We start from the raw sequence: 115,546 nt of genomic DNA on the forward strand, positions 1-115,546 counted from the left end.
AGGACCAAAACCATAGCTCAGAAATACTTTGAAATCCTGAAGAGAATTTCATCAGCTAAGGAGGGGCTTGGACACAATGGCAAATGCCAGTTTTAGAATATCTGATCCTTCGACAGGGAATATTTGCAAAGCCAGGGAACACTCACATCTTCCAGAATGGACAGGTTATTCTTCCCTACAGAGAAAATCTGCAGCTCTTGCAATGCGTCCATGTGCTCAAGTTTAGATATTCTGTTACTGTAGAGACTGAGGTCCTGCAGTTTGACAAGGGTATCCAGGCCCTCAATTACTTCAATATTGTTGAAGGACAGGTCTGGGGAAGAGTTTAGAAATCAAACATTACATTATTTCTTGCAGAACACCCTGATTCTGCCCTTGCAGTTAGTTCTGGATGTAGGAGTTTATGTACAGATTTTTCTCAGGGGTGGTCAGTGTCCCACAGGAAAGGCTCAGCATTAAATCATCCTCCATCCCGATCTCCTCCTTGCAATGGTCTGTGCAACTTTTAAATGAGAGAAAAAGCTGAAGTTAGTCCATGCAGAGTCCACATACACAGCCTGAAATGGACTTCTGCCTTACAGGGAAACACAAAAAAGGGGTGGGGAAATACCCTAAAGAGGGCAATTTCTGTGACAAATCTGACACCATCTTGTTTCTTGCAGACTCTGGCCTGCCACACCAATGCCACAGTTGTGGTCGTTCCTACAGGACCAAGATATGGCAGTTCCACATCAGCATAATTATGCAAAGGCTCACTTTAGCTGTTTCACTTATTGAAATATCCTCTTCTCCTGCCAGAACATCTCTCCTAACACCTACACTCACCATGACTAAGGGCAGGATTTGCCCTTGGGCTAGTACTGAGAAAGCCAAGAGTCCGAAAACAGTTTATGAGGTCTCTTGGGTGGCTGACACACTCGTGTAGCAGCAGCTGAACCACTGCAGCCTTTGGGCAAAGGGAATATGTGAGTGTCTTTCAAAACACTCTGCTTACACTGTGGAGATCAGTTGGTGATTCACAAGTGCATCAGTCATCTGTGGAGCAGAACAGTGCAGACAACTGGGCGGAAGAACCCATTAGACATTTCACAATGTGCTTACAAGCTGAAGCCCTGCATGCTGAGGATATATTTAGAATTCCAACCAGCAGCATGGCTGCAGTTCCAGGGAATGCTCTAAGCTGTGCATCTGTGTAGCTGCAAGCAGTCACATAAGGATACAAGGATGGGCACTCCTTGGGACAACAATGACACCAAGCCCTTAAGGATACAGGGGTAAAGATGGTGGGTTGTAGGCTCTGGAATGCCTGCAGCAGCTTTGAAAACAAAATACAGGCTTCTAAATAACAGAGGTGTTTCCATAAATATTCCTGAAAGTCACCCTAAACACAATACAAATCTTGGAAACAACCTTGAAACCTCAGCTTCCTGTTCCTGCCACACCAAATGCATTAAACCCAGTTTTTAAACATTTGAAGGATTGTTTTGCAGCTCTGATACTCAGGCATTTTGACATTTGACAGTCAAATAAGGAGACATAGAGACAGCTGACAGCCTTCCCAGGGTAAGCTCCTATCAGTCGTGTTTGAGAAGGAAGGTGACATCGTGGTTTATCACAGATTGCTTTGCACCTGTGAAGGCATCCAACCTCCTATGCCTGTATCTCACCAAGCCATACAAGGTGAACCAGACTCTCCAGACCTTCTATCTTCTCAATGACGTTGTTGTCCAGCTGCAGTTTAGTCAGATTCCCTAATGGCCACAGATTATCAATCTGCAGGATACCTAAAGCCGCAGGAAAAAAAAGAAAATAAAAGAAAATTGCTTTTCATGTGAGACAGCTTCGTTTTAGCAGACACGCTGCCTTGCACAAGGAAAACACATCCAGTCTTGCCTCCAAAAGGATTTTCAGCATGTGATGAGTGCCCTGGAGAGCTCAGAGGTGCACTGGCTGGACGAGATTTCAATGAAACAGCCCACTTAACCTCAGTGTCCTGCACCAGTGCACGCTGCTCATCAGTGAGGCCAACGAGGCGTGCAGGGGATGCTGACTACGGCCCTGCACTCCAGTGGCTTTATGAATCCTCTGCTAGGAGGCCTCGACCTTCATTTTCCTCTCCAGCTCCAAGCGGGAGGTTTGGGATGAGACTCTGCTTTTCTCTGCATTTGCAGTCTAGCAGTGCCCAGCCCCTGCTTTTGTAAATGACTCTCCTGCTCCCAGGATTCTCATCACAGGGGAAGAAGTTGGAGTCTACTCTTTCTGTGAAGGCTGCAGTTTAGAACTAATCAATATCCCTGCATTTAGTTTCCTCCAAAAACAGAATCACAAGGGCAGGCCGTTAGTCCCCACAGCAAAGCATCAGGACCAAGGCGACAGGAAATACAGAACATTCTCACTCCCATTTCTCTTTCCCCTGCAATGGCTTCCCCAAAGATTTCATCTGCTGTCCTGCTATCCTTATTTAATGAGGGCACAATAAACCAAGGAATTGCATGCACAAAATATTCACACAGTTCTGTATTTTGTATTTGCAAACAAATCTATGCAGGATCAGGTCAAGGGAGTCTTTTCTAAGAAAATCAACTCATACACACATTATTTTACTGGAGCACACAAAGAACAATCAACAGTAGATTTTTGCCTATGAAATTACCCCTCTTCCCCAAATACTCAAATATTGAGCCAAATGTTCTTCCTTTTCATTTTTTGAGTGCAAGTTTACAACAGGTTTGACAGTAGGAGGCAAGCTGTGGTAATGCTATGGATGACCAGAGAATGCCATCAGATTGGATTGTAATCACCATAATCTCCCAAACAGCTCTCCCATAATCACCAGCCGTGGCAGAGCCTACCCAGGGCTGGATTTGGCCACGTACCGAGGGGCCTAATAGGCCTGTGGCCTGTAGGTGTCAGCACAATATAAATGTTAAATGAGAACAGCAGTTGACAATAAGAGTGGGAAGTGAAGCAGCTTTGAAGTTACCCACCAGCAAAAGCACCTGGCTCCCTCTGATGAAGCTACTTTGTACAGGTATGAGCAAAAGTCTAACTCCAGACATTAATTTTCACATAATAAATCCAAGCTAATAATGATTGCTTAATTGCCAGTTACCCACTTCATGCTTTATTCTATTACCTTCTAGCAAAAGAAGAGGGAAAATATGTATATATTCTGATACTCACTTTTAAAACTAAGCTGTAGCTCTGTCACAACCTTAAAGTTAGTATTTTCCACTCTGGCAAGATCTCCAAGGTCCTCTGGACACTTCTCTTCGATGGCTTTCTGAACCATTTCATCATCAATAATGTTTGGCTCAACATTACTGAAAAACTGACTCATTGTGAGACGGAATCAGCCTTAGATGACAGAAAAGAAAAAGAAATTATATCAGTGCCTGGCTACTATTTCTAGCAATCCCAGAATCCCAAAATGGTTTGGGTTGGAAGGGACCTTAAAGATATCTCATTCCATCCCCTGCCATGGATAGGGACACCTTCCACCAGCCCAGGTTGCTCCAAGTCCCATCCAGCCTGGCCGTGGACACTTTCAGGGATGGGGAATCCACAACTTCTCTTGTCAGCCTATTCCAATGCTTGACAACCCTTTCAGTGAAGAAATTTTTCATGGAAATTTAAATATCACTAATATTGCCCTGGGGGCAATGAGACTGTTGGGCTTTTTCGAAGTGTGCAGAGTTAATGAATCAGTGTGACAGACTTGAACTGTCAAACTTTTGCTTGCATAAGATGTTGATAATTACAGAGTAAGTTCTGATTTATTTTTGCATAGGACAGGAATAATAAATGTCAGAGTTCAGAGAGTTCTGTTTTCATCATGGCATTTCACTAACAAACCAAACCCCTCTGTGGCCGAGGAGCAGCAGGTTCTGGATTTATCCATCTTTGACCTTCCTCTCCCACTTCCTTGTACTATCCCAGAATGGTTTAGGTTGGGAGGGACCTTAAAACCCATCTTGTTCCACCCCTGCCATGGGCAGGGACACCTTGCACTAGACCAGGTTGCTCCAATCCCCGTCCAACCTGTCCTTGAACACTCCCAGGGATGTGAACTCGTCCAGCGTCTCTTCAGTCAATGCCGGTTCTAACCACCCCTGCCCGGTGGGTGAGAAGAGGCCGCCGCCTCCCGCTCCCAGAACCCACCGAAGCCCAGATCCTGGCCCATCAGGCCTCTCACCCGCAGGTCCCCTGGGCTCTGGGTCGGTTCCCGGTTCCCGGTTCCCGGTTCCCGGCCCCCACCCGCGCCTCGCCTCCCGTCGCTACGGAAGCACGGGTGCGTTGCTACGGGCGGTCACGTGAGAGACTCAGCCGCCAATGGGCGGGGAGTGGGTGGGAAGGCCGGCTACCAATCAGAGCGCGAGAAATCCGTGTAAGCCAATCAATGCCGGGACCATGCCCTCGAGACGGAGAGGTCTCGAATGATTGATGTTCCTTTTACCCAATAATGTTACAGATAGGTTCGGCCTTTGCCCAATGGAGAATGGCGTCTCGGTGTCCCCGCTGTCCATCAAAGGGAGGGCGGGGAAAGGGCGGGACTACCGCGGGGGCGGGGCCCTCGCTTGACAGTGATGGACACACCCTTTAACCAATAGTGTTGCGGCACGTCCTGAAGCTGTCCAATCGAGCGTAGGGAGGCGGGACATGCCTGTCAGGACTCGCTGTGGTTGGTGCGCGGGGCTGTCGGTCAGGGCGCGGTGAGGGAGGGGCGGGCACCGGGCCGCTGTTTGTTGTCATCCCAAGATGGAGTTTCTGCTGGGGAATCCGTTCAGCACCCCGGTGGGGCAGAGCCTCGGTACGGCGGCCTGGGGAGCGCGGAGGGGTCCAGGAGAGCCCGACGAGACAGCGGGGGCTTCGGCCAGCGGGCGGGGCTGGACGCAGCGGGGGGCTCTGGGGGTCGGTAAGGGGCTGTGGGGGGTCTATGAGGAGCTGTGGGAGCGGTGGGTGGATAGTCTGTGAGAGCCCATGGGGAAAATTTGGGCTCGGTAAGGAGCTCTGGGGCTTAGTGGAGGTTATGCGTTATGGGGATCAGTGGGGATTGATTGATTGATTGATTGGGCATCTGGAGGTGGTGAGGCAGCTCTGGGGGCTGTGAGAGGCCTCTGGGAGTCTGGGAGGGTCTCTGGGGAGCAGGGATTCCAGGGTTGGTGGGAGCTTGGAGGTGTTGGAAGGCTTTTGCGTTTTGGGAGTGCTGGAGGCCTCAGTGGGGGCTCTGGAGTTAGTGGGGGTCGTGGAGAGGGATCAGTGGGCAGGCGAGGCCGGGGGAGCAGGGAGGGCTTTGGGCAGGCTGTTGTCCGTGAGAAGAGAGTGACTCCACATCGAGATGGATGCGGGAAAGTTGCTGCATCCCCCAACTCCTTTTCCTGAAGTTGAGCACCTTCTTCCAGACCACCCTGTCATTGATCCAGCTTTTCCCAAAGTACTGAAACCTCCCTGTACCTCTGAGTAGGCAGGGGGGTGATGTGGTTTAGAGATACAAATACGCACTCGGTTTTCAGCCTGGAGCCTGAATTGTGGTTTTGGTAATGCTTTGGTGCCATTAGCAGGCTATTCTGAGCAAGCTTTCACTGTGTGGCCAGTCAAGGCCTCCCTGGGCTGCTGTGGCTACTCCCTCCCACAGGCATGTTCTTTCATGGCTACTAATGTTTTGGTCTGGGTTGCCATGGCTGGGGCAAAGAAGAGAAAGGAGAAAGCCTGGGCACCACTTGTGCAGAGTTTGGTAACTGAGTTTTCATCTCAGCTGGGTGGGCTCTCAGTGCCTCCTGCTTTCCTCTTTTGGGCCCTGGAGAAATTGAATATCTCTGACATTGTGGTGGGAAGGAACAGGCTGGCTCAGGTTCCTGCAGTGCAGGAGGGCGGGCAGTCCCAAAGCCAAGGTGATGCTCAGTCGAGCATGTCTGCTGCGAGGGAAGGCTGGGAGAACTGGGATTGTTCAGCCTGGAAAAGAGAAGGCCTTGGGATGACCTAGTTGTGGCCTTCCAATACCTGAAGGAAACCTACAGGAAAGATGAAGAGAGACTATTTACAAGGGTCTGGTGTGACAGGACAAGAGGGAATGGCTTCAAACTGACAAGGGCGTAGGGGTGGATGGAATATTGGGAAGAAATTCTTCCCTGTGAAGGTGGTAAGGCCTTTGCACAGGTTGCTGGAGAAGTTGTGGCTGCCTCATCCCTGGGAATGTTCCAGGCCAGGCTGGATGGGGCTTGGAGCAACCTGGGATAGTGGAAGGTCTCCCTGTCTGTGGCAGGGGGTGGAATGAGATGATCTTTAAGGTCCCTTCCAACCCAAACCACTCTGTGATTCTGTAACATACAGCTCTGCGTAGTCTAGCCTGTAGCTGCTCTACGTTGACTTATGGAATGATGGAAGTCTTTGAAAATTATAGTGGAGAAAACTTTGCAGAGTGTCACCTCATGGCTTCAAACCTCTTTTATCATCCTTTCCTCATCCCCATGTGCAGGGACACCCCTTGTTGAGGTAAAGGGGCCCTTGCATGGGTGAGTCTCACGCTGTGGTCTGAGCATGGCCGGACTCTCTTTGTCAGGCTATGTGGAGCATATGTATAACTTGCTGTTTATCCTCAGCCATCTGGGGTGTTTATTTCTTCTGCTTAGGGAGAGAAGTGCTGGGAATCGGGGGAGAATAATGAGAACAGCTCAGCTGAAAGGTGATTTTGGAATGAATTGGCTTTGTTGTGTTTGGCCATCAGAGCACCCCTGCCAGGAGAGCTGCTGCTGGGCCAGGCCTCTGCCGTCAGCCTGGGAAGGGAAGGCAGCAATTTCTCCTTCTTCATTGGCAGCTTCTTTCAGCATCAGTCAGTGGTTTGAAGGAGCTGAAGGATTGTTGGGGGACAGGGAGGGAGGAGCAGTAAAATCTTCTTTTTTAGCCTTCTGCCTCTTTAAGTCCAGAGTGCAAAGGTTTTCACAGCTCTCACATCCCTTCTCTCACTGAATGAGCGGTTGCTGCCAGCTTTGAGGCTTTGAACACTGAGCTGCTTCCATCAGATAAGGTTAGGTGTGCAGCTTCCCTTAATGCAAAATTCAGCTGCACTTTCAGAATGTTTTTTTTTTACTCCCAGGGGGAAGAGATAACTGCAGATTTTATTTTGGAAGACAAATTTTTCTGCTTCTCCTATCGCTGCCAGTTATCCCTTTCTGAGACAGCAGTAAAACAAAAGCATGCCTTGTTCTCAGACACTGCTATTTGCCCAGTGCTTCCACAGTTTGTTTTTCCAATGAGCTTGTGGAATATAATTTTCACTTATGTTTCTCTTCATTCATTGAAAGAAATGGAATAATTTTGTATTTCTGTTTAAACATATTGTGTTGTACACAGTTGTGATGTTTTCAAGCAAGGCCTAACACTCACCATAAGGGAGAATTGCAGAAAATCCTGTAGGTCCATCAGCACACCAAGAATGTGTGTTCTCTGCCAGGAAGTAGCAGAGGTTCACGAGAAGATTTAATTAGGGCTCTACAATATCTGCAGATAAATGCCAGGTCTGAAAGAACAAAGATGTCAGAAAAGGTTTGGGAAGAGCTGAGAGAGGTAATACAAAGGATTTTCTCTTTTCTCCTCTTTATCTGGATAATGTCTGAAGCTAGGCAGGCTTTTTATGTTAACTCTTGCTTAATGTGGGAAAGTAATGCTAGGATGAGCTCAGAGGATTTGTAATGGAGATGGATAGAGTCTCCTGCATCTAAAGTGCCAGTTGAAGTGGCAGCCAGGTTCCTCATGGCTGAAACCGACCTGATTTTTGAACTGGCTTATATGGTACCCTGTATTTAATTCCCAGTGGTGGCATAGCAGAAACAATATAAGCCATCACCATGGCTGCTAATTATGAACCTTACCTAATTTGGCTATAGTACTTAAATTGCCCTCTGGACACTAAACTGGCCTTGTGTCTCCAGCAAGGTCCTCTCCTGAGAAGAGCAGGTGGTTTTTGGTGGGGCTGTTGTGTGGAAGGCAGGCAGCTGTACCTGAGAGATTCCTGAACTTAAACCATTTTCATTCCATATTGCTTTTAACCTGGAGGTTGCTGTGAAGGGAGCTTATAGCATCATTTTACATATAAACCAAAAATCTCACCCAGGATTTTGTAGCAGAATCCAATACTTCCCAAAGGTTTTGTGAGGTGTTTTTCAGAAGGTCTTTGTGACAGCTGGTGAGAGTCTAGAGGGCGGAATTGGGTGCCGTGGGTTTCGTAGGCTGCCAAGTACATCGAGGTTGACAAGACCCTTTGTGGCATTGGTTGCTGGCCCAGTTCTTATGACTGAACTGTTTATTTTTTCCAATCACTACTGTAAATACTATCTTGAAGAATATCCCAACCAGTGAGGAGCAGAAGAGCAGGAAGATGTGTAGTAAAGCAGCGCTGACAGAGTGCTTGCTGTGTGGAGAGGGATTGGCCTGGAGAAAAAGCTGCAATTTACAGTAGTGGGAATTTGCCTTGAGATTCACCATCCTGCCATAAATTGCATTTTTATCTTTCTTTGTTCAATGGAGCCATCTTTAAAGTGTCACCACTCTATTCAAGGTTATTAGAACAAATACCCTTGCTGCAGGTTGGCGAAAACATCTTCGCCGATTAAAGCTGATTGAATTACCAGAATGTGGAGTGCTGGTGACTCTTTTGTGGCCATTCTGCTTATTTGATAGTGGCCATATGGCTTACATGTGAAGACACGAGAAAGCCTGGTTTAGTTTTTTTGGTTTTACTCTGGAGACTTTGCAAAGGCTTCAGGAAAATGCTTATTTCTTTGAATCCAAACCAAGCCTTGCTGCTGCCCGCCTCATGCAGGTGCAGAGGGCTGACCTGGGGCAGTGAGGTGTGAAATGGGCTCCTCACGGGGTGCTGGACAGGGGCATCAAGGTCAGTTTTGGTCAGGCTCTGGTCAGGGCTCTGTGTGCTGCTGAACTCAGCTCTTCTCACTGCAGCCCCAAATCTGCCTGACCCAGAGCCAAAGACCTCTGGGAGGGAAGTTCAGCACCTGAATTCAGTGCAGCGAGACTTGAAAGTTAATTTTTAACAATACAGTAGAAAGGACGTTGTCCTGTGTGGCTGGGAGTGGGGATCAGGTGCTACTGGTTTACACCCCTGGTCCCTGTTGCTGAAGGGAAGTCTCAATGCATGGTGCCAGTCTGGGCTCTTGCCTTGGAGTCTGTTTTTGGAGGAGGAGCAGTGTGGTGATTTAATACAGAGTATTGTGTAAGGAGGCTACAAAAACAAGGTTTCAGCAAAAGATACAGAGGCACTTTATAGAAGCAACAGTGTGGCAGACAGCTTTTCAATTGATTTGTATCAAAGCACTTGCAGTTTCCATTCAAGGCTGTTAAATTGATAATATGTATAGTGGATACAGTCTGTTTTCAGAGCTGGTGTTTTGTTCCGGCCTGCCCCCCCCCCCCTTTTTTTTTCTTTTTAATGGGAAAATGCTCCAGCTAAGGGGGTTTAAAACACCTTTTTATTTTCCCTTCCGTGAGAAGCACTTGAGCCCTTTCTTCAGGTTTCTTATATCTCTAAGATTTTTATGAGTCTTAGAATAAAAACGGTTCCTAAATAAATGAGTTGATAGCTGCATGCAGGAACAGAGAAATACATTAGAGCCAGCAGCCCGTGGTAGTCCTGCAGGAGGCATTAATCCAGGCTCTCTTGTCCACAATTTCCCTAAATTCCCTTCAAAGTAAACTTACTACTTTGCTGTGCTGTATGTGAAACATTTTTTTTAAAGACAAGCCTTTCCCCAGTGCTAGAAATCAGTGTTTAAAGTGCACACCATACTCTTAGAATGTGGTCCCCATAAAATATCATTTTTGCAGTGTGCTGTTGGGCTCTGAATCCTCTCTCTCTTCATTCATTGCCTTATAATAAAATAAAACATCCTTTGCATTTACCCATAACCACGGAGGCGTTGTCCCCTGGTCTAAGGGAAGTTTTTGTCAGTACAAGGTGGCAGTAACTTTTCTTGCTGTATCAGAAAGATGAATTTTGCCTTTGCCTGCAGTAAAAAGGGCACAAGAAGTTCTCTCCTCAGAGCTGAAGTACTTTTCTAGGTACTCCTGTAGCTGGTCAGTTAGAAATCCAGGCCCCCCCACTGCTCATTCAGAATTGTGCTTGTCATGCAAAAAGAGCCTGATAAAGTGCTTTTAGTTTTATAAGATTATTTGGATCTGCTTTCACTTCATGACAATGGATTATGTTGTAAGGAAAATCTCCATGAAATATGAAAATGGATATCTTTGCTTTTAGAAGAGCAAATAAATACTGAGTCATGAATCTGGCAACTTGGAGAAACTACCTACACGTGTGAAGCTGGGTAATTAGTATAATACCATTTAATACTGGGTTTCTAAGACTGGATTTATTTTATAGGCACAAAAGCAGATTGTAGTTTGTGAAGGTATTATAACATGTATTTTTGAGTAATGCTGTTTTATCTCTTTCAGCATGCTACGCTTAAATGTATATTCCATATGCTTCTAATAGCTGTCTGTATGTAAGAGTGAGGACAGCTTGTTCCCAGTTTGTTACTGCTCTGTTCATGAACTCAGCAGATTTTTTTAAACTTCATATTTAAAATATGCTTGCCTAAAAGCCCCAGGAAATCCCCCACAAACCCTTCCAACAGTTTTAATATTTCATTCAAAACAATTTTCCCCCAAAAAAGTACTGTGTGTTTTCCTTAGTGAGGAACAGTTTTAAGGTAGGCAGACTTTCCTATGAATTCATAAACTACACTGAGTTTTTAATTAACAGTTTTTGAAGGTGATGAAGGCATTTGTGGTATTCTCAGTGATAGCAGTCAGTGGAGGGACAGCAACAGCTCTTGCAGAAGTTTTGGTGAGATGATCCCTCCTGGGGAAGGTGCTGCCTGGTACCTTCAGGACTGGGGCTCTTCGAGGCTGGCCTAGCAACCTCCTTCCTCATCTGGTGTTTCCTACTTGACTAAAAGTCATTTCATCCTTTGTGTTTGGGTTTAAAATCTGTACAATGTATAGGTGATAAGAGCATAAATGTTTAGAGAACACAGGGAGAAAGGACATTGTGGGAGCCCTGAGACGTGAGGAAGGGCCCCTAAAGCCTGTGAAATGCAGCGATGAGTCTGTGCAGATCATCCAGAACTTGTTTTCCTCTTTCTCATTTGCATCTGCCTGGGGAATTCCTAGTTTTCTATGTAAAAAAAACTTGTAGCTGGGCATAAAAATCCTACCAAGAATAGATAAGTCTTATCTTCTGTATTTGTGTAGTTATTCTGCTGATGGTCTGCCCGATCATTTCAGTTTCTGTCAGTGGCAAAAGGCTCTTTTTAAACTGATGGTGCTTCAGCACATAAGATACCGGTCTAGAAGCTTTGCTAGAGCTGGGTCTCTCTTCGCTTAGGAGCAGCTCCTTTGCTACAGGTGAACATGTTTTTATACAACCCAGGGAGTCAGATCTTCCATCTATAGGTAACATTTCCCATTGCTCAAGAGGGAGAGATGCAAATAAATCCAGCCAGTCTGTTATTGGCAGCACTGTCTCTAAATTTAAATATGCACTCCATGGTAGTTCTCTACCTGACAGAATTGTGAGGTGGGCTCCAAAATGTAGTAACTCATTTCAAAATCAAAGATGAAGGATGAAAAAAATCCATGCCCTGTCTGTGTTTGAGCAATTCCTGGCATGGCTGTGTATGGACTATTTACCCATGCTCCTGGATCTCTTGGTTCACAGCATTTGGCAGCTCAGTGTAGTCGCAGAGAGCTTCAGGAGACTCAAAAATGAGGAGATACTCAGAAGAAACCTGTTGAATAAGTTGGTTACCTTGTAGCCTGCTTATTCTTTGAGCGTAAGGCATCCTGTTTCCCAGTTGGTCCTCAGAAACGTTCTGGGTTAAATTAGCTTGGGAAGAAATTCAGATCAAAGAAAACATACACAAAGTGAAGGCGCAGATTTGTGTTGTAAACTGTGTTTGAATCCCAAGAATTTTTCAGAGCATTGATTTCTTGTTCTTAAGGCAGGAAAGACTTCGTTGCATCCCAAATGTGGTCAGGAATGTTGAAGAGGTTAACTTGAACATGTTGCATCCTCTTTATTTCCATGGGATACATTTATTGCAAGAAATATGACTGGTTTTTTATTTGACCCAAATAACAAAAAAATTCTGGGTTTTTGCCTAGCTTAGTAAATGCAGAAAGTCTTTTTTAAAAATCTGGTATTTCCTGACTTTTTTTTATTAAAAAAAAACCCCTTTTGTTTTGTCTCAATTACAGCTTTCTGCATTTATTTTCCTTTTGGAAGGAAGGGGGTGTCTTTCCTTGCCTATAAACACAAAAAACTACCTTGAGCATATTAAATAAATTGCAAGCTTCAGCAGCTTTGTCAGCACATTTTGGAAAGTTTTTATGATATTCTGGGCCTACAGGTGAGGGCTATTTCATAGCTTTGTCTTCCGAGACTAATAAATACATCTGTATATTTAATAGAGGCATTTTACTTAAGCTTTGGTGACCAAATACTTACTGAAATACAGTTAATTTTTTTTAGACAACCGCAAGGCTTTAATTAGTAGTTTTGTCCAAAAAGTCCTGCCTGAAGTAAGGTTTTGACTGAAGTGATCCAGAGATTAGATACTATGTTGTAGCTTTTCCTCAAAAACCTCCTTGACTGCAGTTGAAGCAATGGACATCTGTTTGGCTCAACACTTTTCCCTCTTTTATATAAGTTGTTGAGGATCTTAACTGCTCAGTTGTCACCAAAAAGCTCTCTGATCAGTTAACAGAGTGTTAAGGAATTTCACCAGTTAATTGGTTCCTAATTTAAGGATTAGGAGAGAAAATACACAAATTTTATTGGAATATTTCATCTGGAGTGAGTCTTGAAATCCGCCTCCACACTGTGACCTGAGTTATTTCCTGAATGCTGTCTGGTATTTTCCTGAGCAGGTGTTATGGGATATAGGCATGATAAGATGATTGATAGTGGGATGTAGAGGTTGGGCTGGATGCAGCATGTATTTGGGTTTGTGTTACCCTGAGCTCACATTTAAGCTGTTGTAGTAAATAGCTTGGTTTTTTTTCATTATCTTTGAGCTGCCCTTTCTCTACTGATTTTCGGTGGTTTTAATTAGAAGGGTATTTTGCTGAAAAGAGCGAACTCAGACCTTTGTGAAATTTTCTGCTAGTACAAATAATGGTAAATCTGAAATCACTTATTAGACAAGAAGTTGTTATGGCAACTATAAGATGGTTGGCTAATCAGAGAGTGAGATCAGTTTTTATTTACAAGTGTAATGAGCAATTAAGTTTGAGCAGCTGTCAGACTTGGAAAGTGATTAAAGTTCAGCAAACAACCCAAATGGGTCAGTGTTCAGTTCTGATGGTTTTCTGACACTGCAGCTTGATCATCTGTGGGTTTTACCTACTATAATTAAAACTGCCTTTTAAATCCCTATCCATGCCAATGACTTGGCATAGCCAGTGAGTAGAAAAACCCCTTTTCCTACCAGGTTCCTTAATGGGTATTGCCTGGAGTCTTGATGTGGGTAATGAGGTATTTCACGTGTAGCATTGCTTAAAGCAAAGCTCAGTTTGGATGCAGAATCATCTCCTGGCTGTCGGTGATCACCAGGAGGGAGCTGGAGTGGTGCAGCCTCGCTCAGCCTTTGCACCTCTAAAGGCTCCCTTTCATTAAAAGCAGCATTACGCAGTTGTTGGTTGCTTAGGGAGCTGCTGCTGGGCTCAGAGGAAGGACGTGCACAGTGTACATGAACATTAAACCCAAAGGAAGTGGAGAAAGTCGTGATTCACCCAGAAACAGGAGGGAATGCCCAGGAGAAGCTGACCTTGGCCAGAGCTGGTGAAGCTCTGTCATTGGGCTGGTCACAGTGAACAGGGCAGGCTGCTGGTCCTCATGGCTTTCCCAAGCAGGAACTGGTTCTCTGCAGATTCCAGAAGATTGCATGTGTTCACACTGGGAAAGTTACCCTCCCATCCGTACTCAGCACCAGAGCAGCCTATTTCATTTGCTGGGGGTTTGCTTCCCTGCTGCACGTGTTAAATAAGCCAAACTGTTTGTAAGCCTTGCTCAAAATCTGTTCTAGTTAGAATTTTAACTGTCCAAGACAGTTAAACCAGTATTTTCCAAAATTATGCTGCAATCCCCTGATACATTTACATTTTTATTAATTTTGCCACACTAATGGTATGATGTAGTACAGGCAATTGCAGCGGAACGTGAAATGGATTGGGACAGCTCCTGACCTGAAGAATTTACAAAGTCATGTGCCTAGATAACACAAGTTGGTGAATGGGGACTTAAGGGAAAATTAAAATGACAGTCTCAGAAACAGGCATTTGCATACTTGACCTAAACTTCTGGTATTTACATTTTCTATTTATCAGTCTTTTTCAGGCTTATCTACAGCAATGGCACATGAGAAACAGGGCTGTAAAAATGGAACAGAATTTTTAGTAGGGTTACTAAAGACCAAGAAATCCACATTTCTCATCCCCCAAGATGGGATTGCACACATGTATCTTGTTATTGCTGTTGCCTGATTTGCACTCGGGTTTCCTGAGGAGATTGCTGGGAAGTGTTTATCTACTAAGCTTCTGCAGACATAGCAAGCCTGGCTTCTTGGAATGGGCAGCTGGCAATGGGGCCCTTCAGTGACCACAGCATTGGCAAAAGTAATTCTTGTCACCAAGTGGAAGAGGAGCCAACTCTCCCCTCCTCCCGTGGTGAAAACACTTAGTGTATTCCAGACACTGATCCTCAAGCCATGGAGATATTGGAGATCTGGGGTAGGAGTGGAGCTTGCTGCCTCTTGCACAGGCCTGCTGCCATCCTGTAGAGCAGTGCAAGGGAAGGCTGAAAAACTGAAATGCAAACTGAAGCTTTCACGCTAGAAAACATGGCCCGTCAACCCTCAAAAGCTGCAGATTCCTCTGTCTAGTTCACTGTACACGTGGGATAATTGTGGTTTTCCAGAGGATGCAGCTCTCACCTTCGTAGTTGTAGATATGTAGGAGAGCTGGAGGTGGGAACATGCACGTGGAAGTTACTGCAAGTGTTGTGTCATTTCATTCATAACACATTTTAATTATCATGTATGGACACTTGCATAAAAATCTTGTACAGCACGCTGCAGCAAAGGAGTAAACTTGTTCTTGTAACTGCCTCCTTGTAGGAATGGGAGATTTTGCCTATTTTTTCCCCTCACTAAATAGTATTTTCAGTTTATTTTAAGCATGTGAGAATGTGGGCAACTGATTTTAGGAGTAACCTGTAAAAAATAATACAAATAATACTGATGTAGGAGCATGATGATTCTCTCTGCCTCATAGTTTGTTTGCAGCAAACATGTTACAAGTGAGCAGGTGGGAGGGGGAGTTTGAAATACATAGGGATGGATTTTTAGAGTTTGCAGCTGATGTGGATTAAAAATTCTTAGAACATTTCATCCATGAAAGGCAATTAGTTTTATTTTATGAATATGAAAAGCACGTAGCTTGTAAGTACTGGAGTGAAGTCCCAAGTGAGTTATTAGAACTTGCTTTACTCATGTAGTACAAAATTGGCCATCAAGAGCTGATAGATTTCAAATATAGCTCACTGACACACTGATCATCCATAACTTTTCATAAAGTCTTTTTTTTTTGGGCTCACCTGTAATTACTGGATGCTGTTGAAGTCCTGAATGCGGCAGATAATCACAGATCAGGACACCTCCTTGCTCTTGATGGTGATTACAGCATGTTGTGCTGCTGGGATATGGAAACTAAAACAAGTTTCTCCATGGCAAGTGGCGGGCTACAATCTAAGTTCTGGCTATGGAAGTGACTAAATGTCAGTGGTTTTTTATAAAACACTGGCTGCTGGACAGTGTTCAAAGGAGGAGGAGATTTGGATAACCAGCCTGATGCACTGACCTGTTTAAACAACGCTGTGCTGATAAATTCTCCCACACAGAATCATATGAACACATCGCAGCAGTCGCAGTTAAATTTAGAAAAGGCAAATCTGAAGGAGACCATTTCATCACCCAGGAGGTTTTAATTTATGCTTTCATGCCTCTCATCCAGAGAAGAAAGATGGACACCCAGAGTGGGATGATATTAAACTACTGAAAGTGTTGCCTAATAGATCACAGATGTCTGTGAAGTGGCAAGTCATCATCCCCCCGACACAACAGGACGAGGGGACACTGTCACGAGATGTGACATGTCATAAAGGATCATTGATTTGTTGCTCCCCTACAGTAAATCAAACATCTCCATTCAAATCCATTAAAATCCATTAATACAGGGCATAGATTTTAAAACTGCTTTGACATTTCTGATTGAAGGCTTTGGCGTATCGATTCCTGACATGAGCAGGACCCTGTTTGTCAATCGTAAAGTACCACCATCATCTGAATATCGTGGGTTGGCAGCGAGGTGGGAATCTAGCCAAGGTCACTGCTAAAAGAGATGAGGAAACGTGCAGTGCAGGCTGAATTTTGGGGAAAAGTGCCTCTGAATCATGCAAATGGCTTGATGGGCTGGGAGCTGCTTGTGTATGACCTCGCTCTGAAGGACGGCTATTTACAGTACATGGGTCAACATGTGAGCTCTAATGAGTGTCAAGGCATGGGAGGAAGGTGTTTTTCTGTGCTTTGTTTCTAAAGCTGTGTAGAATGGAGAAGTCAGATGGGTTTCACTGTGTTTTAAAGAAGCAATAGTGTCTCTCTGCCATCTGTTTTGGAAGAGAGCAACTTACATACACATGTCATTCAGTGGAGTTTGCTGTCAGCAGCAACAATTTCTGCTGATGGGGGAACTTCAGGGTGAAGATTCATAACAAAAGTCTTTATTGTATAGAAACACACCGTTCTGCTTGGGATCCAGCTTCCAAATGCTTTTAAGGACTGTGACTAAACCACCATTTATGCCTCAGATGAAAGACGTCTGAGTACAGAAGCTGCCTAGACCAGGTTCTCATGCCAGGCCTTTTTTTGTGCAATACAATAGCAGACGGGAAGGTCTGGCTGGTTTTACACCCTGCAAATGTATCAAGACCTTTGAGCTGTGATAACTAAGCGAGCCATGCTGATATGCTCCCTTGCCTGCTCTGATATTATTATAAGACTTTCTGTTTTGGTTTTCTTTTTGTTCAGGTGAAGCTGTGATCTGAGTATGAAAGCAAACTCTTCTTTGTTGTACAGCTGTTAATACTTGTTTAATATGTATTAATCCATTCACCTTGCTCTGTTTCTGAAACTGCAGTGCAGCTATGCTCAGTTAATCACCTGGAGTTTCCTTCTCTTGAGAGGCTGAATTTGTGGGAGATGGTGGGTGATGTTTTTTCTGCAGCCTGTCTAAATCACGAGAATGTTGTAGCATGACTGTGACTACCATGAGGTCCTTAAAAAGGCACAGTAATTACGTACTGTATATTCATGATTGCAGGTATGTGTGATCTGGAAAGCAGGTTGGAGGAAGTTTGGCATTTGGGTGGCACCTTCAAAAAGAAGAAAGCCTGAAAGTTAATTGGAGAAAATGACAGTTCCCAGTTTACTGCTGTGCCTTCCAACAGCACTTGAGCTAAATACTCATTAGGACTGCGCATGTGCATGTCCACGGTGTGTCATTATTTTATTTTAACATAGACTCTGCAGCTATTACCAACTATTCATTTATTCAGCACCAGAAACTTTGGCAAAACGATGAACGATCCCAAAGAGTTTCAATGTGAGCATAGCTAAAAACCAAGTGAAAAATCACAGTAGTCATGACAAGTGGATGGCCAGTGCTGCAGCAGTCCAACCCAAATCACGTTTTCTGTAGTGCTTTGCTGTTCAGATTGAGCCCGTTTGTTCTAGCTGACTGGCTTTTTCCTTGGAAGTGTGAAGCTCAGCATTTTCAGAGCAGTGTGAAATAAGGAATGTAGAAAAAGGACTTGGAGCAGTGAGGTGGCTAATTGAAAAATGCTCTTGGAGCTGTGTGCTCTAACAAAGAAGCTGGCAGGGTTTTATGAGTAAGTCACTCCAGAGCTGAGTTTTGATCTTGAATTTTGAATGAGTCACATTTATATTTTAATAGGAGCGTTTTGATAAAAAGGAACAATCCTCCTGTTGGTTACCATAATGTCTAAGCGGCCGTGACTGTCTTTCTGAAAGCAAATATAGAGAAACAAGAATAGACTGTTGGGTCCAGTAGTATCCAAGTGTGTTGTTTGAGTGTCTCTGTCTCCCAAGTGAGATGCCTTGAACTCAGCAGCTTTGTGAGTGCTGAGGGTCTTTGGTCTTACCTTCATTTTGCTTGGACAGCTGAAGCATGTTTCCATAGCCTCTGTATGGTCTTTCCCCAGATCTTATTGATGGTGCTGTGCAGATCACTGATGAGTTATTGAATCCAAGAGAGACAACTGCAGTCACAAAATGTAATGATGCTTTAAAGTGTAAAACAGTTCTATAGGCTACAGCTCAGAGATATCATTGTCTCGTTCATTTGAGCAATCTTGTCTGGTTTGCATCGCCTTGCAAAACTCTTGCTTTTTTCCTGAAAGACCAGTCTATAAAAGCATTTTGCTTTTGCCCTCAGCTGACTCCCCTCACTTCTGAGAGAGCAACACTGCACCGAAGGGAGGGGGACCAGCAGGGTGGAAGCAAAAACCTGCTGATATTATGGCTTCTTCTGATCCCTGTTATGCAGAGTGAAATATAACATATCTGACTGTTTGATTCACTAATTTCAGTGGTGGAGAACAGCTGGTAGGCAGGTGGACTGTTAAGAGACAAGGCAAAGATCTAAGATCTGCAATCTTCTGAACTTTCAAGCGAAAAAGAAAAAAGAAAAACAACTGCAAAACCCAAGATGTTTTATGCTATTTGAACACCAAACACTGTTGGAAGGAAGGGGAGAAGTTTGGACTTGGAACTTTCTTGGTTTTGGATCTCTGTAACGCGATGCACTGGTGTGCATGTTTCTTGCATTAATAGAAGGTGATTTTGTGTGTGTAATTTGTCCCAAATGTATGAATTGAGAGTCTCTGAAGCAACATCTGGAGAAGACCCAAGAGAGAAAACTGTGAGTTCTCTGAAAACAAAGATCTGTTCATTCATGAGATTCTGATATTCCAACAGAAAACAGCAGTTGTGCTATTTTCATTTAATGTTATTTCTAGCAAGTGCCACATTTAACTTTCCCTTTTGCCTTTTCTCTCAAGACCATTCTGCAGCACCATAAAGACTTATTGGTACTTACAGATGGACTTTTGGAGAGATTTTTACCCTGGTCCTGTCATCATTCAGCTGGAGTAGCTGCTCTCAGTGCTTCTAGCAGTCAGAATTCCAGTCTCAGCTGTACAAACATGCACATGGAGCGGTAGTATGGATTGAACAGGGCAGAGAGCAACTTCTTGAGGAGAAGCACTGTTGGTTTTTCTCGGTGAGATCCCTTTTTACCTGGTTTCAGAATGGGTGGTAAAAGTTCCTCTGTTTTCTTCCTGCATTCAGAAGATAATTCCTGCCCTGCCCTGCACAACCTGTTACGTGGTGACTGTATGGGAATTTCTGACCTGATTTCCTTGTGGTGACATCTCCAGTCAGAGCAGGTTGTTTGGGCAGAGGCTTGGCTGGGGGTGTGTGCACTGAGACTGTTTATACTGGGAACTTTACACTGCTGAACCCTCTGAGTGCTGTAAATTATACAGGATTTCAGTGTGAGCAGGGAAATGCTGATACTGCCATTTGGCAGAGCATGAAAATGTGGCCACAAGAGTTGGATCTTAGAGGAAAGGTGTGAATTTAAAAAAATAGCACAATTTTTTCTCCTTTTCCTCACAGACTACAGATAAGCTGATGCTGTGTGTGCATATGCAGTGCCCAAGGTCTGCTGTGTGTCAGGCGTGGAGTGCCAGATTGTCTTTCTTCCCACCAGAACATTTATGCTTTAATTTGGGACACGTGGTGGGAACCAATAGCATCTTGTTTCAGAGAGACTTTCTGATAATCTCACTGATGGTATCGTGTTGCTGTGTGAGACACAAACCCGGCATTATCCCAGTGCTCGGAGCTGCTCCCGAATCAGGAGCTGTGCAAGGAGCCCTTGGCACCAGGCTGGGAGCTGCCAGCCCTTCTGGCAGTTATGCAATTAAACTATGCCACAAACTCTTCAGTTCAGGGGGAACTCCTCCTTGTCACCTTCCTCTTAACATTTCTTACTGCACCCTGGAATCCTTTGGTCACATTCCAGAGTCCTTGTGTGAACAAACTGGTGCCATTTCAATGCCCTTTAATGAGTGTGAAAGAGGTCGAGGAACTGATTACTCCTTTCAAAGGGGATTTGCATGACTTGCATGCCATTCCTTTGCTGTTCTGTGATAGTTTCCAAAATCTGTTTAATCTTGTCAGTCGTATCTGGGTGCTATTTGAGGAGGGGCCTTCCAAAATGTCCATGAAATACTGGACAGGTTATTGAGTATTTTTAATTTATTGCACTTTGGCTGTGTTGGGTAGGGATCCTCTTACAGCTGAGTGCAGGCAGAGCTGTTTCACTAGAAATCCAGAACTACAACCTGCTGTGTTTTGGTTCTAGAAGAGCTCTGCAGGCTTTCAATTCGTCGCAGCGCAATACTGCTCTTCAGACAAATCCCACCCAAACCTTCTCTGCGGCCAGTGAACTCCTTTGTACAGCTGAGAGAGCACTGCAGCAGCAAATCTGGGTCACACACCCAACAAAGGACACACAACTCTAGATGACAAGTGCTCGTGTGCTCTCTGTTGCTGAAGAAGAGACTAAAATTAACTTCTGACTCTTACTCGAATTAAAAATTACCCAAGGGGAAAAGAACTAATTCTCAAGAAGACAACTGTTATGTCTTAAACCCACACAGTCTCAGCTGTGTATGCAGAAATGCAGAAATAAAAAGGTAGTAACCAAGTTTTTTGGGAGAAAGGGGATTTCTTTTTCCCTGAAGTATCTCAGAAAGGGAATACAACCAAGGTTATTGGAGACTACAGATGAGCATTCCATTGCTAACCTCTGTACAGTGCTGCAGCAGCATCTCTTTGCTCTACCGTCTCCAAAATATTACAGTTTTTACCTGCGGAGTGCTGCCATATCCACATTTTGTCAAAATAAACCTTAACTCTCTGCGTTTTACAAGACCAGTGAGTGAACTGGCTGCCAGCACAATTTTGTGCAGGATCAGCATTTTCCAAAATCATATATAAAGAGTGATTATAGCAGACCAGAGAGTCTGAACATTGCTAAGTTGCTGCCTGATGCCAAATGCTGTGAAGGACACACAAATTTGTTAATATAGTTTAAGATTAAGGAAACAAATCATGTGCCCAGCTTCAGGAATACTCTCTATTTAAGGCATAATCTCTTATTTTGGAGCATTTGACTTGTAAATCCTTTGCAGCTCTGGGGATCACCTTCTCTAGCAGATCAGATGTAGTGATATATTTTTTTTTATATCTCTGAATGTTGAATAAAATGTTTTTCTAAGTGATAAGGACTATATGGAGGTGAAGGCAGAGCACATTCTATAGCAATAAAACCTTATGTACAGTGTAAGAACAAAAAGCAACTAATAAAAGTGATTCTTACAAGTAGCTTTGCACAAAGATAAATTCCTGTATCCTAGAAAACATTAAACAGCTCTGCTTGCACTGTCAATGCAGTAAATTAAAAATACTCAGTAACCTGTTCAGTATTTATTGGACATTATGGAAGCTGTGCATCTCTCAAACAGAAAGAATTTTTACTGACCAAAGTGAACTTTACCATGAGGTGGTGACGGCTGAAAAAGATCCAGCTGGGAGATTTTCAGCCTCCATTCCCTCCCTAATGGCTGCCCTGCAGTGCTGCTTCTCGGAATGGGAAGCAAGGTCTGTAACAAATGTTTTCCTGTTCCATAATCTCCTTTTCCATGGTGTCCTCTCTCTTCTGTTCAGCTCTCTCTTCTGGGGTTTTGCATAGCTGTCTGGTTTGTCTCAAACTTCTGTAATTGCTGTCCTTGGTGGAGCTGCTTTAACCACAATTTTGGTGCAGATAAGTCACTGAAACGTGAATTACCCAGGCACTGTCTTTCTCCAAATAATGTCCCATAATTATGGCCTGTGGGCATCTGTATCCTCAGTCACAGTGATGAAAATATTAATAGGAAAAAATGGTGTTGGTAAACAAAAAGAGATGCGTGAAGTCCTTGGAGCCTGGACTTTCCAAACAAAATCTGCCTTGTTCTGGGGTACAGATTGGGGTCAGATGTAAAGACAGAAGGATAGTTGGAGAAGATGGTACCCGTGGTTTTGTTTCTGCTTTGAAGTGTTTAAAAGTGGGTTTGCTTACCCTCTTTGCCTTCCAACACTGGATGCCAGGGCTCTGTAGAAAAACCCAGACTAATTTAGAGAAGGTCATGCTCAGCTCGAAGGTCCCCTTTTCAGGTCTTTCTACTGACAGGCTTTACATTCAACTTGACATCATTCCTGACTGTGGGTAGCAGATAGGATTTGAATGCTGCAAGTGAGGAGTGTGAAAATTTCCAGGGATGTTCCAGGCACTGCTAGACAGAACTATATTGATTTAGGAGGAAATCCCAAGGAGGAAATAGTTCTTGTCAACCGATTACTACAAGTTATGGTTATGCTACTCTTGCAGATGTCTATAAATTAAACTGCCAACAGTTGGCATCTGCCACTGTCACAGTGCTGTAGGTCATCTTTCCCTGGGATTTGAGTGATGCCTGAGTGACTTAACCTGCCACGCAAATAGTGAGGGAAGATTCAGGAGTCGGGAGGAAGGCAGAGCTTGGGAGGTGTGTATGGAGCCCCAGTGTGGAGAGGGACATAGCATGGGACAGATGTCATGATATCATGACCTGCACTGTTATGTGCTAAATGTTTTCATGTACTGCTGGGTCTTTTCATGCTGGAATTCCTTGAATTCTGTTTCCAGGTTGCTATTTTTCCTCCCTCAGTTCATGTGGAGGTATTATCTGCTAAAACAGGGAGGAGGTCATGTTGGTTTGAGGGGATATTTTCCTAGCTCATAACTTGCCAGCAATGCAGCATCTGAAGAGTTTAAATTGGAATTAGCTGACATTTTCCTACTCTCCCAGGAATTCAGGAGTCTTTGAAGAACAGCCCATCTATGTGGGCTGGAGGGATAATTGATTCTGTCTGGAAACCTCCATGCTGATCCCTAAAACCAGGATGGAAGGATTGACATTGTTTACTGTCAGCAGGGATTTTTTTTCCTGTCTTTTACTGAATAGTTTCAGCTCAGAGTAACTGAAGATGGATTGAGGCATAGACCTAATCAGGAAGATGTGAAAAGATTTATTTTTCTTTACTTTACAGAAAAGGCCACAGATGGCTCTTTGCAGAGTGAAGACTGGACACTTAACATGGAGATCTGTGACATTATCAACGAGACAGAAGAAGGGTATGTGCTATTTCAGCAGACTTGGAAAGGTCCCTGAACACAGTCTTCCTCCAGCTGTACTCAGCATGTGAGGAGGTGCAGCGAGGCTGGGGGCAGATGCTCATGGTTTAAATGCAGTTTTCAGATCAGTTGCTTGGTTTTCTTGCTCCTTAGACCTCTCCTGCTCTCAGAAAATTCTGTATGATGCAGTACCTGTGGGACTCAGGACAAGAGGAAATAGCCTCAAGTTGTGCCAGGAGAGTAGCTTATTTAGATGATTTATTAGGAAAAAATTCTTCACTGAAAGAGTGGTCAGGCATTGGGTCAGGCTGTCCAGGAAAGTGGTGGAACCGCCATTCCTGGAAGCATTCAAAAAACGTGTGGGCGTGGCATTTTGGGGCGTGGTGTAGTGGTGGGCTTAGTGCTGAGTTAATGGATGGACTCAATGATCTAAGAGGGCTTTTCCATCCCAAATGATTCTGCGATACTTTCTCTGGTCAGTCTCTGCTTGGGAGGGCTGGCATGAAAAACTCCTTCTTGGAGAGGGTACCAAGTTTGTTTTTCAGTAGGTGTATGCAATGCCTTTAATTTCAGCTATTTGCATAGACAGCTTTTCTGACACACCTCCTTCAGCACTAGAAAGCTTTGCTGCTTGCAGTCTGCAGGAGAACTGATCACTGCTCTTATTCCCTGGGCTTTTCAGAGTGGCTCTCAGTCTTCCGTGCCTAATCAACAGCCTGGATTTTTGGAGACTTGGGGCATTCCTCCAGTCTTGACTTCTGTAATACCTTGTCTCCTCACATAATTCTCCATGACCCTGTTTTGGTTGTAGTCAAATAATCTGAAGTTAACCCACATGCTTATGTCCAGCTGGAAATGGCAAAGGATTCATTTTCCCACAGTTTATGGGATCTGAAAAGCCTGTCTGAGCTGTCTGTTAAAATGGTGTGTTTCTCCTTCAGGCCCAAGGATGCCATTCGAGCACTGAAGAAGAGGCTGAATGGAAACAAAAATTACAGAGAGGTCATGCTGGCGCTGACGGTGAGTGGGGGCAGGCTGGAATGCCTCAAAGGGCAGAACCCTTTTGTCATTTTCCTCTTCCTGGCACTCTCTTGAATGTACACACTATTTCCTTTAACAGCCACTGCTCTGCCCTTTTCTTCTCTCCAATTGCCTCCTCACTTCCTTGGGGAGAGCTGCTGGAAGCTTTGCATAGCGGTTTTCTGACTCAATTGATTTCTGCTTCTTTTCATGGCTCTTATTCATCCCAAGTACTGACTGAGGAAAGTTAAAGTAGCTCAAATGGGTCTGCTACTCTTTGAGGTTTTCCTTTCTACTCTCATTTCCCTTTGTCCAACCATTCCCCCACTCCAAGGCAACAGCTGTGGGCATATCTGCAAGTGAGGATGATGAACTTGCTATCTTTTCAGCTTCATAAGTAGCTGATGCACAATTTCCCTTGTGAATGAATCTCTCTAAGAGACAATACATTAATTTATGCTGATCTAATTTCACTCAATAAAGTGTAAATTATATTCTGTGCATTTAGGCAGCACTGCTAAGGTGTGGGATAATTTAGCAGTGACCTTTCCTGCTGATGGCTTTAGCTGGAGGTTTCCTGGGTAGTGCAGTCCTCCTGAGTGGGGTGCTGGGCTGGCTCTAGCAGTAACTAGATCAAGTTATCCTGCTGTGGGGAGGTGATTTGTATGATTCTTTCACAGAGCTCTTGTTGCATCTCCCTGACGAGGCGTAACCGTACTTTCTGTCTTCTTGCCATTTCCTATCCTGGATTGTCATTTTGACAGATTAACAAAGTCCAAACCATGAGATTATCCATTGTGCAGGAAAGAGCAAAATCCATCAGGAATGAGCCCGTGTCATCATGGCTGATGAAAGTAGCTGAAGGAGGAGAGTAATTACAGACTCCTCAGTACAGAGTCGCAGTGGTTATTAGGCATGGCTGTAAGGAGAAGTGACGTGTTGGATTTATCTCCATGCTAATCATGTTCTTCAGAGAGAAATCAACAGCTGTTCTTCCATGGCAGTTGAATGGCAAGTGGAAGGTGCCTCCAGCTAGGTTGCAGGGGGAAAATGTGTCAAAGTATAACCTGTCAGAGCATTCACTGGGGAGTGTTTTGAATGAGTGAAGATCATTCACCTGAATTCCCAACTCTAAAACATGGCTTATAGCTCGGAGCAACTGGGTCCAGCTGTGTTCCAGGCACGTAGAAAATGGTGGAGTGGCACAGCACGATAATATCTCACTGTGACAGGATGTCCTCTGTCTTACCTGCTCCTGATGTGCTGCTGTGTACTTGGCTGTTCGGCTGCACTGGCTGGAAAGTTCTGCTTTGAAGATGAAGAAACTTTCTATTTCTTTACCTTGAAAACAGGAAAGGTGGATCACAAAAATGCCCAATATGTTAACAGTGGGTGAGGTACAGCTGAATGTGTGTAGAAAAGAAGTTTTTTTGGAAAAATTGGGGAAGAAGAGAAGAAGTAAAAGTGTAATTTTCCCTCTATCTTCTTGACCTCCCATCAAAAGCTTTAAAATAAATTAAACAATCAGATGCTCTGTGTGTGATCAAGCTTTGCTCCAACAATGAATATTGGGGTTTTTTTGTGTGTATAGGTGTTGGAGACCTGTGTGAAGAACTGTGGCCATCGCTTTCATGTCTTGGTGGCAAATCGTGACTTCATCGATGGCGTTCTGGTGAAAATCATCTCACCCAAGAACAACCCCCCCACTATTGTACAGGATAAAGTCCTAGCACTGATTCAGGTACACAGCTTGTCTCTGCTTCCATATGTTGCTGCCTAAAATAAGGACTGTCTGCTTCAATGCTACGCATCACTAAACATGCTGTCATCGTTAAAAATGTGGCAAGTTTTTTATATATAAACTCAAACAATATATCCAGATTGGTGGGAAAAAGCAGACATGCACACACACAGATATTTTATCCAGGGAGAACTGTCTGGATTCTAGTTAGAGAGGTACCACTCTAAAATAGGAGGATTTAATAAAAGATAAATGGATGCTTTTGCAATTTAACAGTCGTATCTAGAAGCTGGAGACTTGCCTTGGTGATAGGCTTGTCATCTGAGGCCAGGAGATTTCAGAGGATTGTGCTTTTGGTGTCAGCTGCAGAACACTTGCCTTTCTGTGTCTGTTTCCCTGACCGTAAAATGGAGCTGTTTCCCTCCATTAGAAAGCATTCTGCATTCCTTTCAAAGATGGTTATAGAAAAGTAAATGACCATATAGGAATTAAAATGGTTTTGGTGTCTTTTCTCTGGTTATTGTGCAGTAAAAGCACGCTGTCAAGATCCTTGCCTGCAGTGGGAAGTTCAGACATGGGCTTGTCTGCCACTTCTCCTTCTGTGCAGCACAACAATAAACAGCCGTGTTAATTCCACAAACCATTAGCCACACATGAGGAAACATTGGTGCCTGCCTGGAGGAAATCTGACAATTATAGGAAGCTTTATCACTAAGCTTCCACAGGCTACTGCGTACACCAGAGACTAAAAGACACTGCGTATTTAAAATGATATAAACCTGCTGCAGTGTTCCTTGTGGGGAGGTATTTACAAATGCGCAGCATCGTTTGCCAGATATACTTCTGATTTTTATGGCAAAGCACGCACTTGGATTTCTGCTGCTTTATTTGTTATTTGGATACAGGGATAGGGCATGCTTAGAGCATGACAATGTAAATAAGTGATTTTCAAGCAGGAAATAGGTAGGGTGGTGGAGTTAGTGGGCATTGTGTTAAGGTCTGTGGGGTCCCTTTATTTCTGGGATCTGATTTTATGGTGTTTTTAAAAAAATAGAGCAAAATTAATGAAATTATTAAAGGCAATTCTTGTGCAACTGGCTGAGCCCTCAGGTTTCCACCTGGTTTGGTGGGAGAGTGGATGCATGCAGTGACCAGGAGATGAGGTTAAAAACTGTCCCATAAAGAGAAACTGGGTGTGTTTCCATGTTGTTGTAGAGAATGCTGGTTTTGCTGGGCCCTGGGTTTAAATGGATTCCCAGTCGTGAATGCAGCTAAGATGGAAGTGTTTGTAACGTAATCAGAAAGCCACAGTCATTGCCCCAGTGAATTAAACAGCTTTATCTGAGGAGACTTAGTGCAGTAGAGCTAAAAGCCTCACTCTGGGTTCTAAATGCCTTTTGATATAAAAAGCCTGAAAATTACGAAGGTTGCCTGTGGGTGGATTCTGTTAGTGTCTGTTTAGCTGGGAAGTTTGTTTTCCAGATTGCCTGGCAAGTTTGGAAGAGTGATTCCAGTCGCTCATCCCAGGTGCCCTATGGACACACGCCCCCAAAATACCTCGTATGTGGTAACAGCTTCACTCAGCTCAGGCTGTGCTCTGTAGAGTTCCCTGGGGCTGGAGTTAACCCTGGCCCAGAGGGCTGATCTCAGCTCTGTCCCACCAACACTACACTTATCCTTTTCTGTATCCCTCTTAGAATTTAATATCAGGGAATTAATAAGAATGGAAATGAGAGGATTAATAGTCCAGACTTGGAAGCATGGAAGGGAGCTGTACATACAGCATATGTCTTCAGCCACACAGCTGTGGTATTCGTGGGCCTTTGCATAACAAGGGTAGATAAAGCTGCCATCCAGTTTCTTATCTAGAGGCTTGACTTGTTTTGAGATGTTGAACATCTTGTGTCTCACTTTCTCAACCTATTTCCCAGTGTACATGAATTAGCATATATTACATAGTGCTTATCCTTCCTTCTTTACCTTGCTGGGAGGCCTTGGAAATATTCCTTGTGGCTGTGCCCCTGGTAAGAGCTCGCCTGTCACCCAGTGTTCAAACACTGGGATGGTCCCCGATCTAGGGGCTGTATTTACAATGGGATTTAAGTGACCTGTTTGGACACACTGAGGATCCAAGTGGGATTTATCCTGAAGCATCTACATTTGATAGTCTGGCCCAAAGTCTTAGAAGCTCTGAATTCAGTCTCCCCCCTGTCCTACATGTATTTGGACCATGGGCAGGTCTCCTAAGCTCTAGTGTAGCTCCTTATCCATAAAGCAGAGCTAATATTGCAGTTGCCTGGTTGGATTTTAAGCTGTCTAGGACAGGGATTGTCTTACAATGTGTGTAGACAGCACTTAGAACAATAGTGCCTGTCCTGCTTGTGACCTCTGAGACACACTAATGTAGATAATGCTCCCAGCTCAGGTGAAGAAGAATACAAATGGAAGTGTCTCCTTTCTCCAGGGAAGAGAGTTGCAGAAGAGAGAATATTTTGAAAAGGTGGAGTGCAGATGAAATGAGATCATTTTGCAAAATCCACAGGAAGCCAATGAAAGAGGGAATGCGTTAGTACATCCTCCTGGACAAACAAGCCTCATTAAAAACTGGGGGCAGCAATGCAGCATATTTTTGTCTCTAAGTTTCTTTTGAGTGACGATTATTAAATAGAACATCCCTCGCCTCACACTTTTCCCTTTTGCTTGCAAATAGAGTTGAAGTGGTGAACATCGTTATGTAGAAGCATCATTCAGGTGGCTTCCAGTGTAAACAGAAAAGGCAGTGAAATGGCAAAGGTGGAGTTACTTGTGCAGTCAAAATCTCCATCAGAACTGGGGATGTTTTGGAAGGTCAGTTCCAAGGAAACAATGGCTGTGTGCTGTCAGAGCTGTTTCCTCTGGCTCAAGCAGGGCTGTTTGGACTTGCACTGCATCAGAACAGTTGATGCAGTTAATTTACTCTTAACAAAGCTGAGAAGCAAACCCAGGATTGTCTGCTTGTACCTGATAATGGATTGTCTCCCGGGCACAGATGGTAGGAAATGCTCTTTCTTAGAACTGAACAGAATACGAATGCAAGTTAAAAATTAATATTATTTCTTATCTTACTTTGCTAACTTTGATTTCTGTCCTCTCAAATATAAAAAATGGTTCAAAGAGCTTTTAAAGGAAAAATAGTCAAAGAGCTAGTGTAAAAATGATGACTAAATGAATTAAGTTCCGAGCCCACACACGTGTCTCGCAGTCGTTCTGGATCCAGCACACTGATACTCTGCTCCACACATGTGGGGGTTTGTGGAATGCTTCATTTTTTAACTGAGTCATAACATTTCAGTTTTTCCTTTCTCTAATTTTTTAATATTTGGCTAATTTCCAGCACAAGCAAAAGGGGGTTGAGGCTTTCAGCATACAGTGCTCCCAGCAGCTTCGTGAGTGCAGGAGGCTGGCTAGCCAAGAGAAGCACTTAGTACTCCCTCTGAAGGAAAAGCTCAAATGTGAATTGAAGTCTTTTTAGACACCAGAGAATTCATGCAGGAGAGATACTATGAATGTTCTGGCTGTGGGAATTTCTCTTTTAAACTCGTCCTTTGTGCCACACTGGGGTGTCTGAGTGTTTGATATGCTCTGTCAGAACCCAGGCGTCGTTAGTTCTGCTGCTCAGGGGACTGTCTCTTTCATAAGAACAGAACCTCAGAAAGGACCTTTTTTTAAATTCAAGTTTGGTCCAAATAAAACACTGAAGACAACTTGATGGCTCTGTTTTTCCTTTGGCAACAAATGAGGATGTTTCACAAAGTGAATGGAGATTACTTAAGATTGTTGTGCAGCTTTGTGAATTTTGGTTAGATCTGTTGAATCTTTCACACAGCCCTTTTCTGGTGGGTCATTTGCTCTGCAATATGCCAGAAAAGATCAGCATCAATCATTGCTGAGGAGAGGAGATGGGAAGAGACTTTCATGTATGTTCACAGATTTTGATGATGTCAGGGGCTACTCACAGCTACTCTGCACTGGGTTCCTGTCTATTTTATATCTGAATAAAATGTAAGACAGGTGACTGTCTTAATATTTGCAGGACCTTTTAGACCAGGTCTGATGATTCCAGCTTTCCTTTAAAGCTGGAATCCATGAAAGCTTTTACAGTCAGTATCTGGGGTCAGGGTGTGGCTGGAGCTTAATTTGGAAGGTTTATGGATAATCCCTCGTGTTTTCCAGGCTTGGGCTGATGCCTTCCGAAGTAGCCCTGATTTAACTGGAGTAGTGCATATTTATGAAGAACTCAAGAGAAAAGGCATCGAGTTCCCCATGGCAGATCTTGATGCTCTGTCTCCAATACACACACCACAGAGGGTAAGCTGCAGCTTTGCAGTTCCGGGGGTGTTTTCCCAGGATGTCCAAATAGTTGGATAACTACTTGTCTTTCCCCTCCCGTTTCTCTGAATTTGGCTTATTTTCTTACTCCTGGAAGGACATTTTAATAGTGAAAGGGCATGTAAGAAAGGCATAGTACAGCCTGATAAGCTGTCTCCTCCCTTGAGTCAATCATCGAGCTGAGACGAAGAAAAGAGTTTGTAACAGTTAATCTTGTACCACAAAACCACCAAACAAATGCAACTCATTTGTTCTAAGAGAGCCCAGCAGGATTTATGATTGAGATTTACTTCTTTTACTCAAGTGTGGTTGTTTCTGTTGGTAATAACCCTGAGCCAAGGTCTGCCTGTCTATTAGAGGTGTACAGAGTCTGAATCTCTCTCTGATCCCACAGTAATGTGCGAACTTTACGCTTCTGGAAAGTTAGGTCTGGAAAGTTGACAGAACTGCTGCTTGGAAGTAACTAAATGATCACAGGTGTTCTGATTATTCACTCTGAAAACTGAGGTTAATGAATCTTTGAAGCGGCAAATGCAAGTGATCAAGGACTGAGAGATTACAATTCTTGTGTCAAGGTTAATTAAATTCAGTATCTATGTATCACATCATTTTTTGGTAAGCCTGCAACTTAATTCCTAGTTTAAAATCATTTATAATTATTTCTCTTTGGCTCTTGTTTTTATTTTGCTTCTCACTTTTCCTGTAAATGGACTTAAATTCTTGTGGGTTGGGTCAAAAGATACGGGCATGGAAGATTTTTGGAGCTGCCAGTCTGTTCTAGTAGCTGCACTGACCTTTCCCACAAGGTGCAATTATGTTCTATATTTGAGCCTGTTTGGCCTGAGGTTGCTGACAAAGCAAGTGCTGTCCCAATTCAGCTTTTGAACTCCTGTCTTTCTGATGTGGCAGAGTGTTCCTGAAGTTGATCCTGCAGCAAATATGCACAATTCCCAGTCTCAGCAAAGGATGAGCATCGGTTCTTACTCTTCATCCTCTCCAACGGCATATTCTGCTCCTCAGGCCCCAGCCTTGAATGTGACTGGTCCCATCACTGCTAATTCTGAACAGGTATTGGCATGTTGATTTTTTCAAGTGAGACTCTTTCAGCAAATCAAATTAGAAATTAATTTGCAGAGGAACTTTCATTTTAGTTTTTTGGACTTTGTCTCCTAGGTCTGGCTCTACTTACAAACCTTTCTTCCTGTTATATGGTAAGATCTGGGCTTTAGATGTGTCTCTACGGCCTGGTAATGGCAGCACAATTTGCTGGTCCAGCCCACTCAGCAGTATTTTGCCAGTTATTCCCATTAGCCCCTCTCCTTTCAAGGCACAGAATGTCTTGCAGATGTAGGAAGTAAAGCCCTTGCAAATGCCCTAATATAGGATTTTCTTTTCTCCCTGTAAAAAATGATAACTTCAGAGCCAAAGATTCTACTTAAAATATGTACATCTTTCCCCACACTGGAGTGAGGCACTGCAGCCAAGGTCTGACTTTAGGTGCTGTTTGCAATTGCTTCTCTTCCATACAGACACAGCACATCTGGGTTTGTGATGATAATTCTTTCCTTTTTCTGTTCCTTTTCTCCTTGGTAAACTTTGTATCTTTTTTGGTTTTTTCTTGCTAGAATGTCTGGAGGCTGAGATATCAAGTCAGACAGAACCAGAGATATCTCAAAGTCAGTTCTTGAAAATGAACTGCTTAAACCAACAGATTACACAGTGTTTTGCTGTCTTGTTACCCCAATTTAGATTGCCCGGCTGCGCAGTGAGCTGGATATTGTTCGTGGGAATACAAAAGTGATGTCTGAAATGCTGACAGAAATGGTACCTGGACAAGAGGATTCCTCAGACCTTGAGTTACTCCAGGTAAGTTTCCTAGAAAATATGATTCTGATCCTTTCTGTGCTTGTGTTTCTCTGGGGGGGTGTGTTTTGTTGTAGCTCACTTCACAGCCCATGCTTGGATTCATAATGGATGTGGGCTGTGCTTGACCCTTGTGCCATCACTTGATTTTCTCCATTCGTTAAAGCTTCCAGTGACAAGAATTTCCTGACTTCCCTTGAAATTTGTTCCAGTGCTTTCCTCTTTGTGTAGCTAGAAATTTTTCCCAATGTTGCATATCAAGTCTCCTTTACCACGAATCAGCCACAGGTTCTGTAAGCCCTGAGCATTTCTGCTTCTTTTACACTCCCCATCACCACTTGTACAGTGTCAAAACATTCCCAGTCACCGTGCAGGAAAAAAAAAAACAAAGAAACCAACATTCCATGTTTCCAGCTGGGTCTTTGGATCCTCTGCCACTTGAAATGAACTGTCTTTCCAGAAGATGTGTTCTCCTGAAGGTGTAGTGTCTTAAAGCAGGTGCTCAGGTGAAGTTCTGTGGTGTCCAGAGAGCTAGACTGGGAAATCAGAAAGGGATTTCTTTGCTGGAAAATCTCAATCCAGTGCAGCACTGTGCATCTCAAGAGGGAGAACAGTATGAATTGAGCTCATGTCTCAGGCTTCACACCTGTTTCCCAAGGCCAGTGGTCGTGGGGTGGCCTGTTGGCTGAAGAAAAGTCACACAGTCCCACAGATGAGGAGCATTGCAATCTGACATTCCAGCTGCTGCCCTTAATGTGGTATTTGCCTTTCCATAGCTTCAGAAATAGCCTTCTGTTTTGATCCTCAAGTGGGGAGGATGGGCTCCCACAGCAATCCCTTTGGAGGAAGGCAGGGAATTGCTCTCTGTGATACATCAGAGTTTGAAATCCATCCAAAAACTGGTCTCTCCCATTCAGTGGCATTGTGTGTTTGTCTTGGAGCCATCATGGCAGCTGATGAGAGGCTTTGCAATAAAGAGCCTTTCAGTTACTGCCCGTTTGGGTCGAGCTGCTCAAAACAAAAGCAGCTTCCAGGAAACTATGACAGGCCGAAATCGAACAGTTTGCTTACACTGAGAAATAACCATCAGCATCTTGACAGCGTAACCTCAGAGCACAGCTTTAAGGTGAAAGAACTTGATCATAAAACGGAGTGACAGCAACGATTCTTTATTCCAGCTGGTTCCCTTCTGTGACTGATGCAGCCTAAATCTGAATCACAGAGCTGGGGAGAACCCGTTTTTGATCACAAAGGATGGTTAGTCTTTTGAGACTGTGACTTTTGAGGGCTGTGAGCTGGGTGCAGCATGCAAGGACTCCTTGCTTTGAGGTTTATATAGCCCTCCTCCTTAAATAGTTCCTGACATTTTCTCCAACAATCAAATGTAAACAGCCTGCTAGAGAGCCAGCTCTGAGCAGAATAGATAGGTACTGTCAGCCCTCTCGGAAAGGCAGCAAACAAACCTCTGAAATGTCACAATCTGCTTCGAAAGTGATGGGATCAAAACTGACATTGGAGAACACATTCCTCAAGCTGTTAAGGCAGCTGGATTGCACTAGGTGAAATTTATCCAGAGCTTAGGATGTCAGACCATGCAAGGAAAACAAACACATTTTTGCTTTCATGCTGAAGGTTGTGTACCAACAAGTCATCCTTGTTTAGTGCTGAATTTTTGCTGTGAAGTGGAGCTGGGAGGAGTGGAAGATGACAGAGGGACATGCTTTAGCTGGAATGTCTGTGCTTATTGAAGTAAAACTGTGGGCCTGATCAGAGGCGCCCTGCCATATGTCATGTTTCTTCTTGCAGTTCTCCTCAGAAGACCAGTTTGACTTTTGGTCTTGAGGCCTTTCAGGACTACAGAATTCTGCTAAGTAATTGGTGATGGAAGAGATGTCTTGGAAACATGAGAACTCCCGGTCTAGGCAAACTGAAATCTAGATTATTTGATAAGAGACTTCTAAAATAAATGCCCTCACTCTGCATTCCTTAAAATGTTCTTCTGAAATTCCCCATTGCCTTTGTGCAGTCTCTTGTCTGTGCACTTGCTCAGTGGAAGGGAACATTTCTTTGTGTCTCAGTACTGGAAGGTGTGTGGAACACTCACCTTTTCATGCTCCTGCTCCTTGCTTTGTCTTTGCCCTCACGTTCTCTGTAGTTGGTAAGTTCTGTGTCACCAGCACTTCTCATCCTAGTACACACTTAGTATTTGTGGTAGCCCTGATGAACCTTTTTTCCTCAACATGTTCCACCATTCACATAATTTTGTTTTTAAGGATGGTTTTGCCAAAAAGAGCAGATTGAATTTTCCTTGAAAGCTCTCTTCTGGGAAGCTGTTGTATTAACATGTTTTATTCTTAAACAAGATGACTAAAATACAGATATTTATTTTCTGAAGTGCTCAGAGTTAAAGAAGAATCAGGAAGTTGAATTGTGAATAGGCTCTCAAGGTTTTATGCCATCATCTCTTGAAGGGCGTTTGATTAGATGTGCTTTTGGGTGACATTTAATCATGCAAAGATAAACTTGTCTTAGTGTTTCTCAGCTGGGGGATATGTTTGGCTCTGAACAGAGCTCAACTAAATCTACTTATTGCTTGTTGCTTATCAGACTGTGTGTGTGCACAATGCATTCCTCCTAGGAACTGAACCGAACCTGCAGAGCCATGCAGCAGAGAATTGTGGAGCTTATCTCAAGAGTGTCCAATGAAGAAGTCACAGAGGAGCTGCTGCACGTGAATGATGATTTAAATAACGTCTTCCTCCGATATGAAAGGTGGGGCACCTCTCCCAGCAACCATTTACATTCATGCAGGGTTTTCACTTAAGAATAAAATAGGTCAGTTGGTGAAATTGGGCCATCTGGGCCAAGGGTCCAACATGATGCAGAGAACCAAACCACAGGAACCATTTACACAGTGTTTTTATGGCCTTTTATGGTAACATTCCTGATTCAGTTGATTCTTTTAATACTATGATTTTTTTTTTGTACTGTGCATTGAATTTTTGTGGGGCTTATCCATAAAACGCAAGACAACCTTGTGAAAACGCTCTGAACGCAGAGGCTTGAGTCTGCAAGTCCCTGTTGTGCAGGGCAGTACAGGTGTAGGGACTTGGGACCAAAAATAGCACAGTCACAGCCCTGTTAGCCTGGGCTCTGCACAAATGTCTGTGCTGCTTGCTGGCTTAGGGAGGCTCCCGTGAGCTCTCTCTGCCCTCTGATCTCCGAGCTTTCTAGTCCCAGTGCTGGTGCAAGGGGAGCTGCCTGAGGTGGGCGGGAGCATCGTGCGTGCAAAGGGTTTGTTTTTATGTAACACTTAAAATCTTGGAAAAAAAAAAAAAAGCCTGTCTTGTGCAGAGCTAATGTTTCGAAGAGCTGGTCTGCGGGGACCATCCCCAGGGACAGGACTTGGGGCACAGGACTTTCGACATGTGAGACAAAGGCGCTGTCAGGCACATCTGCTGCAGGAGGTGACACGTGATGCCGCAGTCTTGGGAAAGTTTAATCTTCCCCTTAATGACAGGCCTGGGGAGCGAGGCACTAAAGAGTACCCTTTGTTCCTTGCTCTTAGCACAGGGCTTTGTTTCTCAAGCCTTTAAAAATAAATTAGACTCTAGATCTGTGAATTTGTGCTGTCACGGCAAAGGCTGCAAAGACGACTTGGTGCCCTCGATTTTGCCTTTGATTTCATGTTCAGAGGAGATGGGGCAAACTTTGAAACAAACGCTGTCTTTTTGTGTGAAATGGTGTGTGTTTCATGCACAAGCAGGATTCTACAAGTGGCAGAGTGTAACTATCACTAAGGTTTAGTCTGGTCACCCTCAATATTTTTTCTATTTTCGCCCATCTGCGACTTTGCTGACTGCAGCTGATGTGTTCGTAGTCATTTATTCATGAAAGGGGAGCTGAGTGATGTTAGCAAGCCGTTTGTGGTGGAATAGCTGCACTGGTCTGAGCGTTCAATAAATTCCAGTTCCTCCTCTGCTATTCCAAAAGCTCCACATCCATCATGCTGATTTCTAGCACAGGGACCAAGCTCCGTCAGTGACTCAAGCAGCAGCTCTGGCCTTCGCTGTGAAGCCTTGGGATGTAAATGAACAGAAGCCTTTTGGTGAGAAATGAGGTGGGAGGTGTCTTAGGTTTCCAGCAAAGAGAGTTGGATTTCCAGTAATAGCAAACACCCACAGTTTCCTAAAATTGAAATTTGGGCCTGAATTTGGTTTTGCTGCCTTTTAAGTCTGCATTTTCCTCTGTTACATTAAGAAAACAGTTTGCTTGACATTCCCTGATGTATTTTGTCCATCTGGGAGAAACCCCAGAGGATTATATGAATATTATGGGCTTTTTGCTGGAAAGAGGTTACCTCTGAAACTACTTCAAAAAATTCAAACCTCCAAGAAATCATGGTGTTTTTCCATGGTGAGGAAGGAGATCAGACTGGCCTCAGACAGGTGATGGGAGCAGGCAGTTCCCCTGCTGTTTTTGAGTTCATAGAATCACAGAATGATTTGTGTTGGAAGGGACCTCAAAACTCATCTAATCCCATCCCCCTGCCATGGGTGGGGACACCTTCCACTAGACCAGGTTGCTCAAAGCTCCATTCAGCCTGGCCTTGAAGACTTTTGTGAAAGCTGGGTTTAGGTTTGTGGCCCCAGATGCACCAAGTAGAGAAGAGACCAGAACTTGACTAGCCAGACTTCTTCCCCTTAGAAGTATGAAGGTTTTATCCAACATCATTACTTTTCCTTCTTGGACAGTACCAACCTATTTCAGCATAGGCTCTGACCATCTTTGAGTCGACTCAGGATGTTTTAAGCAGTGAATCTGCTGTTCATTGTCCCTCATGCCACATGTGCCTGGGTTGGGCTGTGCCACACACATATGGCTCCTCATTTACATTATTGCAGCAAGAGGGAGCTGGTAAGTGGGAGTGAGAGGAGCTTCGGTGCTTGGCTTGTTGAGCTGTGAGCATCAATCTTGCTGCAGTTCCTCCTGTCCCTTGGCTCACACAACAGTCTGTCACAAAGCACTTAATGATTAAAAAAACCCCTGAACCAAAAGACAAATCCTACAGTGTTTTTCAGGCATGTTTGTGCTGCAAGATCAGATTAGTCAATTTAAAATCCACCTTTGCCAAGAATGCAACTTCTCAGCAATCCTCCCTCTGAACGGCCTGGAGTTAAAGCTTTCAGGCTTCCCTTTTGAACCAGAGGAAACTAAATTCAGTGGCAAGCATGTCATGACTTGGTTATTAACTCATGGCTTTTATTGTTTGTTGGTGGCTTTGATAATCCATCTTGGTTTTTGGTTTGGTTTTTTTTCCAAACAGATTTGAACGATACAGATCGGGACGCTCAACACAGAACGCCAGCAATGGAGTAAGTACCTCGCTCCATTTATTCTCTCAGCAGCTGCACCATACCAGCTGTAGTACTTTCAGTAGTATCACACCTTTTACCTGTCCAGCCCTGTGTCCTGCCTGGCTACTGGCAGATGCCAGGAAAAGTAAGAATGTGGCAAACCCCAAGGGACAACTTCTAGCTCAGGAAGTCACTTCACACTAAAACATCTCTGTGTTTACAATCCTTGATGGGTTTTCATTCCTCTATTAACTTTTTTGATTGCTTTTGAGTCCGTGTGGACTTTAGGAGTTCACAATGTCCTTAAGCAATAAGTTCCACAGTTTCACTATACATTTTTACATATTTATTTTGCATTTATATATAACAAATATTTTGTTTACATTTGATCAAGTCACTTAATGATTTTTGTTTGCTTCACCTAATATTTCTTCACTGTGTCTTACAATACCACTGTTCAGGTTGATTTTCTTCATGCCATTCATAATTTTAGGAACCACTCTCATCTCCTATTTAAGCAGCCCCTTTCCCAGCTGAAGAGTTCTAATTATTCTTTAAATGAAAACTCTTCTGTAGTTGTTTTATAGCGTTCAAGGTCTGAGTTCATGATGAATCTGTACTTCTATTACATTTTCTGTTCTGCATTCATAGCCATTTCCTCTGTTTACTTTGCTTTACCACTTCTGCTGCAGTGTGATGCAAACTTCAGCAAAGACTCTGCATTGACACTGCAGTCACAACAAAGAAGTTTTGTTTTGGAAAACAGTTTATACCTAATGTGGAAAATTGGTAGGAGAATCAGTTTGACTTAGCTCTGATGTTGGTCTGATGTTAAACACATTAGTTGAATCTGAAAAGATGTAGATGACCTCCAGGAGAGTTTCCTGCTGTGCTGAGCAGTCAAACTGAGGGTTTATTGGTGGCTGACCTTTTTTATTCTGCACTCATCACTGTAATATCCAAGAAACTGGTCCATTTAGCAGCATGCAAGAGAGAACTTTATAGGAAGCACCCATTATTTTGTGATATTTAGTGCTGTACTACAAGAAGAAATTTCTGGCATGTGTAACTTCTGTGTTTCTTGTGTCATGACAGGTACTGAATGAGGTGACAGAAGATAATTTAATAGATTTGGGTCCTGGCTCTCCAGCTGTAGTGAGCCCAATGGTTGGAAACTCAGCACCTCCATCTTCACTTTCTTCACAGCTTGCAGGGCTTGGTGAGTGCCTGATCTAGATCATGCTCTTCACTACCTAGTAATGTTGCCATGTGGCCTCTGAAAGGTTTGGGTACGTGGCTTGCAGGAGGATTAGAAGGCATTCCCACTCCCTGCACTTTGGCAATCTGCAATTGAGAACCAGCCTGGCACAACCAGCCTGGCACAAAGGGAGGGATTTATTAATCAGAGGGAAGACTGATGGAAAGGGTGCAGGTTGTTGTTCATGGCAGAACTTGTACTACTACTTTTATTTCTGCTTAGTTACAGTTTTCTGTGAAATCAGCCTGGTGAATGTTCTTGATTTCCCTTCTACAAATAATATTTGAAACCTTTGGGTGAAAGGTTTTATGAATCTTTTAGGTGGTTTACATTAAATCAAACCAAAGATTGTGTGATTGGATCATTGCATTTGACTGAAGGTTCTCTGCCTCTTTCAGCAATGCACCAATACCACATCCCTTCATTTGAAAGTGTTGGTTTCACAGTCAGTAACTGAGAGAAAACATTGTGGAGAAACTACTGTCCATGCCCAAAATTTTGGACTGTTAGTGACTAGTAAATATCTCAGGATATTAGCAGCAAGTACACACCAATTCCCAAATGCTGGCGTTTTGACAAGGACCACTTATGGAGTGGTGCTTCCAGGATGAATTAGACAATCTCAACATTTTTCTTTTAAGAACTCATGATTAGCATCCTCCAGCCTTTTTTGAAGAAAACTGTCCTCAGTGCTGCAGCTGTTAATGAGGATGGTGTTTACATATGGTTTGTTACTTCATTGGTTCACTTTTTTTTCTCCTCTGGTTGCAGACTTGGGCACAAACAGCGTCAGTGGCACACTCAGCTCCCTCCAGCACAGTAATCCTCGTGATGACTTTGACATGTTTGCACAGACAAGAGGCAGCTCCTTGGCTGAGCAGCGAAAGAAGTAAGTTGGAGTTTGTCTTTAGCACTGAGTCACGGCACTGCTGTTATCTGAGGGCATAAATCTGAAACTTCTGACTTCAGACTGAAAAAGTAGTTTTGGTGTATGTTTTGGTGCTTTTAATCCAATCCTTATCCTTTTGGTTGTTATTAATATGAGCAAGTGGAGAAGTTCCTGCTGCTGGACAGAGCAGACTGGATGGGTACAGCCTGTCTTAGTTAATGAGCTCACTGGAAACTTGGAAGCGTGCTTGCCTTTACTTCTGCCTTCTCCTAAAGGCTTGTCATCCCATCCACCCCTGTTTGAGATATAGGAACAGAAGGGTCCTTCACCTGAAGGTCATGGATGTACTTTGGTGACTGAATTACTGTCATCAAAGGCTTGGAAACAGAATTACCATCCAGTTAACCCTTCTTTTGGCCCCAGTCAGACTCTTACAGGCTGTCAAGGCACTGTAGCTTGCCTGGCTCCATGCTACCCCAAATTTGTTTATATGCATAGGGCTTGCATCTATAGAGCTGCAAATCTGGCACTTTCAAGGGCATTTAACAGGTGAAATTATTTTAATGTAAAATAAGTCTGTGCACTTCTTAGAAATCCTCTGATCCCTGTCAAGTGATATTCAGTAAAAGACACACTCAGGTATTTTTCTTTCATATATTGTTTCTTGCTTCCTGGCTTCAGATTTTAGAGGAAGTAGTGGCTACCAGCAGTCAGAACATCATCAATATCTTGTCTTAAGCTAAGAAATGCTGTTAAATAGTCTATCAAAAATTTAGAAAACTTGAGCCTACAAATTTATTGGGCTCTTGTATTTGCAGTTATCAATATAGCTATTGGTACTGCCTCAGCTGTGGTATCAGTGCTGAGAAGAAATGCTCTAATGTAGAGGGATATGCGACCACTGGAGATTTTGGGCTGGGAGCCTTAATGTAGAGTTAGAAAGGAGATACATTGCAGGAGAGATCTAATCAAGGTCCCTCTGTCTCTTGTGCTAAATGAAGCACAAAACTACTCTTCCCACACTGTACCTAATGGAACAAGGAGCACCGATCATCCATGATTTCACAAGGGAGGATTGTTCTATCTTCCTTGGATTGTGCACGGTATAAATGAAGCAGCAGGGAGGAGGAAAGGCATGAGTGTGACTTGCTGTGGTGTGTAGGTGACAGCTCTGGGTGTGAGAGCTCTGGGTGCTGTGCTCACAGCTTGGGAGAAGCCAGCACGAGGAGGAGAGGGGGCTCCCCCTGCTCAGCCAGGCAGCCCCTCCCAGGAGCTGATTTATGGGCACGTGTTTGTGTCTGCTGCAGCTCATGGTTCACCACTGTGCTCTGAGAGATGAAGCTGCTGCCTCTGTCACCTGACTGCTACATGTCCCTTTTGCATTGCAGTTTAAGAAGCTTTTAACAGCTCTGTAAATAGTGCATTTCTTTGTCTGCTTCACTGCAGTTGCATAATTTCATCTCTCTTCGAGTCTCGCTCTGCCTCCCCCCATACACACATCAAGGTCAGGCTTCCAGATGTCATCTCCAAATCTTTGTTAAACATAATCTGCAATCAGGCCTCCTTTCACAGTTCCCCCGCTTGCTCTTGGACATGCTTAGGGTGCCTCATGACCTGTTTGCCTGCCTTACATAATGCTGATCTTACTCTTACTTGCTTCAAGGTGCTTTCCAAAATTGATGGGTGGCCTTTGTACATAGCACACTCCTCTTCTTGGGGTACAGACAGCACCCTCCAAGTCTTGTTAAGAAAAAGAATGTGCTTTCTGGTTTCCAGGGGAGTAAATCAGGGTGTCCAGAGTATTGCTCTCCTATTAAGAAAGCCTGGAAAAGAGAAGGGATTGGGGTGACCCAATTCCTAATACCTGAAGGGAGCCTACAAAAAAGATGAGGAGAGACTATTTACAAGGGTCTGGAATGACAGGACAAGGGGGAATGGTTTCAAACTGTGAGAGAGTAGGTTTAGATTGACTATTGGGAAGAAATTCTTCCTTGTGAGGGTGGTGAAGCACTGGTACAGGTTGCCCAGAGAAGTTGTGGCTGCCCCATCTGTAGAAGTGTCCAAGGCCAGGTTGGATGGGGCTTGGAGCAACCTGGTCTAGTGGGGTGAAACAAGATGATCTTTTAATGTACCTTCCGACCCAGGCCTTCCTATGATTCCATGATTACTCATGGGTGACTGCTGGACTTCCTTCTAGTTCTGTGGTTTGTTCCTTTCTTTCAGCGTGACGTACGAGGATCCACAGGCTGTCAAAGGACTGGCGTCTGCCCTGGATGTTCGGAAACAGAACACGGGAGGGGTAGGTCACGGCTCTGTGTTTGTTATCCGCGTAGAATCCAAGCTGTAGGCGGCTGCTTTGACTGAGCGTCTCATTCTGTATTCCAGCAACGTGGTAGTAATGGCTATTTTGAAATTGATATCTGAGAACAAGTACTTGCTCAGTAATGATCTCTAAAGAGATGCTGCTGAGCACTCCAGTCTAAAAGACTTCAGAATCATAGTGGGTAAATTCTCCCGTGTCCTTGCAGCTTGCCTGGGGAGTCCAGCTCTTTGGCTGGAATCACTGCTGAGAAGAATTACATGGGGAATGTCCTGTGAACACTGGTGTGCATTGGCTTGGTTTGGTTTTGCTTATGAAAGTCTTAATCTACTAGATTTTGCTCCAAGTGCATGGATACACGAGTGAGTTACAGGGAGAGAAATGATGCAGACTTGTAATGCTTCACATTTTTTGCCATAACTGCCCTTGCATGCAGCCTGTTCTGTCTGCCCAGGGCAGGCTCCCGCTCTTTGTGTGGGCAGGAGAGCCCCATGTGCTGTCACCTCGCAGCAGCTGACACTAAAAACACGGGTGAGAGAGCTTGGCCAGCTTTGTCTGCATCCCCCGGTGAAGGCAGAAGTGAAGGAGCTTTCAGATCATCCCTCGACCCCTTTCTACCACTCTGCTTTTTAAAACTGTGCTGCTCTTTTGTACGCAGCTGTGTGTAAGTTTTTAGAGGACAGAGCAAGTTCAGAGCCTTTTCCAGCCCAATTTTGGGCTGTGATGACCACTAGGGAGCACGGCAGAGCCAGCATAGCATGGGAGAGCCAATGCAGCGTGCACATGCCTCTCACCAGGGAGAATTGCCTCCCCATGCCTTGGCTGATCCCGCCCTGGTTCTTTCATGACATGAAGTGGGAGTGCTCTGGGCAGCTGGCATGCCTGGCAGCTTGTGCTCCAAGCCAGGGAGAATTTGTGTTGGGAGCCAGCTGGGGTCAGATCACAGCTGCCTGCCTGCTCGGGCCATCGTTCAGTGGAAACAGGGCCTCAGCTCTTACAGAGCATTCCCCACCTACCTGCTTCTTCCTGTCCCTGTCCTCCTGCACGAAGGGTAATTTATAACCCAGGTCAGCCTCATGACCTACTGGAGCTCAGCCCCACAAAAACTCATGGCACTCGTAGTGAGGGAAAAGGGGAAGCATGAGGAGGCAGGGGCAGAATTATTCCTTCACAGGAATTCCTGAAGTCAGTGGGACATCTCAAACCCCCAGTATCACTGAGCTGTTATTAGCAGGACCTGGGGAAGGATTTGAGATTCTGCTCTTTGTTCCTGGCTAACCAAATGCAAGGAGCTTGCATTTAGCTGGTCAAGGGGGCTGTATTCCCCCCAGTGGCCTTGGGGTCATGTCCTTATTTATTAACACTTTTGTTCCCAGCCAGTTCTGCTTTAGGCACCAGCACAACATGTCATTCACACCAGCAGAGCTGCTGCTCTGCCCCAAGTGTTGTCAGTTCAAAGGGCTGTGGCTAAGTTCATCTGAGGGTCAAAGTTTTTTGGGGCAAATGCCTTACGGGTTGTGGAACTTGGGGCTCTAAGGTGTTGTTGAGACTTTCAGCCTCTTTTCAAAGGTCCGGGACACTGTATCATGTAATCAGAAGAGCTTGTTTTGAAATGCAGTCACTCTGCAATTGTAAACACTTTTTCTCAACTGTTGTGAGGCTTGTGGATGTCTCTTCTTAAAGGAAATAAAAATTAAACTCTCCTAAAGTTACCAGTCCCAGCATGTGTAGCAAAAACCTGGCAGTGCTCAGTAAATGAAAAGACAGGCTTTAATTTGGTTAGAGCTAATTTAAGAACAGCTCTAGGGAGGAGCCAAAAGCTTTGCAACACATTCTTCACACACGTCTCGTTCCAGCACAGTTGTCCAGTGGTAGAATTCAGCACATCCGACGTTTCTAATGTAGTCATTCTCGGAATGGTCTGCAGAGAGGAGGCTGATCACGTGGCATTAGCTGTCTTTTAATGTGATTTAGCAGCTGGAAACAAGATGAGCTAAAAATACACTGTTTTCTTAATATTGCTTTTCCATGTTGGGAATTGCTTTTGTTGCCACAGAGTTGTTGCATGATCACAACTGGGAGGAGAGGTGTCCAAGAAACAATTCTCTGGTGTTACACAGAGAGTAGATGAAATTGGAATGATTTCCCTTTTTTTTTTCCTCAGGAAATGAGACATAAAAGATTGCAGCTGATTCTCCATTACCTGTGTTAATGGGGACAGGAGAGGTGTCCCATGTGTGCAGGTGTCTGGGTGATGTACATAACACACCAGTGGCTCTCTGCTGAGCTCACCCAGTTCTGGGCTGGAGCCACTGCGCTCTGCCAAGCCTGGGCAAGCCCCTCCAGAGCTGGAGATGACTCTGCATCCCACCCTGGCTCAGGGAGGAGATGCTGAAGGACAAGAAACCATCTTAGAGTGTTTGTGGTGCTGTGCCATGCAGTCTGCAGCCTGCTCAGGGGAGCTGGATGCATCAGCAGTCCTTTAACCTCTGCGCTTTTCAGGAGGGGCAGTTTGAAAGGCTGCCAGGACACTGCAGCAAACTGCCCTGACTTCCCCTCCACTCAACACCATTGCAGAGCTGCTGTGCTGTTAGTGAGGGGCACAGTCTGTCTGCTGAGGTCAAGGATGTGAGCACGGTGTGCTGCAGCCCACAGCTTCATAAACAAGGGGGACTCCACGGAGTGTGACACGAGAGTTGCCAGTGCAGTCTGACTGACTGCAGTAGCTTGTACAGCCTCACTTTTCCTTCTTCTAAGAAGATGACAAACATCAGCCTCACTACTAGCCAGTGTTTGGTTTATTTTATTATTATTTTTATTTTTAAGGGCATCATGGAAGCAGTGCTAAAAGGCTGTGAACTGCCAGTAGGAAGTGCAGAACTGGGGGTGAGCTCTGTCCCCCCATGGACAGAGCTGACAGGCAGAGGGGGACACAGCTGCTGCCAGAAGCTACTATAGGCAACTCTGTGTGTATGTGTGTGTCTGTGTATGTGAAGTTTTTAACTGTTTTATTACTTTATCACGGGTTGTTGCTGTGGTTTCTCTCTTTATGGACCTTTCTGTTCTCAACACAGAGGAGAGGTAAAGGTGGGAACTCAGACATGGAGCCCATAGACAAGTGGCTAATTACACAAGGAATGGTGAGGACTTCACCAGTGAAGCGATTCCTACTGCCCACCCCAGTCCCTGACCTAGAATAACCATCCTCCGTTCACCTCTCGTCCTGCCCTATTGAACCGCTTGAAATCGGACAGTACAAGGAGTTTATGTCCCACCTACATCATTACCTGGGGCAAAGGGAAAGATTTGCACCAATTTCTGGTTTATACAGCACAAAGACCTGTAAACAACTGAATCATTTGTAGGATCCCACGTCACCTTCAGAAGAGGCCTGGGGATCCAATTGGTTCCTTCTACTGTCTTGATTTATTTATTGCAGTATCCACTTTTCGAGGGATAAACACAAGTCTCATGGATCTTATTCATAAAGAGGACACTTGCTATCTGTCTTTAAAGGAGCCTTTTCTGGTAGTGCTTAGCTTCATGGTCTGGAATAAACATAGGGAAGTTGTAGGATCATATGTAGTTGAATCGAGTAATGTAGTGATAGTTCTTTATGCAAGGAAGGGAATGGGAGAGCTGCTACCCAGACTGACATCTTCAACCCCACTGGCATTAGGAATCAGACTCAAAAAGGTACAATAGTGTTTCTGGCTTTAAGAATTTAATTCCTGTGTCTGGTGATGCCAGTGCCTTGATAAAATCAGGCTTCTGAAGATCACTGAACCTGTGCACATTCTGACCTTGTTTGAAGTTGTTCTTCATCAATGTGCTTGCAGAGAGAAGTTCAAAGCCTGCTTTAGGTGCAGAAGCCAGAGGAAGGGAAAAAATAGCCTCAGCTATGCCTTAAAGCCAAGTTTTAAGATCATTTTTTTTGGACAATGTAATCCATCACTTTAAGTGTTTGAGATTAGTACCAATAATGTGACCTAACTGTAGAAAATCCTCCCGAGACAGTCCTGGCTGCAGCTGAGTTCAGAGAGGTGCAGGGAGAATTCCATTTGCTCTGGGGTGTGCTGGCAGTGCAGCACGTGGGGCCAGGCACCAGAAAGCCCGTGGAGCAGGAATGTCTCACTCCAGGAGAGCCCTGAATGTCCCAGACTAAGCTGCACCATGCTTAAAAAGAGAAACAACCCAGAAAGTTTAAAGTTCAGAAAATCCAGATTGTGCAATATCTACTCTGTTAAACACTTGCATTTCTTCTTCTGGATTTATGGCTAATCCAGATTATTTCTCAGGGTCAGCTTGGAAATTTGGCAGAAGTTTGCATGGCTGGTGCACACACAGTGATGGGACAGGTGTTGTATCTGCCTGCCCATGCAAGCACACAAAAGCAGTTCCATGCCTGCTCACACATGTGGGTAAGTCCACTGTGGGTACCTGTCCCTGGGAGCCAGAGTGTCATTTTGGTGCTGTCAAACACCCACAGCTCACAAGATGAGAATGAAAAGCTGTAAAATGAGCAGCAGTATGAGTTTTGCCTCTGATACTGTTGACTGTGGCTCACAGAGGCTCTCGCTGTTCGGTGGCTCTGTTGCAGCCAGGGATGTGCTGTGCCACTGTTAGATGTTCATCTATAATGAATAATCCAGTGATTGAGTTAGTTCCTCTTCTTTGCCTTTCCACTGTTTACAAGAGCGGGGAAGCATGAAATCGGCACCCCTGCTGTTCACACCACTCACACCACTGCTTTATTAAAAAAGCAAACAGCATATTCCTTCATTGGCTTGTGGTTATTCAGTCTGGAAAAAGGATACTGCAGCATTCATGGAGGCATATGGCTTTGGGGAGGGAAGGGGGCCAGTCACTGCTCTTACAAGCCTGTCACCTTGTTTGTATGCTAAACATGAGAGAGAAATACCTAAAATAAAACTAAACTAATCATTAACTCCGTTTCTCTCTTAACTGGCTGTAGTTCTTAACAGTATTTATTAATATGACCTGTAAGCATTTACAATGCCAGTGGATAACTAGGATCCCAGGTATGAACTTGATTTGCCCACTCTGTGGGGTACTTTTTATACTTTGAGGAGGAGGAAAGAGGGGTGAGCTGACACTGCTGTTCCCTGTGCCTGTACAACACTGAGACCACTCAAAGGGAATTCTCCACCTGCCAGAGTGGTTCTCGCATCCCTCATGACCTGACGTTGTTCTGTTCAAACTGTGATACATTTCAGCTTTGGGTTGAGTCCTTCCCACTCCATTTCTGTGCATCCCAGTTCACCACACACCTTTGCAGTCTCTGTCTCTCCTCTCCCAGTGAATTTGGCAGTGTTGTTCTTGTTTCAAGTTAACCTGTGGCTCAGTTCTGCCATTGAGGTGATGCCAGGACCATGGAAACAGACACAAGCCACACCTTTATCCATCCCAGCACTACCTACAAGAATAAAGTAGACAAAATGATATTGGCAGAAAATGTTTCTGGTATTTATATGACTGAGGGATGGCAGGTGAGCTGTTCCAGTGACAGATCTGTCTGCAGTGTGAGGTCAGGGTGTTGCCATGCAGGTCTCACACAGGGCTCCGTATCAGCAGCAATTAGGCAGAGACTTTACCACAAAGCCATGTTTTAGTGCAGGTAGTCTCAGTTCCCTTCTCATGAGATTGGACAGCTATTGAGATTTGCATTAATATATTCCTTAGAATAATCTGTCAACCCACTCACATGCCAAATGGGTTATTTGTTCTGAAAGTGAGAAGTAGGTGTTGCTTAAGCCACCACATCAGGACATTAATTGGGACAGTGGCAGAGGAAGGATGAAACTGAACCAGAATTCACAGAAAGTTATATGAGCACCATTCAGCATTCTGCCTTGACCGCCAGGTTAGAGAGGAGAGCCCTCTTTGTAGGGAAGATAGGTGAGTAAAGATGAAAGGAAACCTCTGTTAATTAGTAACCAAGTGGGATGCTGCTATGTGTACCTTCAAGAGAGAGATAGGATCTGAGATGTGGAAATGATTTGGGTAACATGAGACTGTTGAATACCATCATCTACTTGGAGACTGAAGTGCTTGAACTGTGGATAAGCCCAAAAATAGACACATGAAGATCTCATTTCTTCCATGTGGTGGAACCCCTCTCCCTGTTGAAGGCAAGCAGGGGTTTTCACTTAGCTGAAGACCGCGGGGATCTCCTTACCTTCCCAGCCGCGGTGTTTTTCAGAGCACTGTGCAAGGACAACCCAATCCCCCATGTCAGTGAGGGCTGGCACTGTCTGGACACGCCTGTCAGATCCAGATGGGCTGGTTGTTGTACGGGCACAACAGGCTCTGCTGGGGAACGTGCTGCACCCGAGCTCTTGCCTGGCGCGGCCGTGCAATGCGTAATGATTACGAGTAATCAAGGAGTTAATTTAATCCTTACATGTAAAGTCAAGCGTGTTCTAATATTGAGGCCAAGCAGCTATTTCAAGATCACAACAGCTTTAAATAGATGGTAAGGCTGTAGTAGTAAGCTGGAGTAGCCTACTAGTGTGCTCCTAGTGCTGCTGTAGGAATGACAGACCTCTACTACTGCTAACCAACAAGGAGGAGTGAGTAGCAACTAACCAAGGACTGATGTCAGCTTTGTTAAACATCTAAAAAGAAGTGGAATTAACTAAGCTATTACAAGGCAGTAGTCTAGCAACAATTAGCATAAACCTTTTTAAACATTTTAAGAACATTAATGAGCTCACCTAGAGACCTGAATTGTCATTTCATACCTGCTTCTTTTCCAGTGGGATCATTTTTAATAGAAATAAAATGTGATAATAATAACCTTAAACTGTCTTTTTAAGGGTAGAATATTGGATTTTATGACTTCTGAGGAAATATATTGGCAATACTCTTTGGCTTTTGATTGCTAGTGAGAACATCAACACAATCTAACTTAGATAAGTAGGAACTTGAATTCCAGGTTCCTGTGGGTTTTGTGGGATTGAACACACACTTTTGTTCTCCCAGCTCTCCTTTTCCATTTCCCTTTCAGGACTGTTGAGATGATCCCATTTGTAGGATTTTCCAAAGACTAAATAAAAAAAGGAATTTAAACGATCAGCCCAACTTTTAATTAAAGCCAGTTACTTAAAGTACCCAAAAATATTTTGTGACTTGATTTCCATTTACTTTGAGTATAGACTTTAAAAAAAAATAAATCATAATATCTTTATACAAATAGCTGTTGCAGCCAGCACTGGGGAGCTTTCTTGCCAAGACTGAGAGCTTCACTAGACCATGGAAGTTTGCGTAATCAAAGTATTAACAAGACAGTGTCCCATTCCAGAGTTTTTTCCGTGTAGTCTGTGGCTGCCACTGCTGCTTGTTCCCAGAAACTGTTGTCTTTTTTTAATGTGTAAACTAGTTAATTCATTTTTACATTGCCTCTGTTGTGATTTAGGGATTAGTTATAACAAAATTCCCAGGCACATTTTTCAGTTTAGGGCTTCTGAAAGGGGAAGACTTGCCCAACTGACTGGCAAAAATTGAGCTTCTCTGTGTGGTCAGTTTAAAATGAAACATAAATGGTACAATGTTATCGTAAAAATAATATAAAACTTCCAGCTGCTCTCTGAAGAGTTTCCTCCCTCTTTATTCTTGAACAAATTAAACCTGACACATGTAACCCATGTTTTATGAGGAAATGGGGCTCAGAGTCTGAGGAAAGTAAACTGGAAGTTTGAGCATGGAAGGAGCAACAGATACAAACCCTCAGCACTTCTGTGGGTGTGCTGGGAGACAGGGGAAGCTTTTTAAAAGGTCAGTGCTGAATAGCAAACGGCTGACACACTCAGATGTTTATCTTACAGCTTTGTCTGCTTCTCTGCAAGAAGTGCTCTTGCACTTCTGAGGGCTTTGTTTGTTTGTTATAAGTAGCTCTAGCTGAAAGTGGAATTCCTTTTTTTGCTTTTTTTTTCTTTCTTTTCTTAAAATTCTTCCGAAGCACCACAGCATAAACTCTTGTGCTGCTGAGCTGTTCTTCGAGGACTTCTGCAAATTCAAGAGTCCTGTGATTCTCAGGAATTCAGTACTTGATCAGTCATCTGTCATGTTTTCAGGATAATCAAGATTTGAGCTGCTGTTCCTTCTAATACAGGGGCACAGTACTACCATGCTTTTTATAACAGCTGCTCTTATATTCATAAAATCATAAAATTCTGGAATGGTTTGGGTTGGAAAGAAAGATCATCTCATTCCAACCCCCTGCCATGGGCAGGAGCACCTTCCATTATGCCAGGTTGCTCCAAGTCTGGTCCAACCTGGCCTGGAACACTTCCAGAAATGGGACGGGCCACAGCTTCTCTGGCAACCTGTGCCAGGGCCTCCCCACCCTCACAGGGAATAATTTCTTCCTAATATCTAACCTAAATCTACCCTCTTTCATCTTAAAGCCATTCCCCTTTGTCTTACCACTTCAGGCCCTTGTCCAAAATCCCTTTCCAGCTTTCTTGGAGCCCCTTAAGGGATTGTGTTCCTGTGAATTTTATTCACAGAAAAGGAAAAATAAACCAGTTATTTTCCTCCTCCCTTCCATGCCCACTTCCTTATCCTTAGAGAAACATAAGCACCTCTCTGAGCTGCAAACCAGCCAGCAGCTCCGAGGCTGCACCTTCCACAGCGTTACCTACTGCATGCAGGTTAAGCAACCCAGGAGAGAGGCAGCAGTGCAACTTCTGCAGTAGGTTTTAGGTTGCTGTAGGCTGAATAAATTAATTATATCACTGAAGCCAATATTTTATAAAGCTGTTAAACCAAGGAGACAGTCGTACAAGATGCAACTTGTCCTTGGGAAGGAATGTGTTGGAAGATGCTTAGAGCTCTTCTCTTGTCAGTGGCTGTCTGGGCCAGCTTGCAGCAGCTTCAGCTCACTGTGATAGCATTGTGTGTGCATGATTCAGGAAATCAGAAAGGGGCAATTATCTGGTCCATTCCAAAGGAAACTGCAGGAATTTATTTTCGGTTTGGGATCTTTATGAATTCGCTGGAAGCAAAATGACACCTTGTACCTCTGACCCCAGGAAATGTCACTTTGTCCAGTAACCTGTCAAGTCAGAGCCCAGCCACTTTCCTGGTGCTGCTCTTTGGGGGAGATGCTTTGGATTGAGTTCTGGATTTCCAGTTCTTTGACACCACTAACCCATTTTAGCAGGCCTCACCTCAAGCAAGGGCTTAACTGGCCTCCTCAGTACAAGGGGCCACTTGATTCTGTGAAAAAATTCCTGAGGAGCTTTACTAAACAGCCTCAGTCTCTGGGATCCAGCATCTGTCTGTCTTCCTCTGCTAGAGCTGCCTGAGAAATCTACATCTCCCAAGAAATGCATCTGCAGAGCCTCTTCCAGCTCTTCTTTTTGAATCACAGAGTCATTAATGTTGGAAAAGACTTCCAAGATCATCAAGTCCAACAATTAACCGAGCACTGCCAAGGCCACAACTAAGCCATGTCCTTAAGCACCACATCCACAGGTTTTTTTATCACTTCCAGGGAGGGCAATTCCTGTGAGAGGTTTCAGGCAAAGCTGTGGAGAGCCCCTGACACCTTTTCTGCCTAGGAGAGTCCCTCTAACAGTGCCAGGTCTCCTGCCTGCCAGCCCCACTGCTCAGCTGCCGTGCCCTGGCCTGGAACTCACATGTCTGACATTGTTTTCCAACTATTTTTGAGGCTGTCCTTACCTGGATCTATTGTGGTGTTTTCCTGTTTATGTCAGTAGGCCTCTGTTGTATTTAAGCAATGTAGTTAAGTCAGGAAATTCTACACCTAATACTCAGTAATTTCCCTTTGCTGACCCAGTTACCCTTCGCACTGTGTGAAATCGCTGCCCTTCAGCTGCCTCTGCGCTGCCCGTTGCAGTCACACCGGTATCGTGACCAGTTCCACTGCAGGGGCAGAGGCAAAACCTTCCATGCCTGGGTGTTAAACTGCTCTGGAGCCTGACCTGCTCTGGAGAGCCCTGCTGCAGCTCTGGTACTGTCCTCTCCTCCTCTGCCCCATCCTCCTCCTCCTTTACCTTTGAGACTCTGCACTTTGCACTGCCACATGTTGGGCTCTGCTGCTGAGGGTCACCTTTGGCAGAGGAGTGGGAACTGGGAGCTGGGAGAGTTTTGCTTTAAACCCTTGTGCCAAGGCTTGCCAGGGCTCGGTGGTGTGGTGGGAGGAGGATCTGGGAGGAAGCATGACTGTACCCTGGGCTCTGACTTCTCCACCTGTGGGGAAAACCAAATTGTTTTCATAGGAGTGTTGCCTGAAGACTTTGAGAGCCTCTTTCTTCTAACCCTTCACTGTGGCTAATATCCATTTAAAAAAACCAAAAAGGTGTAAATTTAACATTTCAAAACCTTACTGATATCCAGTATTCTACCCTTAAAAGCATTTCACGATCAAGATTAGAATCATCAGTCCATCTTGATGGTTTTAATATGTGGTCGAGAACTTACTCATCTTATGCTGGCATCCAGTCACGTCATTCCCCATAATCTTTCTCTTGTTTTTTTTAGCCCTGTTGTTCATAATTTCCTTTCCAAGTTGTTTCCTTATTTGAAATGCCATTTATATTTTGTTGCCTTTTTTTTTTCCAGCACATCTTACATCTTTGTTTTTGTTTTGTTTTTAATCTTATTTCTGGCGTTTTCCATCGCTCTGTGGCCATGATTGTGGATGTGTTTTGGTTTTTGCCTGCCTTGCTGTTCTCTCGCTGCACTCCTTAGATCCCTGTTGCACAGTCCTCTGTCATGGATGACATTGAGGAGTGGCTCAGTACCGACTTGGTGAGACTCTTTATATTTTCATTTTTCACTTGCACAGTTAACTTTCAATGCATTGCTGAGTTCCTGGTACTTCTCATAGCGGGAAGCAGTGAAACTTCCCAAGCAGAGAGATTGGTTCCCTTTGAAGGGAGTATCTAAGCAGGAGGAGTCAGGGTCACATTCAGCAATTCAATCAAAACACTTCTTTTCTGAGCTGTTTTATTTTCCCTTCTCCATGTGAGCATCACAGAATAGCATGTGTTCCAGAAAACGTGGGATTCTGGTCCCCAAATGGGGAAGCATTAAATACAGGCTGAATTTTTCTGCACCAGACTTAAAGTCCATGTTTAAAGCTGCATTATTTAGACAGGATCTAAGTTCATGCTTATGTTGAGGCATGCTTTTAAGAGATGCTGGATCAGGGCTTAGATTCCTTTCCAATCAAGATGTCTTTGTTAAACTGGCAGGCAATCTTGACATGTTTCATAATAGTAATAATAAAAATTTATAACAGTCTCTCTTCAGTGTTTATAACTTTCAGTTTCTCCTAAATTATGATTGTCTGGTAATTATTCAACAAACAAACAAACAAAAAGAACTAAAAGTAGCTTTGCCTTCACCCTGGAGTTTGTTTTGCTGTCCCAAAACACATTTGGTTTAAGCAGGATACAACAAGTACACATTCATTCTGTTTTGTTTTTTTTCAGTGTAAGCATCTGACTCAAATCAACCAAGTGCATTTTGGGGGGTGGGTGCTGGGTTGTATTCACATGGTTCTTTTAAACATGGTTTTAGTGAACTGAACTTGCGCTCACCATATCCCCAAGGATCATCTCCTTCCATTCTTCCAGCTTCAGACAGAAAACTCCCAACTCTTTAGGGTCTCCCCCACCCCCTTCCTGCTGCCTGCTCAGCTCCCAGCTGGGAGCTGTGGGATTCAGGCTCCATTCCCCAGCTCTGGAAGCAGAGCTGCAGGCACGCTCTGGCACGTCAGCCCTGTGCTCTGGCACTGGAGAAGCTGGCTGTACGGGAAGGAAGCAAATTCTCCAGCTCTCCAGAGGTGCCTGAAGTGCTTAAACAGATTCTGGGTTCAGTGTTTGATTTTGGCAGACTGGCTGGCTGTCTCTGAAATGTCACTGAGTTCCAGCTGCAGGTAGGTTTGTCAGACCTCAGTACAGGAGTCATTTTCAAATTTAATTACAAACTGGCCTCATTTTGATGAAGAAATATGGTAAATGTAGCATGTCCACTCTGCTTAACCAATAAACTTTTGTCTTTGCCATTTAAATTAATTTAGAGGGAGAGAAGATCTGATGGAGAGATATGGAGGTAGCTCTGTGCATCTCTCATCCCCAGGACAGACTTGCTCAAAAGGAACAAAGCAGAGAAGTGTCCTGGAAATGCCTGAGCAAGCCTGGGGATGTCCCTGGCACCCCATCCCAACCCTATATTGCACCCTGTGTGCAGCAGAAAGATGCCTGTGAAAATTTGGACTGGATTTTTGTTTTTCACTCTGGGTCCCCACCCCCTTGTTTTGTTAACAGCTCATTTCAATTCTCTCCTTCCCAGGTGAGGAAGTTGCAGGTTAGGTTAGATAATTGTTATTTCCTTACCCTTTTTGGAGTACACTGGGACAAACAGCAGCTCTGCCTGTGAAGAGGCTGCTGTGTGAACATTTGGAAACCTCAATGCAGTAGAAAGCCAGGAGATGCTCAGGCTCTAAAAGCCTTTGTGAGGCCAGTCAGTATGTTCCCACTGCTGGTAGAGAAGCCAGGTATAGACAAATACTTTACTTTTTCAAAGCAGGTTCAACATGAGATTTTCAACTAGTATTTTTACCCATCTTTAACATCCTGATAGATTGACAAGGATGCCTATCCCTGGACTTCTAATTTCATTATTTGAAATGCACATTGAAATGCACAAACTGGTGGAAATGCAGTGACCCTGTGTCATTCCCAGCTTTTGATTCTCATGGACAGACACTAACTGCTGTCAATATCTCTCATCCAGCTCACCCTGGTCTTGTCTTTGTGCAGCATGGACACAGGAAAGCTGCTATATTTTAGTATGAAACCTAAAATGAACTCTCACAGGAGGAATGTTGGCCCCAAACAATTTTGCACGTGTCCTTTGTCAGCTAAAACTGCATTTTACTTGAAGACACAATGCAAACCCCAGTCCTGACTTTTTTAAGGACTGTGTGACAGAAAAGATGCCATCTGTGTGTGTGACTCACACAGCTCAGATTTGGACCAGAATTACTGTCTGAAGGGGAAACAGTGCTGGACTGACATTCAGATCAACAGGGAAAGCTTAGCTATCCACCAGCAATCTTCAGAAGCACCTCAGTGCTTGTTCTCCTGCTCTGCAATGCAGTGAAATGTCAGTCCCCTCTGGCCTCCTGATGTGGGAGCCCTGTGATTTCCCCAGGTCCCCCTGCTCCGATGGTTAATATGTGGAAACAAGTGGTCGAAACTGTCCAGTTGTATTAAAGGTGGAGGGGATGACAGGGAAGGGGAAGCACTGCCTGTGCTCACATGCCTTTTTGTTCCCATTGCAGAAAGGCAACGAACTGGAAGAAGGAGTGACCAGTGAAGGTAAGCAGAGATGCCCGTGGCTATGAGCCATTCTCAGGTTAGTGCTCAGATGGAATTTGCTCTGATCCCTGCTGAGATGCTGCCTTCTCCCAGCCTGATGTTCCCCAGCAAATGCTTCCATGCTCAGAAAAGCAGGAGGAGAGCATTTCACAGCAAAGGTTCATATTTATGGTGTGGGGAGCCCTCCTGGCTCCAAGTGCTTCCCTGCCATCTTCCTTGGCTGTGCTCTGTGTTTGTGCCAGCAGGAATGTGTCCCCAAGCTGCTCAGCCCTTTGGAATGATGTTTCCCTGGATCTGTCACAGCCGGTGGCATAGTGTGGGTTTGATTCCAGCTGCTGCCTGAGCTCGGGTGTCTCCAAGGACAGCTGTACCCTTTCCCGAGGAAGTCATGCTGTACCAGTATTTGTGCCTGCAAACACAGCCCGACAGGATGCCAGGCCCTGGAATTTCCGCCCCTGCCAGCCTCTGTCCCTGGGGCCAAACCCACGGCCCCAATTCTTACCTGTCTTCCTTCTGTTTTTGCATTGCAGAGTTTGACAAATTTTTAGAAGAGCGAGCCAAAGCGGCGGAGATGGTTCCCAATCTGCCATCCCCTCCCCTGGAAGCCCCCACCCCTCCGACAAATCCTTCCAGCAGGAAAAAGCAGGAGCGCTCGGAGGACGCCCTCTTTGCACTGTGAAGATGGCACAGAGCCACCCTCCCACCCCTGTGCTCCGCCAGAGAATATCTCCGTACGGCCACTTTGTCCTCCACAGTCCTTGGCTAACAACGACCCCCATCCCCCCCATTCCATAGTTTGCTTCTCCCTCCCTCCCTCCCCAAACGATCCACCCCCACAAGCTGACTCTTTCTATTTAAATCCAACGCTATTCCTGCCAGACCACGATTCTCCAGCACTCGCTTAATCCCCTCCTTCCTGTCCCAGCTGCACAAAACCAGCTCTTGATGCTGAAAACCCCTTCAGAATGCACGAGTACGTCACACTGGGCTGAAACAAAAGCCCAGGGGGGAGAGAGCAGCCTTGCCCTTCAATTTATGTAGGGATCATCCTCTTCTGTAGGCAGGTCCTGCCAAGTAGACGGCTCTGTCAGTCAGCATGTAATTGACTGAGCTGGAATGTTCAGGAGGAGTGTGTCTTTATTTTTAGATAAAATGTTAATGTATTGGCTTTCGTGTTGGATTCGACAGCAAGGAACAACTGTTCCCCTTTCAACATGTGCTTCACAAGTTAAAATCCTTTACTCTCCCACTCACACATCTCCTGGTACCATATGGTGGTCGCTTTTCCCCACTTTCTGTGGCGTTTCATTTCTAAATCTCACAGGGTATTTTTTGCCTTGTGTTTTATCTGGGCTTGCTCTAATTTGAAGCAGTCTGTTGGCCATGTCCAGTAGCTCTGGCAGTTGATAAGGATGGAAAATGCTGGGCTAAATGGATGCTTTAACGATGGCACAGGAAGCACCTCGCTCTTTGAGAGACCATTGTCACACAGGAATTTCCCTGATGTGTTTGCCTTTTAAACTAGCTTGGTTATTTTCTCTTTACCTTAGATTCCTTCTTCAGCGACTGTAGAGCTCTGCACTTGGTGTAAACATCCATGCAGATGGATGGGACTTGCTCATGGATTGGGTGTGAGCTGAGGTTCCTGGATTCCCTGCAATGCCTGGTAGAATAGACATGCTGGTTCTTGGGGATAGGGATGAGGAAAAGAGGCAAACCTCAGAGGTTTGTATGGAACACTGAGGGAGATGGTTACCATGGAGGGATTAGCCGTGCCAGCCTGTGCTGGAGGTGAAACTCCTCATTTCCTTCTAGTTTTAGGCTGAAGAAAGTGTTGAAGTGATTGTGACCGTGCTATTTGTAATTTTTGGAACGTCCTTTGATCCCTCTGCCCTTCATTAACTCCCGGCTCCTATGGGGCTGCAGTCTCTGTGCAAACAAGCATATTCCCTTGCTTGCCAAAGGCATGGCCAGGATTCCTGCTCCTCTGGGGCTGCCAGAAGGGATTCCAGCATGTGTGCCTGCCTTGCTGGGCTGACAGGCGGAGCTGGAGCAGGCAGCTCCAGCCATCGCTGCATCCCCCAGCGTGTTCCTTGGGAGGAAGCCAGTGGCACAGGATGGCAGGATCAAAGAGAGAGCTGAGCAGTGCATGGCAGGAGAATCTCCCATCCTGACAGAGAGGCACTTTATCAGCTAAATGCCCGTGCAGGCAGCAGGCTCCAGCCCCTCTTCCTCAGGGTGTTCCTTGGTTTAGGCAATCTCCCTCTGACCTGACATGTCTGAGCTTCCCAGGATGCTGATATGTGTCAAGCTCTCTTGAAAGTTGTTCTAGGCCAAGTGATAGAAGCTTTTATCTGAGCACAGCATTTTATCAGCCCATACCATACTCTCTGAGGACCACCCCCTTTGGGACATTGTGACACACAAAGCCTATTACCCTATGCCTGATTGCACCACTGATGGACTTTGACAGCGGACACATTAATCTTTGAAGGGAAACGTTGTTTGGTGCAGGATTTCCAGGCTGTCCCAGGTCAGGTTTCACTCTGTGCCCTCCCTGCTCATCATCTCCTCTGTCCTGCCCTGCCTGCAGCCTCTTCCAGGATCCCTCCATATGTAGCTGGGCCCAGGCAAGGCTGTCCTGCCACGCCTCTGCACTGATGTGACACCTCATCACTGCTCTGTGTAGCACAGTTTACAAGTGGACAGGGAAAACCATGTTAAGGATGGAGATAACTTGGGGATCAAGCTTTTCTCCCCACTTGCTGGCCCTCTGTCCAGTTGAAGCCCTTCTGTGTGGGTCTGCAGAGGCTTTTTCCCATTCCATCTTCTTCGTGGCTAATGGAACCTGCCAGGACAGTCTGCCTTGGCTGCGTTGCACACTCCTGCTCTCACCCTCTGCCCTCACTGCTCAACATAAGATGAGCCTAATGCTCAGGGATTGGCACTGCCAGCTTGCTGCAACACATCACATGTGGCCACCAGCTCCCTGAAACCTGAGGAAACTTCTGTGGCGACACTGATTTGATTTCAGACGGCATCTGGTGATCGCCTGAGCAGTCTCACCAGCACAGAATGAATTGCTGGTATTCCTGTCAAGGCAGAAAGCTCTGTGGGTGTTTTAAGTGTGTATTTTCTCTTCTAAATCCTTGAAACACATTGACCCTGTAAATGGCCACATCAGGTGATTCTAAGCATGTTAATCCAGCTTCCCTGCCAAGCCGGAGGAGATAATCGCATTGCTCAGGCATGGGGATGCTGTCAGATGGTGCAGATTGGCACGGATGTCACTGTCACCGAGCCCTCGCAGCGTCCCACTGCTGCAGCTGTGCTGGCCCTTCATCCCCCACCCCTCAGCCAAAAGGTGCTGGGGGAGTGTGCTTTTAATGCTTATTTCTGTCACACTAAACCTGTCCTAGGACCTCCAAGGAGTTGCTTTAGGTAGAATCTGTTCACTTTCTGGAAGATTCTGCAGAGCTGTCTGTCAGTGATTGCTCTCTCCAGCTGGGAGGAAAAGAGATGGCATGAGAAGGCTGGAGCTGGGAGAAAATACAGGGTGTGTATTGGCAGAGCTCAAGGGGCTCTTTTGGTGTGTGCAGCCCCAGGAAACCCATGGTCCCTGCTGACACTCTACATTATCCTCTGGAAAGCCATGGCACTGCTTGCAGGGGGTGGCAGGTGGCACTGGGACAAGTGGTGGCTTTGCTGGAAGTAGGGCAGCTCCCAGGAGATGCCTTCCTTGGGAGGAAACGTACTTTTGGAAGGACCTGGGATGGATCTGGAGCCCAAATCCACCACACTTGGCTCTCGGGGCTGGAAGCACCAAAAGGAACAGAGTGTGTGGCAGAACAGGTGGTTTAGCCCAAACCTTCTTTAACAAATACAAGAGCTACGCTAGAGCTTCCCAAATGTCCTGTATCAGGATCTCTCATCTTCCCTGTCCTCTTGTGGTCTGCAGAAAACCGGAGTGGTGGGAACTGTCTGAGGGAAAGGGAAGGGGTTTTTCACTTCAGGAGACCAACTTCTCGGTTTATCCTTCCTCCGCTTTCACTCTTAAGTACTTCCTCTGTGCAAGTGGGCAGAGGACTCGCGTGGCTCCAACGCTTGCAAGAACAGGGATGGAGCCGCAGCCTGATCCACTTTCCATAAGAAATAACATCCCAGTGCTTTCTAGGCATATTAGGAATCACAGCTTGACACTCAATGACACTAAATTATTCTTGGGGTCCTTTGTAAGTTCTAATCGTTCCCTATTCTAGGTTAAAATATTTATTTTGTCTATATATTTTCTTTCCAGTGTGTTTTTTTAACCTCTTCTGTTAACTCTTCATGTGCTGAGATGTAAGGATTCAATGGTTTCTATTTAAATATATCCTCTGGGTTCTGTTTTTTTTAATTGTCGTGTGTGGATTTCAGCTGCATCTTCAGCAGGTGTAATAGATAAAAATGTGCTGTACAGACATTTAGGGTGTTTAGGATGTAGGCAAGGCTCATAGGAGAACTGCTCATAGAAACGTAGCACGGTGTCTCTTAAAGGGAACAGCGTAAATGCTGAGACTGGTCCATACTGGGACCCTCACGTAGCCTCCAACATACCTTTTCCCTTCTGATTATCACAGCCTCCATCTCTGGGATGTGCTGATCAACCCAGCTCTGCCATCCCCAGGGCTGGTCTTCCACCTCTAAGCTGAAGGATTTTTAGTGAGGTTCTGTTTGTTTGACTTCATTCAGCATTTTTTTGATTGGCTATTTCCACTTTGAAATGGAGGACTGGGAGCTGGCTGTGGTGGCGAGATGTTTCCCTCCAGTGGTGGAAGAACAGATCCGGGCTGTGGTTTCAGGCCCAGGGCAGGGGTGATGGTCCCTCTGTGCAGGAGCTCCGCAGCCTGGCCAGCACAGCCTGTCCCTGCTCCTCTGTTCCCTGCTCTCCTGATGTCACCTACAGGGACAGGATGTGCAGCCCAGGAGAGCAAACAAGATGGGTTTCCAACACTCTGTTTCATCCAATGAGTTGTTGAGTCTCCTGCAGCTGCTGGGAGCCCTGGAGTGGGAACTGCTTGTGCTATCTCCATCCCCGTCCATCCCCATCCAGCTCCGTCATTGTTTACCTCCTCAGGGCTGACCACAAGCCTTGTGGAGCCTCCCCTGGAAAAACACAGCTCAGAACAGTTATTTTTATGGAAATAATGAAGCAGTGAGTGGATTTAGAGCTGTGTTGGAGGTAACCCTTCTGCTGCTATGGGCTGTGGAGACGAGGTGCCCACACAGCACCTTCCACCCGTCCACCCCAAACCGCAGCTTCTGGAGCAGGCTGTGCCTGCCTGCTCCAGCCCCAGGTTCCCCACACCTCCTCCTCACCTGGAGAGAGGTGAGGCTGTGTATCACCAAGAGCCAGCTGGCCTTGGGCAATGCCGAGCTCTGGTGCTGGTTCTCTTTAGCCTGTGACAAACCCACTACTCTGAAATTCCCACCCTGCTCCGTGTTTTTATGAGTATGAGCTCCTCATTCCCTACATGTTCCCATGAGCTGTTGTTAACCCTACAAACATAACCTGTGTAATAGCTTCTCTGTATATTACAGCTGTAGGCTTTCCAGATAAAGGTGGATAATATTTATTTACTGAAGATACTGGATATTTTTTTGTTTGGGAATGGGGTAGGGGGAGAAAAGGGACATAACTGTTTAAAGAGATCGACTATGTAAAGAGAAACAAAATACACGAAAAGCAGAGAAACCCAACACTAAAACATCACTGTATTCAAGTAGAAAGTGTTTCTGTTAAGGACAAGACAACTGTATTAATCTGCCATTGTTTAACTTGCTCCAGAAATCATCTCCTTGGTTCCTGCATGTGAGATATTCCAATAAATACACTATTAGTGTGAGCTGGGAGTGCTATCGTCTCTCTCTCAGCTGGGGACTCGCTTGGCTCGACTGCCTGGCCTGAGCACAGGGAATGAGTGAGCACGGGGGACACGTGTGGCCCTTGGGTGCCCAACAGATGACAAAATTTGGAGTCCCTGGTGTCCTCTGGGTGACAGAACCTGGGCATTCCCTCTGGGAGAAGGCTTGTCCCCAGCAGTTTCTCGTTGTGTCTTTGCGTGGCTTGTGCTCTGCTCGGTGCTGTGTTGCCTGTGCTGCTAAATTCGTGTCCCATTAAATTTTGGCACCTCTTTTGACACTGACATCAGGCAGACACACGGGTGACAACCTGGGTGCTCAGTGAGACACCTGCCCACCTGGCAGGGCTTAACTGATAGTTCTTGGAGGGCAACTGTGGATCACCACCCTGGTGACCTAGAAAGTGGTGGGTGATGTTCCCAGCCCATCCAAGGGCCACATTCCTGACTCATCAGCCAGGAATTTGTTCCAACATCCCCATTATGATGGTGGGTTTGATGGGCAGAGAAGGAAGAGCACCAGCTTAGGAACCCCGGAGAAGTGGCACTGGCCAAACTGAACTTATTCGGCAGAATGGTGCCCTCCATCCTGCCCATGGAGAGCCATGCTGATGGTTTAAAGCTGGGGAAGGGGGGTGTGGAATAGCTGGAAAGATGGGTTCCCCTCCCTGTAGCCATATACTAGCATTAAACAGCCCTGCCCCAGCTTGTTTACCCCGTGCTGATCATGTGCCTGGCTCGATGTCAGATACATTCAGGGAGGTTCCTGGCCTGGATCTGTTCTGCTGGGAAAGGTGTGGAGCTGCTGCTACCCTGACAGGGCAGAATCACACAAAAAGCACTGGGTCAAAAATGTCCAGCGCTGTGCCAGAGGTCTGTGGTAACAGAGGCTGTGGGAGCAGGGACTGTGGGAGTGGGGGATGTGGGAGCAGGGGCTGTGGGAGCAGGGACTGTGGGAGTGGGGGCTGTGGGAGCAAGGGGCTGTGGGAGCAGGGGGCTGCTCCTTCCAGGAGCTTCACCGCATTGTCCTCCGCAGCCTCACGGTTACACTCATGAGGGAAAGATCCCTCTAACCCCAAATTCTGCCTCCAACAGGGGCCAGAGTGAGTGCAAAGGGAAGAGTGTAATAGCAGGACAAGCATATAGGGACTTGTTTTTCCCATTTGTGCCTCTCCAGCTGCTGGTGATCCAACTTCCCAAACTGAGCATGGCTTCCCCAGATTTGTGAACCCTGCTGGTCTTCTCTTCTCCAAGCCTGCTCCCACAGCGACCGTGCAAACTCCCAGCATGGGCTGGGGGCTTCCACACATCACTGCCCTCCACCGTGGGCTGCCAAGCCCAGGCACAGAGCATGACACGGAGCCCCATATGGGAAAAGCCTCGGGCAGGCTGTGTGTCACTGCTTTCTGGAATGGGCAGCAAATGGGAAATGACCACAGGGGCGTTTACCTTTTCCCATTTCACCTGAGGGTAAATAAACCCGGACCAGGGGCTGCACTGGAGTGCCACCAAACCTGTCTGCATCTCCCCAAGCTGTGGCTCAGGAAGGGACAGTTGGCAAAGCCAAGTTACAGGCAGTGAAGGAGAGAAGAGGCTTTTGAATCTGTTTGCGACACAAATTAATGATTAACGCCGCGCTCTGCCAGAACAAAACAACCTCCGGGGCAGGCAGGATGCCAAAGGCTGGGCACGGAGCATGGCACGCTGCTTCCAGCGCAGGGCTAAGGTGTGCTGGCAGGTGGGAAACACCCGGGGTCTAAGTTTGGGAGAGCCCAGCTGGCTGAGCGAGGGGCCAGCAAGATGAGGAATGCTCCGTTCAGGCACAGCACGTCCCGGAGCTGCGGCTGCCTCCGGTGCCGCTCGGGGAGATGCTCCAGCGCCTGAGCCCCGCGGAGCCGCACCAGCCCGCCCGGCCGGCTCGGCGGCCAGAGCCCAGCCATCCCGGGGCCGGTTTGTTTTCTGTCTCATCCTGCGGTTTCCTCCCAGCCTGCGCTCAGGAAAACGTCTCAGCGACTCCGGAGCGACCACGTGGCCCGTCCGCCATCCCCGCAGGACTGACATGATGTAATCGCGGGCCCCGAGCCGTGATGTAGAATCACTCCACTCAGGGCCGCCGCGCTTATTGGCTGCGTGGCCCTGGTCCTACGGGCGGGGTTTTCCGTACTCCGCAACCCAGCGCACCCCGAGGAGCCCCACCCCTCGTGGAATCCATCGCCCCCAAACCCGGCCCACGGAGTCTCCGCGCTGCTTCGTCCTTCGCCAGTGCACGGAGGATGCTGCTGTTTGCTGGGGTGTCCCCCCGACCCCGGAGCAGGGGAAGCACCACGTGTGGGCTCCCGGCGTCCTCGGACCCTGTGGATCGGGATCGGGGAAGGGCCCTGGCAAAATCCAGCTTTGCACACAGCTCGTGCAAAGATTAAGCTGTGTTTGCATGTATTATTTCCCCCCTCCATGTTTGTATGCGATTTTCCCCCTCTGTGTTTATGTGGTTTTGTTCCTCTATATCCCTCAGGGAGAGCTGTGCCCCGGATCTTGCAGAGGTTATTAAAGGTCTGTGACCCCCATGCTTGCACGAGGCTGCTCTAAATCCATGGGGGCCACATCACATCCATCTCCCCAGCCCTGGAAACTTGCCCTCTCCTCCTGCAGCACATGGACTGCACCAGGGAAAGGGAAACCGCACCACCACAGAGCCTGGCTTCTCCCCAGTGACTCCAATAAAAATGGGAGGGAAGCACATTGTTCCCTGCATGTCCCACGGCAGGTCATGGATCTCCCGAGGGTTTTCCCTCAGTGATGTTTGCTGTGGGTGAGGGATGTCCAAGCAGCTGATGGTGCCCAATGTGTGGGTGACGCTGCCCCAGCTGCTGGCGCAGAGCTGAGCCAGGATTCCCTGGGCTTGTCCCCAGCTCGGGCACAGGCCAATGTCCCCGGATTGAGGAGGCTGGAGTGGGGGTGAGGGTGCAGAGGGGACCAGCAGGGCTCTGCACCCCCAGCTCTGCTGCCACCACGTGCACACACAGGGTGCTCATTGTGGTCCCCAATGAGCCCTGGGGTGCTCCGTGCCACACACTGCAGAGGGGTGCCTGCTGTGCTGCCACGTGGGAGCCAGTAAGGCTGAAGGGAAGTTTCTAAGGTGCAGCCAGGTTTAATGAATTCCCAGGTAGCCTCAGATTGTGCTTGGTGACACAGAAGAGGAGAGGGCAAACTTCCAGAGAGCTGATATTGCAGCACATTTTCTTGTCCTAAATGAATCCCAGCAGCAGGACAGACCATGGAGCTCTGCAGGGCACAGGGCATGGCATTGTCCTGGCATGAGGCTCCCACACTGAGACCCACCACACTTGGGCAGCAGCCACAGCACTGATCCCAATGGCACCAGCGTTTTTCCTGGATCCCACAACCCTCAGGAGGGTGCATGGGCTCAGCTGAGGCTCACAAGGCAGCATTGGTGTGTCCCTAACCAGGGGGGTGTGAGCTTCTCCCACCGTGGGCCATGCCATGGGCAGGCAGCACAGGTGGGATGTGCTCTTAGCCCTGGAGCTGGGACATGGAAGGCACAGGGCCCTTGAGAGGGCTGGTTCAGTCGCCCAACCTCGCGCCCAGCACGTGGCCTCCACGAGGTGCAGAGGCTTCTGCAGCCACGGCCACCACCTCCTGCCCATGCTGGCCCTCCCACCTGCTGCCTGTGTGCCCTGTCTGGGACTGAGGGGGTCAATGCCCGGCCCAGGTGCTTAGAGCCCAGCCCAGGGATTTGGTGCCTGTCCCCAGGAGTGAATGATGTCCCCAGGGCTCAGTGACACGCGAAGAGATCGATGACTTTTCCCGGGCTCAGTGTCTGTTCCCAGGGCTCGGTGCCCATCCCCAGGGGTCGGTGACATCCCCAGGGGTCGGTGACATCCCCAGAGGACGGTGTCCTGCTCAGGGGTTGCAGTCTGCTCTACTCCCTGCTCAGCTCCTGGTGCACCAGCTCCCCGCCCGGTGCCGCGGGTCCCTGCCCGGTGCCGCCGGGGTCCCGGTGCGGCGGGGCGGCGCGGGGAGGCGGGGCGGGGCGGGACGCGGCGGCGGACCCGCCTCCATCCATCCCCCCCGCCCTCCTCTCCCGGTGGCAGCTCTGGGCACGGTTCGCGGGAGCAACTTGGCGGCTCGTCCCCGTGGTGTCTGTGCCCGGGCCAGCGCGGCCATGGCGGGCAGGCGGTCCCGTCGCCCCTAGAGCCGCCCGAGCCACCGGAGCCACCGAGAGCCACCGGGAGCCACCAGAGCCGCCGGAATGAGCTCTCTCGCCTTCGACGACGCGGCCCTGGAGGGGCTGGCACCGTCCCTCGGCCTCTCCGGGGCCAGCGACATCGACACGGCCTTGCTCAGCGACATCGACGGTGGGTCCCGGCGGGGACGGGATGGGGCATGGCCGGGGCTTGGGGCATGGCCGGAACAGGGCTGGGGGAGTAACCGGGGCTCGGTGCACGGCGGGCTCTGGGCTCGGTGCAGTCCTGGGGCTCGGTACATGACCGGGACCGGGCTGTGGGAAAACCAGGCTCCGTGCATGGCCGGGGGCTGGGCACGGTGCGGTACCGGGTCTTGGTGTGTGGTCGGGACATGGCTAGGGGTATGACCGGGACTTGGGGCACAACCGGGTCCGGGGTAGGGGTGTAACCAGGCTCGGTGCACGGTCAGAACAGGGCTGGGGACATAACCGCATCTCGATGCGTGGTCGGGACCGGGCTGGGGGTATAACCGGGGCTCGGTGAGTGGGCGGGCGCGCTCGGTGCGTGGCCGTGGCCGGGGAGTCCAGGCTCGGTGCACGGTCAGGGAACTTGGTACCGGGACATGGCCGGGGCAGTGGGATCGGTGCACAACCAGGACTCGGTGCTGGCCGGCGGACCGGGCTTGGTGCCGGGCCCGGCGTGGGGAGGGGGACACGGGGCTGCTGGAGCGCGGAGTCGGTGCAGAACCGCGCTGGCTCCGTTACCGGGGGCCGGTCCATAGCGGGGGGCTCGGAGTGGGGGAACACAGGACACCGGGACCCCCGGGCTGGAGGTGCCGATACCGGGACAGCCCCGACGATCCCCCCCCGTTCCCGGTCACAGCATCGTGTCGCCGGTAGCCCCGCCCCTCCGTGACGTCACCGGCGGGGTTACTCTCGGTCATTCCCTCCAGGACGCCTGGGTTCTCCCAACCCATGCAACCGGCATGTGGTGAGATGGGGCGGCTCTGCTCCAGCCCCGGGGCTGCCTCCCGCCAACACCCACCTCCCCACCGGTCTCGGGGTCCCTGGGATGGGAATGCTTCAAGGGGATCCATTCCCGGAGGGAACCCACTTCCCAAAGGGACACATTCCTCAAGGGGACCCACTTCCCACCACCATAGCACCACGTGCGCCGAGTTCAGCGTTTCCACAAAATTGGGGAGTCAAAACTGGGGAAGCAAAAAATTGGGGATCCCAAAAAAACGGAGATTCCAAAAAATTTGGGATCCCAGCCCTCGGCAAGCCCCGCACCCGCCTTGCCACATGCTCCACCAGCTCTGCTGGTCCACGCCATCCGGCACAGCCGGTGGAATACGCGGCAAGGCGGGAGCAGGACTTGAACCTTCCAACAGCTGCCCCACTGTGTGGTCCGTGGTGGTCTCTCCTCTGAGATCTGGGGTGGAGATGGCATCCCAGGTCTGCAGGTTCATCCCAGTGGTGATTGGGGTGGATCAAAGCAGATCCAGGTGCCACCTGCTTTTCTTGGCGAGGTTTTGGCGTGGGCAGGGAAGCAGGAGCTGTGCCAGGGCTGAGTGGTGCCGTATGGGATGAGGTTTTCCCACTGTGGGGTTTTGCCATGCTCCTTTGTATCACAGCCAGCCAGGCCACCTCGTACCCCACAGTTGCCCAAAGTGGGTTTGTCACTGGTCCCCAGTTGGCCACGGGTTGTCCCTCATGCCTGTGCCAACCCTAGGGTGATGTGGGAAGTGTGCCCAGGGATGTGGGTGCCCTGAGCCTGCTGGGACCTGCCAGGACCCACAGACGTGTGTCTCTGCCCCACAGGGTCCCATAGGGGGGGTGGAGGTGGCACTGGTGGGTGCCCATGTCCTGCTGATGGCATGGGTGGCAGCGGGTGCCACAGGATAGGAACACCTGGAAGGTGCCAGGAGGGTGGGACAGCTGTGCCCACCCCCAGTCTGGGCAACAGGAAGCGAGGGGGGGTACAGGAGGGAGCACCCCCTCTCTGCAACCCTAGACTTTGCTCTGGATCACGAGGGAGCCTTGGGGGGTGTGGTGTGTGTGTGTGTGTCTCTTGAGTGGAAGGGAGGGAGCTGGGAGGACACCCACCTGCACAGGGCAGGATGCCGGGGGCTGAATGGTTTTTTGGGTGTAACAGAGCTGTGTGCAGACCCCGATCGTTGCGGGGGGACTCCTGGGCAATGAGTGAGGGGGGTCACACGGGGCTGGGGGGCCCCGGGGGCGATGGGGCGCAGGCAAAGGGGTTAACGGGGTGTGACCCCGAGTAACCGCGGGCGGGTTGCGGCGGGTGCCCGCGAGTAACCCGGTGCCGGGCTCACCTTGGGCGCCGGGGGCTCTCCGGGGGCGGCCGGCGGGCGCGCAGGCGGCGATTGGCGGAGTCGCATCACCCCATCGCCGGCCGCGCTCCAGCCCTGGCGCGGGCAGCGCGGGGAGGGCCCCGGGGAGGAGGCGAGAACATGGCTTTAAAATATCCCAGGGCCTCGTCGCTGCCCGGCACGGGGCTGAGCGGGGGCTGCAGCCTCCTCCTGGGGACCCTCCACTCCCACCTGCAGGGAGTGCGCCTTTAAAGGTACCCCCGCCTCGCCAGCCGCCTCCTCCTCGTCTGGCGGGGTCACCGTCCTGGTCCCTCTGGGAGTGCTGCACCCCATGGGGCAGGCGGTGTCCCGGGGCTGTGTGGCTCGGTGGGGACATCCCGGGGGTGTGTGCGTGGGGGGTGCCCTGGGGGTATCCCGGGGTCTGCGCGTGCAGGGGGGTGCGCTTGGGGGTACCGGAGTGCGGGGTATCCTGGGGTCTGTGTGTCCCCGGTGGGATGAACCTGGGGGTACTGGGATGGGGGCATTCCCTGCCTGGGGGGAGCATCCCAGGACACCTCAGTGGAGAGACCCCGATGTGTCTGTGGGGGCACCCCAGGGCACTCAGGTCCCATTGAGTGGGATAGATCCCCTCTCAGGCTGTTTTAGCCCTGTCCTTGCCCAGCTGCCCCCCTGAGGGCTGTTTTGATCAAACAGACCTGCCACGGGGGTCTGGCACGTCCCGGGGGTGCCACCCCACTGTCGCAGTACGAGCACCCCCTCCCCTTGATACAGGGGCTGATTTGGGGATTGTCGGGTTCCCAGTACAGAGTAAATGAATGAATGAGCTGGCACAAGCCCCTCTCAACATCAGAGACAGGCTGAGGTGTGCCCTGGCATTCCCAGACCAGGCTGAAAACCACAGATTGCTGTTGGCCAAGCCCCGACACTCCCGTTTTGAGCGCTGTGCCTCAGTTTCCCCACTGGCAGGATGGCTGCGAGGCTGAGAGAAACGGGGCACAGCAGCTTCATGGGCTCTTGGGGAATTTTGCCCCTGGATTATGGGGATCTGCCCCCAAAATATTACACTGTGGGGAGGGCAGCACAGGGCCAGCCCAGGCCCACCTTGGGAGGTGCGGAGCAGCAGCTGACGGCTCGGGGGGTGTGTTTTACAGACATGCTGCAGCTGATCAACACGCCAGACAGTGACTTCTCGGGGCTATTTGACTCATCGTTCAGTGCCCCGGACAGCGCCGTGCCCTCGGGGCTCCCCTCCACGCCGGGCACCCTCAACACTTTCCTGGGTCCCAGCAAGCCGCCCCCCGCCGCCCCCAGCGGCAGCGCCTACGTGGGGTCTCCCGGGGTGGCCGCCTTTGCCCCGCAGCCCCCGGCCCCGCTCCTGCCGGCGCCATCGCTGGGTGTCAAGGAGGAGCCATCCGTGGTGCCCAGCAGCCAGCCCCAGCCCGGCGTCATACTGGCCCCCAGCTTCGTCCCTGCGTCCCCCAGCCCGTTCACTCCCCAGCCCTTGGTGGGCTACCAGAACCAGCACAGCTTCCCTGGTGAGGATTTGGGGGTGCAGGGCGGGATCGGGGCTCCCAGGATGGAGGTCTTGCTGGAGGGGGGACGTGTCCCTGCAGGATGGGGCTGTGCGGGGTGGGCTGGTGCCAGGGGCTCTTGTAACGCTGTCCTCTGCTCCATGCCCAGCTGTGCAGTCTGGGAATGTGGGGCAGACCCTGCCCAGCCCCCTGCCCACCCCACAACCCAGCCAGCCCGTGACACTGCCCGGCCCCGTGCAGAGTGTGGCACCCCAGCAGCTCCTGGCCCCCGCCGCCCCCACCACCCAGTCTGTCTCGCCACAGATCCAGCCAGTGCCGGTAAGCCCAGGGCCAGGGGTGGGGGGTCCCGATGACCCCCACAGCTCCTCTGACCCCCCACTGCGCCTCAGGTTCTCCTGCAGCCCCATTTCATCAAGGCTGACTCCCTGCTGCTGACGGCCGTCAAGACAGACACCAGCAGCACCAAGACTTCCACCATTGCCTCCCTGGCCACCAGTGCCAGTGGCTCTGCCACCCCGCTCCAGGTGCCGGTAGGTCCCACCGCTGGAAGCTGCGGGGTGGGGGGGCTGCTTCAGGACCATCACTGACCCCACCCTGCACCCCCGCAGGCGCTGGTGAGCGGAGGGGCCATCCTGGCCACGGTGCCGCTGGTGGTGGATGCGGAGAAGCTGCCCATCAACCGGCTGGCGCCCAGCGGGAAGCCGGCGCTGGTGCAGAGCCGGGGCGAGAAGCGCACGGCCCACAACGCCATCGAGAAGCGCTACCGCTCCTCCATCAACGACAAGATCGTGGAGCTCAAGGACCTGGTGGTGGGCACTGAGGCCAAGGTGAGAGTGGGGGGTGGTGGGGGAGGGCCGGGCAATGGGGGGTCTTTGCCCCGCATTTGGGCTCAACCGTCCCTGCCCACTGGCAGCTCAACAAGTCGGCGATCCTGAGGAAGGCCATCGAGTACATCCGCTTCCTGCAGCAGAGCAACCAGAAGCTGAAGCAGGAGAACCTCGCCCTGAAGATGGCCATGCAGAAGAACCGTGAGTGGAAGGGCAGCTCTTGGGGTGGGGGGGGCTCAGCTCCATGCCCCCAGCAGCCATCAGCTTATTCTGCTTCCTGCAGAGCCCGCGAATGCCTTGGGGACCCACTGCAGGCGGGGGGCCAAGGTGGAGGCCCCCATGGAGGTGGTGAAGGCAGAGGTGATGGAGATGCTCACGCCGCCGCCCTCAGACGTGGGCTCGCCATCCCACAGCAGCCCACTCTCGCTCAGTGGCGGCAGCAGCAACAGCAGCAGCGACTCAGAGCCTGACAGCCCCCTCTGTGACCATGGCAAGGTGAGGGAGGGCCCCAGGGGGATCTCCCTGCCCTGAGTGGGACAGGGGATCTGCTGCTTCATGTAGGAGGTGCCAAAGGCAAAGTGTACCAGATGGAGAAAGAGCTGAGAGCCCTGGTCTTGTTCTCTGAGGCTGCTCCTCACATGATTTGGGGCTGGGTGTGGAGGCAATTTTGTTCTACCCTAAAATGTGCTCTGTGCCCCATGTCTATACCCTGAAATCCGTGCCCCTGTATTCCAGCCTGTGTCTCATTCACCATGCTCTGTACCCCAAGCCCTATATCCCATTGCCTATATCCCATGCCGGTCCTCCATCACACCGATATTCCATGCTGTGTATCCCATGCTCTGGATGCCATGCCCTATATCCCGGGCCCTATATCCCATGTGTGTGCCTCACCATCCCATGTCCATGCCTGTGTCCTGAGCTCACAGAAGCTCTGCCCATGCAGGTGAAGCAGGAGCACCCTCCACCCTCGCCCAGCAGCCAGGGAATGCTGGACCGCTCCCGCATGGCCCTCTGCGCCTTCGTGTTCCTTTGCCTCTCCTTCAACCCCCTGGCCTCCCTCCTCCGGGGTTCTGGCTCCCCAGCCCCTCTGGAGAGCCAGGACACTGCTGGTCCCGGCAGGAGCATCATGGCTGAGTCTGGCACTTTGGGTAAGCTCTGGTGTGGGGTGGGGGGCATTGGGATGGAGGTTGTTGGGATGGGTGTGGGATGGAGGCTGTCAGGGTGGGCATGGATTAGAGGCTGTTGTCAGGGTGCAGGATGTTGGGGTGGGTGTATGGTAGGAGCTACCTGGTTCGAGGCTGTTTGGGTCAGCACGAATTGAAGGCTGTTGGTATGGGGGGTGTCAGAGTGGTGGCCATCAGAGTGGAGGTGGTCATGGTGGACATGGAGTGAAGGTCATTAGCAGGGGGTGGGTCTGAGATGGGAGATGATTGGGGTGGGCATGGGGGAGAGGCCATTGGGTGGATGCTGCTGGGATGGGCACATATTGAAAGCCACTGGGATGGACACCCTGGGGTGGGCATGGGGCTGCATTGGCAGGGTGTTGCTGACCCTATCCCCGCACAGAGGAGCCATGGGGGTGGACGCAGTGGCTGTGGCCCACGCTGGCCTTCTGGGCACTGAACGTGGCGCTGGTGCTGGGCGCGGTGGTGCGGCTCTTCGTCTGCGGCGAGCCCGTCACTCGCCCCCACTCCGAGCCCTCCATCCTCTTCTGGCGGCACCGCCGGCAGGCCGACCTCGACCTCGACCGGGTATGTCCCACTGTGCATGATGTCCCCTGCCCCCCCCTGCCCTGTCCCCTCACCCTGCCCGCACTGACCCTCTCTCTCCGGGGCGCAGGGAGACTTCGCGCAGGGGGCCCAGCACCTGCGGACGGCGCTTGGGGCGCTGGGGCGGCCGTTGCCGGCCTCTCACGGGGACCTGGCCTGCAGCCTGCTCTGGACACTCCTGCGCCACCTGCTCCAGCGCCTCTGGGTGGGTCGCTGGCTGGCCGCTCGTGCCGGAGGGCTGCGCCCGGACCCCCCGCCCCCTGCCCATGTCCGCCAGAGCGCCCGCGACGCTGCCATGGCTTATCACCGTCTGCACCAGCTCCACCTCGCCGGTACAGCTCCATGCCACGGGGACTGAGGGACGGGACCCCTGTGCCCCACGTGTCCCCACAACCCCCTGACCCCATGCCTGAGCCTCCTGTCCCCCATTCCCACAGGGAAGCAGGCTGGAGGGCATCTGCTGGCCATCAACCTGGCGCTGAGCGCCGTCAACCTGGCTGAGTGCGCCGGTGACGCCATCTCTGTGGCAGCGCTGGCTGAGATCTATGTGGCAGCTGCCCTGCGGATCAAGGCCAGCCTGCACCGCTGCTTCCACTTCCTGGCGGTGAGTGTGGGGCACTGGGGCATCCCCTGTGTCCCCTGGGATTGGGGTCTCAGGTCTCCCCTGACCCCCTGCTTTCCCTGCAGCGCCCCTTCCTCTGCAGTGCCCGGCGCGTGGCCCTGTCCCATGGTGGGGCTGTGCCCCCTGCCATGCAGTGGCTCTGCCATCCCTTGGGCCACCGCTTCTTCGTTGATGGGGACTGGGCGGTCAAGGGTGTCCCCAGGGAGACCATCTACAGCTCCGCTGGCAACCCAGGTGATCCCAAGCCCCCAAACCCCCACATCGCCCATTTTGGGGTGTGGTGTACCCGCTGACCCCACCTCTGTGCCCCAGTGGACCCGCTGGCACAGGTGACCCAGCTCTTCCGTGAACACCTCCTGGAGAAGGCGCTGTGCTGTGTGGCCATCCCTGAGCCCGGCCGTCCCACTGCCCAGGGAGAGGGGTGAGTGCTGGGGTGGGCACCCTCTCCCCCTGCCTGGTGCAGAGCCAGCCACCTCACAGCCCCTCTCCACAGGCGGTTCTCTGACGCCCTCGAGTACCTCCAGCTGCTCAATGGCTGCTCAGATGTCAGTGGCACACCTGGCCCCGCACCCTCCATCACCTCCGGCTTGGCAGCTGTCACAGGTGAGGCTGGCGCATCCCCCATTGGGATCACTTCATGTGGGGGGCCATGGGAGTGGGAACACCCTGCTCCTGTGTCCCTCCCACCCCGCAGGCACTGACCCCGTGTCCAAGTGGTGGGCATCCTTCATTGGCATCGTTATCCACTGGCTGCAGGGAGATGAGGAGGGGGCTGAGCGCCTCTACCCGCTGGTGGAGACCATGCCCCGGGCACTGCAGAGCTCTGAGTGAGTGCTGGGGACATTGGGGACAGGGGTGGAACCTCATTGCCTGCCTCCCCTCCCCCTTGGATTGGCACAGCCTCTCTGAACACATTTGGAGCACCTGATGGGTGTTGAAGAAGGGCACAGCCATGCCCAGTGAGGGGTCTGCAGTGACCATGTGTCCTCCACCTTGCAGGAAGCCCCTTGCCCGTGCTGCCCTGCACTCCTTCCGAGCTGTCCGTGCCTTGCTGAGCAAACAGGATGGGAGCCAGGCCACCCTGAGCCACTGTGAGAAGGCCAGCAGCTGCCTGCGGGAGAGCCTGGAGCTGGGCAGCCCCCCTAAGGGCACCATCGACAAGGTGAGCTGGGCTGGGGAGGCGCGAAGCGGCCGCGAGCCCCCAGCCGTGGCGGGAGGTGCCCCCGACCCTCGCGGGGGTGCATTGTAGTTGCATTGCATGTGTCAGACTGGGAGTGCAATGCCCCTGCCATGCAGCCCGGCGGGGGTCCCGCGCAGCAGCGCCTGCCCGCAGGGACCTCCTCGGCACCCCCGTCCGTCTGTCCGACCCCCTGCTCACCCCAATCCCCTTGTCCTTCCAGGCAGTCCAGCTCCTGCTCTGTGACCTGCTCCTGGTCACCCGCACCAACCTGTGGCAGCAGCAGATGGGGGCCAGCCAGCAGCGCAGCTGCCTCTACCAGGCATCCGCCCTGGAGCTCCGTGGCTTCCAGCAGGACCTCAGCAGCCTCCGGCGCCTGGCACAGACCCTGCGCCCCGCCATGCGCCGGGTGAGCCCCCCGACCTGCCACCTGCTGGGTCCCCTGGTGCCCGGCACTCGCCTGTGCTCACTGTCCCCCCCAATCCAGGTGTTCCTGCACGAAGCCACTGCCAGGCTGATGGCCCGGGCCAGCCCCACGCGCACCCACCAGCTGCTGGACCGCAGCCTGCGGAGGAGAGGGGTGCAGGGCAGCAAAACAGGTGGGCACGGGGTAGGAGATGGGGTGGGACACGTTGCTCCTCACCCACAGCACCCCAGCAGCCGTGGGTGGTGGGATATGTGGTGGGACAGGGGTGGGACACACCGCTCTGCACCCACAGTACCCCTGCACGCTGGGTGGTGGGACATGGGGTGGGATACCTTTGTAACCACCTTGGAGGATGGGAAATAGGGCAGGCACCCTGCTCCACCACTACAGCAGTCCCCACAACTCTTGAGTGGTGGGACACAGAATGGGAAACCCCATCTGCACCCACAGCACCCCTGCAACCTTGGATGATGCGGTACGGGGTGAGACATAGAGTGGGACACCCCTTTCCCACCTGCAGCACTCCAACACCACAGATGGTGGGTCATGGGGTGGGACACCCCACCTGCAGCACCCCAAGACCTGGGACATGTGAGCTCCCAGGCCCTCCTTTGGTGGTGGCACCAGCTCCAGGGTGGGTGAATAACCCCATCCCCATGCTGAGCCCCTCAAGATTTATTCAGTGATGTCCACGGGCACCCTTGGTGCTGACCTTGGCTCTGTCCCCTGCAGCTGGCGAGCCAGAAAGCCACCCCACCCCACGGGAACACGCCGAGGCGCTGCTGCTGGCCTGCTGCTACCTCCCGCCCAGCTTCCTGGCAGGCCCGGGGCAGCGTGTGGGGATGCTGGCCGAGGCTGCCCGCACGCTGGACAAGCTGGGCGACCGCCGGACGCTGCACGACTGCCAGCAGATGATCATCAAGCTGGGCAGTGGCACCACCGTCACGTCGGGATAGGTGGGGAAGGGGCCACCAGCCCCCTGCCACCCCCTTGGGTGCGGGATGTGGGGCGGTAGGAGGCCGTGCCTCAGTTTCCCTGCAGGATGATGTTAGGGAGCGGTGTTGGAGGGGAAGGGATGGGTGCGGAGGGGTCGGGTGGTGCCTGATGTGGGCGCGGGGTGGAGGTCCCACGCCACACGTGGGGTACCCTGGGTGGGCTCCCCCCCCTCCACGGCCGTGTCCGTGTCCCCAGCCCGCGTGGGGGACGGGGCGTGGGGACCTCTAGTGACACTGTCACAGTATTGCAGGGCACCGGCACGCGCGGCAGCTGCCCCCGGTGCCACCGGAACCCCCCCGGTGCCACCTGCATCCCCCGGTGCCACCTGTACCCCTCAGTGCACACGGTGGGGGCCCCTCCTGGGGTCTCTGCCCGGCCCCCCGTGGGTCCCACTGCTGCACGACCCCCTGGGTTTGGGGCTTGGTTTAGGAGGTTTGGCCCCATGGCAGCGGTGAAGTGCCCCCTCCCCGACCATGCCCATGGTAGCTAAGAGGGGTCCCCCACCCTATCGCCTCCCCCCAAGCACTGATCCCCCCCGTTAAGAGCTGCCACCACCCCGGAGCACGGACAGGCTTTGCGAGAAGGGATGGCAGGGTGGCACGGGGCTCCTGGGGGGCTGGTGGGTGCACCTCTGTCCTTGCTTCACCCCCTCTTGTACATAGACCCCTCCCCTCGCCTCCCCCCATTCCCCCTTTCCCTTTTTAAACGGTATTTTCATAGCTGGAGAGTTTTGTACAGACAATTAAAGCTGATTATTTATACTGGTGTGTGCTGGATTGGAGGTGGACTGACACCAAAAGTGGGGGGCAAGGGACCCCCCACAGCTGTGGATGCCTTGTCCCCACAGGGCTACATGGGAGGGGGGGACAAAGGTGGCAGGGATGGGGGCACTGGGTGCTGAGGGACCCCATTCACCCCCTCTTCACCCCATGATGTCCCGGCGAGTGCTGTCTCCCTGTTCCCATACCCCATCCCCTCCAGCAAGACCTGTGGGGACAAAGGACCAGCCAGGGGCTGTCACAGCCCAGGGGGGACCCCAGCAGCCCCCCAAGGATAAAGAGAGGCCACGAGCAGGGCGCCACGTACTTCCAAAACAATCGTTGTATCTTTATTGACGCTCTGAATGCAATGACCTGTTTTTTTACTCTTAAGGAAAATAAACATCTTTTAGAAACAGCTTGTTACACACAATCTTCAGTGTGAAGCAATATACTAATAAGAACACTAGTCTTAACATTTACAGTCTTCATATATATTATATATATGTATATGTATACATATATATACACTATATAATGAGGCAATATATAATACACACGGTTTACCATTTTACAGTCATATGTACAAGATGTCACTAAAAATAGCCAGATTTCAGGCAACGCTGCCAAGGACACAGGGATTTTTTTTTTTCTTCTTCTTTAAATTAATTATTTTTATTATTATTTCTCCCTTTTTTTTTTTTTTGTTTTTCTCACCTCCTCTTTTGTGTTTTTCACTCCTGTGTCCGAGGCAGCTGCTGAAATAACAGACATTGTGTGGTCAGCAAACCTTGGGGTGGGTGGGATGGAGGGGACACAAGAGGTGGTGGGGACATGGGGCGCTGGCTCTACGGGGGACACGGATGGGACCAGCAGTGTGCCCCCCTTTGCAGGATGCTGCACAGGTGGGTGGCAGCCAGTGGCCATTTTTAGGATGAGATTTGGGGTTGGTTCACCCTGGGTTGGTTGCCACCTGTGTCAGGGTGTGGGTGACACAAATATGGGCTGTGGAGCCTGGGGACATGGGCAGGGGTTACTGAAGTGTTGGGCAGCCCCCCAGCTCCACTGAGGTGGCCAGGAAGCAAAAGCCGAGGGAGCTGAGCAAACCCAGGGCAGTGAGGGGTGAGCCAGGCCCATGTGGAAGGAGGAAGCAAATGCCTCCTCCTCCTCCAATTCAGCATGGAGAACTGTGGAGTTCAGCAGAAGCACAGGACGAGCCACAGAATGGGTGCTGGTGAAGCCAAGCAGAGGCAGGAGGGTGGGTTTTGGGGGGTCCTGGACAGCAGGACAAGGTGTCCCCAGCCCAGCAGTGCCAGCGCCACATGGAGTGGGAGGGTGGTGGTGCAATGAGTCAGGGTTTGGGGTATGGGAGTGGGGCTGGGGCAGCTCAGTGGGTGCCCACCAGCCTGGCCAAGCAACCTTAGCCCCCCCAGCACCCTGGGTGTGGATGGGGGCAAACAGGAGATGGAAGAACAAAACAGAAAAAGCAGAGTGACGTTTCAAACAGCAGGCCGTTGTTTGCCTTTTTTTTTTTTTCTCATTTTTCTCTTTTTTCTCCTTTTTTTTTGGTCTTTTTTTGGTCTTTTTTTTTTTATCCTTTTCTCCGCTGAACTATATACAGACACCATGAGGTTTGCTGAAGGCAACATCTCAGATCAGATCAGTGTGATATTGAGAGCCGGGACCCACGGAGGGTCCGGCGGCCCCAGAGTAAGACAACATCGCCGGGACCCCCCCTTGTACACGGACACCCCCCCGCCCCCCTGTGCAGCCATCGCGGGTGGGGGATCCCGATCCGTCCCCCGCGTATCCAGACCGGGTTTTGCCGGGACCCGGCGGGAAGGAAAGCCCGGCGCTGGCTCCGCCCCCCCGGAGCGGGCCCGGGGGGTCCCGGGGGGTCCCGGGGCGCTCACGGGCAGCGGCGGGTCCCCGGTACGGCCCGGCCCCGCTCCGCTCCAGGCGCTGCCTCCTCTGCCGGTCCCTCGCTGGCGGCGGGGCGGGTGCCCGCGGGCGCTACACCGGCTGCCTCTGCGGGGAGAACGGAGGTGTCAGCCCGGGGATCCCGCTGGAGGCGGGGGGAGGTGGCCCTGTGTTGTCCCCATCGGCCCCCGCCCCACCAATACCGGGCATCCACCGGGACACAGCGCTTTGAGAAGGAGTTCAACCATCATTCACCACCTCATCTGTGCTGAGGAAAGGGGATAAGACCCTTCAGACCCATCTGGGGAGTCCCAGTCATGCATGCAGTCACTGGCCCCCCTGATACCCCCATGGATGTGATGCCCACACTGAGCTGAGCATCCAGTATGGGTGTCCCCAGGAATCTGGGGTCTGAAGGCAGGTCCTCATGCCACAGGGAGCTGCAGAGCATTGCAGGGTGCACAGGGGGCTCTGGGCTTACCTTATGTTTGGGACATCTCAGAGAGAAGCTCTCCTCGGTCAATAAGCAACCTGTGAGGAGGGGACAAGGATGTGTCAGGGGACATCCTGCGCTGCAAAGCAGCTGTCCCTGAGTAGGGGGAATGCAGTGTCCCCCTGGTCCATGGCCACCAAGCAGCCACAGCGTTTGTGTGAAGGGCTCAGGTGAGGCCAGACAAGCTTGTGACACCTGCCAGTGCTGCCAGCACAGTGGGCATCACCATCCTGGCAAGCCAGTGAGCCACGAGCCCACCCCTCACCTTGGAGCAACAGGCCCCATGTTCAGCTGGCTCAGAGAGTGCCCGGGACCCCGTGCCCCATCCCCGTGGCCGAGCTCACCTGTGTCGACGGCACATGCGTAGTGGTAGGTGTGGGGACACCCCTTCTGGCAGCAGCCCACGGTGGCTCCTGCTTGCTGGCAGCTTGAGCACTTCTGTACACGCACCCGGGAATTCGGAGCAGGGAAGAAGAGATGTGGAGAGACAGAGAAACCCCGTCAGAGCCCAGTGCAGAAGAAGAGAACCACAACAGCCCCAGCAGCAAGGGCAACGCGGGTGTCCCCGATTCTCTCCAGCCCCTCCTTGCCTCTCCCAGGCAACATGCTTCCTCCCGTGTCAGCACACTGTGAATAACACCGTTCCTGTCACTTGGCTGTCTGCAGCCATGCACGAGCTTTCTACCTGCCATACCACTCTCCTGGATAACACTGAGCCCACAGCTGTGCTCCATGGGGAAGAAGGTGAAGGGACATGACCTGGGTTGTGCCCAGCCTGCCCCATCCCCAGCGGGTGAGGGTGGGATGGGAGGACCTGGCTCTGTGGTGAGGGCAGCAGCTTCCACACAGCCATGAAATGAGCACACAGGCTTAGGAATACAGCCAGCCCTCAAACCTGGCACTGGGGGACTTGCTGGAAACCTCCTGCCCAGGCTCTGATGGGAGGCTGTCTCCTCCCTCTCCCTAGTACTAAAAATCCACGTCACAGAATCCCAGAATGGTGTGGAAGGGACCCTAAAAAAGCTCATCTCATTCTACCCCCCTCCCGCAGGCAGGGACACTTTCCATTAGACCAGGTTGCTCCAAGCCCCATCCAGCCTTGAACACCTCCAGGAATGGGGCAGCCACAACTTCTTGTCCCCTTCAGCAACCTCCCTATCTTGCTCACACAATGCGGCCTTGCTTCAGTTACTGCGGGAGAGGAGCAGGGCAGCGTCCTCCCCTCCCTCCAGCTTCCCTTCCCTTGCTGCCCATCACGGTGGCATCAGGCCGCATTGTGCCCATTTTCATCTCCCACCCTGCAGCATCTGTCCTGCTCTGAGCCACCCTGTGCAACACAGGACTGGGCCAGGGGATGTGATAATCCCAGGGGGGCCCAGTCGCCTTCCTAAAACATAATACCGTAGGTATTTTTGTGCCTAAAAAGGAGAGTTCAGGTGCTATCAGCAACGCAGCAGCACAAATCTCATAGGGACCCAGCGGGGCTCACGGTGCTGAGCACCCGCCCTGCTTTCCCAGGGCAAAACTCCTAATTTTCATCCCGACCAGAGGTGCAGACACAGGAATGCTTGAAGGAGGCCAGCGGGAGATGCCGCCTCGGGATGCGGCCCCGGGCGTGCGGCCGAGCTCTTACCAGGTCTGCAGCCGCCTTGACAGCCTCCTGCAGCCCATAGAGCTTCCCCGCCACCAGGAAAACCCCAGCGGTCCATACGGCACAGGCCTCGTGCAGCCAGTGCTCCTGCGTGTCGCCCGCCGGCTCCTGCGGCGGGGACTCGGCCTTGTGACATTCGTGCCGCCGGGGCTTTTCGGCCGCCTCCTCGCCCTCTGTCCTCTCGTCACAGCAGTAGCAGCTCTGCAGCCGACGGAACATGCCCCGCGGGCTGGAGCGCAGCGCGCTCTGCTTGGCCGCCTCGGCGGCCCCCTCCGGCCGCGCCGCCTTCCCGCCGCCGCCGCCGCAGCCGCCCTCAGTCCCGCGGGGCGCCCGCTCGGCTGCGGCGGGCACGGTGGAGTCCTCGCCCGGTCCCTCCGCCCGCGCCTTCTCCTTCAGCCGGGATTTCTTCTTGGGCAGGCAGTCCTCGGGGTAGTAGGGCCCGCAGAGGTCCCCCAGGTCCTTGTAGTTGGCGGGGTTGCGGCAGAGGCAGCAGACCAGGCACGCGGCGCTCAGCGCCTTCGACACCACCGGCCCCATGTGCATGGTGGAGGAGGCGGGCAGAGCCGCCCGCGGCCGCGGCGCCGGCCCGGCCGGTCCCCGCTGCAGCCGCGCCTCGTCGCCGGGCGAGTTCACGACGGTGCAGGTGGTGGTGAACTCTCCGCGCCGCTCCACGCGGACGTAGGGAGCGAAGGGCGGGGCCCGGCTGTCCGCCCGCAGCCGCTTGCAGGAGATGTATTTCAGCCGGATCTCGGGCTCGGCGGGGTGCAGCAGCGGGGCCTGCTGGGGCTGCCGCCGCCGCTTCCCGCGGCTCTTGCACCGCGCCGGCACCGCCTTGGCCTTGCCGTGGCCCAGACGCTTCCGCTGCCGCTTGGAGTAGCCGTTGTAGTTGGAGTGGTTGGCCCGCGGCTTCGGGCCCCGCGCCGACCCGGCGGCAGAACGTCCCTCAGCAGGGCCGTCGCTGCTCCCTGCCTCCTTCTCCTCAGTCTTTGGTTTCTTCTCTCGAGGCGCCTCCTCCGCACCGCCCGGGCCGGCCACACGCTCCCGGGGCAGCGGTGGTGGCAGTGCAGGGTTCAGGGGCGCCTTGGCCATGCCCAGCGCTGCCGCTTTGCCCTTGCGGTTCCTCTTCTTGGGCAGGAGCCCCAGGTTCTTGGCCACCACGTTGGGGCTGGACTGGGTCCCTGGCGTTGACCCACAGGCCTCCCCCTGGCAGCCATCATGGGACAGCTTCTTCCCACCACCCGGCTTCCCCTTTGGTGCTCGGCCATTGGGGTTCCGGCAGAGCGGCTCAGCCACCGGCATTGTGGGCATCTTCTGTGCTGCCGCCAGCTTGGGCAGCCGCGCGTCGCCCACTGCCACAGCCACCCCACTGTGCTTCACCACCCGCTCCCGTTCCACCCCAGCTGGGCTCAGGGAGGAGCCATAGGCAGCCACTGTGGCTGCCACTGCTGTGGCTGCTGGTTTGCAGGTGAACTTCTTCAGGTTGGGAGAGGTGATCTTCTGGACGATGGCCTCCAGCTTGAGGCCGCGGCCCTTGCGGGGAGGCAACACTTTGGTCTTAGTGGCCTCCTGGAAAGCTGCCCGGGAGGTGATCTTGATGCAGACATCAGGGGCCTCCTTTGGCAGGGGGGGCTTCGGGATGGCTTCACCAGAGCTCTTGGGAGGCAGCTTGGCTTTCACCTTCTTGGCCACCGGCATCTTCTTGAAGAGGCTGGGGGGACCCTCTGGCTTCTCCTCCTTCACACCACCGCTGTTGCTCCGCAGGACCAGGTTCCTCTTTTTGGTGGGGATTGGGGAGATGAAGGTGGACTTCCTCTTCAGTGAGTGCAGGGGCCGCTCTGACATCTTGCCCCCCATGCCCGGCCCCGCTTTGGGCAGTTTCATCCGGGCACCCACCTTGCCCTCCTTGTGGGGGCTGCCCGGTGCTGGCAGCTTGAAGGCAGGTGGGAGGTGGTTGTTGGATATGAGCTTTTTGGGTGCCTTGCAGTTCTTCAGCCGGACATCACCTGCCCGCTTGCCCCTCTGCCGCTTGGTGTAGAAAACGTCCTGTGTCTTTGTCCGGGAGCGCAGGATCATCGACCGCTGGTCCCTCTCCCCAGCTTCCACCGCGTCCCCCTCCAGTGGTGTCGGCCCTGCCACCTCCTCTGCCGCCACCAAGCCAGGCACCAGGAGTGCAGCATCACTGGTGTTTTGGACAACCCTGGGGGCCGGCCGGCTGTTGCGTTTCCTGGTTTTGAAAGCCACCCGCTGCTTCACGCCGCAGCCAGGCTTCTTCCCCAGCTTCTCCTGGTGTGCGGGGGCTTTCAGTCCCTCCAGTGGGGCGGGGGCGCGGGGCTCGGCCAGGGCGGTGAAGGAGCGGGTGCACATGCGTGCTGGCAGGCCCTCGGCTGGAAACCGGGGCGTTTGGCTCTGGGTGCTCTTGCTCGGTACCTCCGTCTGTCCGTCTGGCCCCAGGCAGGTGCCGGCCACACTGCTGGCTGCTGGCAGCTCATCGAATGGATTCAGCATGGTGCTGCCAGGGCCATCCCCCTCTGGCAGCCGGCAGTGGACCCTCTTGTTGCGGAGGCTCTTGCCCCGTGAGACAGGCTCCATCTTCCCCAGCACATTTTCGGGTGTGAGTTGCTGCTTCACCATGACCGATGAGGCAGATTCAGCATCAGCTGCCTCCAGGTGAGACGTCTCCCCTCCGCCATTCTCCTCCTCAGGCTGGATGTGGGGCAGGGAGGATTTGAACCAGCTCTTCACCTTGGTCTCCGTGCCCACAGCAGGGCCCAGCAGGATGACGGACTGGCCGGAGAGGCGTGGAGTGGGAGCTGAGCTCTCCTTCTCCACTGTGCTGACAGTCTCCTCAGCAGACACAGGCACCTCGCTGGAGGACAGCACGGCCGGCATCTCTGGGGGCTTGGGTGGTGAGGCATCGTATGTCACTGACTTCTGCTCTGAGCCAGCCAGCTCACAAAGAGAGGAGTACTCCTCTGCCTCCAGGTCTGACTCTTTCAGATCCGGTGAGGAGATGATGGGGATCTCACTGAAGTCCCCGGCCGAGCAGCAGTGCCGGGTGTCCTGCAGCCACCTCTCGCTGTCTGCCTTTGTTGCTTCATCGTAGGTCAGTGTCTCCTCCTCCTCCTCCATCACCTGCTGGCCAAAGTCCTGGACTGGCTCGCTCTTGGCTGGTTGCTCTCCATCACACAGGTCTAAGCCGCAGGCGTTTTTTTTCTCCTTGCAGGAGCTCACCAGTTTGCTGGGGAACAAGCCCTTGGGGAGGTCGGTGGCCTGGAGGTCCTTCCACCGCAGGCAGGCCTCGCCCAGGCTCTCCTCCGGCCACTCAAAATGCTCCATGGCATTCTCAGACGCCACCGAGTTGGCAGTGGTGTTTGAGTAGCAGCTGTAGCCAGTGGCTCCCGCACTTGACGTTGCTGCCGGGATGCTGGGCTTGGAGTTGAAGGCCAGTGGGGCCGTGTCCTTCAGCACATCCTTGGTTTCAGTGGCTGTGAACTCCACCTGGGGACCCTCATACACCTCCTCACTAAAGTCCTTCCCCGTGCTGGCCCCTGAAGCTTTGTCCAACTTGAGGGGCTCAGTGAGCGTGCTGGAGTCACCCTGGCTGGGCCAGGCACCCTTCACCATGGAGTCCAGGCTGGGCCGGTGATTCTCCAGCTGGAAGGGGGACTTAGTGGCCTCCTTGCTCAGCATGGGCAAGTTGGCCCAGGCTTTGTCCGCCTTCTCGCTGATGGCATCCTGCAGGACAATGATCTCAGAAGCCAGCTCCTCCTGGGACAGGGCGCTGAGGAGCAGTCGGGGGCAGTCCCGTTCATTGGTCACATACTTGGTGAAGGTCTCCAGGGGCAGCGTGGCATGGATACTCTGGAATGAGTCATCTGATTTGGTGGACATGTCATCTGGGGAGGTCACAGAGCAGGTGGACACTGACTCAGGCTTTGCTTTGGAGTTGCTGTTGACGCGGGCAGGACTGCGGTTCTGGTTGCAGTACAGGAAACTTCTCTCCAGCTGGTCCTCTGACCCACTGAGATAGTCAGTGTCCTGTGTCTCAGCGTGGACAGACTGGGGGGTGCTCAGTGGGTCGGACAGGGGGGTCCCCACCTGCTCTGCCGAGTAGGTGCTGCTCTCAGGACTGCAGTGCTGCCCTTTGAGCTGCTCGGGGGTCCTTGCTGGGGTCTTGATGCCCTTTTTCTGGGGCACAGCTGCTTTGGAGAGCAGCAGCTGCTGGACAGTGTTGGAGATGTTCTCCACCTGGGAGGTGAGTGCTGTAAGGCTCTGCAGGCTCAGGTCTGACAGCAGGTTTTCGGGCAGCTTCTCCTTTTGCAAGTTTTTGCAGTTCCCAGACTGAGTGTCGGGGCTCGTCCCATCGGTGGGAGAAGGGTTCAGCAGCGGCATGAAATGGCTGTGGTCAGCAATGCCAGCTGGGAAGGCACCAGCACTCAGCGGCTGCTGGCTGTATTGGAAGTTCTCCAGGTTGGGCATCAGTGGGGAGGGAGTGGAACTGTAGGACGGGGACCTGCCGACGGAGCGAGCCGGCGAGTGGCTGGCGCTGGGGCTGAAGGTCTGGTAGTACTGCTCCGGCGTCCGCACAGGCGGCGCATCGCCCGGGCAGTAGGTCTGGCCTGGCTGGTTGTAATGTTGGTACTTGGCCAGGTTTTGGTAGTGGAGGGTCTCTGAGGCATGATGCCGCCCCTGCATGGGCTGTGGGGGCTGCGGGGGCTGTGGTGGCTGTGGGGGCTGTGGTGGCGGTGGCTGCGGGGGCTGCGGCGGTGGCTGCGGGGGCTGCTCATAGCCGATGCGGTTGGGCTGGTAGCCGTGCAGGTTGGGCACGCGAGGGCCAGGGGCCAGGCTGGCAGCGCTGCCCAGGGGCCGCTCGAGTGGCGGCTGCCCCGAGGGCGCCGTGCAGCTCTTGTAGGAGTGTGCCGGCTGGCTGCCCCCCGGCACCGAGGAGTAGGTGGAGGAGGCAGGGAAGGACTGGGAGTGCTGCCCGAAGTGAGGGCTCTGTGAGAAGGGCATGGGTGAGGAGACATCGTTGGGCAGTTTCTGCCGCTGCAGCTTGGGGTAGGGGAGTGCGGGCGGCTGCTGCTGCTGCTGCTGCTGCGGCTGCTGCTGGAAGTGAGTCCGGAAGGGCAGCGAGGTGGCTGCTGGCTCATGGTATGGCCGCCCACCCGCCAGTGCCGCCGTCTTCTTCATCAGGTTGTCCTCATACTTGGCCACGCCGCCGGGCAGCGCCTGTGGCTGGCCACCCCACGCCTGCAGGCTCTCGTCCCCGGAATACCGGGCCGGATAAGGGCTGTTCTCCTGCACGGTGTAATTGGAAAAGGCCGGCCTGCCCTGCAGCTGCTGCCCCGCTAATTGCTTGTTTCCCCGGTGGTATTTCTCCACGGCGCTGTTCTCATAGCCCGCATATGGCAGCTGCTGCTGACTGTAGTACTCCTTCGCCACCAGCCTCTGCCGCTCACAGTTCGGCCCTGCCTGACTTTGATGCCTGTAATTCTCCAGGCGTGATGTATCTTGTGAAGTCGGCTGGTAGCTCTGCTGGTTGCCATGGAAACCACACCTTTCTCGAAAGGACTGCATGGCGCGGGCTTGTTATCTGCGAAGAGAGAGAGGCGAGAATTCAAATGAAGCGTCGCCACCGTGGTGGGCCGGGGACCGAGAAGGCCAGCGTCACCTGCACCATGGGGGCATCATCGCCTCACCTCACCTCAACTGCTGGGCATCGCCCCACAGCCGCCCTGGAATACAGCACGTGATGCTGCATCACCTCACATTGCCCTACATTGTCTGGCATCACCCCATGGTGCATTGAATTGCCTGTATGGCCTTGCATTGCTCTCCAACACCTCACCTTGTGTTTCACCTCCTTGCATCATGTTGCCTTGCATTACATTGCCCTGCATTTCATCTCCTTGCATCTTGTTGCCTTGCATCACCCTGAATTGTATCGCCCTGATTTGCCCTGCGTTGTATCGCCTCACGCTACCCTTGCTTCATGTTGCCTTGCATTTCATCACCCTGGTTTGCATCGCCCTGCATCACATTGCTGTGCATCATCCTGCATCACATCACTTTCCATTTCAACTCCCTGCATTGTGTTGCCTTGCATTGCATCGCCCTGAATTGCATTGCCCTGCATCGCATCCTCCTGCCTCACCTCACATCACCCTGCACCACATCACCTTGCATTTCATCGCCCTGCATCGTGCTGCCCTGCATTGCATCGGCTTGCATGGCTCTGCATCTCATTGCCCTGCATGGCATCCCATCCCATTGCCCTGCATCCCCTCCCTGTGCACTGCACTGCCCTGGATGGCAGCAGCTGGCTCCACGTCACCTTGCATCGCTCTGCATCGTGCCATGTCACCCTGCATCACATTGCCTGGCACTGCATCCCCACCTTGTAGCGTCCTGCACTCCCCTCTATCCCACCTCCTTGCATGGCAGCACGGTGCCCACGGGCAGGAGGGTGCTGGGATCTGGTTGCCCCCTCCCTGCCTGCAGTGGGCCCAGACACCCTCCTGCCCCTGCTGCTGGAGCTGCCCACCCCTCCCTGCCTGCTCCACCTGGTGCAGTGACCCCCACACCGTGTCGGGGTCCTCCAGCCCTGCTTTGTGTTTCACACATCCACCACCCCTCACATCTGCAAATCACTCCCGCCCTTCTCACACGCCTCCCCAGGGATGCCGGGATCCTGCGAGCGCCTCTGCACACCCCTCTTATCGCCATTCTTTTTAATTATTGGGCTAATTACTGGAAGCAGCAGCACAGAGGGCCAGAACCACAGGCTCTGCTGCAAAAAAAGTCATTTCAACTTGCTGGCTCTGCCCGTCTCTGCCGGCTGCTGCCTCCTGCAGCCCCCCCCGGCCCCAGCGATCCCTCTGCCCCGGTGCGATGCCATCTGGAAGCTGTCTGCTCCCGCCAGCAGCCGTCATTACTGAGTGCCTCACCACCGTCGTCATTAAAGCTCCCCATTTCCTCACCCCGCTTGCTCTGGGAGCAGAGACACACCTGGGTCACTGGTTTGATCTCTTTAGGCAGTCAAGTGGCTTGTGGGGGCTAATGAAGGGCTTGGTGGGAGGGGGATGCATCCTGCCTGTCCCCAGCACCAGTGGGTTGAAGGTACTGGGGTGGACACAACCCTGTTTTGAACGTGAATTGAGATTTGGCAGCCTGGGTTAGGGCAGCCCCAAGGGTCTGTAGCTGTCCAGGGACATCCCCAGTGCTGCTCCCTTAGCAGTGACGCAGCGGTGACACCAGTGCTGTCCCCTCAGCCTCCATCAAGGCAATGAGTGTAACAAGAGGGGAGGGGTGGGGTGCTGGTGGTGTCTGTGCCGAGCCCACCCCAGCTCCTGGCACGTTTTCCTGTGGTGCCAGGCAGCCTTGAGCCAGGACACGGATTCACTTGTGTCCCCACATGTCCCTGCACCACTGTCATGCCACCACCACAACATGCCAAACGCTGCATGGCTCCAGACAGTCCCTTTGCTGGAGGTTCTGCCACAGCCACATAAACCACACTGCTGGTTTGACGAGTCCCAGCTCGGTCCCTTTTCCTTGCAGCACCCACCAGTAACACCTCAGCACCTTTTAGGGGTCTACAAACACACACACACACACGGGGCTTTATTTAGCTCTATTTCCATAAACACCAGCTGCTCAGGGATGCACCGATCACAAGGTGTCCTCGGGCACCACTGGAGCCAGGCTCAGTGCCACCCACACTAGCCCAGCACCCCATCTTTCCCTGTTCCCCATCCCCTTTTGGGATGTTTTCGATGTCACTGCCACATATTGCAGCTGCATCTTGCAGGCTCTGCAGGCAACTGGATGCAGATAAAGCCTAAATTCCAGAGAAAAGGTGGGTCAAAAACATCTGGAAAGCTGGCACAAAAGCCGCCTACCACAGCATGTCGTCCTGTGCCAGCCCTGTGCCAGTGCTGCTGGAACAAAGGCAGGAAAATCAAAGCCAGGCTGTGGGGCAGCCCTGGGCAGTGGTAGGAGAATTAATGGGAGCAAAGGGCCCCTCATGCTGTGTGGGAGTGGGTTTGAAAAATGAAATAGGCTTGAGAAGACCCTGGGCTGAAGCTTTAGGGGGAGCTTTTCTCCCCTTTCTCCTTTATTATTAATTATCATGATTAATTAATTATTGTTATTAATTAATTATTGTTAATTTTACAAACAGCTGGGACAATGTCAGGATGAGCAAAAGCGCACAGTGCGAGGGGACGGATCAGTCATTGGCACACAGAGGTGGGGATGCACAGAGGGAATATGTTCCAGCTGAAATCCCATGAGCCAGAGCCGTGGTCCCATGTCCCTGTGGGCCACCTGGGCACCAGGCCGTCCCTGGCAGGGGACACACTCATCACCAGCAGCACCCGGACCCACTGGCAGAGCCAGAGGCCAGTTCTGCCCTTGGATCTGCCACAGCTTTGCTGGGGAAGGGCTGTGCCAGATGTTGTGCCTGATGTAGGCTGTTTCCGAGCAAACGCTTTAATGGCATCAAATCAAGCTGTCAACAGCAGGGAGGTTACGGCCTTCCCCCGGAGAGGGAGGTGGCTGTGGCTGGTCCCAGGGGCCCTGCACACTCACTGTCCCTGCCACGTCCCTGCTGGACATGCTCTCCTGACCCTGAAGAAGTTTCTAGCCACTGCCTCTGAGATTGGAATCTGTACAGGGCTGTCAGTGCATGGCTGTGGCTGGACACTTGCCCTTGGCAAAGCTGTGCCATGGCCAGGGCTCATGGTGTGGGTCCCTGGGAAGGGAGAAGGCAGGGACTTGGGGCCACCATGGTGACCAGCACCGGTGCAACCCTGTCCCCGGAACACAAGGAGCAGTGCTCACTGCTGGCTATAGCCACCACAGAGCATCCCATCCTCTTGGCCCCAAGGGAGCATGGACAGCCCAGCACAGCCCCTGTGTCACTCATGGGGCACACAGAAGGACTTGATGCACCACCCAGCACCAGGGCATGACCTGGGGCTATGATGGTGCACAGGGTCACACTGCAAGTGCAGGGGGCTGCCATGGTGCGGGGGGCTGATGCATGGCACGGGGCTGGTGCTGGGAGCGAGCTGGGCCACCACACGGCACTGCCAGGCCAGCACAGCCGCCCGCTCACACGGTGGCCCGCAGCCCGCCTGCCGCCCAGGAGGATTTGTGCTGCGTGGCTGGATTCCGTGTTATTTTCCTCCCCCCACTCCTGCTTCTTTCCTTCCCTGCCTTCTCCCCTTTCCTCCCCCTTCTTCTAGCCTGGCAGGGACATGGCATGGCCAGATCCGGAGCCCTCTGAAGGCAGCCCAGGACTTCCCATGGCAGGGACCCTCGGTAAGCACCCAAAACCCACAACGCCTCAGCCCCAGGGGGCAAAGGGTATTCCCCGTTTCCCTGCACGCTGGCCCTGCTTCCCAGCTGCTGCTCATCCCGCGGGGCCTGATCCAGCCCTGCTGCTCCTCCGGCTGCTCCCTTGCCTTCGATGCTGCGCCATCAAGGACTCAGCGACTAAAAATAGCAGCACGCTCTTGCAGGGGGATGCTCTGCCATCAGAGCAGCGCTGGCACAGCGGACACCCCGTTCCCCACCCCAAACCCCTGGCGCAAACCCCCTCCCAGCCCTCGTCCCTCAGTCAGATGTGCAGCCCCATACGGTGAGGTGGTATCGGAGCTGGGAACGAAGGCACTGGACCCCCCTGGATCCCCCGGCAGCTCTCAGGGAGGGGAATAAGCGCCTATCGAGTAGCGTCAGCCCCGGATTTGTTTAATTGTGAGCTGGTGGAGTTTAAAGAAACCCTTTCTGGCTGGCTGCCACACCGCAAAGTGCTCCGGAGAATTTGATTATTAAGGGAGGAGAGAAAAGGGGAGGCTGCGGGGGGGAGCCGGGGTGTGTGGGACAGACCAGGAAAGGGCATCCTGCCTCAGGAGCTGGGAATGAGAGCCACTGGGGGGATGGAATACAGGCAGACCCCCCTCAGCAGTGCAGAGGGACCCGTGGGGCTCGTGCGGGGTAGGGGCAAACCCTCCGCACAGTTGTGGAGCTGCTGCTGTTTGTCTGTCCCTGCAGCCCATGGACACCCGCTGCAAATGCACCCCCCCTTCAGTGCCCCCTCCAGTGAACCCCTTTAATGCACTCTCTCCCCAGTGCACCCCCTCAATGCACCCCCTTACTGCACTGTCCCCCAATAAACCCCTTTAATGCACCTCAATAACGGTCCCCCTCCCCAGTGAACCCCTTTAATACACCCTCTCTCCAGTGCACCCCTTCGATGTACTCTCATTAGTGCACCCTTGCCCCAGTGCACCCCAATAATGTGCTCTCCCTCCAGTGAACCCCTTTAATACACCTCCCCAATCCCTCCCATCACCATCTCCCACCATGCCAGTGCTCCTTCCCAGAGCAGCGACTGGGGGGTTATGGTACCCCAGGGCAGCCCGCAGCCCCCCGCGCCCCCCCAGCCCCGCGTCCCGCCCCATTTCGGCGCTCAGCCGACCGGAGCAGCTGTTCCCTGCACACTTCACTTGCCCGCAGATGATGATAAATGGAGCTGGAGCTGCGCCGCCCATTGCGTGGGGGTGGGCGGATGTGGGTAAGGAGGAGGAGGAAGGATGGGGTCCCCATCTTCTGCGGGGCCCCCCCCTCCCCCCCCCAGATCACGCTGCTCCTCCCATCCAGCTGCTTGGGAATTCCCTGGGCAGGTCCCCCCCCTCCCCTCCAGCCCAAACCGCCCTCCCGGGGGGTGGAACCTGCCCAGGGAATTCCCATCGCAATGGGGTGCATCCCCATCCCCAGATCAGTGTCCCATTTGGGGGCCACAGTCCTTCACTGCTGCTCCCCTCCCAGCTCTGCTCCTCCCCAGTGAGGAATTTTTCTTGGGAAAAAATCCACCGCCTGCGAACCGCACTCATGACTCAACGTTTCTGCTGGCCCCGGTTCCTCTGTCGCTTGCCAGGGGAAGCCCGTGGCCGCCCCAACCTCATCCCCTCACATGGAAATCCGGCTCAGCCGCCAGCTCCAGCCTCTCTCCCCTTGGTTTTTCCTCCTTTATTTTGGAAAGGGGGGGTTGGATCCTTGATGTCAGGGATGGGAGGCTTGCAGAGGGTTGGGCTGGGGAGAGTGATGGGAGGTTCTGGGAGTCAGAGCAAGCTGCTGTGTCTTTTTCTTGGTGGTGGAAAATGTCAGTCGGTAAGGAAGGATTTGGAAAGGAAGGGAGGAAAAAAAAGGGGAATAAAAGGAAGAAAAAAGGGAAAAAGAAGAAAAAGGGGAGAGGGGGGGAAAAAAAGGAAAAATAAGAAAAGGAAAATAGGGAGGGGAGGGGGGAAGGCTGGAGGCTCACAGCAAAACAGATGCTCAGCCTGAGCCTTCCTGGGCAAATCCCCTCTCTGGGATGAACTGTGTTCCACTCTGGAGCAAAATTCATGGCCGGATGTACCATGGAGTGAGGCTCCACATGATCGCACTCCCAGCCAGCGGTTGGACATCAACCTTGGGGCTCTGAGGGGAGAGGAAAACCAGCCCTGCAGGAGGCTGAAAACACAGCCAAGGTTAGGAGGGATCCAGAGCAATTCCATCCTCCAAACCCAAATCCTGGTGTAGACCTGCCTGGAGCTGTCAGTACAACGGCGCCAGGGCACCGATGGGCACAGCTGTGGCCGTGGGGTTGTTGTCACCACCATGGTGACCTTCAGCCACCCCTCCAGCCTCACCCCAAGTGAGCAGCATGGGGCCAGCACGGTGCTGGTGCAAAGCAACAGCCTGGCCAGTTCCCCACACGCTCACGTTTTTCTTCTTTACTCATTTTCTGCCTGACAGGTTTGGATCCTTCTTCCTTCCTCCCTTCCTTCCTCCCTCCTCTCCTGCTCTCAGCCTGACTCACTTCAATTCCAATAATAATTAACCATTCCAATCATTACTGTGACCGCTAATATTGACCCTCCCTCCTCCCACATCCTGTTTGTCCCCTGCCTCAGTTTCCCTAGAAGCAGGACAGAAGCTCCATCCCTGCAAGGAAAGGCAGGGAGCAGATGCCATGCCTTTGGCACCCTCCTCCGGGATGCTGATGCCCCAAGGGGTTCATGCTTCTTGCAACAAAAATAAAAGCAAATAAAAGCTCTCCCAAGTATGGGAGAGGGAATGGATCTGGAGTCCTGGATCTGGTCTGCATCTTGTGATGGTTGCTCATGGATGCGGTCGGATGCATAAGGCTGCACTCACTGGGGAATGTGACAGGGATGGCTCGTGGTCCCCTGGCACCTGCTGACCCTTCAGCCCAGCAAACCAACACCAAACCTGGTGGCAGGACCTGGCACTCACCCAGCAGCTTGGAGCTGGAAAATCCACTGGGTTGAAACCAGGACCACTCTCTAGCTGTGCCTCAGTTTCCCCACTGTAGGGTGGTCCGGGTTTGTGTTGTCCACAGTGTTGAGGCTGGGAAGTGCCAGCCCAGGAGCATGGGAATGGAGCAGGCTCATGTCCCAGCCCTAGGATCCTGGACCTCCTCCCCAGTGCATCTCTCCATCCCCAACAGAACTGGAGACCCCAAAGATTGGCAGGTGGCCATCACCCCCAGGACATTCCCAGCTCTTCTGAATGTGCCACTGGGTCCAGCCGCTCTGGCTCATCCCTGGTCACAGCCAGCTTCTCTACTGGGAAAACTTCCGGCAAGTTCACGCTGCAACATCAAAAACCAGGAGGCCTCAGCTGCTGTGGGATGGCTGCTGACAGCAAAGGACAGACCCTGGCACCATCCCATGCCTCCTCCCCACCTCAAGCTCTGGGAGGAGATGGGGCTTTGTCCCAGTGTCCCCACCATGTCGGGTACATGGGGACATTTACACCTGTGTTTTAGATGAGCGCTATTCAATTATCACTGGTGATCCCAGAGACATCCCCAGTCCCAGCCCCATTGAGACCCCCTCACCAGGATCCATTGTTACGGGGGGCATTACCCTGTCCCCCTTTTGCCTTCCTGTGGCAACTCCTGCCTTCACTTTTTGGGCAGCCAATCTCATGATCCAGCAACCACCAGCTCCCCACTGCCATCGCAGCCAAACCCCTCAGATACGGGCACCCCACAGCTGCCACGTTTCAGCATCTGCCCACAGACAGGTCCATCCACCGGAGCCAAACCCGGCTGTGCTGCTGCCGGGCTCTGCCCTAAGCCATCCCCTGCCGGCAGCAGACAGCTCGGTAATGAAGCGTAATGCTCTGACACTCCCCTGAGTGACAGTGGCCAGCACCGGCTGCGTCCCCATGGCTCAGCACGGCCTCCTGTGCCTGCCAGGGAGGGGATGAGCATCCCCCTGCCACAAGCGGGGCTGGGGGCTGTGGAGTGGTCACCTGCTAGGGGGATGCTGAGCAAAAATCCCTTGGGGAAAAGGAAAAATAAGAATAAAAGGGGTTGAAAGAAATAAATCAAGTCAAAAAAAATATAAAAGAAAAGAAGGCTGAAAATAATAAATCGAGGTTTGATGCTGTGTGGTAAATTATTTTGGTATTATATATTCCCCAGCTTCAAATCCTGAAGACAAATACTGGGGCAGGTGAAGTGGGAAGCAGATTTCCAAAGGCCTTCTCCCGGCTCCCGGTTATTGACTCTGTCAATCACGGCAGGCGCCGTCCCCACCTTTGGCACCCCGCAAAATCGGTTCCTTTTGTTCCTGCTGAAAAACTGGGGAGGGGGAAGAGGAGGGGAGAGGAATTTGGGGCAGGGAACTTCCAAAAGAGATGATTAAGGAGTTAATCTGCCTGAAATAGATAAGGAGCTTAGAGCTGCTGGTATTTGACTGTCCAAGTTTGGATTCAGCGTGTCTTAAACACTGGCTGGAATGTACTTAGATATGACCAAAGTACATGTCCCCCCGAGGAATTACCAGGTTGCCAATTAGATTTGCTTCCCAGATTCACTCAAACCTTCACAAGCTTCTTCAGAGCAGGAAAATTGCTGCCTGTCCCTGGGGAGACAGCAGAGCAGCCGCTGCTGCCTGGCCCCGCAGCCAGCACAGCATGGCATGGCACGACACGAGATCCCAGTGGGCAGCCACAGGATTTGCAGGAATGTGGCACAGCCAGGATGACGGCAAGGCAAGGATTCCTGTGCCAGGGTATGGGGGCACCAGGCATGGCCTGGTGCATGCTGCTGGGGGAATTTGGGTGCTTTTGGGTACTTGGGGTGCCGGTGTGAGCCTTGCCATGGTCATGGTGCCGGTGCACTGGTGGGGCTCTCAGCAGAGCAGGCTCAGCATTCCATGGGGTTGCAGAGCCACGGCTCTCCCTACCTCCAACCAGGCTCACAGTGCTGCCATGCAGGCAAATCCAACCTAAAACACCCCAGCTCAACCTCCAGGCTGGGGACACAACACAGAACAGAGCCACGATGGCACACGGGGAAGGCAAACAACCACTGAAACGTGAACAAACCCCAGTGGTGAACACCTGGCTCCTGGTCCCTGTGGGCACCTGGGACACCATAAACTCACCACAACCCAATGCTCAGAGCAGTGAGACGCCCTGCCCATGCCAGGGTGAAGGTTACCACTCAGGGGCCACAACAACATCCAGCACCGGGACAAAGCAGAGGTAGAAAGGCAAACACCAACCCCTGCAAAAACCCTTCCCTATCCATTTATTTTAACCACTCCATTCCCATCCTTGTTATTTATGGTGCTTCATAACACAATGGTCAAAGTAACGAAGTTTGGGGGGGTTGCATGACCAACACAGAGGTAGGACCATGATGGGGGATCCCACCACCAGCTCCCACATGCAGGCACCAAGTTCCTTTCCAATCCTGGGCTGTATTCACTAAATCTGAGCTCGGTTTCTCTGCTGGCATCCCAATCCCATAGAAAGTGTTGGGAGTGGCAGCCAGTCTCACCAGGCCGGTGTCAGCATCGCTGGAACAGCAGCAGCGCCGTGATGGAAAGTTGCTGGAACATCAGCTTTGGATGCTGAGTCCTGGTAACAGTTGCTATGTGAAACATTCAGAGGTGGAATTTACTGTCACAGTTAATAATAGATGAAGGTTTTAGAATTTTTGATGCTTTACATTTTAAGCTGTTTGATTTATAATATTTCAGAAAAGGGTGGGGGGAGGCAGGAGCTGAACAGCAGCATGAGGTAAACAAAGCAAGTGGGGAGGTGGGCAAAGGGCTTCATCCATCCATCCATCCATCCATCCATCCATCCATCCCTCTGCCCACTTCAGGGATGCACTGAGACCCTCATGGCCAACAATGGGATGGGGTCTCCCCACCAACCACCAACACCAGTGAGCACCCTGGTGGAAAACCACGGCACAATTGGGACGCAGCCCCTCAATTGCACATCACAATTCATTTTGGGGTTTTTTTCTGCCTTCAGTTGCTGCATCTCTCCTCCCTGTTTTCATTCCGTCGGGTTGCTGGGTTATTTACTTGCTGGCGCTCCTCTCTCCTCTCCCCTCTTGCAGGTGTATTTCAAGTAGCTCCGTAAATAGCAGTGCGCGGCGTGCCTGCGGCGGAACGCGCGGGTCCTGCTGATTAGGAACACGCTGCCAAAAAAAAGAAGGGTCTCACTTCCCTGCCGAGCTGCCACCCTGTTTCCACAAAGAGGTGCCAATGTCCCGGCATATGGGGATGCTCCAGCTGGATCCCGGGGTGCTGGTGCGTGCTGTGTCCACTCCTTCCTGGAAAGGAGCAGTGAGCACAGGTGCTGTGTGAAGAACCTCGGTGTCTCACGGTGTCCTTTGGGCAAAGCCCTGTGATGGGTTCAGCTCTGGTACATTCTTCCTGCTTCTCCCAAACACTGGAGCATCCCAACATTCCAAATGTGTGTGTGGAGCACCCCAACACCTCAGATGTGTGGTCAGGAGGATTTAATCCCAGCTCAGTAGGGCTTCAGGTCATGACATGAGGAGCAGAGGAGGAGTCCACACTTCCTCCACCAGTGCTGGGCATGCAGTGACATCTTGACAAAATTGGGGGGTGGGATGGAATAGAGGGGGTTCCCCTCTGCTCCTCCAAACCAAGAGAGGTGACACAGTGCAGAGAGGAGATACTTTGCAATGCTGTAGGGAAGATGTGGCGACTGGAGCTGGGATGCTGGAGCCTCCAACACCTGGAGACATTCCAGCCCTAACCAGGTCCACGGTTCCTGCCAAAACTCTGGGTGCACACAGGGGCTCCCAAACCCCAGGAGGTGGCTGAGGTGCATCCCCCACCACCAGCACTCTCCAGCCCCTCTGGAGCTCCTGTTTCCCCCAGAATCGAAGATTCCCAGGGGTCCCAGGCTGAGCTGCCCCATGATGTCTCAATCAGGGCTGTGCATCGCCCCATTTACATACGCACATCCCGGCTGGAGCTGAGTATAATTTCCTTATAAAGTGGCTTTGACACATGGGGTAGCTCGCCTTAATGAGGAGGGTTATTCCACAAAGATCTGTTACTAATGGGCTTGGGGCAGGCAGCACCCGTGCACACAGACTCCTGCTGCCAAACCCAGCACCACGCTGCACCCAGATCTCCCCACGGACACAGCATCCCCACCAGAATTACCCCCATGGCTGAGCCAGTGCTGGCAACCCCTGCCTTGGTGGGATCTCATCCTGATCCCAGTAAGATCTGTGCCTTTGCCAGCTGCCTCTCTGCTTTGCATCAAAACCCACTTGGAGGTCCAGAAAGGCAACCATGAGGCACACCTTGGTATGGAAACCACTCAACCCTTCCCAAAAACCAGCTCCAAGGAGGGAGATCGAAGTCAGCACAGCACTGGAGTCCCCCAGTACGCACAAGGTCCCTGAAACATCAAACCATCCATGTCCCTGTCCGTGCAGGCACCCTCTCTACAAAGGCACCGCTCCTGCCTGGCACCAGCTCTGCCAGTGACCAGCCCGTCATTACCAGAACGGCCTAATTAAAAAAACATATTAAAACCCGTGACTCCCCCAAGACCAAGCCCCTCCCTGCAGAGCCCCGACAAATTCAATGCACAGCTTCATCCCCGCCACTCCCCCGGGCTCCCCGGGGACCCCCGTTAGCGGCGGGTGCCTCGTTAGCCGGCGGCGTGCCGGAGATTGGCTGCAACTCGTTCGCGGCGTCGAGCAGCTCTGCCCCAGACACCTTCTCCTGCGACCGGAGGCGCGCTACGTCCCAGGGCACTGTCACAATATATTAAGACGCGGCGCTAAAAATAAGCAACGGCAAAAATAAGCAGGAAAATCGTGGTCCCTGCCTGCCCCTGCCGGCCTCGCACTGGCGGAGCTCCCGCTGCCACACGCGAGCTGGGGAAGCATGTCAGGAACGAGAGGTTTTTGCTGGGTTTTATTAAAGCGACGTGTTTTCCCCTTCCCTCCGCCCCCAATCTCCAGCCGCTCCGAGGAGCGAGCCCCGCGGTGACACACAGGATTTGGTGACAAATCATCCCGGGGGTGGGCGGTTTCTCTGCACGCTGGTGGTTCCGGGCATGGCCACGGCTGGTGTGAGGCCCTGCCTGGCCCTCCGGGGCTGGAGCGGATCCTTGTCCGCCCCACGCAGCCCAGGATGGGGCTCTGCTCCCCGAAGGGGGACACCCCAGGAGCCACGGGCACTGCTCCGTGTGCCCAGCCATGGGGTGCCAATCAAAGGATGGGTGGGTTTTGGCCAGCCCCGTGTTAGACACAACAGCCAGGCTGGCTCCCTGTGGAGCCTCCATTCCCACAGCTCCCCAACATCTGCAAACACCCCATTCTCCTCGCTCGCTGCAAGCCAGACACATCAGTGCCGGTGTGGCACAGCCCACGGGATGGGAGCTGGGAGAATCCTCTACCCGGGAATGCGTCTTGGAGCACCTGGGGAGAGGGCAAGAGGCTGCCCGCACTCCTCCCGCTACCTGCACCCCGTGGGGTACCATCCTCCACGCCTGAATCCTTGGGGCTGTCGGAGGCACCAACAGGGACACAGCCCCTGCTTGTCTCCGTGAGATGAAAGGGCAGCTCCAGGCGCGGGGACGGCTCCGTGCCTCCAGCCGAAGGCGTGCGGCCGCCCTGCTGCCTCGGCTGCGGCTGGAACGAATGCGTGCACATACCTCTGCCCCGGCACGGGTGTTTGCTCTTCTCTTCCGCGGCTGTGATTGATTAAAGGATCAGGGACATCTGAGAATGGAGGCAGCAGCGGCAGCAGCAGAAGCAGCTCCCTTTGGACTTGGAGAGCTTCCTTGCCTGCTGCTTGCTGCTGCCGTTGCCTGTCAGGCAGCTTTTAATCAAGGTTTGCTTATATCTGCAAAGGCCTTTCCCAGAGGGATGAAGGGAGGAAAAGAGGGGGGGAGAGTATATTAACATGCCAGCCACCCTCCCTCTCCCTCTCCTTTGTTTATGGAGAGGGTCAGTGCTTGGAAACGGCTGGCGGGGACCGGGAAAGGCGCTTCGGGGGTGCCGGGGGTGCTGGATTGTGGTGCAGCTCTTGGCATGTCCAGGTCTCGTGGCATAGACAGGGGTAGGGAGGGTATCACACTTGGCTGGGATGTGCTCAATAACAGCACCAGTGTGTGGAGGGAGCAGGACCTGGGGACCAGGGCTTGGTGGCTTCTTCTGGGTGGCCTTGGATGCCTCGAATGTCCCCACAGGCATGCCAGGGAGGGGACCAACCTGCATACCCCCAAATCAGAGTCTCAGCCCAGAGAGACCAACACCAACCATATGCTGAGACCAGCACTGTCCGTACACCAAGACCACTCAGGCGGAGGGAGCCCAGGCCCCTCCATCCCACCCCTGGCTTCATGGAAGGTCAGGGTCCCCATCCTCATCCTACAGCCCACTGGGACTGCAGCCAGGATGGCCACATCACACCACCTCTTCTCCCTTCTGCAGGGTGGGCTCTGGCAGTGAAACCAGGGCTGGGAAGGACCAACACCAGCCCCACACCTGCCCCAGGGCTGGGTTTGCCCCATGGCACTGGGATTTCAGCACGGCACAGGCTTGGGAGCACACCGGCATCAGCCACCACTCCACCATCACCCACCACAGCCACCACCAGAGCCATGCACACCCGTACGAGCAGTGTGGGAGGATGGGTGACCCCCAGCCCTGTGTCCCCTCATCAAGCACTGTCTCTGCCTCCGCTGCCATTCCCGCACATCACTTTGGCTCTCCACGTTATCTTATTGCTTGGCTAATGACCTGCTAAAAGTATTATGTGAAAAACCACGCTCTTAGCCAGCCATTAGACTGGTTAGGACCAGCGGGTTATGCTTTATTGCTTTAATAGCTGAGTTTATGAAAGGTCGTCTCATAACTGATAACATGCATAATTTTTGTAACTTAATTAATGCTGCTAATATACTGGAGTCTCCATCAGCTGCTGGTGCAACTGATGCGCAGTTTGCATCCCGAGCAGGGCTGGGAAGAGTATCCTGGGCCAGGCTCTGCTCGCTGTCCTTGCCAAACAGCACCCAAAATGGGAACACAGTTCAAATCCACACCAAAACCCCACCGTGCCACTTTTCCACTTTGGAGCGTCCCGTTCAGAAATGCTCCAGCAGAGACAGGGATTGCTGTGAGTGGGCAGAGGGAAATGGGAACAGATCCAGTTCCCAACCCCACAAGCCTGAAGAGAAGGGATTTCTTTGCTTCCACTCTGCTCAGCCCATGGAGAAGCCAAGGGCAGATGTGGGACCCGCAGTCAGGGAGAGTTTTACCTGTGGAAGAACCAAAAACCTCTGGGGGATGGGAGTTGCTCCAGCAATCCCATACATCTCTGACTGAAGTTACAACTGAGCAAAGGAGTTTTGCCTTGATTGGGGATTTGTGTCTGTGTCCCAAGAGGGTTCCCCTGGGAACCCTCGGACAGACCCTGCTCCTCTGATGATGCTAAGGGCAGCCAGGCTGGCATGGGGCAGGATCCTGCTGGAACTTCTGCCTTTCTTCCCAGCACTGGGTTTTAAGGACAACCTCCTTGACAACAATTTTGACAGTATTTTTTCAGAATTTTTTTTAAGAACACCCTCCTGTGAGGGTGGCGAGGCCCTGGCACAGGTTTCCAGAGAAGCTGAGAATGCCCCCTCCCTGGAAGTGTCCAAGGCCAGGTTGAATGGGGCTTGGAGCAACCTGGGATAGTGGAAGGTGTCCCTGCCCATGACAGGGGGTGGAAGTGGATGGACTTTAAGTCCCTTCCAATCCAAACCATTCTACGATTCTGTGACAAGTACACATTTTTCTCATTAAAAGGGAAAAAATACAAAAGCAAACAACTTCTCTGCACTGCCCAAGCGCACACCTGGGGGGCTGAGCATCCATGGGGGAAGCTGGGAATCAGAGGCATTTCCCAGGCAGCAAAAACAGGCCCTTCCCTTGCAAAGAAAAAAAACAAGAAGAAGAAAAAAATCATGTAAATAGGAGCCCAGGTGCATGCGGTGTGTGAGTCCCTGATATGCTGCCACCAGCAAATCTGGTGAGCTGTGAATCCCCGGCACCGCGCATCCAACGCTGCAAATCCGAGCTGCTCCAGTCGCCTGCTTAGTTTTGCAAATTCTTTCCTGCTGGCTGAGAAAAGCCAATATGTCTGCTGCTCCCGCTCCAGCGCAATAATTGTTCAGCGCTGGTTATCATCCTGCCAGAAAGGCACGAGCTACCGCTGGGGCACTCTGCTTGCTGTAAATGCAGCGAGATGATTTCCTAGCAAATGCAAGTTTTCCAAGGAAGTGGGTGGAATCTGCTTGTCTCTGATTAGACAGCTTGGGTTTTTGTTTTCCTGGTGCTTTAGAGAGAGAGAGAGAGAGAAAAAAAAAAAAAAAAGGCATAAAATATGTGGCTTTGCATCCCCTCTGCCCTGAATTGCAGGCTTGCATGCATCCAGGCGATGGTCCCCTTGGGACAGGCAGCTTTGCCCACACTCTGAGCAATGATCCCGTGGAATGAGGCTATGATCTTTCATCAATCATTGCTGAGCGCTTCTCCCTCCCGCGCCCGCTCCCCAGGCTGTGCCCGCTGCGAGCGCACAGCCCCACAGCTCTGCTTCCCCTTCGGGCCTCCAAAAATCAAGGGGTGCAGGCTTGGCCCCCCAAGTGCCTGGGGGGTCAGGACTCTGCTTGGGGACAAGGGGCACAGGACAGCCCCTCTTTCACCCTCCCAGGTCAGCACAATGCTTGGGAGGGATGCAGGATGCCAGACACGGCTTGCAGGACCACAGGGTGAATCCCAAATTCTGGCGCTGCAACCAGACTAACCAGGATGCTGCGAGGGAGGTGGGATCAGGACAAGCCCTGAGGCTGTGGAGAGACAGGTCTGCCTCCCCGCCCTTGCCAGGGGAGGAAAAATGACTTGAAATTAAGATTTCCTGATGTTTGGGGGCTTGGAGACCTTGACACCCCCTGCGTCCATCTGGCTCTTCCCCTCTTGTGGCAGCTCGCTCCTGCGCTCCTGTCTATCCGTGAATACCAATTATGGTTTAGGAGAATGTATATCTGAGATGTGCAAATACAAAAGGCAGGAAATAAAAGTCATCTCTTACTGAAGAGGAGAGGTAACCATGACTACCTGGGACCTCATTTAAAACTGTGCCGGCCGCAGGCTAAAAGGCAATGCTTCCTATTGTTACACACGTTTACGGAAAGCTTTGAAAACCCATTTTCCCCCCCAAAACCAGCTGGGAAGTAAGAATGAAAACGAGAATTGGAGGCGGGGGGGGAGGATATAGAAGATATTTATTGGTGTTTGTGGGCTGGTTTTGCATCCCACCTGCATGAAAACAGCCGGCAAGCTGAAACTTCAAATGAGCAACTCGGAAGGAGACGGAGCGCCAGCGGCTGCGGCATCGTGGTTCTGGTGCCACGTGGCAGCCGGCCGGGAGCCCGCGCGGCACGGGCAGAGCTGCGGCTCCAGCGCTCGGAGGGGGATGCACCCCTGTAGGAAAGTGGGGTGTGGGCAAACCTGTAAGGGCTCTCCATGCTGCAAACACCGCCAGGATGTGCTCGGGGTTTGCGGGGAGCTGGGAGGAGATGGTGGCTCTTGGTGCCGGCCCCAGCCGGCACCCAGACATGCTTTGCACACTGTCACAGGCTGTGGTTGGTTGGATTTTGGAAGTGCCCTGGGCTTGCTGAAATCACACGTGTGGTAGCTGCTGTTTGCATGCCAGATCCTGCAGCCTGCAGGAGGGCTACCCATGATGGCGGGGGATAACTGGGAATCGCCAGCTGCCCAGCTGAACGTTTTCACCAGTCAGATCTGTAGGGCCAGCGCGGAGCCGGGGGACACCAGCAAAGACACCCCATTGCTCCGACACGTGTGTAACCACAACCTGTCCCAGTCACATCAAAGACCAGGAAAGCTGTCTGCCAGCCACCAGCCTCGCCAGGACTTCACACCACTCTCAAGCTCATAGTTATAAGGCCAATGACCAGGCAATTAAACTGATTTTTGGTTCAAAGGCCGTCCCACCTGGCACACACAGACAACAGGAACCACCTCAAAACCAGATGCTGCTTTCTCAGGGATCTGTGCTGGGCACCAAGAGGGATAACTGTGGATGCAGACAAATGTGGTGGTCACCTCCACCCTCGTCATTCCTGGGCACCTGCCACAAGCTCCCACTGGCAAAGCTCTCCCCTGCCCACTGCCGGCACAGCCATGGCCCTTGGGCCCCCCTGCCAGCACTCTGGACCCACACCTGGGACCACACAACGGGGCTGCAGGCAGGAGCCCCAGCCAGGAATTATGGTCTGTACAAAAGACAATGACAGTGAATCTTGTTACTGGCTTTTCAGCAAACGTAATTCCTTTTTATTAGAAAATTAAAGGGTATGAAAAGCTTTCCAAGGCTGAAGAGCTGAAATGTGCTTTCATAAAATATGCAGCGTCTGATAAAACGGATTTGCTTGTCTGCCTGCCCCAGCCCCCTCCCCCTCCTGGCTATTATTCCTACTGGCAAGGTGATACCTTTTGCCAAAACACCAATCCCGATGTGGCCAGCGGAGACTCTTGGGGACCAGCGCTGCTCCCCAGCATCCCGGTCATTCCACCCTGAGGCAGCCTGCACCTGTTTGAGGTTGGGTTTGGGTTGGATTTTTTAGCTAAATGAAACTCTGAGGGACAGTTTTTCCCCTCCAGGGCTGCAGGTGAAGTCTGACAACAACCCAAACCATCACCCCAAATGCAGCCGTGAGGATGCAGCAGTTGCCAGCAGCAGAAGGTGAAGCCAGGCAATGGCAGACAGAAAGGAATGGATTCCCCCAGACATCACACAAACAGCAACTATTAAAATCTTCCTGGGAAGTTCCCTCCTGAGGAGAAAGTCATGTGCCCTCCTGTGCCCCAGCACTGAGCTGCGTGCGAGAGGTGCCGAGGGCCGGCGAGTTGCCAGCATCAGGCAGCGGGCAGCCAAGGTAACGCGAGGAATCTCGATTTCTTCCCTTTAATCGTTCCCTCTCTCTGTCTCTTTCATCTTTCTGCTGGTCCAAGTCAACCTCCCATGTTCGTGAGGGTAAAGATTCTTGCTCTCTCCCACTTGGCACTGTGGGGCTGGCACAGGCCAGGGACCACAGCACCCCGGAGCGATGCTGGCAGATGGTGCTGCCTCTTCCATCTTTTGTGGGCAGAACGCCCCTTGCCAGCCCTCCACAAGGACCACAGCCTTAGGGTTCACCTCGACCCTCCAGGTTTTTTATGTCCATTTCATTACCAGGTCAGTTTTGCCTCTGCAAGTCCCATGGAATGCATGGCAATGGGATGCATCCATGCCCACACAGAGATCCCCACAGGGACGGTACACAGGGACCTTGCTGTGGCCACTGTGGGCACAGGGCTGGCACCCCCTGATGGTTTGTCACCCTTGGCATGGCAGAAATAGGGGGAAGTGAAACAACATCCCCTGGGTACCATCAGGGAGCTGACGCCTCAGCTGGGAGAGGACGTGGCAGCCCTGGCCACTGTCCCCAAATGACTCCAGCCCTGATGATGTGACACAGGAGCAGGAGGCAAGGAGACAGCAACACCAGTGGCATGCACCCACTGCAGCGTGCAGGACAAGCCACTGGACATGGGGTCATTGGGCTGGTAGGGACAAGGACAGGCGGCAGATTCAGCCGTGTCCCTGCCACCATGCTGGGCACCAGCACTGCTGCCATGGGGAGACACAACTCCAGCAGCAACACCGTGTCCCCACATGCCCCCTCAGTTCTCTTGCAAGCAAATGTGCCATGACCCAGCTACAGCATCTCCTTCCCACCCCATCAGCCGTGGGTTCCCTGTGCCACTGTGGGCTCCCGGTGCCACTGGCAGTGCTGTGCGAGTGCTGCCCGGCTGGCTATTACCACAGGAAGAGCTGTAACACTACAGCAAACCTCCCTGCTCAGCCCTGCTACAAATCAGGGTCAGGCGGCAGCGCTGTTAGACAGAGCCTGCCAGTACGTGCTCCTGCTCCTAATGTCCTCCCGCCGCACGCTTAATGGGGACGCGCAGGAGAGCGATGCGACGAGGCAGAGGCTCGGCCCCGCTGCCCATCCGGGGGTTCCTGCCCTCAGAGCCGGCTCCCTGCCACCAGTGGAGCTGAGGGTCAACACCAGGGAGGCACGGCCAGGGATGTTTTCTTCCCTGGAGCTGCTCTGGCTTTACCTTTAACATCTGCAAATGTGGTTAAAAGTTTGCCGAGCCTATTTTTAGAGCCTCTCACCACATGCGATTTCTCCATCGTGAGACAGGAAACGCTGATGAGGTTGTTCGCCACGGAGCTGCCTTCTCCTCCCTGGATGGCCTCTGAGCTCCTCTGGCCTGTGTGGTGCTGCCACGCCACTGGTGTCCCTGGTCCCCACCTCCCAGGGTGTCCCATGGTGGCAGCTATGGCAACCCAAGAGCTGAGGGTGACAAACTGCTGGAGGGTGCCGGCCCTGCACCTGCCAGCATGGTGGTCACACCAAGGTCACCATCCATGGTCCCTAGGCAGTGGCGGAACAGATGTGTCCCAATGCTGTTCAGCCCCAGGGACTTGGAGGCAAAACTGATCCCAGCAATGGAAATACAAAACCTTGAGGGTGAAACCAGGCCCCAGCATTGTGGACTTTGTCCACCATCTTGCTCCGTGCCTCAGTTTCCCCAAAGGAACAATATTTTTCTTGGCTCCCCACCCTGGAGAAGCGCTAAGGGCTTGGGCAGCTGCTGCACCTCCTTGACCATGGGATGCATCAGCACTGGGCACAGGAGCTGCCAGTAAACAGACCTTGGCAGGGGTGTCCACTACCAACCCTCACACCCACCACCCCCAGCATGGGCAGCTCAGTGTGTCCCCACCATCACGCTTAACACAAAACACTTCGGAGCCAAAGCAGACCTGGCTGCCCCACCGGGCCGGGCCCTTCTCCGTGCCTGGCCCCGTGTTGCGGGCTCGGCAGCACGCAGGCGCGGCTGCGGCCGGGCGGCGCGGGTACCTGCTGTTTGAATGTCAACACCTCATTTATACATCTTGATTGGCTCTCATCAGCCATGCTGCGCTACACCTGATTGCTCCGAGCCGACGCAGGGTGCCAGGCTGCAGCGCCTAATTCCAGTTAATTGGCCCTTCATCCGAAGCAAAACAGAAATACAGGAATAAAGAAACAATAAACCATCCTCCCCCGCTAAAAAAAATTAAAATCTTGGCGTTCTGGAGGGTTGGTTTTATTTTGCAACCGTGAGCAGGCCATGCTGTGGGCTATGGGAATTCCTTCCCAGGAGTGCTGCACCCTGCATGAGCTGGGAGATGCTTTGCCACCCACAGGCTTGGCTCACTCGTGCTCCCCCTCATCCCACAACGAGCCCTGCGTTCGTGTCACACTCGCCTGTGCTCCTGCTCCCGCCTGCTCTCGCAAACCACTGAGGCTGAAATTTCAATTAAGAACGAGAAATAATTACCCGCCGCTCCACATTTCCTCTAAAATGGTAGCCAATGCCGGCAAGCCGAGTCACCGCCTCCTGCCACGTCCTGGCGCTCACCGGCGGGCTGGCATTCGGATGACATTTCCAGGATAATGCCGGCCCAGCTGCCGCACGCTGGTGGCTGCGCCCCCAGCCATGCCGGGAGGCCAGTGCTGGCGGATGCTTGGAAGAGATGCTCTCTTCCACAGTGGGAGTGGGGCTGCTGCGAGCCCCTGCTGCCATGGCTCAGCCTTTGAACTCTCTGCCTGGCACTGCCTGCTCCCAGCCATGCCCTGGGCTGGGATGCTGGTCCCCTGCTCTCCACCTGGCAGAAGCGCTGTGTGATAATGACTTGGCTCATCTCCTTCCAAGCCACACGTCATGGGGAACCACCATGCTGCTGTCCCCAGCAGCCACCATGCACAGGGATGGGGCATATGGGGATGTTCCCCTCACTCCAAGGAAGGCACTGAAGTGCTGGAGTGCATCCAGAAAAAGGCAACGGAGCTGGGGAAGGATCTGGAGCACAAGGAGCGGCTGAGGGAAACTTCTCAGCCTGGAGAAAAGGAGGCTCGGGGGAAACTTCTCACTCTCCAAAACTCCCTGACAGAAGGGTACAGCTAGGTGGGGGTCGGGCTCTGCTCCAGGTAACAAGTGATAGGACAAGGGGAAATGGCTTCAAGTTGAGCCAGGGGCAGTTGAAGTTGCATATTACGAAAAATGTCTTCACCAAAAGGGTGGTCAGGCATCAGAACAAGCTGCCCAGGGTATTGGTGGAGTGTTCATCCATCCTGGAAGTGTTCAAAAAATGTGTGGATGTGGCACTTGGGGACATGGTTTAGTGGTGGGCTTAGCAGTGTTGGGTTAACGGTTGGACTTCGATGGTCTCAGAAGGGTTTCCCAACCTTCATGATTCTGTGATTCAATGATTCCATGCAGGAGGGCAGGAGCAAGAGGATGGGCAGCACCAGGGTGGGCAGCAGCCTTGGCTGCACCACTGGCCTGTGGAACAGCACTGGGAAAGGGCAGACAGGCCCACTTTCAGCCCCCCAGCCTGGGGACACCAGCAGTGTGGCTGTGTCTGCCTCCCCCATGACACTTCTCCAGGCAGATGCCCCAACCCAGCACTCACTGGGGCACCTCAGACCTGCCCACAGCTCCAGAAATCACACTTCTTGCACCGTTTCATTTTAGCACAGCCAGAAATAAGAGGAACAAACTCCATCAGGGTTGGAAAGGGCACAGACCCCAATCAGAGGATGATCTGGCATCCCCAAAGTGCTCCTGCAGCTTTCCCTGTTGAGACAGCCTGTCCTGGCTCCAGCTCATGCCCTGTTGGAGTGACACAACCCTGTCACAGTGACACAACCCCACTGCAGATCCCCACGGTCCTGCCCCAGAGAGCTGTGGGAGATGCAAACCCTGGGAGAAGGTAGAGACAGGACACTGACGTGGGCACAAAAGACTCCTCCATCATGAGGATGGATGAGAATGAGGGAAAAATGAATAAGGATCCGTGCTGCAGCAGAGCAAGCTGGTGTGGAAGATGTGCCATGTCCCCAAAACCAGACCCTCTGCCATCAATGTGAATGGTGTCTTATTTTCCCTGGATGTTTTCCCATTCCTCTTCCCATAATCCAGAGCTGTGGGGGCCACTGCAAAGCCTGCAAGTCCTGTGACTCCAGTGGCAGGAGATGCAGAAGTCCTGGGCAGTGATCACAAGAACAGGGAAAGCAGCAACCTCAGGTTGCAGATTAGCTTCATTTTACAGCCAGGGAGGCAGAAACCTCCCGTGGTTCAAAATCTCGCTGGAGACCACACAGGGAGCCTGGGGAAAGCCAGAGAGAGGTCGCAGGTCTCTGCAGGGTGAGAGCATCCTCTCTCCGGGCAGGGACGGAGGGAGCTCAGAGCCAGCAGGACCCCACAGTGGCCCCAACCCATCGCCGCACCCCAAACCTCACACGGGGCCACACGCTGCACCCCTTCCCCCTCTGACCCCAAACACCCACTGCTGCCATACCAGTGGGGGTTGCAGAAACCAGTTTGGTGAAGAGAGAGAGGCTCTTTACCCAAGTTTAAATGCACTTCCCTTGACTCAGTTCCCAGTTCACTGTAGAGGAGACCCAGCTTGGCCGGCAGCCACGGTGCTCAGCTCTGCACGTCCCTGCCCAGAGATACATTCCTCAGCACTGCAGCTAAGTGCAGCACAGCCTTTGAGGCCTTCACCCCTCCTTCAATGATAATTTATGCCCTCTGACCCAACTCCCCCTTTTAAATCAGGCTGATCAATAGAGAAATCAGACAATCCTTTTAAGAAACTATCTCATCTGATCCTGCCAGCTAATGATCTCTGCTATCCTTACAGCTGTTTGCAGATCTGTAGCCTAGGCTGCTGGGGGAAGCGGGAGGAAAAAAAGCCACTGGGCCAAATTCCTCCTTCCCCACTGCAAGCAGGAGCAGCAACAATGCTGACAATTTGTATGGAAGCAAAACAGGAGATGCCAAATCCTGTTTTTTGGAAAACAAGCTGAGCATCATGCTGCAGGGAAGCACTAGCTCCCAAAATCTGCTCCCTCATCCATCTCAGCACCAAACACTCTCTTCTCCCATCTTGGGAGCCCTGACAAGACATCCTCACTTTTTTTGCAGGCTCCAGCTTCCAGGCTTTCCAATGCCTCCTCTTCAAAGAAAACCCAGCAACACAAAGCAGCAACCCCAAATCTGGTTCCTGGCTGAGCCATGGTCACCCACACCCTGTTCCATGCACATCCACAGCACTGAGGCCCACAGCTCCAAGGGGATGCTGTGAACATTGGGATCTCCATTGCTTGGCTGGAAAACCCTCACCCCTCACAGGGATCCTTGCTTTACCAGGGCAGCAAAAGCTCAGGGGTGCAGCCGCCTTCTGCCCATGGAGAAGCTAAACCAGATCAATGGAAGAGGGAGCAACGTCCAGCACAGCACTGGGAGCGGTGTGGCAATGTCCATGGAACAGCCTCCAGAAGGGCTTTATTGATGGCAGCTGCATTTCTATTTAACTGGCAAAGGAACAGGGTTAACCAGCGAAGAGGGAAGCATCAAAGAACCCTTTAAGTCTTCAAAGTAAATCAGCTCCTGGAACAAACGCGCTCGGTAGCCAAATGTCCCCTTCTCCTTTGTGTGCACGGAGATATTGACATTTATTATGATGCCCAAAGCACCCAGAGGAAGGATGCTTTCTTTGCATCCAAGGGCCATTTCTCACCCTGGCACACTCACAGGGATTTCTCCCCTGCCAAGGCAGGGCTTGGCCCCCAGCACTCCCTCCTTTAAACCACCCAGGAGCCAGGATGGGACCGTGTCCCAGGGATACTCAGCACCTTCCCACGCCCACAGGGAGCCAGGGACCAGGCTCCAAGCCCAGGACATCTCCAAGGTCCCACCACCATATGTCCCCTCCCACCCAGCCCTTGCTCTAAAGCCCAAAAGCAGATGCAAAAGCCAAGGGGTCTGAAGGGCTGCGGCAGCACAGCACGGTGCAGGTCCTGCCACAGCAGTCACAGTGAATTACAAGGTATTAGAGCCCCGTGCTGCCATGTCTCTGTGCAGCAGCAGTCACGGTGAAGGACATGCTATGATAGGACTAGAGTCTCCTCTGGAGATTCCAGTCACTGGCCTGGTGGAAGGCAGTGGTATGAGAGGCCAGCCCTGTTCTATAGATCATGTAGCGACAGGCATGTGAAGGACACGCTATTACAGGACGACGCGGGATGAGAGCTGTGGGGTTTGGGGAGGGGGGGATGGCTGTGCCTCGCTGGATCACTGAGTGCCCACGCTTTGCGAGCCAGCAGCTGTGAACGTTTTTAATTATGCTTTCCTACTTTATCGAGCATCTGATTTTCATTTACACGCCGGCCATCTCCACCTGAGAACGTGGCTGCTGCCATTCTTTTCCAGCACTGCTCCCATATCCCCTCACGCATCAGCTGGAGGGACCCAGCAGAGCTGGAGGTCCATCCTCAGCTCAGCACAGGGGACCCATTTGGTGACTGACCTGCCCTGCAGCTCCCCTACGTTCCCCACACGACACCAAGGACCATAAGGGAGCTGGGCAGAGCCTCCCTGATGCCCAGTGTCCCTCCCCGTCGGAGCAGCCAATTTTAGTGGCTGCCATAAATGCAGCAGGAGCAGTGTCCCCTGGTGAGGCATCGAGCGGTGACTAAGAGCGGAGATGACAATAAAGCGGAGGAAGCAAGGTCTGACTGCAAAGCAGCAAACCACCCCCTCGAATCCTGCTCAGAGGCACTGACTGATGATGCCCCCTCAAACCAGAGCCTGAGCCCAGTGAAGGAAGGCTGGGCTCTCTGGGGCTCAGGCTGAGCCCTGGCGCAGGCTCGGTTCAGGTAAAAATCCCATAAGCAGGAGGGGAGAAAGGCTTCCCCCATCAGGACACCGGGACAGAGTTCAAGCCTCTTAGCAAAGCACACAGGGAGACTTGTGTACAGCCCCTACAGATAAATCTACCCCCTTGAAGCGTTCTCAGTGGTAAATGCAGTAGAGACTGTGCAGGACTTGACAGCTCGAGGTGCATCTATGGTGCTTTGGCACCGGGGATACAACCAGTTGGGATTTTTGCTCGGCTCTACCACTTGGGCATAGCACAGCCACAACAAACCCATTTGAATACCTCGTTTCAACCAAGGCAGAGATCCAGCCTATTCCCTGCGGAGCAAGCGCCAGACCTGGGGCCAAATTAATCTCCGATGGATCTCCATCAACTTCATGGAGTTACAACTACAATTTGGCCCATGCCTGACACATAAATCTGCTCATTTTTCTTCCAAATCGTCCAAATACCGCAGCATTTGTTAGCGCAGGAGAGGGGACGCATCCTCCGGGAGAGATCTCTTTGGATACCGCGCCAGCCCTTTCTTTTTTTTATTTCCTTTGCTGCCTGGGATAAAAGGCAAGCGAGACAGACCGTGGTACGTGTCTGAGCTGTTTGGGAAAGAAATAGGAATTTCCTCCTGCCATTCCCAGTCTTTTGATAGGCAGGTGGGATGCGAGCAGGAATAACTCAATCAAGACAGAGCAATTTTTAATTAATTTGTGGATCCCTTCACCGGCTGATTGCCTTGGAGACAAAAGGGAAGCCTCTCCTTTAACACTTGTGTGTGCCTGGTACTCTGAGCCTCCCCTTTTCACCAGCACATCTTTGGTCTTGAAAGCTGCACAAAAGGAAGAATTCCTTGATCTTTTGCCTCGGCTTTTGCTAAGACAGAGACACACGAGCGCGAGCTGGGTTGGGGGGTTTTTTGGGTTTCTTTTATATTTTGGGGGGTTTATTAAAGCCCAAAATGCACACAGAAAGAGGTGGGGAAGGAAAAAAAAAGAAGGAAAGGGGAACAAAAACCCTCAAAGCTAAGAAAGGAGTGCATTTTCCGTCAACACCTTCTGCCCAGCCCGCTCCATCCCCAAGGGGAGGGAGTTGAAAGGTTCAAGCTACATCAAGTGGTGAGTAATGCAGCGGGAGGCTCCTGCTCGGGGCCAGGCTCTCGCCCTCCGCCACCCTCCCTGCCCCATGCCCGGTGCTGGCGGGGCAGAGCCCAGCTCTCACCCTCCCCTTCTCCCCTCCACCAGCGACTGTGGGGATGCGGGAACTTCCAAGGCAGTGAGTGACACCACAATTATCGATTGTCGGCTGCAAAGGCTTGCTCTCACCTCCCCCCCTCTTCTCACTTGTTTTCTTCTGTGCAGCAGTGCCAGCCTTCAGAGACTGCTGCTGTAAAAGGCTCGGATTGACGGGGTGTCAAGATATCCGCTGCCCCTGGCTTTTAACGTTCCCTTGCAAGGGGGAGCAGGAAGAGCCCCTGCACCGGTATGGGGAGCTTGGATAGCTCCAAAAGAAAGGGAGGAATGAAAAGCCTCCCTCTCTTCTCTGTCGAGGAGATGCTCTTGAACCACAAGCAGCTTTTTCAGCCTCAGCTTGGCTGCGTGCGTCTCGGAAATCTCAAGATGCTGGGAAGGAGGATGTGCCAGCCAGCCCCCGCCAGTGCCTGCGTCCTGCCCAGAATCCAGGCACCCAAAAAACCCACCACGCTCCCCAGCAGGTCTCTGTGGCACACACACCTGACCACCCAGCACATTTGGCAGTGGCCATTTTAGAGGTAGGGAAGGCAAGACATATCCAGGCCAGATGAGGTCACCCAGAAGAGGCTACAAAAAGACTGGGACACCCCAGCTTGAGCAAATCCTCTGCTGTTCAACAGTGATGGCACAAGGGGACCAGATCAGAGGGTTTTCCTAGCAAAGACTGGCAAAGCAGGAACTCCAGGTCATCCCTGGATCCCCCACCAAAGGCTACAATGTCACCCTGCCCAACGGCCCTGAGATGGTCCCCTGCCAGCTCTGTCCCCAGCTCAGCTGGCCACCCGCAGCAGCGCCATCCCTGCCACAAAATGGGGATGGTCACCTGCCCGTGGAGGTGTTTGTTTGCAAAGCCTGGCGGCACCTTGGGACCATGGCTAAGTGTTACGTGTTGGAGCCAGAGGCCTGAAATTAAAGCTGGCTCCACGACTGTCAGTGTCGACACCTGGTGATGGGAGGAGAGGGATCGATGATGGAGAGTCTGTCGCTCCTGATGCATCGCCGTCAGGGTCAATACACAATTCCCGGGGAGATCAGATGTCCAGGTTAACTGCTTTGCCTCCGTGCTAAGCCGATGGGCTGGCGGAGCCCCATCCTGCTTGCACATCTTCTTCCCCAGCCATATTCACCCCACAGCCACCAAATGCCACCGAGAGCAGCCCCGGGGCTTGTGGCTCTTGTTTTCATCCATGTAGAGCTCAAGTGTAGTTCAAACGGGTGCCCAAGGCTGGGAAAGGGACACAGGGACAACAGGGACCTCCCCCCAGGAGCTTTTGGCTGCATCAAACCAGCCCACTGCCACGGGCAGCATCACCAGGGACACAGGCTTGGGGATGGCCACCACCTCCTCTGGCCACCCACGGGGGCTGGGAGGGGAAGTGGGGGTGATGAGATCTCTGAAAGGGGGAGCCCCATCTGCCAGTCTCCCTGTGCACCCCCATCCTGAATTCCTGAACAACAGAAAAGGCAAGAGAGGAGGGAAACTCTCCTCTCCTGTCCAGCACAAGTCCTGTGCGCTGTGACTGTGTCCTGCTCCTCACCCTGGGTGGGCAGAGGATCCATGTAGCTTTGACACAACACCTGTCCCCTCCAGGTGACACCACAGACCCCCGTGGGATAGGAGAGCTGTGACAGCAGGACTGCACTGTGCCCTCTGCACCAAGCAGCCTTGTGGCACCCCAAGGCACCCCTAAGTCATTGCAATGCACGCAAGCAGGAGGCAGAAGCCCTGCTTTGCACCCATTCCCATGTGCCACGCTGGGCAGGATCCATCCCCATCCCAGGGGGTCCTGTGAGGATGAGAGCCACCCGCAGCAAGACTGCAGCATCTCACCCCGACAGCTCCCAGGGGGTTTCAGCTGCTCATCTCCTCCTCCAGCACAGCACAACCTACCCGGGGGAGCCCGGTGTGACCCCCTGAGGAGGGGACCAGGGGGTCCTACCTGCCATCAGCCCACAGAGCCAGCCTGGGGGGGAACACAGCATCACACCCGGCACAGCCAGACTTGCACCAGCCCCCCCAAAAAATCCCAAGAAAACAGAGCGCGGCATGAATAACAAAAGCAGCTATCAGTAAAGACTCTCCCAAGAGGCTGCAAGTTCTTCAATTAGAGCTCGCATTATAGGAATGAGAAACTCCACGCCGTCTTCCGTACGGATAACACTTTTTCCCCCCTCTCTTTTAAAGAATAAAGGGAGGGAGGGAGGGAGAGGAAGGGCTGCATCTCTAATGCAACAGACAGGTCTGCTGAGATTCACTTTGGCTCTTATTTTGACTTTCATCTAAAAGAGCTGCCCTGGGAATCCATTAAGTCCAATTTAAATCGGCTCTCCGCCCTCACGGCTTCTCCCCGCCTTCGCGCCCCCCCCCAGCTCCCTTCTCCCCCCTCCTCGGAAGCAAACAAACACAAAAGCAAGGCCAGGCAGGGCAGGCAGCGAAGGGCAGGCAGCGAAGGGCAGCACCGGCGCGGTTTCGGAGCCGTTCCCTGGGGGATTACAGCCTTCCCCAGGGCAGTTGCTCCATCTTTATTTCCGCCCAAATAAACACAATCCGGCCACGTTTGGATACCACCTCGGTATGCCCCACCTCGGCGGCGCTTTTGGGGGGGCCGGTGGGGTTTCGGGACCTCCACACATCTCCCCCCTCCACACACAGGCATATTTCCCCCCGGTTTTATTATTTTTGAGTACAATTAGCTCTATTAACGCCGCAACCGGCAAAGTTGGATGGGATATAATCACATACTTCAGGTTTGTTGTGGTTTTTTGGGTTTTTTTTTTTTCGTTTACCCCAATGAGCTTTCCCCCCCCCGAGATCATTCCTCTGCCTTTGGGAATCGCCCCCCCTCGCAGCCGGGCGAGGGACGGACCCCTCGCCTTTCATCTCACCACACTCATTCAAGCTCTGCTTCTGTCGTATAAGCAGTTTTCCAGCTCTTCCCCCCCCGCCCCGTAACACACCCGCTCTGCATTGCATCCTATTCATATGTTTTCAATCATCGCCGTTTCGTTATTTAAAACAAAAGCACACGGTTCCCCCCACCCCCGGGCAGCACTCCGAGCCCCCTCACTGGGCTCCACGGTTATTCCCTGGTTTGTTTGTTTATTAATGTCAACGGAGGATCGGGAGGCAAAATTTGCCGTGGGAGAAAGGGAGCGGGAGGTGAAAGTCCCACCGAGGGGCTTTCCAAAGGCGCAGCCAGATGTGCAAACCCCACGATTCCTTGGGTTATCTGCTAGATCCATTTTTTCCTGCCCCGCCAGCCACCGAATAAAAGAAAGAAAATCCATCAAGTCAGCGTTCTCACGTGCAGACAACGGCAAGGAGAGCCAGGCGCCCGCCCGCGGCACCGCCGCAACTTTTGGAAGTATAAAACCATGCACATCCATAACTCCTCAATTAAATAAGCCTCCCCGGGAAGACTTCCCTCTGCAGAGGATTTCGCAGCCCCGTGCCCATTATTATTTTAACTTTGCAAAAGTAGGGAGTCAGGACAAGCAAAACGAATCCATCCCTTCCACACACACAAACATTTCCAAGTCTCAGCTGTATCTTTGTTCAGACACCCATCAATCCGCAAGTCAGGAGGGGTTTTGGACCGGTTGCAAATTTCTTTATTACTTCCAGAAAAGCAAAACAACCCCCCCCCCCACGCCCCCCGGCTCCTCCGTTGCTGCTGCAAATAGGACACACACACAACACACACACAGAGCACAGACACACGTACGTATAATCCCCCCTCCCTCCCCAAACTCCGCGATGCCGGCGCCGTGCATCCATTCAATCGCAGCAGCACACGAGTTGCACAAGAGAAAAATAAATCCAGAAAAAGCTCTGTCCGCACACCCTCGG

The 115,546-nt window shown here is 51.6% G+C and overlaps 4 protein-coding genes across 8 annotated transcripts; 2 read left to right on the top strand and 2 right to left on the bottom strand.

Annotated features, from left to right (window-relative positions):
* Window positions 1-48: 48 nt before the first annotated feature.
* Window positions 49-4,283, bottom strand: LOC121672966 (dynein regulatory complex subunit 3-like). Its single transcript, XM_042045924.1, has 4 exons — window positions 4,196-4,283; window positions 3,184-3,357; window positions 1,668-1,784; window positions 49-313 (listed from the first exon to the last, which is right to left on the bottom strand). The coding sequence occupies exons 2-4, from the start codon at window positions 3,338-3,340 to the stop codon at window positions 93-95; spliced, it is 495 nt and encodes a 164-aa protein (XP_041901858.1). The 5' UTR covers window positions 3,341-3,357; window positions 4,196-4,283; the 3' UTR covers window positions 49-92.
* Window positions 4,284-4,707: 424 nt separating this feature from the next.
* Window positions 4,708-61,513, top strand: LOC121672965 (TOM1-like protein 2). 4 transcript variants are annotated; one of them, XM_042045922.1, is made up of 17 exons: window positions 4,725-4,810; window positions 19,208-19,428; window positions 23,349-23,433; window positions 24,375-24,453; window positions 26,045-26,194; window positions 30,407-30,541; window positions 31,472-31,630; window positions 32,312-32,428; window positions 35,064-35,197; window positions 37,752-37,800; window positions 38,878-39,001; window positions 39,812-39,929; window positions 42,153-42,228; window positions 45,324-45,389; window positions 52,990-53,049; window positions 55,592-55,628; window positions 56,159-61,513. In XM_042045922.1, exons 3-17 carry the CDS (start codon window positions 23,396-23,398, stop codon window positions 56,305-56,307), a joined length of 1,491 nt encoding a protein of 496 aa, XP_041901856.1. In that variant the 5' UTR covers window positions 4,725-4,810; window positions 19,208-19,428; window positions 23,349-23,395; the 3' UTR covers window positions 56,308-61,513. The 4 variants fall into 4 exon arrangements, with proteins under 4 accessions (XP_041901854.1, XP_041901855.1, XP_041901857.1 ...); XM_042045920.1 differs by lacking the exon at window positions 19,208-19,428 and having other exon boundaries at window positions 4,708-4,810; XM_042045921.1 differs by lacking the exons at window positions 19,208-19,428; window positions 45,324-45,389 and having other exon boundaries at window positions 4,708-4,810.
* Window positions 61,514-65,605: 4,092 nt separating this feature from the next.
* On the top strand, window positions 65,606-76,182 carry LOC121672964 (sterol regulatory element-binding protein 1-like). The gene is made up of 19 exons (XM_042045919.1): window positions 65,606-65,904; window positions 69,220-69,603; window positions 69,749-69,918; window positions 69,990-70,130; window positions 70,209-70,427; window positions 70,514-70,628; window positions 70,711-70,922; window positions 71,374-71,578; window positions 71,997-72,181; window positions 72,270-72,531; window positions 72,637-72,803; window positions 72,887-73,055; window positions 73,134-73,242; window positions 73,315-73,424; window positions 73,516-73,648; window positions 73,821-73,983; window positions 74,222-74,407; window positions 74,486-74,597; window positions 75,158-76,182. Exons 1-19 carry the CDS (start codon window positions 65,799-65,801, stop codon window positions 75,379-75,381), a joined length of 3,372 nt encoding a protein of 1,123 aa, XP_041901853.1. The 5' UTR covers window positions 65,606-65,798; the 3' UTR covers window positions 75,382-76,182.
* A 322-nt stretch (window positions 76,183-76,504) lies between these two features.
* Window positions 76,505-95,791, bottom strand: LOC121672963 (retinoic acid-induced protein 1-like). Of its 2 annotated transcripts, XM_042045918.1 has the most exons (5): window positions 95,113-95,791; window positions 80,226-85,836; window positions 78,937-79,030; window positions 78,581-78,630; window positions 76,505-78,207 (listed from the first exon to the last, which is right to left on the bottom strand). In XM_042045918.1, the coding sequence occupies exons 2-5, from the start codon at window positions 85,818-85,820 to the stop codon at window positions 78,193-78,195; spliced, it is 5,754 nt and encodes a 1,917-aa protein (XP_041901852.1). In that variant the 5' UTR covers window positions 85,821-85,836; window positions 95,113-95,791; the 3' UTR covers window positions 76,505-78,192. The 2 variants fall into 2 exon arrangements, with proteins under 2 accessions (XP_041901852.1, XP_041901851.1); XM_042045917.1 differs by lacking the exon at window positions 95,113-95,791 and having other exon boundaries at window positions 80,226-85,866.
* Between the last annotated feature and the right edge of the window lie 19,755 nt (window positions 95,792-115,546).

The sequence above is a fragment of the Corvus kubaryi genome, unplaced genomic scaffold, assembly GCF_017639235.1.
Source record: "Corvus kubaryi isolate FWS band 111438036 unplaced genomic scaffold, C.kubaryi_AGA036_p1.0 65065, whole genome shotgun sequence".
NCBI lineage: Eukaryota > Metazoa > Chordata > Aves > Passeriformes > Corvidae > Corvus > Corvus kubaryi.

Excerpts from the sequence above, each read along its gene's own strand:
- LOC121672966 (XM_042045924.1), bottom strand. The coding sequence starts at position 3,340 with ATGAGTCAGTTTTTCAGTAATGTTGAGCCAAACATTATTGATGATGAA. Across the intron at positions 1,785-3,183 it reads GCTACAGCTTAGTTTTAAAA|GTATCCTGCAGATTGATAAT; the intron begins GTGAGTATCAGA and ends CTGCGGCTTTAG. Across the intron at positions 314-1,667 it reads GGTTCACCTTGTATGGCTTG|ACCTGTCCTTCAACAATATT; the intron begins GTGAGATACAGG and ends ACTCTTCCCCAG.
- LOC121672965 (XM_042045920.1), top strand. The coding sequence starts at position 4,759 with ATGGAGTTTCTGCTGGGGAATCCGTTCAGCACCCCGGTGGGGCAGAGC. Across the intron at positions 24,454-26,044 it reads AGGTCATGCTGGCGCTGACG|GTGTTGGAGACCTGTGTGAA; the intron begins GTGAGTGGGGGC and ends TTGTGTGTATAG. Across the intron at positions 45,390-52,989 it reads GGCTAATTACACAAGGAATG|ATCCCTGTTGCACAGTCCTC; the intron begins GTGAGGACTTCA and ends TGCACTCCTTAG.
- LOC121672964 (XM_042045919.1), top strand. The coding sequence starts at position 65,799 with ATGAGCTCTCTCGCCTTCGACGACGCGGCCCTGGAGGGGCTGGCACCG. Across the intron at positions 73,243-73,314 it reads CCCACTGCCCAGGGAGAGGG|GCGGTTCTCTGACGCCCTCG; the intron begins GTGAGTGCTGGG and ends CCCTCTCCACAG. Across the intron at positions 73,649-73,820 it reads CGGGCACTGCAGAGCTCTGA|GAAGCCCCTTGCCCGTGCTG; the intron begins GTGAGTGCTGGG and ends TCCACCTTGCAG.
- LOC121672963 (XM_042045918.1), bottom strand. The coding sequence starts at position 85,820 with ATGCAGTCCTTTCGAGAAAGGTGTGGTTTCCATGGCAACCAGCAGAGC. Across the intron at positions 79,031-80,225 it reads TCAAGGCGGCTGCAGACCTG|AAGTGCTCAAGCTGCCAGCA; the intron begins GTAAGAGCTCGG and ends GTGCGTGTACAG. Across the intron at positions 78,631-78,936 it reads CGCATGTGCCGTCGACACAG|GTTGCTTATTGACCGAGGAG; the intron begins GTGAGCTCGGCC and ends CCCTCCTCACAG.